This window comes from Zalophus californianus, chromosome 5 (genome assembly GCF_009762305.2).
Source record: "Zalophus californianus isolate mZalCal1 chromosome 5, mZalCal1.pri.v2, whole genome shotgun sequence".
Classification (NCBI taxonomy): domain Eukaryota; kingdom Metazoa; phylum Chordata; class Mammalia; order Carnivora; family Otariidae; genus Zalophus; species Zalophus californianus.
The window spans coordinates 148,121,324-148,243,219 of record NC_045599.1 but is presented as its reverse complement, the minus strand read 5'-3'; the positions used below and the strand labels follow the sequence as shown (position 1 = coordinate 148,243,219).

General features: G+C 47.0%; 2 protein-coding genes and 1 long non-coding RNA gene across 5 annotated transcripts; 2 read left to right on the top strand and 1 right to left on the bottom strand.

Annotated features, from left to right (window-relative positions):
* Window positions 1-4,168: 4,168 nt before the first annotated feature.
* Window positions 4,169-5,256, top strand: LOC118356963. Its single transcript, XR_004820058.1, has 3 exons — window positions 4,169-4,287; window positions 4,528-4,597; window positions 5,169-5,256. It is a non-coding gene; the product is annotated as an uncharacterized LOC118356963 (long non-coding RNA).
* Window positions 5,257-30,751: 25,495 nt separating this feature from the next.
* On the bottom strand, window positions 30,752-41,392 carry FASTKD3 (FAST kinase domains 3). Its single transcript, XM_027607082.2, has 7 exons — window positions 41,266-41,392; window positions 38,904-40,374; window positions 38,184-38,269; window positions 35,203-35,377; window positions 33,952-34,021; window positions 32,589-32,703; window positions 30,752-31,105 (listed from the first exon to the last, which is right to left on the bottom strand). The coding sequence occupies exons 2-7, from the start codon at window positions 40,339-40,341 to the stop codon at window positions 31,007-31,009; spliced, it is 1,983 nt and encodes a 660-aa protein (XP_027462883.1). The 5' UTR covers window positions 40,342-40,374; window positions 41,266-41,392; the 3' UTR covers window positions 30,752-31,006.
* A 118-nt stretch (window positions 41,393-41,510) lies between these two features.
* Window positions 41,511-74,069, top strand: MTRR (5-methyltetrahydrofolate-homocysteine methyltransferase reductase). Of its 3 annotated transcripts, none has more exons than XM_027606434.1 (15): window positions 41,511-41,572; window positions 43,504-43,664; window positions 45,378-45,531; window positions 47,332-47,449; window positions 50,180-50,558; window positions 55,969-56,091; window positions 57,663-57,816; window positions 58,718-58,806; window positions 61,162-61,342; window positions 64,111-64,153; window positions 64,719-64,905; window positions 67,759-67,877; window positions 68,910-69,002; window positions 69,118-69,300; window positions 71,759-74,069. In XM_027606434.1, the coding sequence occupies exons 2-15, from the start codon at window positions 43,536-43,538 to the stop codon at window positions 71,901-71,903; spliced, it is 2,097 nt and encodes a 698-aa protein (XP_027462235.1). In that variant the 5' UTR covers window positions 41,511-41,572; window positions 43,504-43,535; the 3' UTR covers window positions 71,904-74,069. The 3 variants fall into 3 exon arrangements, with proteins under 3 accessions (XP_027462235.1, XP_027462237.1, XP_027462236.1); XM_027606435.2 differs by lacking the exon at window positions 41,511-41,572 and adding an exon at window positions 41,608-42,122; XM_027606436.1 differs by lacking the exons at window positions 58,718-58,806; window positions 61,162-61,342.
* The last annotated feature ends 47,827 nt before the right edge of the window (window positions 74,070-121,896 follow it).

Sequence of the window (121,896 nt, the reverse complement as noted above, 5' to 3'; positions counted from 1 at the left end):
TATGAACGCAGGGAAGTGAAAGGATGCTCCTGCAAGCCCAGATATCCCGCCTGTACTGGTTTCCAGACCCCACCAGTGCTGCTGAGGGTGACAGAAGCAGTGTGACTCTAGGCATGGAACGGGGCCGTCACTGCTGTCCTCCAGACCATCGTAACCAGAGCACGGGCGTGCCGGTGGCCCGAGGCGGGACTGCACAAGACTGCACTTTCCTGGATGCCTCTTCCCTGGTGACGTGCCATGATCACTGTTGGTGGATTTAGGGAGCTTGCTGTCATCAGGTTCCTGGAGCCTGGCCCATTAAATTGATGGGGCTCCCCATGGTTAGTCACTTTAAACGCCTGACTTACAAATCAACACATAAATGTAAATTTAATTTTGGTTTGTTCACCTTGTGGGGTTTTTTGTTTAAGTTTTTATTTAAATTCCAGTTAGTTAACATACAGTGTAATATTGGTTTCAGGAGTAGAATTTAGCGATTCATCACTTACACATGACACCCAGGACACATCCCGACAAGTGCCCTCCTTAATACCCATCACCCATCTAGTCCATCCCCGCCCAACTCCCTCCATCAACCCTCAGTGTGTTCTCTCCAGTTAAGAGTCCGTTTTATGGTTTGCCTCTCTCTCTGTCTCCCCCACCATGTTCATCTGTTTTGTTTCTTAAATTCCATATAAGTGAAATCATACGGTATTTGTTTTTCTCTGACATATTTCACTTAGCATAAAATGCCCATTCCCATCATTGCAAATGAAAAGATTTCAATTTTTTGATGGCTGAGTGATATTCCACGGTGTGTGTGTGTATGTGTGTGTGTGTGTGTATACATACACACACACACACACACACCTTTATTCATACATCAGTCCATGGACATTTGGACTTTTTTCATAATTTGGCTATTGTAGATAATGTTGCTATAAACATTGGAGTTCCTATATCCCTTTGAATTAGTATTTTTGTATCCTTTGGATAATTACCTAGTAGTGCAGTTGCTGAGTTGTAGGATAGCTCTATTTTTAACTGTTTGAGGAACCTCCATACTGTGTTCCAGAGGGGCTGCACCAGCTTGCATTCCCACCAACAGTAAGAGGGGTCCCCTTTTCTCCACATCCCCACCAACACCTGTTGTTTCCCTGGGTGTTAAATTTAGCCATTTTGATGGGCATGAGGTCCTATTTCATCATGGTTTTGATTTGTATTTCCCTGATGCCGAGTGATGTTGAGCATTTTTTCCATGTGTCTGTTGGTCATTTGTATGTCTTATTTGGAGAAATGTCTGTTCATGTCTTCTGCCCATTTCTTGACTGGATTTTTTGGTTGTGGGTGTTGAGTTTGATAAGTTCTTTATAGAGTTTGGATACTAGCCCTTTATCTGATAAAACATTTGCAAATATTTTCTCCCATTCAGGAGGTTGTCTTTGGCTTTGTTTCCTTTGCTGTGCAAAAGCTTTTTATCTTGATGAAGTCCCAATACTTTATGTTTGCTTTTGTTTCCCTTGCCTTTGGAGACGCATCTAGGAAGAAGTTGCTGCGGCCGAGGTCGAAGAATTGGCTGCCTGTGTTCTCCTCTAGGATTTCGATGGATTCCTGTCTCACATTTACATCTTTCAGCCATTTTGAGTCTATTTTTGTGTATGGTGAAAGGAAATGGTCCGGTTTCATTCTTCTACATGTGGCTGTCCAATTTGCCCAGCACCAATTATTGAAGAGACTGTCTTTTTTTCCATTGGATATTCTTTCCTGCTTTGTTGAAAATTAGTTGACCATAGAGTTGAGGGTCCATTTCTGGGTTCTCTATTCTGTTCCATTGACGTATGTGTCTGTTTTTGTGCCAGTACCATACGGTCTTGGTGATTACAACTTCATACTAGAGCTTGGGGTCCAGAATTGTGATGCCACCAGCTTTGGTTTTCTTTTTCAACATTCCTTTAGGTATTCAGGGTTTTGTTTTGTTTTGTTTTTTTCTGGTTCTATACAAACGTTAGCATTGTTTGTTCTAGCTGTGTGAGAAATGTTGATGGTATTTTGATAAGGACTGCATTGAATGTGTACATTGCTCTGGGTAGAAATGTTTTTCCATTTTTTGTGTCTATTTCGATTTCTTTCATAAGTATTCTGTAGTTTTAAGAGTACAAAACTTTATTTCTTTGGTTAGGTTTATTCCTAGGTATCTTACGGCTTTTGGTGCAATTGTAAATGGGATCAATTCCTTAATTTCTCTTTTGTCTCATTGTTAGGGTATAGAAATGCAACTGACTTCTGTGCATTGATGTTATATCCTTCCAATGTGATGAATTCCTGTATGAGTTCTAGCAATTTTGGGGTGGAGACTTTCGGGTTTCCACATAGAGTATCATATCATCTGTGAAGAGTGAACGTTTGACTTCTTTGCTGATCTGGATGCCTTTTATTTCTTTTGTTGTCTGATTGCTGAGCCTAGGTCTTGTAGTACTACCTTGAACAGCAGTGGTGAATGGACATCCCTGTCATGTTCCTGATTTAGGGGAAAAGCTCTTGGTTTTCCCCCCTTGAGAATGCTATTCCCTGTGGGCTTTTCATATATGGCTTTTATGATATTGAGGTATGTTCCCTTTGTCCCTACACTGTGGAGAATATTCATCAAGAAAGGATGCTATACTTTGTCAAATGCTTTTTGTGCAACTATTGAGATGATAATACAGTTTTTGTCCTTTCTCTTTCTAATGTGAAGGATCTCCTTGGTTGATTTGATAGAGAGGAAGGGGTGGGGGATGGAAAATAGAGATGAAGAATATGAAAAGCTCTAAACTTCCAGTTCTAAAATAAATAAGTCTGGAAATTTAAAAAATAAGCATAGGGAATACAGACAATAGTATTGTAATAACTTTGTACAGGGGACAGATGGTGAGCACACTTCTCCTGGAGAACGCTGAGTAATGTACAGAATTGTGGAATCACTAAGTTGGACTCCTAAAACTAATATAACATTGTGTGTTGACTATACTGCAAGAAATATTAAAGAATAGGGGCTTCTAATAGAAATCACAGTGCATCCATGAAAGGCAATTATACAGCCATTCCAGATATGAAGGAACATTTGCAGAAATGATAAAGATTTCTCAAATGTTCTTCAGTGTTAATTTTTGAAAAAATTTCTTTGAGAGAGAGAAAGAGAGCTCGAGCGGAGGGAGGGGCAGAGGGAGAGAGAATCTCAAGCAGACTCCCAGCCAAGCCCAGGCCCCAACACGGGGTCAGTCTCTTAACCTGTAACATCATGACCTGAGCCAAAATCAAGAGTCAGACACTCAACTGACTCAGACACCCGAGAGCCCCTCAAATGTTCCGAAGTGCAAAACGCATGCTGAGAACCCTTGGGGGCAGGAGGACATTTGTGACACACAGTCTACCTAGAAGGATGAGGTACCTGAGGGCCTGAGCATGGGAGCTAAGGATGGTGGGAAGGTGCCAAGCCAGGCCTTGCCACCATGCGTGGTGCCAAGACCCTCCCTGGGAGCGTGACCTTCAGGGTGAAGGGCTAGCTGCTGATGGGACCCCGCTGATGTGCACTGATGACGCGGGACCCCGTCGGGCGGAACTGTAGAGCCCCAGGGTTCCCCGCGGCCTGGCACGCACTAGGCTCCGTGTCCCCGGGCAGGGGGAGGCTCTCGCGCTCTCTGTCTCTGTCTCGGCCACACTCTCACTGCCCTGCGTGCCCCACGAGCCCCGTGTAGACAGGAGGTCCAGCTCACACAGCGACAGGTCACAGGTGAGTGTGCGCTGCTCCCCGCTCCCTTCGGGCCACTGTGGGGGCTGCCGGCTCCGGGGGGGGCGGCGTGGCCTCCCGGGCTGTGGCCGAGGACCCTGGACCCCCGAGCGCTGACCGTGAGCCGGTGTGCAGCCCTTCCACAGCTCCACGGGGGGAGGGCTGCCCCCCTGCTGCCCGCGTCCTAGCCTCCTGGGCCAGGAGCCAGCATGCCCCCCCGGCAGGGACCACGAAGCCCCTCCTGCTCTCCCCTTCACCCCTCCTCAGGCCATTCACAATCCTGGCAATCAGGGTGCGGGGTTTGCTCACACTCTTGCTGCCAAAGTTGTTCGTGTGGGTGATGTCCACTCGTTGCTTTTTCCCTTTTGTCACCTGTGCTTCTGAGAGCTCAGAGACACATTTGATCACCCCCCAATGCCTGCAGGAGCATTCGATGGCCGGCCCTTCCAGCTAGCCTTGCACTGCGGGCCCCGGGCTGGGGGACGCCACACCAAGCATCAGGTCAGCAGTTTCCCGGACCTCCGTGAGCTCCTGGTAACGGGGTAAGAGACTGTCAACTCAGCGTGACAGCGTGTATGGGGACAGCGGCTGGGAAGGGAGTCTGGGGGTGAGAGTGCCACGGAGTGGGATTGCCCGTGTGGGATCCGCCAGCCCAGCTCGTCCCCCCCAGAGCTAGAGGGTTTTCTCCACTCTAGGCTCAGACAGACTGGGGATCTGCCCAGGTTTTGTTTGTTCTCTGGAGGTTTTCATGCAGGGTCCTATTTGGATGTTTTTGGTTACAGCACCATGAAAGTGGACCTAGAGACCCTGCTGGCCTTGCAACAGGCCAACATCATAGCCAATTACACTCAGGTGAGGCCCAGAGAGGAACGATCAAGCACCCACTGCAGGGGTGGGGACCAGAGCCCAGGATGGGCGAGTTCAGCCCAGACAAGGCCCAGAGTCGTCAGGAACAAGTGAGACCCGGGGGAGGGAGGCATCAGTAGCAGGCGAGGGTCCATCGGGGAACCTAGTCGTCAGTAGCCGACGAGGCCCAGGCGGGGCTCAAAGGCAACAGGTGCACGGGAGACCCAGGCAGGGTCATAGGCAGGCAGGAGCGGCTCTGGCCCAAAGGGAATCCTCGGTAACAAGAGCAGTTATGTCCCAGGCAGGGATCAGAGCCAGAGTCCAGCAGACGAGACCCAAGTGGGTATTGTTGCCCATAGGAGCAGGGCAAGCCGGGCAGGGATGGTTGCTAGGAGAAGCAGGTGGGGCTGTCAGGCTGCTCCCATGGGGCAGACAGGTCCTGCCTCTCCTGCCTGGCCATTATCAGCGGGTCCTGGGCTCCCTAGGATGCAGGGGAAAGAGGAGCCATTCTGCTCCCTCCTGTCACCCATGACCCTGGCTCTGACAGGACCCCCACCACGGGCCCCCTCTGTTTCAGGCACGCCCAGCAGCGTCTCCATGGGACCCATGGGAAGATGCTGAGCTCTCGCTGTGCAGGCTCACGGACCATCATGGCTTTCTGCAGTGAGTCACTCGGCCCTCCTTCATCCATCTCAGCGGGGGCTTGCATTTGCAGGAACGCCTCTCTCGGTGCAGGACCCATCTCGCCAGCTCAGGCCTCGTTCCCTGGAGCCCTCCGAGGGCCAGAGTCTGGCCTGGGCTGGAGCTGAGAGACCCAGGAGGCAAACCCAGGAAGTGGGCAGGAATGGAGCTGGGCCTTGGGCCAGGCCCCTGGGCACTCCGAGGAGCGGCCTCCACGCCTGCTTTGGGGAGGGCCCTGCGTCTGCCTCCTGCATTCAGACAGTGAGGCCATTCAGTTCAGCAGGGGCTCCAGAGGGTGAGGGGCTCTGGGAAGGAGGCATCCTTTCTATTGGAAGGCAGTCTGGTCTGGGGCGAGGGCAGAGGGGTGCTCCTCAGTGACACTCCTAGGCCAGAGCCGCCGCAGCTCCCAAAGGCTTCCTGTAGAGTCCCCCTGTGCGGTTGGAGACCCAGAGGTTGCGGGGGTCTAGCGGGAGGGACAGGAATGCAGTGTGTGCACAGACAGGGTGGGGTGTAGGTGGAGACCCTGAGGATGCGGCGGTCTAGCAGGAGGGACGGGAATGCAGTGTGTGCACAGACAGGGTGGGGTGCAGGTGGATCGCCACAGGAGATGGAGTTCTGTCTGTGTGGAGAGCTCAGCGGCTGCCGGTGTGCTTCTAAGCCCGGGTCCCCAGGGAGGCTGACCTGGAGGGCAGTGAATACTGGCACTGAGGAGCCACCAGGCAGGCTTGGACCACACACCTCATGACAAGATGCCAATGTACCTCCATCGAGGGGGTGCCTTGTGCCTCGGAACCTGGGTGGCCCCTGTGACGGCCTTGGCCGGGTCACAGCTGACCTGTGATGCCTGGTCCAGGGTGAGCCAGCCTCTAGCAGCCCTGAAGTCCCCGGACAACACCCCAAACATCCATCCAACCTATGACCACTGCGCAGCACACCTCACAGAGAAGGGCCCCTATGTGAGGGGCAGGCCCCGCCCAGGACACATCTGGGCACAGGATCGAGAGCTTTCTCTAATGCCCTCATGGTAAATATTTTCCCCATCAGTGCGATCTGCTGCCATCCTCAAAAGTAGCTTTTCCTTATGTGGACTTGGGCCCGGCTGCATTCCCCTGTGGGACTCCATGTGCAACCCTTATCCACGTTACGGGGTGGTGGTAACCCATTCCAGGCATTAGAAAACCGGAACACCAGACGAGGGTCAGGCCGTGGACATGACGCAAGAGGCTGGTCAGTGGGGAGAAGACAGGCAAGGGAGAAATCATGGACAAGTTTCTGTCAATCAAACTTGTCCTCTGCAAAAGACACCATTCAGAGAGCAGGGAGGAAAGCTACAGGGGTGGAGACATATTCCATTTGTGCACCAAATGCGGGGCCCTTGCAGACTGAAGACAAGCAGCTCTGGAGAGGCAGGCCATGTACGGTAGGGGCCGGCAGGGCACCTGGATGGGACGGCCTCCCTGCAGGGCAGCTCCAGCAGTGCGACAAGCCAGGAGCCCCACCCAGGCCTTCTCCCCACTGGCAAATGGCACCACCTTCCCAGGGGGCCTTTGGGGTCCTGTAGCCATGGCCACTGGCCCCCCCATTTGCAGACCATTCTTGCATTCCCACAGGTCCTTCAGCCTCCTGTCTGGCTGCCTGCTTGCCCCCCAGGACCCCTGTCAGCCATGGCCAGAGGCAGCCCAGTGGCAACATCTCCAGCTCCTGTGGGTCTCCAGCCTGGATCGTAAGCCCAGGAGATGGCCCTGCACAACCCCGTCACCCTCCCCGTGGGCTGCAATGGGGACCCCCTTGCTCCTGCTGCAACCACGGCAGGAAAGAGTTGCTGGATCAGACGGGCCTGGTCCTCACCCAGGGCACACACCCAGCTGGGTCTCTGTGAGGAGGAGGGTCCTCTGCCCCCGCTCCCCTCCCCCAGACCTGGAAGGCAGTCCTGCTGTCTGGGAAGAGGAGGGCCAGCCAGGGCTCTGGAGGGCTATGGGCAGGCACACCCTGGAGTCAGGGCACAGGAGAGGAGGCACCTGCCAGGACTCACCCCCTGCCCCCGGTGGGGAAGAAGGGTCTGATTGTTGAGGGGCCTGGGGCCTCTCTGGCTTCTTCATTCCAGGGTTCCCCAGACTACTGAGATTCCAGGCCCATCACGAGCTCGTTCTAGCAGAAGAACTCCCAAAGCTTAAGAAGCACCTGGCGAGTAGAAGCTCCCCAGAGGCCAGTCCCCATGGCCTGGGGCAGGGATGGGGGCAAGCAGAACCAACCAAAGCTGCCCAGAGTTTGGTGTCCTGTTCCTCCTCCTACTGGGGCTGAGCGGGGGCTGTGGGGAGCGTGTCCACCTGGCTGCACGGGGCCCTGGCCCAGGGAGGTTTGGGGCCGCTGCGTGGGTCCTAATCACATTCCCACTTCTGTCAGGATGAGAAACAGACGCGCACTGGCATTTACACCACCAAGTGGTTCCTTCAGTGTTTCATCGACTGGTAAAGGCCACCTAAGCAGACCCGGTCCCTGGCCCCCTCGGAGAGGGCCGAGCTCAGCCTTAACCTCCACCCCAGCCAGGCCCAACCTGGAGGCCCTAAGGCTGAGGCACGCAGCCCAGACCCATCCTGGAGCACCCAAGAGGCCCCCTTGAAGTGGTCGGGGGATGCACTGTGTCTGACTCGGATCCTCCAGGGAAGGCCAGGTCAGCCTGGGGAGTGGACAGGCCCTCAGCCCGTTCTGCAGCCAGCCTGGTGTCCTCTCGGGGCGTGTGGCCACCGAGCGTGGGGCAGAGTCTGTGGCCACCGAGCGTGGGGCAGAGTCTGTGGCCCCGAGGGTTTGCAGGTCCTGCTGGCCAGGCCCTTACTACCCGGAGTCCTTGGAGCCCCACCTTCCCTGGGAGAAGTTCACCCACAGGAGGGGCTGTGGGGCCTCGACCCATGCAACCAGGGCGGTGGCAGGGTCTCCCCATGGGCCCCGCCGAGGCTGCCCCTCCCACACCTGCCGTCCCCACAGACCCCCTTCTCGCTCACCCTGCAGCTCTGGGATGCCTACATCCTGGATGGGGAGCGCATGCTCACAGACATGGCATACAATATCCTCAAGGTGCACAGCAGTGAGTGAGCCGTGGGAGCACAGGTGTGCCCGGGGGGGTGGGCAGGGCACTGGCCCACTGCTCTAAGGAGCAAGGAGCACACAGGCCTCCATGGAGGACAGTGGCCCCCGGGGGGCTGGGCGGGGCGCCCCACAGAGGAGCAGCCTGCATGGGGCCTCCCCCTGCCAGGGCTCTGCCTGCGGCGCTCCTGGGCACGGCTGGACCCCCAGTCCCTGCCCCTTGGAGGCACCCTGGGGCAGCAAGGTAGGGCCCCTCGGGGTCTGACTCACACCCATTGCCCAGAACGCCTCCTGAAGCTGCCCCGGAAGGACCTCAGGAGTTTCTGCAGGACACCCTGGCCCAGCCCCGGGACCTGGAGGATGAGGTGGTGCTCAGATACCTTTGGGCCTCCATGGCCCAGCTGAAGGATGAGGTGACACCAGGCCCACACCCCGTCCCCTCCCAATGCTCCCTCCTGGGGCAGCACACAGTGGACAGAGCCCCGGGGCCTTCCTCATCTCTGTCCCTCTCCTGCTCCAACTTTGGGCAACCCAGGCCAGGGGCGGGCATCCGGGCGCTCACTGCAGAGGCTAGGCATCAGCACCTGGGGGGTTGTTGTCAGGGGCAGGCCAGGGTGGACACACAGGGCGCCATGAGCCCACCCTAGGGCCCAGCCAGCTGGGGACAAACAGCCTACTGGAGACGCTAACACAGTCTGCCTCTTTGCAGCTGGCCCTGGGGAGTTCCCCAAGAGGCCCCTGGGTCTGGAGCAAGTTCCCAGGTGCCCAGCCTCTCCTCCCTTCTTTAGCATTGAGACGCTCCCCACAGTGGACAGGCTGGCCTCCCCAGGCCCAGCCTCCCAACATGAGCAGCCAGACCCCTTCTGGCCTGTCCATCCTGAAGCCCGAGGAGCCACTCCAGGAGGGAATGTCCGCAGAGCCCTCGGCTGCCCACCTGCACCAGGGGGCCCCAGGGGCTCAGGTTCTGGCCTGGCTACACCCAGCCCAGGACCCCGCGCTGGCCCACCTGTCCCCACAGTGATGGAATTCCCTCCCCAACCTCCCAGGGCACCAGGAGAATGCAGGCAGGTGGCCCCGAATTGGGCCTGAAGCCACAACACTGGGTTCCTTTCCCTTCAACACCTGCCTGGGCCGCCCCAGTGGCCACACCGCAGTCCTGGCCCGAGAAAGCCCCTAGGACTCCCGGGACGGGGTCCCTGCAGCCCACTAGAGAGCAAGCTGTGGACCCAGGACACCCTTCCTGTCCTGTGGCCACTGCAGCTCATGCCCCTCTCTGGGGAGTGACAGGCACAGCCGAGACACAGCCAGGGCCGCCTGAGCCAGCAGCCCCAAGGCCCCGCACCTGCCCGGGACCCTCTGACCTCTGCATCCACAGGGCAGCTAGATGGTCCCTGGCCCCTGGAGCGGACGCTGAGCACGGGGGCCCTGAGGCTCTGGCCAGCCAGCACCATGCCGTGCCTCGTCACACTGGCCTTCCTGGACAGCGGCAACCTCCCCTTACAGAAGGAGGCACAGGTCCCTGAGCCAGAGAGACCTCAACTGGCCTGGCCCCAGGCCCTTGGGGGGGCGGGGAGAGACGACATGAGCCCCCTCAGGGCCAGAATGAAGACTGTTGGGAACAAGGCCCCCGTGGCCCTGGCCATTCCTGGCTTCTGGCCCCAGGCTCGGCGAGCCCTCTCAGAGTTTTGTGTGGTCACCTGGGACCTGGGCATGCCCCACAGATCCACGGCTCCGACCCAGGACAGCACTGGGACCACAGGCCACCCCAGCTAAGGGGGAGCAGGGGCAAGCAAATGAGAGCCCACCCTCCCCCTCCCCCACAGTAGGAGGCAGGTGCCCCCAGAGGCCAGGTCTCAAGCAGTCACCTGGCAGCAGAGGCCGAGGCCATGCAGACGTGCTGGGACCCTGCCCGGGAACCCCAACACTGGAGCTCCAGGTCAGGTCCCCTGTCCTCAGCACCCGCCTCCTAGGGGACCCACACTCAGGAAATGTGCCCCCCCCAGAGTCAGAGGAGGCTCCAAGGAGGGGGACACTGGCACCCACGCCCCCCTGTGATTTCAGCCTTCCTCTAAAGGAGAAGCAGGTCTCCCTCCCCAGGGGAAGGCCACACCCTTGGTTCTGAGCCCCTGCTTGCTGTTAACAGTTCAATAAAGGGTTGTTGTGTTAAAATGTAAAGCCAGCCTGTTCCTGTGGAGCCCAGAGCTCCCTGCAAGAAGCGCAGGACAGACACCCAGAAGGGAAGAGGGTAGCTCAGCCCAGGCCGCCTCCCCAGTCCCTACAGGTGTCCCCACAGAGGGGCCTCCAGGCAGACACAAAGCTGAGGGTCCCCAGTGCCTTCCAATCTCAGCCAGACGCCAGGGTCCAGACCATCCCATAATTGACTGGGACCCAACCTGTGGCCAAAGGGCCGGGACAGGGCTGGGAGGAGAGTGACAGCCAGAGTCCTGGGGGCCTCAGTTCACCACATCTGTGCAAAGCGTCTCTGGGGGCCTGTCCAGGGAGCCTGGGCGGCCGGAGTCCTGCGGCGCTTCCTTCTTCCTTCCCCTGCTCCTTCCTCTGTCCCCACCTGCTCCTGGCTTCTAGAACCTCCATGCCCCCTTCCTGTGCTCCTGGGGCACAGAAGGGCCAGTGGGCTGGTCAGAGGGGGCCATGGAAGGGACATCACGGGGAGCAGGGACTTGTAGCCCCTGCAGCCTGGGCCACCCTCCTCGGGTGAGCTCAGCCTTCCCACCTTGTGCTCCTGGATCTCTCGCACCAGCGTCTAGAAGGCAACCTCAAGCCCTAGGAGGAAGAGCCGCCTCAGAGTGGGACACGGCCTGGGGGCTGGGAGGCGGAGGGGGACCGAGGGGTCCAGCCCTCCCCCCTTCTCCCCACCCCAACTCCCACACACAGGAAACGGGGTCCTGCTCATCCTGCAGCCCCAGGGCTACCCGCATCAGGCAGCTTGCCCTCAGGAGCTCCCCCACAGGGCAGGTCCTTGGTCTGGCTCCCAGCTTGAACATCCCCTGTCCCACTCCTGTCTGAACTATCAGCCTTGTCCCCAGCAGCCCATGAAGGGTACAGGGCCAACAGGTGCCCACAGAGCTCTCTGGGGCCAGAGGGGCCAAGACCCCAGGTTGCTGCTCCATTGACTCAAGGATTACCTGCAGGTGCTCATGACATTGATGGGTAAGAAACATACACAGACTTATGGTTCCTGGACCAGGTGTCACAGGTCCACTTTGTGTGACCCAGCCGCACCTTGAAGACCAAGACTGTTACAGGGGCCACCCAGGTTCATAGGTACAAGGCACCCCCCCTCATGAGACTGGTCTATGGCATCCCTGGGAAAACCAGTCCACCCCTGCCTGGTGGCTCCTCAGCGAGGACTTTGGCGGCCCTCCAGGTCAGCCTCCTGGGACCCCGGGCTTTAAAACACACAGTCAGCCACAGCGCTCTGCATGCAGACACAGCTCCACCTCCCGCCACTATTCACCTGCACCCCACCCTGTCTGGGTGCACACTGCATTCCCATCCCTCCCGCTTGAGCCCCGCAAGCTCAGGGTCTCTACCTGTACCCAGTGACTCAACACCAAACCCAGGCTTCTGATAAGGACAGACCGTCCAGAGAACCCTAAGGTGGCCAGGGAGGCGTGAACACTGTCCACACACTAAGGAGCTACACTAAATCCTTGCAGGCTGGTGCTGGTGTGGGGGGCACACATCCAGTGGGGATCCCCGTTTTCTAAGATGCATTGGGAGATTTCAGCAGAGAAAGTAGACCCGAGGTCTGGGCTTTGCTGGGACACACTTGCTGCTGAGGAAGCATGTGGTGAGCACAGGAACCAGGGCTAGACCCAGGATGGGATTTCGGGGTTCATCATAATATCTATCTTTACAATGAGATGGAATTGTCTAAAAAAAAAAAATGCAACAACATGCAGAACTAGAGAAAAACAGCAAGAGTGGCTGTCCCTTTGACCCGTGAGACACTCATTTGGTCGATGTGTGTCGTCGTCCAGCCAAGTCTGTGCTCCCTGGTCCCCAGCACCCCACAGTGCCCCCCCACCCACGGCCCCCACCCTCTGTCCCCTGCTCTTCAGGAAGAAGCTCCACGCCAACCTTTGGGGTTCAGCTCACATAAGGACGATGCAAGGACCTCGTCTGGGCACCCTCACCATCGCCCCAGACACTGGGGGTGCGGGGAGGGGGCACCTGGGTCATCCACAGCACTTCTACCATGCGGCAGTATTTTGTTTGCTGCCATCACCCCCTCTCCTCTGAGACCCCGTGTTCCCCACCCAGAAGCCCCTGGGCCACGCCTGACACCTGGAGTGTGCCCTGCAGACCCAGCGCCCTGCTTGCCCAGCAGCCTCACCTGATTCCACAGCGGTCCCAGAACATGACGTGGTTGAGAAGGTCTGGGTCACGTCCAGGTCAATTTGCCTGATGTCCTTGGAGAAGAGCTGGGCCTGCTTCTGCATTTCCTGTGGGCAGAACTGGGAAGGAGAAGCCAGCTTCAGGACACGGAACCCTAACTGCCACCAACAGCCCCTCTAAGCAGGGAGCGCCGCTAGCCGCCACATGAGTGTGTCCTGCAGAAACCTCCTTCTGTCCCTTGTCTCTGAGGCCAGGGCCCTACACAAGGGCCCACCGTGCCCGTGATGCCCATGTCAGGGCTGGTGCTCAGCAGCCCTGGGTGGGGAGGGGCCTCCGATGATCAGCCTGAGGCTCTCCCCTCGCCCGCCTCCACAGGGGCCCATCCTCCAGGACTGAGCACCAGCCTGGGCCCTGAGCCTGCCCCATGGAGGCTGCTCCCTGGAACCTGCTCCCAGGGCGCAGGCCCATCTCAGAGCCCTCGGGGAGACAGGGAGGGTCACCGGGCCTATGCTCCTGATGCCCCCCAGAGACCTACAGCCCCCAGGTGGGGCGGCAGGGGCTAGCTCGCCTCCCCTTCCCACCTGTAAGCTCATTCTCTTTGGCCAAGCTGGAATCTGGCACCAGTCCACCTGGTCGGCCTCTATTCCAGGTGCCACCTACTTCTGCTGTGTGATCTGAACCTGTGCCTCACCTGGACCTGCTGCTGCTGATCCCCACCCCCCTGTGCCTCACATTGTTCTGATGACTATGTGGCAAACCAGGGCCTCACCTGGTTCTAGTGACTATGAACCCCACCTGCACCTCACCTGGTTCTGATGATTATGATCCTCACCTGGACCTTACCTGGTTCTGATGTCTATGATCCCAACCTGGGCCTCACCTCCTTCTGATGACTATGATCCCAACCTGGGCCTCAAATGGTTCTGGTGACTATGATCATACCTGGGCCTCACCTGGTCCTCATGCCTATGAATTCCCCTGGGCCTCACCCAGATCTGGTGACTATGATCCCTACCTGTGCCTCAGCATGTTCTGCTGACTATGAGCCCCACTGTTGGAGCAGCCCTGCAAGGAGGCTGTCCTGAGCTCCAAGTCCTTCCAGTGACCTGGCTGGTCCCTGCTGTGCATGGCATGTCTCTCCTCCATCATTAGCTGAGCCAGCACCCAGAATGCATCCTCCTTACATGAGAACATTAGCACGATAACCACAATCTGGCTCATGCCCTGGCAGTAGCCTACTTCCTGCAAGAGCCAGACCCCCATGGAAGGTGGCCACCCCGCGCCTGCCTCTGAACCCTCCCACAGCATGGGCACCAGGCTCCCAAGGCTTATTCATAGCCCAGGCTTACAGAGGGTGCCCCCAAAGGGCAAGAAGAGCAGGGTACACGCCCACCCAGACCAGCTCAGGCACCAGCAGCACCTGGCCCCACTCTCTAGCTCTGTGGGTGCCATGCTGGGGCCCCCTCTCTCAGACAAGGAGGAGGTGCCTCAGTGAGGTATGCCAGTTTGTAGGGGACCTGTGAGTTTTGGAGTGCAGGTAGGGGGCCTGACTGTGGCACATGGGAAAGCCCACAGGAAGAGCAGGGGCCCATGAGGAGACTGACATGGAGCCCATGGAATGTTCCAGATTATGTTCCTCCAGGGAACCTTCTGCAATGCACAATGGAGGTGGAGCAACCTCTTTGGGAGCCAATTCTGTTCTACCACAGCTTTAAGCAGAAAGGGGTAATCTGAATTTCTGATTCACCAGTTTCTGATTCCTAGTAATTTCTGACTCTTCAGGACCCAGGCCCGAGTTTTCCGGCAAGAGCGGTGCAAACTAGAGTACCTGTCAGCCCCAGCACTGAGGGACTCAGGGGTTGTCCCTCCCCCGCAGTGAGGTCTGCACCCCAGCCCCAGCCTCCGTCCTAGAGTAGAGAGTCCCTCCCTTGTGTCTCTGGGGCAATGGGAGCTGGAGTCCTAACTATGTGTCCTGGTTGGTCACGCATACTCAGGAGAAAGCAGGCCTAGCGGTGGGCAGACTCAGGGTGTTGTACATGGAATAGGCCGAGAGCCCACAGAACAGGGCTTGCTGCCCAGGAAAAGGGAGAGCAGGGTGGGTCACTCTCGTCTGACCAATCCACACAGTGAGGTTGGCCAGATGCAGGATCCAGCCACACAGGACCTGGGGTCTTTGGGGCACCTTGGTGGGTGATGTTTCTTTGGGGTCAGGTCTCCACACAATGACAAGCAGCGCTCTCAGAAACAGTGTGATGGAGTTTATTTTCATCTGCTGTTTTCCATTTGCCTCCATGAAAGCTTCCGCTGGGGGATGGGCAGCTCCTGGATTATCACTGAGCCCCTAGCTCGCCCCTCCAGCCCTGGAGCCACCGCCCCACTCTGAATGCCCCTTTGTGGCCAGGCGCTCCCCCTGCACCGCTCCCCCAGCCCCTGAGGCCTCTCCTCCCTGTGGTCTGGCTTGTTCCAGATGTCCTGTGAATGCAAACATATAAGATCTGGCTTCCTTCCCTGAGCCAAACACAGCCTAGGTGCTTCCATGGCATGAAGCGCATCCATACTGCAGTCCTTTATGTCCCTGAATTGTATTCTGTGTTATGGATTTCCAGTGTCTGTTCATCTAAGAGTATGTTGGTGGCTTCTAGGGTTGAGCTCTCCTGAACAAAGCAGGGAAGGTGCATGCAGGTTTTACACGGATAAAGGATTTCGAACCAGTTGGGTTAATATCTATGAGTGCTTTGGGGTGTATGGTGGTGAGGCTCTATTCATCTTTGTAAGAAGCCGACAGCCTGCCTTCCAGCATGGCTGCATGACCCCGCACCCCAGCTCCCACTGCCCCCTTGGGCACCAGCACTGGGTGCCGCCAGCCCTCCTGACAGGTGTGTCTGGCGGGCTCTGATGTCTCACGGTGGTGCCAAGGTTCAGCGTCTTTTCATGTGTTGCTCTGCAGCCCCCCCCACACACACACTGGATGAATGCACATCTGTGTGTGTGTGTGTATGTTTGTGCATCTTCTTTGCTCAAGTGTCTGTTCAGATCTTGTGTCCATTGTGTGCTGCATCGTGTGTTTGATCACAGAGCTGCTTGTCTTCAGTCTGCAAGGGCCCCTCATTTTGTGCACAAATGGAATATGTCTCCACCCCTGTAGCTTTCCTCCCTGCTCTCTGAATCATGTCTCTTGCAGAGGGCAAGTTTTGACTGAGATAAACTCCAATTTGTCCATGATTTCTCCCTTGCCTGTCTTCTCCCCACTGACCAGCCTCTTGCGTCATGTCCACGGCCTGACCCTCGTCTGGTGTTCTGGTTTTCTAATGCCTGGAATGGGTTACCACCACCCCGTAACGTGGGTAAGGGTTGCACATGGAGTCCCACAGGGGAATGCAGTCTGGTCCAAGCCTGCGTGGTGGCTCCTCAGTGCCAGTCTTCACTGCTCTCCAGGTCAGCCTCCCCGGGGACCCGGGCTTAGAAGCACACTGGCAGCCGCTGAGCTCTCCACACAGACAGAGCTCCATCTCCTGAGGTGATCCACCTGCACCCCACCCTGTGTGCACGTACACTGCATTCCCATCCCTCCCGCTAGACCCCCGCATCCTCAGAGTCTCCACATGCACCCCACCCTGTCTGCATGCACACTGCATTCCATCCCTCCCGCTAGACTCCCGCATCCTCAGGCTCTCCATCTGCACCCCACCCTGTTTGCACGCACACTGCATTCCCATCCCTCCTGCTAGACCCCCGCATCCTCAGGGTCTCCACCTGCACCCAGTGACTCAAAACCCGGGCTTCTGATAAGGACAGACCATCCAGAGAATCTTAAGGTGGCCGGGGAGACGGGAACACTCAGCACGCTAAGGAACTGAGCCGCACTAAATCCTTGCTGGCTGGTGCTGGTGCTGGTGTGGAGGGCATGCATCCAACAGGGATCCCCGTTTTCTAAGATGCATTGGGAGATTTCAGCAGAGAAAGTAGACCCGAGGTCTGAGCTTTGCTGGGATACACTTGCTGCTGGGGAAGTATGTGGTGAGCAGAGGACCCAGGGCTAGACCCAGGATGGTATTTGGGGGTTCATCATAATTTGTATCTTTACAAACAAAGGGAATTGTCTAAAACAAAATGTAACAACATGCAGAAGTATAGAAAAACAGCAAGAGTGGCTGTCCTTTTGACACGTGAGACCCTCATTCGCCATGTGTGTCGTCGTCCAGCCGAGTCTGTGCTGCCTGGCGCCCAGCACCCCTCAAAGTCCCCCACCCATGGCCCCCACCCTCTGCCCTCTGTCTTCATGTACCAACTTCATGCCAACCTTTGGGGTTCAGCTCACATAGGGATGCCAGGAGCCCCTCATCTGGGAGCCCTCCCTATTGCACCAGACCCCAGGGCTTTAGGGAGGGGTACCTGGGTCATCCAGAGCTATTTACCCTGCAGCATTATTTTGATTGCCGTCATCACTCCCCCTCTCCTCTGAGACCCCGTGTTCCCCACCCAGAAGCCCCTGGGCCACCCCTGACACCTGGAGTGTGCCCTGCAGACCCAGCGCCCTGCTTGCCCAGCAGCCTCACCTGATTCCACAGCGGTCCCAGAACATGACGTGGTTGAGAAGGTCTGGGTCACGTCCAGGTCAATTTGCCTGATGTCCTTGGAGAAGAGCTGGGCCTGCTTCTGCATTTCCTGTGGGCAGAACTGGGAAGGAGAAGCCAGCTTCAGGACACGGAACCCTAACTGCCACCAACAGCCCCTCTAAGCAGGGAGCGCCGCTAGCCGCCACATGAGTGTGTCCTGCAGAAACCTCCTTCTGTCCCTTGTCTCTGAGGCCAGGGCCCTGCACAAGGGCCCACCGTGCCCGTGATGCCCACGTCAGGGCTGGTGCTCAGCAGCCCTGGGTGGGGAGGGGCCTCCGATGATCAGCCTGAGGCTCTCCCCTCGCCCGCCTCCACAGGGGCCCATCCTCCAGGACTGAGCACCAGCCTGGGCCCTGAGCCTGCCCCATGGAGGCTGCTCCCTGGAACCTGCTCCCAGGGCGCAGGCCCATCTCAGAGCCCTCGGGGAGACAGGGAGGGTCACCGGGCCTATGCTCCTGATGCCCCCCGGAGTCCTACAGCCCCCAGGTGGGGCGGCAGGGGCTAGCTCGCCTCCCCTTCCTAACCCCAGCCAGGAGTTCCTTCTGCATCCCCAGCAGGAATCTGGCACCAGTCCCCCTGGTCAGCCCCCACTCCAGGCCCTGGGGCCAGGAGGGCTGCTGTGGGGCTCCAGGCCTGTTAAGGGTGCCGGTTCCCATCACCCACCTAGGAGGTGGACAGAGCCCCGCAGCCCTGACTTCTCTGGACCCCAAGTCTGTCCTTCTTCAGGGTTCATGGGGCTGAGGCTGGGCAGCAGGGAGATGCGTGGGACCCTGGGGTCTGAGAGGTCCCAGAGAGTGCTGAGGCCACCCTAGGTCCCCAAGGCACAAGACCCAACCCCCACAACTTGTTCCCCTTAGCTTCTACCAAGTCCTCATCTAAGGGCCATGCCAGTGCAAGGTTGGAAGGGCTTACCTCGTAGATCCCTTGGTGGCTGGACTTTACCTGCTCAATATCAAGCACGAGGGCCCACACCTGACCCCTCACCTGGGGAGGGACCACTTTATACCCCCGACGATGCATCTACAGAAAGAAAGCAGCGCTGGTGAGACAGGCCCAGTACGGTACCTTGGAGCCCAAGAAGCACAAGGCAGCTAGAAGATTCTGGTCTTGGGTCCATGGGGCCTCCAGAGAGGCTGGCTGTCCCTTGAGCTGGGTCTTGTCTTCCACAAGGAGGAGGGGACAATGGCCCTGACCTGAAGCTCCCTCTGGTGCCCTCCTTGGGCCTGGGGAGGCTTTGGCTCTGGCAGCAGACTTTCCCCAGGCAGGGGCACTCTCGTGGGGCCGGGGGTCGGGGGAGGCTGAGGGCTCTACCCGCCCCCCGTCGGGACACATTGCCGTCTGCAGGCATTCAGCTCCCCACCTTCTCACTGAGCCGGTAGTGGTCCCAGGTCCGCAGCATCTTTACCCACTTGTCAGTTCTCTGGGTCTCCTGGCGAAGTTGCTGGAACAAGACAAGGGAGGCAGCAGATGAGCCGCCCACTGTGTAGAACGGTGCCTGGGCAGCATCCAGGGGCCTTCATGTGAACAGACTCAGAGAGCCCGAGGGGCACAGGGCCGCTCCCGCTGACCGCAGCTCTGGGGCTCAGGCGCGGCCCCGGCAGTACATGGGGTGACGAGACAGGGGATTTGGTGAAACAGCCCTTGAGACCTGTTTGGGGACCGGGTCTGCTGTCACCTGGCCCCATGCCCACCCAGCATGTCCTGCTCGCGCCCCAGGACAGACTCCTACCTTTGCCTCGTGGGGGCTGGGGCCAGGCATCTCCTTCTTCCTGGAAGGCAAGAGAAGCAGAGCCTGAGGATCAGGCCCCCGGCCCCATAGCCCAAGGCTCGGCCCAGGAGCCTTGGGGGTAGGAGGGGGCTGACCCCAGGGAGGGCAGGGGCTGCCAGGTGCCTGGGACTCAGGTGGGGCAGCATCCTTCCTGGGGTGTGAGAAGGGTTGCTGCCGGCAGGTGGGCCAGGCGGAGGCATCTCAGCAGCCCCCACGAGGTGATCTTCCCGCGTCCTGGGATGGGCCAGCCTGAGACCTGTCAGTGAGCCGGTGCCCCCTGGGCCCGTCTGCCTGAGGACCCCACGCCTTCACAGGGCCTGACTGCTCAGCGTCCAGCCTGCCTCTCACTCACCCTGCCCGTCACCCCTGCTGTCCCCTGACGCCACCCCTCTTGTCGGTCACTTCTGCCTCTCTCGCCCATTTCTACCCCTTGTCTTGTCAGAGCTCTAAGCAGGACCCACCCCTGACCCATCTAAATGACCCCTTATCCCTGGCCGGTGAACAGGGCCTGAGGCCCCAGGGGCAGCCCAATGGCCACACATGGAGTCTCCAGCCTCAGGCAGGTCTCATGGCGGCCATCGGCCCAGCAGCTTCCTCCCCTGCTACCAAGGCCACTGCACTGTACCCTTCCCCTGTTCCCACCCCAGGGCAGCTTCCTCCGCCTCCTCCCTCCTCCAGCCCAGGCTGGTCGGCCCCTCCTTCTGATGCCCACCCTCCCTCCCTGACCTGGCCTTGTTCCTGACATCTTCTTGCCATCCCCCAGAAGTCTTTGGGAGCTGCGGCGTCTCTGGCCTGGGGGTGTCAACGACGAGCACCCCTCTGCCCTCGCCCCAGACCAGACTGCCTTCCAATAGAAAGGATGCCTCCTTCCCAGAGCCCCTCACCCTCTGGAGCCCCTGCTGAACTGAAAGGCCTCACCGTCTGAATGCAGGAGGCAGACGCAGGGCCCTCCCCAAAGCAGGCGTGGAGGCCGCTCCTCGGAGTGCCCAGGGGCCTGGCCCAAGACCCAGCTCCATTCCTGCCCACTTCCTGGGTTTGCCTCCTGGGTCTCTCAGCTCCAGCCCAGGCCAGACTCTGGCCCTCGGAGGGCTCCAGGGAACGAGGCCTGAGCTGGGGAGATGGGTCCTGCGCCGAGAGAGGCGTTCCTGCAAATGCAAGCCCCCGCTGAGACGGATGAAGGAGGGCCGAGTGACTCGCTGCAGAAAGCCATGATGGTCCGTGAGCCTGCACAGCGAGAGCTCAGCGTCTTCCCATGGGTCCCATGGAGACGCTGCTGGGCGTGCCTGAAACAGAGGGGGCCCGTGGTGGGGGTCCTGTCAGAGCCAGGGTCATGGGTGACAGGAGGGAGCAGAATGGCTCCTCTTTCCCCTGCATCCTAGGGAGCCCAGGACCCGCTGACAATGGCCAGGCAGGAGAGGCAGGACCTGTCTGCCCCATGGGAGCAGCCTGACAGCCCCACCTGCTTCTCCTAGCAACCATCCCTGCCCGGCTTGCCCTGCTCCTATGGGCAACAATACCCACTTGGGTCTCATCTGCTGGACTCTACTCTGATCCCTGCCTGGGACATAACTGCTCTTGTTACCGAGGATTCCCTTTGGGCCAGAGCCGCTCCTGCCTGCCTATGACCCTGCCTGGGTCTCCCGTGCACCTGTTGCCTTTGAGCCCCGCCTGGGCCTCGTTGGCTACTGACGACTAGGTTCCCCGATGGACCCTCGCCTGCTACTGATGCCTCCCTCCCCCAGGTCTCACTTGTTCCTGACGACTCTGGGCCTTGTCTGGGCTGAACTCACCCATCCTGGGCTCCGGTCCCCACCCCTGCAGTGGGTGCTCCTAATGTCGATGGTCCCTCTCTGGGCCTCACCTGAGTGTAATTGGCTATGATGTTGGCCTGTTGCAAGGCCAGCAGGGTCTCTAGGTCCACTTTCATGGTGCAGTAACCAAAAACATCCAAATAGGACCCTGCATGAAAACCTCCAGAGAACAAACAAAACCTGGGCAGATCCCCAGTCTGTCTGAGCCTAGAGTGGAGAAAACCCTCTAGCTCTGGGGGGGACGAGCTGGGCTGGCGGATCCCACACGGGCAATCCCACTCCGTGGCACTCTCACCCCCAGACTCCCTTCCCAGCCGCTGTCCCCATACACGCTGTCACGCTGAGTTGACAGTCTCTTACCCCGTTACCAGGAGCTCACGGAGGTCCGGGAAACTGCTGACCTGATGCTTGGTGTGGCGTCCCCCAGCCCGGGGCCCGCAGTGCAAGGCTAGCTGGAAGGGCCGGCCATCGAATGCTCCTGCAGGCATTGGGGGGTGATCAAATGTGTCTCTGAGCTCTCACAAGCACAAGGCGACAAAAGGGAAAAAGCAACGAGTGGACATCACCCACACGAACAACTTTGGCAGCAAGAGTGTGAGCAAACCCCCCACCCTGATTGCCAGGATTGTGAATGGCCTGAGGAGAGGTGAAGGGGAGAGCAGGAGGGGCTTCGTGGTCCCTGCCGGGGGGGCATGCTGGCTCCTGGCCCAGGAGGCTAGGACGCGGGCAGCAGGGGGGCAGCCCTCCCCCCGTGGAGCTGTGGAAGGGCTGCACACCGGCTCACGGTCAGCGCTCGGGGGTCCAGGGTCCTCGGCCACAGCCCGGGAGGCCACGTCGCCCCCCCCCCCCGGAGCCGGCAGCCCCCACAGTGGCCCGAAGGGAGCGGGGAGCAGCGCACACTCACCTGTGACCTGTCGCTGTGTGAGCTGGACCTCCTGTCTACACGGGGCTCGTGGGGGACGCAGGGCAGTGAGAGTGTGGCCGAGACAGAGACAGAGAGCGCGAGAGCCTCCCCCTGCCCGGGGACATGGAGCCTAGTGCGTGCCAGGCCGCGGGGAACCCTGGGGCTCTACAGTTCCGCCCGACGGGGTCCCGCGTCATCAGTGCACATCAGCGGGGTCCCATCAGCAGCTAGCCCTTCACCCCGAAGGTCACGCTCCCAGGGAGGGTCTTGGCACCACGCATGGTGGCAAGGCCTGGCTTGGCACCTTCCCACCATCCTTAGCTCCCATGCTCAGGCCCTCAGGCACCTCGTCCTTCTAGGTAGACTGTGTGTCACAAATGTCCTCCTGCCCCCAAGGGTTCTCAGCATGCGTTTTGCACTTCGGAACATTTGAGGGGCTCTCGGGTGTCTGAGTCAGTTGAGTGTCTGACTCTTGATTTTGGCTCAGGTCATGATGTTACAGGTTAAGAGACTGACCCCGTGTTGGGGCCTGGGCTTGGCTGGGAGTCTGCTTGAGATTCTCTCTCCCTCTGCCCCTCCCTCCATTCGAGCTCTCTTTCTCTCTCTCAAATAAAGAAATTTTTTCAAAAATTAACACTGAAGAACATTTGAGAAATCTTTATCATCTCTGCAAATGTTCCTTCATATCTGGAATGGCTGTATAATTGCCTTTCATGGATGCACTGTGATTTCTTTTAGAAGCCCCTATTCTTTAATATTTATTGCAGTATAGTCAACACACAATGTTATATTAGTTTTAGGAGTCCAACTTAGTGATTCCACAATTCTGTACATTACTCAGCACTCTCCAGGAGAAGTGTGCTCACCATCTGTCCCCCGTACAGTTATTACAATACTATTGTCTGTATTCCCTATGCTTACTTTTTAGAATTTCCGTGACTTATTTATTTTAGAACTGGAAGTTTAGAGCTCTTAATATTATTCATCTCTATTTTCCACCCCCCACCCACTTCCCTTCTGGCAAATCAACCAACGAGGTACATCACATTCACAAGAGAAATGACAAAAACCATATGATCATCTCAATAGTTGGACAAAGAGCATCTAACTAAATACACCATAAAAAGCAAAGAGGGTTTAGAGGAAACGTACATCAACAGAGTAAAGGCCATGTATGAAAGCCCACAGCTGACCTCATACTCAATGGTGAAAACCGAAAATCATTTCCCCTAAGACCAGAAACATGACAAGGAAGTTTCCTCTCAGCACTATAACTCCTAGCTGCAGCAATCACACAAGGAAAAGAAAGGCATCCAGATTGGTAAGGGGGAAATCAAACTGTCTCTTTTTGCTGAAGACATGATACTATAAATAGGAAACCCTAGAGACTCCACCAAAAGTGTTAGAACTAATGAGTGATTTCCATAAAGTTGTGGGATACAAAATCAGCATACAAAAATCAGTTGCCTTCCTATGTACCAACAACGAGCTCTCCAAAAATGAAATTAAGAAAACAACCAAAGGACTCAGTAGCATCAAAAGGAAGAAAAGACTTCACCAAAGAATTGAAAGATTTGTACACTGAAAACTACAAGACTTTGGGAAGAAACCCTGTGCTCAAGAGTTGGGAACCTTCATATCGTTACAATGTCTGTAACACCGAAAGTGACCCTCTCTTTCAATGCAATTCCTATCAGAATGTTGGAAATAGAAAAAAGTTGTTAGAAATAGAAAAAAGAACCCTAACGTTCATATGTCTCCACAAATGACCCTGGACAGCAAAAATAGTATTGAGGAAGAAGAACAGAGCTGGATGCAGCACTTCTGATTTCAAAGGACGTCACAAAGCTACAGAATTAAAAGAGTATGGTTCTGGGTCACCAGGGTGGCTCAGTGGGTTAAGTATCCAACTCTTGATCTCAGCTCAGGTCTTGATCTCAGGATCATGAGTTCAAGCCCTGTATTAGGTTCCACACTGGGCTTACAGCCTACTTAAACAAACAACCAAACAAACAACCAAGCAGTGTGTTTCTGGCATAAGCCAATGGAGCAGAATAGAGAGCCCAGAAAGAAACCCACTCTGATATGGTCAACTAACTAATCATTGACACGGGTGCCAAGAACACGCAGTGGGGACAAGACGGACCTTCCTCAAATGCTGTTGGGAAAGCTGGACATCCACACAACCACATGCAGAAGAAGGAAATTGGAACCTTTATCTTATGGCACCAACACCATAAATCAACTCATAATGAACGCGAGGCTTCAATGTAAGTCCTGAAACTGTAAAACCCCAAGAAGAAAACAGAGGGGAAAGCTTCACCTTGCTTTCCTATGCTCCAGGAGTTTCTACTTTTCTGCTTTCTTTCAGATTGAGCAAGTGATGGTTCATATTTTCCCACCATCCTGCTTTGTAAGTTCACTGTTCTATTCGCCTTACTATAGTGGCTGCTTTGAAATTGTTACCTTGTGTCCTTGCTGTGGGGATCCTGAGGTCGGACATCAAGAGTGAACAATGCCTTCTTGCAGGTAGCTTTTCCCTGTGTCTCCCAGGGCAGCATCCAAGAACTCAGACTGCTGGGTCAAAGCTACCATTTCACGGTTCTTGACTGGTTTTGGAATTTTCATCATTTGCAAAGATAAATAGTATGATGAACCCCCAACTGCCATCACCCGGGTCCAGCCCAGTGTCCTGTGCTCACCATGCACTTTCCCAGCAGCAAGTGTGTCTCAGCAAACTTGAGACCTTGGGTCTACTTTATCTGTAACCATCTCCATATTTGTTTTAGAATACGGGGATCCCCTTCTATACATGCCCACCACACCATCACCACATTACAAGGATTTAGTGCAGCTCCTTAGTGTGCAGACAGTGTTCACGCCTCCCTGGCCACCTTACAGTTCCCTGGTCAGTCTTTTCTCATCAGTGGATATCCTTCTACCTTACCTGTACAGCTTCTTGCTGCATTCCCGGTACCCAGACTGTCACTGAAGGAGCGATGCTTAGTGTCAGCGTGATCATCTATGGTGTGGCTGTGCTGTTGGGTGTTCAGCCATCCTCCTGTCTGAGGCATTCTGGTGGCCCCATGTATCTGCAGCTGCACGCAAAGCTGCAGCAGCCTCACTGTGCCTGTACCCCCTGTGCCTCCCAGGGCAGCATCCAAGAACTCAGACTGCTGGGTCAAAGCTACCATTTCACGGTTCTTGACTGGTTTTGGAATTTTCATCATTTGCAAAGATAAATAGTATGATGAACCCCAGCACACAAGGAAGTGTACCCTCATGTGCTGATGTTTCTTTCTGTGGGGTCACGCGGACTCCCAGGAACGGAGGGTGTATGTCACAGACTGGACATCAGGTACATTCTGCCAGAAGCTTCCAGACACAGTGTCACCCCGCACATTCCTCCTAACATTAGGGTATACCTATGTCTGAATACAGATGTGTCTCTTGTTCCAGATTTTGCTTTTGGTGTCGTTTCTCTCAACAATTTACCTCAGTAAGATTTTCCCCACCTGTTTTTTTGTTTATGTATTTAAGTAATGTTTGCACACAACGTGGGGCTCGAACTTACAACCCAGAGATCAGCATCACAACCTCCACTGACTGAGCCAGGGAGACACCTCAGTTTTGATGTAAAAGTGTTATATTTTTACATTTAGACTTACGATCTATTTTGTGTTAATCTTTGCAATTGAGACTTTTTTTTTTTGGCATAAAAATGTCTAGTTGTTCCAACACCATTTGTTGAAAAGAACTATCCTTTATCTAGTGAATGGCCTTTCTACCATTGTCAAGAAGTCAATTACCCTTATTGGTCTGGCTCTATTCGGGGCTCTGTATTCTGATCCATTGATCTACCACCACCACTACACTGGATCCGTTGCTACAACTTCAGAGTCAGTTTTGAAAGAAGGTAGTGTGATGCTCACTCGTTCATTCTTCTTTTTCTACATTCTTTGAGTTCTTCCAACTTTTCCATCTTTGTATATAAGTTTGAGGAACAGCTTATCTCTATCTACAAAAAGTCTTGCTGGGATTTTGATTGGGACTGCAGTTAATCCTTACACCATCTAAACGGAACATGTGTTCACCACGTCAAATCTGTCAATCCCTGAACATGGTATGTCTCCCCATACATTTAAGTCTTTTAACATGTCTTTCTTCAAAATTTTGTAGTTTTCAAACACAGATCCCGTGTATGTTTTCTATAGATGTATACCTGCATATTTGATTGTTTTTGGAGCTAATGTAGATAATATTTTTACAATTTCTGCTTTCTAAATGTAGTTTTTTCTGTTGCAGTCTTGCATCCCAAGACCTCACCAAACTTATGTATTCATTCTACAAAGTTTTCTTATAGATTCTTTGGAATTTTCTAATCATGTCATCTGTGAATACAGTTTTCTTTCTACCTTTCCCATATGTTTACATTTTTAAATTTTTCATTGGAGTGGCATGACTTCCATTATGATGTTGAATGAGACTCATAAGAGTAGATTTCTCTCTTATTCCTGGTTTCAGGGAGAATATACAGTGCTTCACCATCACACATGATGTAAGCTGCTGGATGTTTTTGGAGATGCCCCTTACTGCTATTAAGTGATCGTAGAGAATAATTATTAGTTTTGTTACTTGTAATAGTGGTAGAATAGTTAGATTAAAAAAATTGTTCGTGGATGGTGGATGCATACTCAATTACTTAGGGTAAAAGTATATGATAGTTTGGATTTCTCTATAAACTTTCCAATAAAAAAAGCAAAATAAAGGGAATGAACAGATGAAACACGATTGGAAAATTCTGCTGATTTGTCATGCTGAATAAAAGGACTCACATGGACTCATTCATTACAACTTTCTTTCTCTAAACTTTTTATGTATTCAAAATTTTCCATAATAAAAGTAAAAAACAGTAGAGTAATTAAGAGATATTGTTTCTTGCAATCATTGGAACCCAAAATATCACAGAGTGTGCACTAGATGTCAGGGACTCTGGGACAGGGTGGTAGACAGACACTTGTCTTCTGAGACAGGATTGCGCGTGTATTAAGGTAAAATGTCTTATGATGGAGTCCAACAGCCAAAGACCGCCAATGTGAAGTTAGGCCTACTGACTGTTGAGGCAAGGGAGACAGCACCCCAGGGGAGCCAAATGGAGGGCTGGCTGGAGTGATCAGAGGATTTGGGAAAGGGTGGGTTGGGGTAAAGTTAAATGAAGCTGGGTTGGAGAGACTTGCAGCAGAGCAGGTTTATGTGTAAAAGGGCTTAACGTTGGGCCCTGCTGGAGAAGCCGACTCAGGGTCCCCAAAGGTAAGATAAATGTGGGATGTTGTGTCCACCCACTGCCCCCCCAGCTCTGCTGAAGCTCTGCATCCAGTTGGAAATGGAGGCTACTTCTTTGTGTCAGAGTCACCGACGTTGCTCAGATCCTGCAGGCAGCAGAGGTATGTTTCTGTTCTTATTGATATGGTTTCAGACAGCGAAGATTTTACAGGCGGGGGATACTCAGCACAATGTCCTTGATGCTAATTAACAAAAGCAGCTGTCCAGGCTCACCGTGGTACGCCCAGGATTCACCAGCCAGTCGTGCTCCTCCTTGAGAGCATTCCCCACGTGCACACTCGCCACTAGCTGTAATAGTGAACTTGAACTGAGAATGCAATGTAACACACGTACCAATAACAAGAGCCCACAAGCCTTTCTGGAGCATTTACTACTTTCCAGGACTGGCCAAACAAATGACAAGGTGTGCCTCATTTCACTAACCTGCACGAAGCCTTTAGACTCCAAAGCGTCAGGGCATGTTCCAGTTCGGGAAAATCTCAGCTTTCGGAGGCTAATTCATGGAGCTGCTCACCACCACCACCGGGCCCAGGTGCCCTCACTGCCCTTGAACATGATGTCTTCGGGTGGGCGCAGCCTTTTTAGAGGGAATGGAGGGCTTCTGCCTTCCCAGAATCCTATCAAACATGCTGAGTTCTGTGTTCCTTCCTATTTCTTCTTCCGCCTAATAGGTGTCTACCAAGTCTCCATACACACATGGCCGTACAAGGACTTGCAGATAGGGTCCTGGTCTCCAAGGAACTCCCGCTCCAGCGGGCATCTCCTGGTCCATGTCTGGTTTGCCCTCCAAGTCTGGGTAGGTCTTGTTCAGGCAAAGTGCATTCCTTCCTTAGAGGAAGGTAAGGAAAGCTGCCTGTTTTGTTCTGGCAGGATGGTCACCCCGTGCTCCCAGGACTCCTGCCCCCTGCCCCACCTACATGCAGCTACAGAGGGTCCAATGTCCAGAAATATTCCCTTCTGAACTGCAGCATCCCACCCAGGGAGCGCCCCGAGCTTTGCTGCCCCCTAGAGGAAGGCCTGAAGAATGTCACTCTGGTGCTTCTGGGGTTATGCTTGCAAGTAGAACAAATTTTCACTTTTTGTTTTTTAATTTTCTTCGTTTTTACTTTTGAAAAGCTACAGCGAGATATTGAAAGGTATCGTCGATGTATGGTAGCAAGAGCTATGGGAATGAATATGTCATTCCAACAATATCACCACTTTTGCTGGTATGGGTAAACACGTCAACCCAGAGGCCTGGGACCGAGCTGATGAGGACTTGCTCTTATCATTTCACAGAGTTTGTCAAATTCACATCCAGTTGGTGAAACCAGAAACCTTATATCTATTTACTAGCGTAAGTGGTATTTAGGACATACATGCACATTTTCAGGATTAAAATTTGCTTTAAAACAAAGGTCAGTCCCTCTGGCCTCCTTCGGTGGGGCCGCCCTGTGTGCTTTGTGCTGGGGGCTCTGTGGCCAGGCCAGGCCTGAAACGCTGTGCAGCCCACAGACTCACCTCCCTTCCATCTCCACTTGGGCTCACAAGGCTCTCCAAGAAACCTCCTTCCCTCCCCGGGCAGGCCTGGAGTGTTCTGCAGCCTTGCACACCCGTCAGGGGGCCAGCCGGCTCGTCCCTGTCATCAGCTGCGCGCTGATTCGCCTCACTCGACTCCTTGCCCCTCAAGGCTGGGCCCTTTCCCGCTCCCTCTGCAGCGGCAGCATTCAGGGGGGCCCAACATCGGCTGAGCCTTTAATAAACATCTGGTGAACGCACGAGGGATGGGGGGGAGCCAAGGGGGCAGCAGTACACCGGGGGATGGGACCGCGAGGGCAGGGGGCGGGCGTATCTGATTCCCGGTAGAGCGACGAGGAAGAAAAGGTCCTGATGGAGGAGGATTCACACCAGGAGGAGAGGTGGAGGAAGAACGTTTTGGGCCGTACTTTCTCCTCACAGCATTTGGAGCAGACTGTCGCCACCCCTCTGTGTGGCTGTCCGTTGGGTCTCGTTCCCCTCTTTTCTCACCATGTCGCAGGCTGGTCCATGCCCCGGGATGAGGGAGTCGTGGGAAGAGCTGGGCGGTGCAGTGAGGTCGGCCTGGTGGCCAGGGAAGGGTAGCAAGGTCGTGTGCGCCCAGGATACAGCAGCCTCCAGGCACCTGTCATCCCGTCCCACCTCCCTCTGTCGTCCTTCCTTCTCTGCAGCTGGAGGCATGCCCTTCACTAGCTGACACACTGCGGCCTCACTCTGCTCTGGGTACTCTTGCAAGTGTTTTATGTATTTTAACTAATTCTCATTTCAACCCGTCATGGGCTGAATTGTGTCCTCTTCCTGCCCCCACCCCGCACCAATCCCCAATACCTGTGACCCTGACCCGACTTGGACACAGGGTCTTCACAGATTCCATCAAGATGAGGTCATTAGGGTGGGCCCTGATCCCATATGGCTTGAGTCCTTGTAAAAAGAGGGGAATTGGGGCCAGAAACACACACACAGGGAGACCACCACGTGAAGAGACACACAGGGAGGACAGCCATATGAACACGGACACAGAGACTGGAGCGACGCAGCCACACACCAACAACGCCTGGGGCCACCAAAAGCTGGACGAAGCAAGAACACATCCTCCCCCAGGGCCTGCGGAGGGAGCATGGCCCAGCTGACAGATTTCAGGCTTCCAGCCCCCAGAACCGTGAGAAAATAAATTTGTTTTAAGCCACCCCCTTTACGGTACTTTGCTGTGGCCGTCCCAGGAGGCTATTCGCAACCCTGTTATTATTTATGATTATCCCTGTGGCAACAGAGGCCCAAGATCACCCATTAGCAGGTGGGAAAGCTGGAGCTTAAACCCAGACTAGAGAATTAGCCACTGTGCTCTACTGAGCCTCAAGACTGGACTGGAACCTTCTTTCACCTCTTGTGATGAATGAAATGGGCAGGACACTCAAGCTCGCTGAGCTGGTCCACGAACCTGCAAAGCGGGAACAAAACCCAGGTCAGGAGCCGGGGACTTGCAAGAGCGTCCGCTGTGGAGCTCAGCCGGGGCTCGGCAGAGACTGAGCACGGGCTAAGGCACAGCCCGTCCCCCCGTCCAGGGTCACGGAACTTGCTGGCTAAGAGCCCGAGCGCGCAGCTCCTGAGCTGCCGCCGCCCACCAGCTGGCCTCCTCGTACTCTTCTCCCCCGAAACTCGAACCTGACACCAACGGCGCGAGGACGCATTTGCACTGGCAGACAATCTGATCCATTCGATTCAAAATCAGACACTTCTCTCTCAATCAAGTGCCTCTCCCCAAATCCCACCTAAATAACTTTCACATCTTTACACCTTAAAAAAAGGATAAATAGCTCCTGTTCCGATGGAAAACGTTCTCTTACTAACTAAAGAGTTATTTCTGCATAATTCTGTAATGACACGTTTCTATCAACAGTCCTAGGCTCTTCTCCACAGTTCCTTCTCCTTACCACGTAGGACTGCTTCTAACCAAGTATGAAAGAGGGAAATAGGAGACAAGATTTCTTCCTTCTATTTGTTACAAGAGGAAACAAAGGTCTTGAAAGAAAATATTTTCAGTTAGCAAATAACCACCATAAAACAAAGATTTAAAAATGACCCTCATTTCAATCCTTTATTGTACTCGATCAATTGCTTCATGTATAAAATACCTATAATGGTATTAAATAAAAATAAAACTTTATTTAAAATTTACCACTGGTTAAGTGTATACATGGTATAAGGAAAACTAGACCCTTTCCAGATCACCACAGTCCACGAACGGCTAAGTCATAATGTACGTTCTGTTTTTGTACCGAGTCCCATGAAAACCCAGGTTCTTCACGTTCTGAGTCCTAGAACCAGCATTCCTTCCTGTTACCAACGAACGCCCATGTTTTGAGAAAACAGTTTTCTTTGTAAATACTCCACCAATTCCACTCTTGATTTTATCATCTCGATCTCGTAATAGGGGATCTGTAAAGGAAGGGAAATAAAAGAAAGACATCATAACCCGTCACGTTCTAAAGCACCTTGGTGTTCTGGTTTCTCGAACCCGCCCCCCTCGGCGGCACGTAGGCTCCCGGAGGGCAGAGCTCACAGCCGGCATCGGGTACCCCCAGCGCCTCCAACAGCGCCCGGCACACAGGCGGGGCTCCGTACACCAGCAGCAGAACATGCCGAGAACACTGCCAACTCCAGCACGGGCAGAGCCTCACATTTCAGTTGAGGGTGGAAGGAGAGCCAGAGCCAGGGGCCGAGACGGAGCCCGAATCTGGATCCTCAGAGCGGTGGAGACCAGTCTGACGGGCGAAGCAGCGTGGGCAAGGGAGAAAGGCAGGAGAGCATGGAGAGGGATGGGGGCAGGGAAGAGGCCGCTGAGCTCGGAGCGGGTCTGGCTGCGGGCCAGCTGGGGGGCTCTTGAACGCTCAGATGTAGACGGGTTTTCGCTTTCTCCTGTAAGCGGTGAAGGGACAATAAAGGTTTCTGAACACGCACTGGCGTGTTATCTCTAGAAAAATTAGTCTGGGGACATAGGTGAAATACGGAGTGGAAAAACGGAACCAGACATGAGAGCAGACTGGCAGCTGGGCAGCTCCGTGCACCTTCACCGCGGACTCCTCACAGGGGACCTTGGTGAGCCATCGATACCGCAGATGCAAGCGAGCGCTGAGGCCTTAAAAGTGTTGGTGAGGGGGCGCCTGGGTGGCTCCGTCGTTATGTGTCTGCCCTCAGCTCAGGTCATGGTCCCAGGGCCCTGGGATCGAGCCCCGCATCGGGCTCCCTGCTCGGCGGGAAGCCTGCTGCTCCCTCTCCCACTCCCCCTGCTTGTGTTCCCTCTCTCGCTGTGTCTCTGTCAAATAAATAAATAAAATCTTTAAAAATAAATAAATACATAAAAGTGTTGGTGAGGATTCTGGTTTTAAAGGGTCCTCTTGTCTATTTCTATTCATTATATCAGGGGGAAATGAAAGTAAAACAGATATTCTAATAATTTAGTAATTCTAGAAGCAGAGGTTAGCACAGCTCATAGAAAATACAGGGATGCCTCACTTTTGGAAAACGGAAGGTCTGAACGTTCTGTATTTCGAAATATAAATACAGAGATTAAGCCTAATGAACGAAGTTGACATTTAAACTAGATGTAAGATCCTTGGTCCACTGGGCTGGCAGACTACCTAGCACCCTGGGAAAAGCAAATCTAAAGTAGAAATTGCTTTTGGAGGGGCGCCTGGGTGGCTCACTCGATAAGCATCTGCCTTCGGCTCAGGTCATGATATCAGGGTCCTGGGATCGAGCCCCACATCGGGCTCCCTGCTCCGCGGGAAGCCTGCTTCTCCCTCTCCCACTCCCCCTGCTTGTGCTCCCTCTCTTGCTGTGTCTCTGTCAAATAAATAAACAAAATCTTAAAAAAAAAAAGAAATTGGTTTTGGAGCAAAGGAAACAGGAGAACTCATACCTGAACAACGTGATAACCAAGCAAGCGCAAGTGTCTCTGTTTAATAGCTTCCTTTCCCAGTAAGTGTTTGCTGTTCAGAGAAAATCTTTTTGGATCATCAATGCACAGCGCTACCCTGAAAAATTATAGGGGGAAACTTATTTTTTTGTTATTTTTTAAGTTATTTAAATTCAATTTAGTTAACATATAGTGTATTATTAGTTTCAGAGGTAGAGTTCAGTGATTCTTCAGTTGCATATAACACTCAGTGCTCATTCCATCAAGTGCCCTCCTTAATGCCCATCACCCAGTACCGCATCCCCTCACCCACGTCCCCTCCAGCAACCCTCGGTTTGTTCTCCCCTAGTTAAAGAGTCTCTTACGGTTTGCATCCCTCTTTTTTCCCTCCTTCCCCTATGTTCACCTGTTTCTTGAATTCCACGTGAGTGGAATCATATGGTATTTGTCTTTCTCTGGTTGACTTACTTCGCTTAGCATAAGACACTCTAGCTCCATCCACGTTGTTCCAAATGGCAAGATTTCATTCTTTTTGATGGCTGAGTAATACTCCCTTGGGTATATATATCATCTCTTCTTTATCCATTCATCTGTCGATGGACATCTGGGCTCTTTCCATAATTTGGCTTTTGTGGACATTGCTGCTATAAACATTGGGGTGCAGGTGCCCCTCTGAATCACTATGTTTATATCCTTTGGGGTAAATACCCAGTAGGGCAATTGCTGGGTCGTAGGGTAACTCTTTTTAACTTTTTGTGGAACCTCCCTACAGTGTTCCAGAGTGGCTGCCCCAGGTTGCATTCCCACCAATTAATTTTTGCCGTTCTGACTGGCGTGACGTGGTATTTCATTGTGGTTTTGATCGGTATTTCCCTGATGCCAAGTGATGTGGAGCGTTTTTTCATGTGTCTGTTGGCCATTTGTGGCTTCTTTGGAGAAATGTCTGCTCATGTCTTCTGCGCATTTCTTGACTGGATTATTTGTTTTTTTGGTTCTTGAGTTTGATAAGTTCTTTATAGATTTTGGATACTAGCCCTTTATCTAATAAGAGGGAGAAACTCAATTTTTAAGACAATCCAAAATATTTATACATTTTTTGTGGCAAGGGTTTACTGGGGATTCGGCTATTTCAGTGTGTCAGCGTTATTTTCAGGAACTCACGGGTGTGCTATCCTTTCCTATGCTGAAACTGCACTCAAGTTTATTAACATTAATGTTTATGTTACACAGAATTTCCACAATTGGGCTGCTGCACTCTACCGTCTTTACTTCCAGAACCATGTCAACTCTCCCACCTTGAGAAAATAGCATCGATTATCAAGCTCGCCACGTCTTGTCACATAAAAACCACACCGATTTTCTTTACCTTTTATGCACATCTTCGTCAACTGTATATGGCAGTACTAATGCTTCTTCGTCTAATTTAATTTCAACATCTGGTGAGAGAAGAAAGGAAACATTCTCCGTGTGGTGCCCTCACAAACACTACGCGCCTGCTCTCCTCCTTCTGCTTTGAATTTGTCCACACCGCAACACACCCAGCTGTGCTGAAGGCTGCGAAGTAATGACCACACCAGACCACGGTGAGAATTTCACTTTAACCAGCTCTATGATCAACCACGTCAGCCTTAAATTAAGGAGGCTCAACCACCCGAAAACCAGGAGTGGGTCCTCAAGGTATCGGGCGTGACAAGAACCCCGCCTGCTTTTTCCTTCTCCTTATAGTAAGCGGTGGGCACCCTTCGACCCAGAGTGAAGAAAATCCTTTAAGCAAAGCACAGGTATAACCTCTGCAAGTCAAAACTTTCATCGCTGGGGCTCCCAGGGCCGCCAAGGTAGGCACTGTCTCCTGCACCCCGACGGGTGGTTGTGGGGCACAGGAGACCCCACTGCCTTCCTCTGATGGTCTGCCATTCCTTTTGTAAAAAGAGCACGTAAGGGGGAGGTGAGCTATGACCACCTGAAGCCAATAAGACACTGTCACCTTCGAGCTGATTTTCTTTTACTCATTAATTTTTAAAAAACCATGAAGGACATAAGGGCTTGAACTCTCCGGCCAGCCCCGTGCAACAGAACTTTCTGCTGCGAAGCACGTATTTTCACCTTTGCTGTCCACTACGGCATCCGCCCGCCCCCTGGGAGTCTGAGCACTTGACGTGTGGCTCCAAGGAACTGAACTTCGGATGGGTTTTAAATCTGAGCTAATGGAAATTTAAGTAGCCACAGGGACTCCTGCCTGCTGTGTGGGCCAGCGCTGCCCTAGAGGACAACAGCAATGGGCAACGGCACAGCTCCCATAGTTCCTGGTATCACTCTACACTCGCACCTGGTCCTTATGGAAGTCTGGGTCACTACGCTTCCTACTCTCATTTTACAGAAAAGAATCAAGCAGAGAAAGGTTCCTCTGCTCAAAGACATTCCGCTACCACGTGGGACTCCCCCCTACCGTCTGGACTCCACAGCCCTACCGCTCACCCACTGTTCCAATCTGCCTTCAGGAAAGGGCCACCTCTGCTTTACATTTCCAGGCCTTCCACTGGCTACTAAATCCCACAGATTCCCAAAGAGGACAGCATGCCGAAGCTGGTAAGCAACAGCAAAACTCCCTACTACTCACCTATTGTGTAACAGTAGGGCGTTAACACTTTTGAAGCAAAATACAATCTTGCTCCCAAAAGGTCAATCAGTCCAATCTTCACAGATTTGTAAAGGTGAAAATCCACAGGCGTCTCCAGGGAAGAGCACGGAGTAAGAAATGACCTCACTTGATACTTAGGAAGAAGTTTCTGACCCTAAAAATTGGATGTTTAAACTTGAGAATGGAAGATACGATACAAAACAAGAAAATAAATCCAATAGTTCAATACATCTTTTAAATGTGTTTTCAAAGTAGTCAGAGGTCACAGAAAGGGAGGGACGGAATAGCCATGCTGTTACAGCTCAAGAAACATCTCTGGAACTCTCAGAATCGCTTTAAGGGCCTCGAGGACGCTCACGTTTTTAACAGAGGACAATATGAAAAAGGTGACATTTCAATTCAGGGAGAAAAGGACAGCTATATAGTAAATACTGCAGCTGGTAATCTACCTGGGAGGGAATGAAGGGAAAATTCTAGCATGCGCCGTGGACTGTCAGAAATTCCACGTGAGTTACAGAGCTAAACACAGGAAGGGAAGTGATATTTTTATTTTTTTTAATTTTTTATTGTTATGTTAATCACCATACATTACATCATTAGTTTTTGATGTAGTGTTCCATGATTCATTGTTTGCATATAACACCCAGTGCTCCACGCAGAACGTGCCCTCTTGAATACCCATCACCAGGCTAACCCATCCCCCCACCCCCTCCCCTCTAGAACTCTCAGTTTGCTTCTCAGAGTCCATCGTCTCTCATGGTTCGTCTCCCCCTCCGACTTACTCCCGGGAAGTGATATTTTAAAAATTTAGAAAAATATTTATATTACCTTAGAACAGGTAAAATATTCTGAAGTGAGAGAAGAAACCATAAAAGATGGATAGATTTCACTACAGAAAACAATTTTTTTTTAAAGATTTTATTTATTTATTCGAGAGAGAGAGAGAGAGAGAATGAGAGACAGAGAGCACGAGAGGGAAGGGGGTCAGAGGGAGAAGCAGACTCCCCGCCGAGCAGGGAGCCCGATGCAGGACTCGATCCCGGGACTCCAGGATCATGACCTGAGCCGAAGGCAGTCGCTCCACCAACTGAGCCACCCAGGCGCCCAAAACTTAAAAATTTTTATAGAGCACAAAGATACCATAAACAATATTAAATTAAAACAAACAAAAAAGTAAAAACTACAGGGGCACCTGGGTGGCTCAGTCAGTCAAGTGTCCGACTCTTGATTTCAGCGCAGGTCATGACCTCGGGGTCCTGAGATTGAACCCCGCCCCAGGCTCTGAGTTCAGGGCGGCTGTCTGCTTAAGTTTATCTCTCTCCCTGCACCCTCCTCCCTCCCCCATGCACATGTGCACATGCTCTCTCTCCCAAAAAAAGAAAAAAAAATTTTTTCAGAACTACAAACCAGGAGGACATATCTACAACATACACAGATACACAGGAGATAACAGCTCCATCTTATGTGTTCTAGGATGAGACCCCCCCCAAAAAAAGACAACCCAATAGGAACCTGAGTCAAGAGGTCACTAGAGGATTCACAGCAAATGTAAATGACCAATAAGCACCGTGAAAATATGTTCAACTCATTATTGCTCATTAAAATGCAATTTAAACATGTGACACAGTAGTCTTTCTCATGGAGTCGAATGACAACAATTAAAGGACTAATAACACAGCGACAGAAGAGGCAGGGCCACGGTGGAGGAAGGGACATCTACAACCATTAGGGGCGGCAAATCTGTGGGTAATGCAATCAACTCACTTTCAGGAATCTAGTCTCTAGATCAAAAAACAAAAAGGCTCCAGTAGGGAAGGATATGTAGAGATATTTATTACAGCCCGCTGATGGAGAGAAATGCTGGAGAAAACCTGGAAGTCCAACAATGATGCAACAGAATAAATGTCTGGAAATAGCATGCCATCCTTAAAAAGAATGCACTTAATCTTTGTGTATTGCCCCCAAGGAACGTCTGCAATATACTGGATACATACAAGCACACTGTCCTTGCAGTAGTCCCATGCCAAGGCAAAATAGTGTTCGTGCATTTGTGCGCATCTCAACATAAAAACTGTTCTCAACACTGCTCCTTCAGGGATGGAAGGAGGTTGGACCTAAGTACCATTGATCTCTATGTGCCTTAGCACTGTTTAAGCAGCTTTAAGGAAAATAGTGGGGGGCATGTGGGTGGCTCAGTCAGTTAAGTCTCTGCCTTCGGCTCGGGTCATGATCCTGGGGTCCTGGGATCGAGCCCCGCATCGGGCTCCCTGCTCTTCGAGGAACCTGCTCCCCCCGCTTGTGTTCTCCCTCCCTCTGTCAAATACATAAATAAATAAAATCTTTTAAAAAAAAGAAGAAGAAAATAGTGGTATCTTCATTCTTACACCTTACTCTGAAGTGAGCTACTCTTAAAGGGGACTCCATGTAGCCCGGAGGACCAGGCAGGGATGAGCAAGTCTAGAGATGCCATCTGTGACCCAACACAAGGGGCCTGATTAGGTTAGGAGAATGAATCTCTAGAGTACTAGATGGGAAGCACAAATTGCACCTACACTGAACCCTATCAGAGAAGAGGGAAATGTCTGGCTTGGCTTAAAAATGTACTTGAAATCATTTAGGATTTGCTCAGTCCAGAGATTCACACTTTTGTATCTAACAGCTATGGGGAGTACTAAAGCCCTTCACAGCCAGCAGAGTGAATCTAAGGTCGCTCTGACTGGAGGACAAATCTTCCAAGACACCTTGCGGCAGGAAACGGGTCCTTTAAAGACAATAGGAATGGGGCCAATTCAATATCAAAAGACTACCTGGTGGCAAGTAACTCCAAGCGAATGAAAGTTCTGCTTTCTGATGCCGTTACTGAGACAGATCAAAAGAGGAGAAACTTAAAAGATTGGGAGAGGGAAGACAAAAGAAAGCTGCCCCCACAGGGAAATAAGGCACCCGGCTCTTGCTCTTACCTTGTAGAAAGGGCATTCTAGGACTGAGGTTAAGAACAGTTGGGTCAGCTGTGCAAGGCTCAGTCTGTCCAAATACAATTCTTCACCTGAAATAAAAAGCATTCCAGTTGTACTTAAGTTTGGATTTTGGTATGTGTGACAAAAGAAAGGTACATCCAGGAATGCACAACACACACTGATCACTCCGGAAGTAACGTACTTTTAAATGACTCTGGGAAAAGAACGTGTCAGAGTTAATTATGCCCTCTAGCTTGCCATCAATACAATCTCATTTTAACTTCCAAGGAACTCAAGCTCCAAACTACAGAATATAATTCAAAGTACCAGGTATATTAAAATCATTGAGAATTTCCTTTAACTGTGGAGACATGGACACCTGACACATCTGGGTGGCCATCAATTGAGACGACCAACGCCATCCTTTCAAAACCGAGAAGTTGCCAGTTGCGTTCACGGCTTCTGACATGTTGTGACTATGACCAGGGCCACGTCACATCCCTCAAGACTCAGGCTGGCGGTCTGTTGACCAGAAACTGTTTTGCTTTGTGCAGTGTTCCATCATCCTGGAACTCTGTGTATCCACTGGCACCTGACACTCATCTTCAGGTTATTACGGAAGAGAAAACAGAGGTGACGCATTGCTCAGTGTACAGGTAGATACACAACTTGAAAAGAGTACACGTTCAATTTCCCCACTTTCAGAAGTTATAACCAACTCACCTTGCAGCTTTTGAAGAAAATAAGGGCTGAATATTTTTGCCATGAAGTTGACCGGATGGCATTCAATTAGTGAACACGAATGGAGAATTTTCAGTAGTGTTTTGGGTGGAAAATAATTGAAATGAGTGAGCAACGTGTTTTCTAGCTTTCTAAATAAAGCAGAGGCATTTGGGGGCAAATAATTGAGTTTTCCAAAAGGTTCGATTAACTCAGAAATCTGATGAGGCAAAAATTTTTCTGACTGGCAAACAAAGGTTTCTGCCACTGCATTGAGGATGGGTTTTGAAAGAATCCTTTTCCTACTGCAGTACTCCATGACCTTGCTGACAACCTCAGGATCCAAAGTGAGACACACTGAAGCTACATGTTGCTCTAGGGCTTTTGTAAAAAATCTGTCATTGTGCCCAAAGTATATGAAAGCCTCTAAGACTTTTCTGAGCTCTTCATTAGTAAAATGAGGGATATGCCTCACAACGTATTTTCCCAATTTTATAACCAGAGGAAGTGCCTGAGTTTGATCAAGAACTGCTAGGGCACTGAGCATTTGGCTCATCAATGTAGGACTCAAGTTGTAAACTACTGACAGAGAGAAGTTGTTTAACTTATTTAGGAATGCTTGGTGTTGGTCCACTTTTTCACTACAAGCCTGCAGTATCCTATAAAGGGCCACAATATCCTCAGGAGTAAATTCTTCCAATTTTTCACTTTTCAGTTGACATATAATCAGTTCTAGCGTCGCACAGCCTGGACCTTGCAGTTTAATCAGACTTTCCCCAAGAACACAAAGACTGTGAACTTCCAGGCCACCCCGTTTGAGACGACGCTGGCATTCGGCCACCAGGTTCAGTAACAAGCTACTGGGGGGATCCACGTGCAACAGAGTCAGGGCTTGCAAAGCAGTCACCAAAACGGTGTCTGGCAGACCTGAGGATTCCTGTTCACACTGAATGCATAAGGCTTGAAAGACACTATTCTTTAGTATTTCTTTTGGCAGCTTTTGATTACCCTCTTTTTCTTCCACTTCACAAATCCGCTGTAAGGCTCCTGCTGCTAGAGTATCAGGCAAAGTTTGCAGCGTGCTTATAAAACTTAACACTTCTTCTGATGAGGTGAAGTTGTTCAGTCTCCTGTAAAACATCTGTTCATCCCCACTTTTAAGATTTTGTTCAGGCCTATCCCAATCATGTGTTTGAGAGAACACCGGCTCACCAACTGGATTAAGGTCCTTTCCATTTTCTGAATGGAACTTTTTACAACGGCCATGATGGAATCTGACCCTGAAAGGCTCAGACTGTGGTGAACAGAACCACGGACACAGACGCTCCTCCGAAACCTTGTGAACATAATTTACAGGATGATTTTTCAAAGCAGCCAGAGCTCCGTGGATCCGAAAATCAGACAAATGGCAAAGGTTCCTCCGCAAGGTAATTAAAGCCATGCCATCCGATTCTCAACTCTTCTTGATTTATGACTAGAGGAAATAAAAAACATGGTCAAATATATACAGAGCATAACTCAACAACATGAACGCTTATGAAGCAGGATGAGTACTCGTGACAAATGATTCACAAAAACCTCCCACTTAAACACAAGTACCCGAACATCAATCTCTGCATCCCACGGCTTAGAGAAGTGGCAGCTAAGAATAATACTCGCTATTATTCGCCATGTACCCCCGTGCTTTACCGGTATAGCTTAACCCTCACAACACAAGGAATTAAGTACTTCTAATCATTTTACAGATGAGCAAACTGAGCCCAAAGAGGCATTTTGTCCGGTCTGCACAGCTCGTCCGGGGCAGAGCTGGGATTCACACTCAGGCGGTCTACACCCGAAACACGCCTCCTCTATGTTGGCTGATAGAAAGCACTGCGTCAGGTTAAATATACCCAAAAGGAGCAACGGGTAAAAGGGCCAAAATTCGTATAGGTCAACGCAAAGCAAGGGTCGAAACAGGTATAAAAGGCTTGAGGTGTTTTCCTCTCGAAGAAAAGATCTGGCCGGGGCGGAGGAAGAAAGGGGTCTAGTTTGGCCAAGGGGGAAAAAGGCAGATTTAAAAGAAGTGAAACGATGCAGGGCACTACGGGAGGAAGGTGGAAGTTCCGTGTAGACCTAAACGCTCTGCCTGGTCTTGGGAACACGAATGTGTGCGGTCCAGGGCAGACGGGGCGCCCCAGGAACCGCGTCCTCCCAGGAATCAAAGGACCCCACGCTCCGGGTACCTCCAAACCCGGCGACCCGGGAACCTGAGCTCACGCACGGGGCGTACAGCAGCGCCGGCCAGAGAGAAGCGGGCGGGCCATGGCAGCACGGACACCTCGGCAACGCCACGGGCTCACGTATGCCGGGCCGGGACACCTACCGCAAGGCGACACCTGCCGCGCTCAGACCGCCGGACCTCCGAGCAGCGCCGAGGCCCCGGAACCTCGCGGGCCTCCGTACGCGCATTCCATAGCCGGCCCCCTCGCCCCCCCCCCCCAGCAGCCCGGCGCATGCGCAAGGAGAAGGCCACGCCCGCGCCCGAAGCGCTGTGATTGGCCCAGTTCCTTCCTGAGCTCCTTATTGGTCTTGGGCGCTGGACAGGCGCGCGCCGTGACAGACTGCGCAGGCGCGGGAGCAGGGCTCGTGGTCCTCCGCGGTCCTAGAGTGTCTCCGGCCTTCGCCCTCAGGTATGACCCGGTGGCTGTTGTTCTCCAGGCGGGTTGCCCGCCCACCTCGAGCCCGCGGGGAGGCGGTACAGGGTGGGGGAAGGCCCCGACCTCCGCGCCCGCACGTTCCTCTCGTGGCCGGGCTGGGCGCTCGCGGGTCGGTCAGGAGTCCGGCCCGCTGGGCGGAGGGCTGGGCTGGCTGCGCCAGAGGCTGGCCCCAGGGGCCTCCCGTCGCCCCCCCGGGACCGGGTCCGTCCGCGCGGCGGCGTTGACACGAATGGCGCTGGCCCCGCAGGTCGCTGCGGGCCCCTCCGTGGGCGTCTCCGTCCAGAACACTTCCCTAGATTGGGGGGCGACGGGACCCGCGGGGGCGTCGGGAAGGGGTGACGCGGGGTGCTGCTCCCCCTTCTCCGCCTGCCGGTGCTCTGCGGGTGCCGGGGATCCGCCTCTGAGAACCGGGTCACAGACCTGTGGAAGGTGGTGGTGGGTCTGAGGGGTTGCTCCTGCACGGGGGCGCCCGGGGCTGTGCCTGGCGCCCAGCAAGAGCTCGAGGTCCTCAGCTAGAGTGACGGTAAGCGGTGACCTTTCCATCACTGCATTTCCGCAGTTCTCGCCGAGTCCAAGATGGGTGTTGTCTTCACAGCGTTCGTTTAGCCGACTTATTGAGCACCTGCTCTGTGCCAGGCGCTGTTCTGCTCCCTGAGGACATCCCATGATTTTAATGTTTTCTAACACAATTCTCTTAATTTCTTTGTGGCTTAATTTATCCCTAGATGTACCTGAGCAATGGAGCATAAAACTACTGATGGTCCATTCCCAAAAAGCCGGGATTTGATATTGATTTATTGAAATCAGCTCCTACAAGTTGACAGTCCCCCAGTTCTGTTACTTTTTTTTTTAAGTTTTATTTAAGGAATCTTAACACCCAACGTGGGTGCTGGCAGTTCATCGCCCCGAGATCAAGGGTCTCAACGTTCTTCCGACTGAGCCAGCCGGCCCCCGACAGTGCCCCTGCTTTAGATCCTGGATGAGTATGGAAAAAAAAGTATCTAGACCACCTCCCCACGGGCTCGAGTCCCGTATTTTACTCCTGGTTTTCTCTTCAGGAAAAACAGTTGAAGCTTGAGTGGACTGGAAATAGTTCCTCTCTCTGTACATATACACCCGTGCTCTCACCTCTGTGTCTGATACTGAATTAAACAATAGAGCAGAGTATGGAGCTTGATTAACTTCACTACTGGGATTAGCTTATTTGGTATTAGGATCACGTAGGAACAAAATCCTATACTTCCAATGCAATTTTTACACTTTTTTTTTATTTTTAAGGTTTTATTCATTCATTTGAGAGCAAGAGCATGCATAAGAGCAGAGGGAGAGGGAGAAGCAGACTCTCCGCTATGCGGGGAGACCGACTCAGGGTTCGATCCCAGGACTCGGAGATCATGACCTGAGCTGAAGGTGGATGCTTAACTGACTGAGCCACCCAGGCGCCCCATTACATTTTTATAAAATAAAAATATCTGAGATTTTTGGAGTACTGCTGTGTCTCAGCTATGGTTCAGGTCTTTGCAGCTCACACATCTTTGTCAGGTGGATACTATTATCCCCATTTTAAGGGTGAGGGAGCCGGGGCACAGATGGGTTGAAAAGTTTGCCTGAAGTTCTGCAGTTGTGAGTGATGGATGCTGGATTCGAGCGCAGGTCGTCTGACCCCAGCCTCAGATTTCTGAGCCATGGACTTAGAGCTTTACTCCTGTATTCTCCCTGGTTTGATGAATTCTCTTTTTTAGACTGACTGAGAATTACACTAACATATTTATAGAGAAATCTATTAAATGTTATTTGTGGATATTGTTGGAGTCTTTTAAAAAAGATTGTGAGGGAGAATTAATACCTGTGGTGTACTCCTCAATTAAAAAAAAAAATCCCTTTTTCTCTCTTCTGTTTTACAGTGTGTTAAAGCTGTAGCATATGCCGTGAGGTTATGAGGAGGTTTCTGTTACTCTATGCGACACAGAAAGGACAGGCAAAGGCCATAGCAGAAGAAATATGTGAAAAAGCATTTGCACATGGATTTTCTGCAGATCTTCACTGTATTAGTGAGTCAGATAAGGTAAATGGTTACTCACGGTTTTTACTGTTTTATGCTTGAAGTATTTTGGTTGGGAGGCGATGTTAAACGAAGTAGGCTGCTAAATGCTTCCGTACACTTTTCTTTTTTTCAACTGTCAAATCTACTTTATCAACTGTGTTGTAAGATTTGTCATTTTTTTAACAAATCAAGTGTACATTTAAATTAGACTAAACAGTCTCAAAAACCTGAAACAAGTAATTACTCCTCAACCATAAGGGGAAGTAGTAGTGTTTGCCTTGTTTATCTCTCAGGGCAGCTGTGAGAACGAACGAGATGTGTGTTCGCCTGCACACATGTGTTTTCCAGCTCACAAATCCCAGTGCCCTGTTTGTATTTCCCCAAAATAAAGACCTTGCCATTCATGTCAGAGTTCCTTCAAGTGAAGGACCATGCATTTCTTTTGTGGAATAGAATTTAAAGCAGATGTGTAAGGATCTAGAGAAGATTGAGCTTCTTTAGGTCAGGGACTGCTTATTTTTACTCTCAGTCTCTGCAGAAATTCCTACCTTAGATCATGTAAGATTGTAACATCTGTATTCTTCTTTTAGTTAGTCTGATTGAGTTCTCCAGATTTTACTGTCTTAGACAATGCAGTCCATAGCAACTAGCAGGAGCTTTTGTATAAGCCCAAGTTGACGTGCCAGCCACTAACAAGTCAAATTCAGTTCAGTACTTTAAAAATTACCCTGCTCATACACTGACTCAAGTTCATAACCTCCTCTGGCCTTTCCCACATCTCTAGTTCAAAAGACTAGACTGTCAGCAGCATCAGTGAATTATAAACTCAGCTCATAGGAGAACCTTCATGTTCCTTTATGCATCAGGGTCATGGTGACTCCAGATGTAGCCACTCACCCAACAGGGAGCATCCTGGAGGACACCACCAATCAGCAGGTTCTGTAATCCTACAGTAACTTCAGTGTTGGCGTTGAGGATGCCACATGCTAGAATATAATCTGAATCTGTTACTACAAACAAAAAGTTGTCAGCACCATATAACTAGCCCTGATTTGGCCCCTCGGGGTCACCTCACCACCTAGGCCAGCAGCTGTTTGAACATTAGGTGAATAGTACATGTTCTTTTTTTTAGTGCCATGTTAGTAGTCCTGTTTGCTCTCCCCAGCTGATTGATTTCTCCAGTTCTTGATCCAAGTTTAAACAGATAGCTGTCCACTTCCTGGGTCATGATAGCCCTTGTCGAGGTGAAGTTACTTTAACTGTAAAAGTTCAATACACAGTTTGTGCTGTCCCCTGTAAGCATCAAATCACCAGGTAGTCTGTTAGCTCAGATCCTTGTATCAGCATGAAAAATAAGTGAATCCCTCAGAGTCAGATTCGATGATACACATGAGCAGTAGAGCTCATGGAATCATTAGAAATAGGGTCAGTGCTCTCTTTGGAATATTTCAATTTAGGTGAGAATTAGACTGAAGAAACTTTATCTGTAAGACACCAAATGCCGATGATCTCCATTTACCCGCTCAGTATTCCCAGCTCCCTGGACCCAGAGGAAGTGAGGAGTGACACTTGCACTTTCCCAACTTGGAAACACTCCACACCCTCTGTGCTGTGAAGCCACATGAAGCACGGATGACTGGTTCTGGGTAGAGACCTAGCTGGTTGCCTTGCTGATGTGTTAAATCAAAACTCTGTACAGCCGGAGATCCCTGACATGCTGTCCTCATTTTGTAGTATGATCTGAAAACCGAAACCGCGCCTCTTGTTGTGGTTGTTTCCACCACTGGCACTGGAGACCCACCTGACACTGCGCGCAAGTTCGTGAAAGCAATACAGGACAAGGCTCTGCCGGGAGATTTCTTTGCTCACCTGCGCTATGGATTACTGGGTATGGACTCTGCGTTCTGCCTGCCCTCAGTTATTCCTGGTTTTAATTCTGGTATCTGAATGTATCCTTCAAAACCATGATACGTGGTTGTATAGATTTTGTTCTTGGTTTTCTATTTACAGTTACGTGTTTTATACATTTCTATAATGTTCTGTGTTCTGTGAATGCCTCCTCTGTCTTCATCCCATAGCAGCTCCTCTGTGGAGCCCCGGGAGTAGCATTCTTAACCATGGGCGCATATCAGATTCAACTAGGAAACCTTTTAAGAATATCAACGGCTAGTCCACCCCCATCCCCCACCCCTGCCCAAACTTGGTTTAAAAAAAAAAAAGAAAGAAAAACCCTGAAGGAGCAACTCTGAATTCTATTTTATTGGGTTTTTTGTTTTTGTTGTTTTTAAGAGGAAAAAAGAAAAATCCAGAAGCTCCCAGGTAGATCTGATCTCCCTGAGAACCACTGCCCTAGGATGATTGCCAATCCCGGCCGTATGTTAGGATCAGCTGGGGGAGGTTTTCCTTGAATTCTGTTACCTGGTCCCACCTCCAGTAATTCTTACTTAATTGTTCGGAGGTGGAGTCCTGGCATCAGTGGTTTTAAAAACTCCTAGGTGATTCTAATATGCATTCCAGGTTAGGAAACACTGGCCTAGGGCTCTGTGAAGTATAGATTAAAAAACTAAGATAAAGTATCAGAAGGACCAGCTCAGTGAGATAGAACACCAGAGAGAGAATTCAGAGCCTGTATTCCTGGCTTGTGGTCTATGTTCTTTGAATCCTCTTTGAGAATTATTTTGGGGGAGGGTATCTGATAAAGATGGATTATGCTAAGTAACTGATTAGAAATTTGAGGTTATGACCCTGGCTAAGATCTGTCTTGTATAACTTATTTTAGAATATTTACATTTTTTATTCAGGTTTTTTCTAATTTCTTTATTTTCAAGAATGAACGTGTATGTGTTGCTTTAAAAAATTCCTGAAAAAAAGTATCCAAGCATTCTAGTCACTCCTAGGCCATTTATGGAGCCCCCCCAACAATATCTCACCCTGTTCTTTTTTTTGTGAAAGTACATGGAGATGATTAAACAACTGAGAAATTGATGCTTTTAATCTTAAATTTTTAACCACGTTTGAAAATGTTAGTCCATTTTCTTACCAGGAAACATAGCAGTTCCTAATTCATCTAACACAAAAATATAGGGAATGATTATGTTGCAGATGTACCTGTCTATGCTCTCAGTTAGGGGTCAGTAAAATCAATAAAGGGCCAGATGATAAATATTTTAGGCTTTGCAGACCATGTGTTCTTTATAACAACTACTTAACTCTGCTGTTGCAGCTGGAGAGCTGCCATAAACAGTGGGTGAACAAGTGGACTTGGCTGTGGTCCAACACAACTTTAGAGAGAGACTGAGTGGTGTTTGGCCCACAGGCTGTAGTTTGCAGAACTCTGCACTAGATCAGAAAAGTCTGCAAATACAGATATTATGGTTTTTTTAAACCTAATTTTTCTTCTAAGATTCCTATATTTTTACATAGATTCATGGAAACAAAAATGTGAAAATATTCCTGTTAACAGTGGCCAAGAAGTGTTTGTTTCTGTTTTGATGGGTCTGGTACTTTAATATTGTAAAATAGAAGGCAAATATTTGCATACTTAGTATCACTCAAGGAAAGCCTCAGAAGATATGAAGGTGTGCGTTATTAATCAGAGCATGGAATGGTACTGTTTTAAATACTTGTATCTCTTCTTTAAATTTAAACCTTACTGTGTGTGTACTCATAACCTATTTGGGCTCCTTAGGGCTCGGTGATTCAGAATACACATACTTCTGTAATGGTGGGAAGATCATTGATAAGCGACTTCAGGAGCTTGGTGCCCAGCATTTCTATGACACCGGACATGCGGATGACTGTGTGGGGTAAGAGCAGCGTGCTTCTCCTCCGCCATTTCCTGTCAGCCCTTCTGTGTACTGGATGCAAGTTTGTGAGTTTATAAAATGTGATGATTTTTGATTTAGCACTGAAGCTTTTATTTTGAGACTGTTATTTTCCTTTTGTTAGCTTTTTTCCTAGGACCAAAGATCAGCCAGTGCTTGATTTATATATTCTGTTGACTTTTTTAAGTGCCTCGTGCATCTCGGTACCTGCTAATGGAAGAAATTTGAAAAGATGCCCCAGCAAAGTTATTTTTGTCTTGAAGTGTGTAGGCATTTGTAGAAGTCCGCATTTTCTTTAGGAACTTTGATAGCCTGCGTGTTTGCTTCTCTGCCGTGCACACACAGTGACTGGTTGCGGGCCCTCACATGGAGGGCGCCCAGCAGAGAACACAGACCAGAGGCGTTCACAGCATGCTGCGTGCCTTGGCTCTCTCCTTACCATCCTAATGGCCGCTTGCCACCATGCCAGCCAGAAAAATAATTCCTGTTTCCATTAGTTTACTCTTGTTTTTACAGTTCGGTATTTCACCCTATGTGCCACCTTTCAGATCCTCTTTATGTCTTTATTCAAAGATCTTATAGATGTTGTCCTACAACTAAGTTTATCATTTAGCTTTTGGCTATTTCAGCCGATGACAGCACAGCCACTTAATTTTTTCCTGCTTGGAGTATGTATTAACTTCTTACTCACTTGATCTTTGTTTATGAATGGCAAATTCAGCGAATGTCTTTTCTGCACAGCACCACCTTGCACAGGTGTGCTGGAGACACTTCTCTTTCCACGTAGCCCACCCTCCACTGCATCATTTTCTGTGGTGGCGATGAGCTGTGTTCTTTCCACATCCCCAGTGCATATGTTCTTGATTGTGACAAAGCTCTACCATGTTGCCTTGCGTGTTCACCTTTTAGTTTTGTCTCTTTATATTGATTTTTGTGTGTGTGTGGGTTTTGTTGTTTTTTGCCAGAGTCCTGTTGCCATTAAGTGTTTATTGTCTCATGAGCCGTTTACTTGCTGACTTCTTCCAGAACCCATTGGGCCTATCACTGAGTCCGTATTTTCTTTCTCTTCAGAGGCTTTCAGTTTCCCTGTTCATTTACTGGTTCCAGTGTTAAAATTCTTGAATGTGTATTTCATTAACCTGCATCTCTTGAATTTTCAACCTAACTACCTCCCTTGAATTTTTCCTCTTCTAAAATTATTTTCAAGGACATATCCTGACTTAGTGTAGAGCCCCCACATTGATGGGGTTAAGAATGCAGAGTGCAGTCCAGTTACCTGCATGCAGATCCTTGATAACCACTGCCCCCCACTTCACTGACTGAAATCTTGGTCATGTTACTTACGTTTTGTGTCTTTGTGGGCTTCACTTTCTCCCTCTGTGAAATAGGGGATAATAATGTGTGCTGTGGAGATTTTTTTGGGGGAGGAACAGATGAATTGATACAGGTTGTCCTCTTAGAATAATGTCTGCCTTGTAGTAAGTATTCCGTGGACATTAGCTCTCTCTCTTTTTTTTGTTTGACAGAGAGAGGGAACACAAGCAGGGGGAGCAGGAGAGGGAGAAGCAGGCTTCCCGCTGAGTGGAGAGCCTGATGTGGGGCTTGATCCCAAGACTCTGGGAATCATGACCTGAGCCGAAGGCAGATGCTTAACAACTGAGCCACCCAGGCGCCCCGAAATTAGCTCTTCTGTTGGGGGTATTATTGTCTTAATATTTCGGAGCTGTGAAAATGGCATTTTAAACATAGCTGTCATTGTTGAACCCAGAATTTTATGTACTTGCTTTTCCAAAGGCTCTGAGGGGTGGATGTGTGTTCTAATGAGATGATAGCTAGAATCATAAGACGGAGGTCTGAAATGTGCCTCCTCCTGTCATTTAACTTTATGAATTAGAATTTAATCGATATGTCCTTTGAGTTGTGATTAAAAATGAGAAGGATGTGATTTCCAAGATTCTGATGCACGGTTTCTTACCTGTTTAGTTTACTTCAAGTTTCTCCATGAGAATGTAGGGGATGTTGTTGTTGGCTTGCCCTACTTTATTAGTAAATACGCTACCACATTCTAAAAGGCACCTATGATTCATTCAACTTTCCTAAAGGAAAATTAGGGTTTTTTTTTTTCCTCTTATGTTCAGACTTCCTGAAAATTTCATCAGAAATGTTCAGAACCAGTTGAAGGTGTGAACTGTTTACTTAGAATACCTAGCATTAATCCAGAGTTATTTTTTTGGTGATCTTTTAATCTATAGGGGAAAAAAAAATCACTAAATTAGGGGGGAAAATGATGGTGCATTTGACATATGTAATTATCATGTGATATTAGAGTAGACTTGGATTTGGGATAAGTTCTGTTAACCTCATCAGAATTTCGCATGCCCACTTAAAATGACAACTTCTTAAAATATTGCCAACTATATTTTACGAAGTTAAGAGCAATCTCGTTCCTGTTACCTATTACTTTTAAAATGCCTTCATTTCTGTTCTGACCTTTATGTATGCTCAGTTTTTTTACAGCTGAAGTTCTAACGAGCACACAGTAATGTTTTTAACTTAATGATAAGTATATTTTGTATTCTGAATAGTCATTGTATTTAGTGTTTTTGACATTTGCATAGCATTCTGTCAAGTAGACTGCTATTGTCCCATTATTATATATTTAAATGGAGAACTTAGGGATTTATTTTTTCCTTTTTTATTACAACAATCTAGTTTAGAACTTGTGGTTGAGCCATGGATTGATGGACTCTGGGCTGCCCTCACGAAGCATTTTATGGCCAGTAGAGGAAAAGAGGAGAGGAATGGGGCTCTCAAGATGGCATCTAATGCCTCTCAACGGATGGATCCTGTGAAACCAGACTTATTACACATTGAATCACAAGTTGAACTTCTGAGATTAGATGATCCGGGGAGAAAGGATTCTGAGGTGCGGGAACAGAATACAGTGAACAGAAATCAGTCAAGTGCTCCACCAGCAGAATCTGAGTCCTCACTTACCCACTCGATACCCCCACTTTCACAAGCCTCTCTGAATATTCCCGCCTTACCACCAGAATATTTGCAGGTGCATCTGCAGGAGTCTCTCGGCCAGGTAAGTGGTTTTACTTTATGCCTCAGGCTGTAGAATATTAACTTACCCAGGGTTTTGCTTTGTTGTTGTTTATTAGATTACAATAGAGGTCAGCAAACTGTCCTCTTGGCCAGATGTGGTCCACTGCCTATCTTGGAAGTAAAGCTTTATGGGGACCCCGGCCTGCCAGTCCTTTCCCATGTGGTCTGTGGCTGCTTCTGCGCTCTAGCGGCAGGGTTCAGGGGGTACCTGGAGGCTGGCAAAGCCTGAGATGGTTACTGTTTGGTCCCTTACAGAGAAAGTTTGCCTGGGCATTGAAGAAGCACTTGTATTATATCACTTCTGCTTTGTTTCTCATTTTAGATGTGAGTCAGGTGATGGCCAGTTGTTGTGGGCACTCAGGAAATTACCTCAGCTACACTTGAAAGCACTAATTTACAGTAAAATCTATTTTCCAGCATGGACTTGTGGTGTCCTGGGATGCTCCACTTTGGGGATTATTCTCTGTCTTTCTTTCTTTCTTTTCTTTTTTTAAGATTTTATTTATTCATCTGAGACACAGAGCTACAGAGAGAGAGAGAGAGAGAGAGAGAGAGAGCATGAGCAGGGGGAGAGGCAGAGGGAGAGGGAGAAGCAGGCTCCCCGCTGAGCCAGGAGCCCGATGTGGGGCTTGATCCTAGGACCCTGGGATCATGACCTGAGCCAAAGGCAGACTCTTAACCATCTGAGCCACCCAGGCGCCCCAGGATTATTCTTTTTCTTGGTAACATCTTCCAGACCAGTTTTTGCCTATATTGTCATTTTTTTTGCTCAAGTGTATTTTTTCTAACAATAAAGAAGTGCCTTTAAAGTAGTATGTAAATTTTGAGCATTAAGTTGAATAACAACTCATTTCTCCTCACTAATGCCAGCATATGGCACCCTGAAACTTCTTCCAACATGCCTAGAATAAATTTCCATTGCAGCCGATCTTTCCATGGAGAGCCACGCCCTCTTTCTTTAGAGTGGCTCATTGTGCAGTTCCCTGTGGGCTTTCTCCCATAAACTTCACCCTCAGTGCAGGGTCACGATTTGTTTCTTGATTTCTTATTTTAAGGAAGCAGGGCTTAGACACTTGAGAAGCAATTTAAATACAACTTTCTAGTACATTAGAACTGTTGGCCCACACCTGATAGGATAGTGGCTTATAGTGTCTTTCTAGAGCCTTCAGATAAACAAACGTGTTTACACAAACAGCTGTCTCTGTTGGGGATTGTTTTCCACTTACGCTTCATTACTGTGCAAATTGTTTAGTTAGGTGAGGTAATTATAATGAGTACATTTTTGTCAGGCTTGGGACTAGACAGGAGTGCATGCAGTCAGCCTCTGGCTGGACAGTGGGTGTGGGCGCACGGGCAGGTAGAGCGCCCTGCTGCCCGCCACAAGGACGGGGCGTGTGGCAGAGGCCTGTGAACGTGGTTTATCGGACGGAGCGCTTTCAGGAGGAGGACCTGAGAACGCTTCCGGTATGGCACAGGTCGTTAAAGAGGCTTTAGTTCCTGGTAATGTGGTGGAGAGATTTTTAAAACCTCAACTATTTAAGTCCTATTTGTGTACATTTGTTCAAGGGATACACTTAGAGGATAAGGGGTTGGAAAATGATTTTTTTTTTTTTTTTTTGGTGGGGGCATCTTGGGATCCTCACATTAGGGACCCGAGGAGAGGAGGGGGGAGCAGCACTGGGTGGAGCAGGCAGTTGAGCTTCAGTGTCTTCCCAGCCAGTCCCGCTCCACGCAGCTTCTGTTCCACCAGTCCTGGTGTCTCGTAGCCTGTGGGGTTTCTGGATCCTGTGGGACAAGCTGCAGGGGCTCTCGTCCACACCATCACTTGGACCTGCCACACAGCCCTTTCCTGCTCAGGGCCCCTCTCTCAACCGGCTGCCTCTTGTGTCACCTGCTGTTTGGGTTGGAGCTGTCATCCCAGGGGTGGGAGATGCTGCTCCAGATACTGGAGGGCCTACCTTCTGTTCTCCTTCTCTCCAGGGGAAGTGAGGTACAAGGATGCATTAGCGTGTCCTTTCCTGGAGGGGGCGGCCTGGCATGCCCCAGGCTGTTGGGCTCCTGGAAGTTGTACTTGGAGCACTGGGCCTTCAGTCTGCACAGGGCCTGGACCTTTCCAGAGACTCACACACACTAGCCACTTCTTGCACGTTTAGTGTGAGTAGCATGATGTCCCTGTGTAGTGGGCTGGTGTGGTGTTTTGCTGGGTGTCCAGATGTTCCACACTGATTCAGACTGTTTTGTAACAGCTGGCAGGAGCATTATCACCCTCTTGCGGCAAAATTGTAAATGGAAAGTTCCAAGTGAAAGTGTGTGGCCCTCTTTAGGGATAGAGCTGGAAAAGAGCACAATGGCTCACTCTGTCCACACGCCATGTATCTGAGGCCATACGAATCTGCTCTAGCGAAAGAAACCATCCTTCACGGAGGCTGCAGTTGGAGCTACTGCTTGTGTTCCTTGTGGTTCATTGTCAATCCCCAGGATCCGCCTGGTTGCATGCAGGGACCAGGTTGGTCACTTAGGTGGAGACCATCCCCGGTCCTGCATATTTTTAGGGGTAGTATTGATACCTGCCATTCCTCAGGATGCTGTATTTTTCACTTTCTACCTGGGTGAGGGGAGAGGACAGTGTCAAATTCAGAGGCTTCCTCTTGGCCTCTCCACTCTATAGCCCTTAACCACAGGCCAAGAACTGAGTGGACCCATGGAGCCAGACTTGGCCTAGGATTCCCATTTACAGCCTGGTCCTATAGGCCCCACTCTAGTATGTGCCCATGATTACACTTTGGGTTCCAGGGTAACAGCCTAACTTGGACCCTCTTCTAGCAGTTCCTGGAGTATTTGGGTATTCCCTTTGGCCCAGTATATGTTTACTCCCTGGAAGAAGGACTTTATTGAGTACAGTTTCTGTAATGTTGCTGAGTCTCCCCCACCAACCTACACCACCTGTGGGGGGCTGCTTCCAGCAGCCCCTCCAGCCTTTCTCCTGTGATAATTATGACTCGCTCTAACATCCTGCAGGACTTTGCTGGCTGAGTGCTCCCATGCCCCTCTGTTCTTTGGTGGTCCAGGTTTTTCCATTGCTGTTGGCCCAGTCTGTTGGCTCTGGCCAGCAGAGCAGGCAGCCCTGACCTTCTCCGTGATGCTGGTGCCCCTCACCAGCGCTGTCCTGTCGGCCTAGGCAGTGGTGTGTGCTCCGGGTGCTCAGGGACAGCGTCATCGGAGAGGTTTGGGCTCTTCATAGTTTCATCCACTCTACTCTCCACTCCCCCCTGGGCCTTTTACTCCTGTCCTCTGATGCTGGCCGTGGAACTCTCAGCAGTTCTGTCTCATTAAGTCTGGACTTTTGCTTTCTCCTTGGCCTCATAACCATCTCTAGAGAGTGTTGCCAAGGTGTTAAAGCCAGTATTCTGGGATAGTGCTCCCAATGAGCAAAACTCCTCTCTCCAAGTTGACGTTCTAACTTTGTTAGCCCAGGACTTCAACCTTCCATCTTGTACATACTTTGATGGTTTCTGCTGGTGCGTGTTGCTGTGTCCTACACTTTCTTCAAAGCATGGTCCCTCGCCTGTCTTAGCTGGTCCAGCCCATGTGAGGCCTGGTATGTTGTGACTTAACCCTTACTGGCTCAGCAGCTAGGAGAGGAGGTGGGATGCAGGAGTTGGGAATGTGGACATGACTTGCAGGGCAGAGGTCTTAATGCAAGAAGAAAATTCTTGCTCTTCATAGGAAGAAATAGTTACTTTTGCAGGCTCAGCAGGTGCAAGGGAATCTAGGGGTTCAAGATTTTCGACCCACATGTCCCTCTCTCAGCTGCCTGGAGGCCATTCTTTGCCTGTCCAAGTTAGGCCTTAGCATTCTGTCAGTGTGCATGAGATGAGCAGCTTCTTTGTGTGCTCCAGAGCATGTTTTCTGGCTTTCACACTTAGTGTTTCATTGTTGATTAGTTTTTCTCAGCTTTTTGCGTTTTTTTCCAGAAGTGTCAGTGAAGCTTGGCAATGCCCACAATTCTTCTGGCCTTATCAGTGCCATTTCCCCATAGATCTCAAGCACCAGCTCCTGGGTACTGGCTAATGCATTCCCTGTTATGGTGCACCATCCCACTTAGCTCTTGCACCTGTCACCTTGTGCTCTCTGTGTCCCATCTGTCAACAGTGTCGTGTGCTCATTGTCAGCCAGGTCGGTGATCCAGCTCTAGACTCCCATTTTAGCATCTTTCTTGAAACCACTCTAGCACCAGCTGTCACAGACTGGGTTCCTTTGAATCAAACTATGTGATTATTTTTTAGGTTGATTTTTAGGTGATTATTTTTTATCCCCTTGGGATCCTCACCTTGGGGAATGGAGGGGACAGAAGCTGGAGTTGGGCACAGTGGGAAGTGGGCTGTGATGTGTCCCAGCAGAGGCCCCAACCAGACTCACAGGGTTCTCCGGAGCTGGGATGGCCCTTCAACATTGTCCTGAGTTGGGGCAAAGGGGCTGGGTGTTTATAGTCCTCAGTTAGCCATTGGATATGGGCTGCCTCTGAAAGGAGGCATGACCTGGGAATGCTGAGGTCACTCTCCGAGGTGACTGTGAGCTAGCTGAGGGCCATCTGCTGACAGCGTTCCTAGCAGCCTTGCTGAAGGCTCTCTCAGGCAGGGGCATCTCCCAGTGCCCTGTAGGCCCTGTCAGGCGCTGAGCTCTGATCCTCTTCGCAGTTTTTCCACATAGCCACTTGTCCAGGTTTAACTGTTTAGCATTTTGAAAGTTTCTGTCTTCAACAGAACTTAGAAACTTCAAGTTAGAAAAGGAACAGAACTAGTACAACGAATTGGGTTTTTTGTGGTTTCCCAAGACCTGTGCTAATACAGGAGCCGCTAGCTACGCGTGGCTGCCTAAATTTAAATAAATGAAAATAAAACTAAGAATTCCGGTGCTTAGGCACATGGCTGGTGGCTCCTGGACTGACCAGCACAGGTGTGGAACATAGCCACACCAGGGCCCACCACTCTGTGGGTTCTTGTGAACCTCTGTGCAGGTGTCTCCCAACCCCAAATATGTCCTTTCCTTTAGAATCTCCATCCTGAAATTGTGCATGCATATATGGTCTCCTTTAGCATGGTTTATTTGGAAGACTATTAGGGCTTTACAGGAACATGCTGGTATCTGATAATTTTCAGTATCTATCTCAGAAATTTGTCTAACAGTCAAGGAGTTTAAGATGTGGATGAGCTATCTCTTCTAAAAGATCGAGAGGCCTGTGTCTATAGCCATTTGCCTTAGAAAAGAATACTGAAATATCTAGGCTATTTTATAAAATCCTGTGGATCTTACCTGGTCACTAAGTGAAGCAATGGCAAGTAAAATTGAAATTTGCATTTTGTAATATTTTATCACATTTGTTTCTCAAGGAGGAAAGCCAAGCATCTGTGACTTCAGTGGATCCAACTTTTCAAGTTCCAATTTCAAAGGCAGTTCAACTGACTACAGATGATGCCATAAGAACCACTCTTCTGGTGGAATTGGACATTTCAGTAAGTTACAGAATTTATTTCTCGGCACTGTTATGTTGTCAAGAAGTGCGGAGACTTGCGTGCTGGTGTGGTCCGCACACTCAGGAAGGAGGAGAGCCTCTGACCGGACATCTGGCCTCTTTATTCTTCACCCCTCATTTTCCTCCCCACCTCACACTCCTTATCTTTTCACTTCAGGAAGGGGCTGACATGAGGAGTCACCCTGGAGGTGACTCAACTTGAAAGAACAGCGTTGCTCCCTTACTCAGTAAGCGACGAAAGAGTAATGGAATCAGAGCAGCATTTTCCTTGGGAGAAGAGTCCTGAGCAAGGCAGCTGCTCACCTGAGGTCAGCCAGTAGCTGGAAATAGAGCTCAGACCGGACGGGCCTAGAATGCTTCCTTTCCCACAGTCGTGGTCTCATTCCTTTGAGACTCTGGGAAAAGTCACAGATCCTCCCCCCACAGAAAAAGAAATATGTAAACATTTTTCATATAACTTCAGAGGCTTACATGCTGCCTCTCCCCTCCATCCATGAGCCCAACCCCTGTCCCAAATCATTGGCCTCAGTTAAGAAGCTACCTGCTAATCCTGTAACCTCAGTGCTTGAGTTACGTCTTCAGAGTCACTCAGCTATGTATTTTGATGGAGGTTCTGGGAAGTGGGTTGTGCTTTCAGAAAAGGGTGTGTCAGGGCTGTCAGTGTAGATTTTCTTGAACCTCCTAATAGGGAAAAAAATGACAAGCATCAAAACTAGATGGTTTTGCTTATATACTGTTGAGTAGTTCCACATTCCTTTGGAACATTTAAATAATCCATACTGTTAAATATTCTTTGTCCACCAAAGCATTTTTTTTATTCTGTTCTACGCTTTGGTCATAAAGTGGTGAGGGTTGGCCAGTAGGTGGGTTCAGTCTGTGCCCCTCACAGGCCAGGGCCGTGAGCATGTGTGGTCAGAGGCTCTCTCCAGATATTGCTGTTGTTCTCCATCACTCTGTAAATGGCCATGCTCTTCATTCATAGTACCAAGCTAGGTGCTGCAACCTTTTGTGCTCAGTAAGGAAAACTAAAGTGTCATCTCCCACCCCTCTTCTTCCCCTAAAGAAAGGAAACTGAGAACCAATGCAGACAGCGTTGGGTAGTTTCTCTCCCTCATAATGTGTGTTTTCATAAGAGGGGTTTTTATGTTGGTAAAACATTACCTACTAGGGCATCTTAAATGAGAAAGGTTTTAACTAACATTGTAAAAAATACTGAAATGATTTAAAGCAAATCATTGGATAACTGAAATTTTTTTCTTTAAAGTAACTCTTGGGGCACCTGGCTGGCATGTGACTCTTGATCTTGGGATTGTGAGTTGGAGCCTCGCATTGGGTGTAGAGATTGCTTAAAATTAAAAAAAACAAAAAACAAAAAACTCGTAATAAAAGTAGATTTGTTCAGTTGGGCTTATTTTTTTGCAGTTAGAATCATTTTGTTTCTAATTCATATTTTTAAAGAATCATATAATAAAAAACATGCTTTTGTTACCCCACAACTAAAACTCTTTAACTCATGGGCTTTTCTTTTTTCTTTCATTGTTTCTTCTCTAGAAAACAGATTTTTCCTATCAGCCTGGAGATGCCTTCAATGTGATCTGTCCCAACAGTGATTCTGAGGTACAAAACCTTCTCCAAAGACTGCAGCTCACGGACAGAAGAGAGCATTGTGTCGTCTTAAAAATTAAGGCAGACACACAAAAGAAAGGTAGGGCCCTGATCTCTTCTTAGGGTGTCATTGGGCTAACAGATTGGAGGTGACAAGTGCAAGGACCCCACCCTGCACCCTGTGTGACGGCTGCATAGGTGGTCCCAGGTTGGCCATGGGTCAGGGGGCAGAACCCTGGCACTCTCTGACTTGTGGGTTTCTTAACTTTCACATCAGGTGTACTGAATGGGATGATGATGGATTTTATGCTTATTTGGACACTGCTGGACAGTAAAAATGAATGTAGCTGTAGTCTTGGAGAAGCCGGTAGATTAGTTGGGCTGATTTGTTAGTTTGCTTATTGAGTTAGCATTATTTTGTTTCTGAGTTATACAAGAGCAATCCTACAATAAACGTTTATTATATGAACCTTTTTAAAGTTTTTTTGTCATGTGTATTTCTCATAGCATATTTATTGCTTATGTAATATATAAAAACATTTTTTCATGATTAAAGGAAGTTAGGTATTTGCTTAGAATCTTGAACTGGAGTTCCACCAGTTCTAAAATTCTTTTTGAGAATAGTATGCAGTGTTAGTGGACAAGTGCCATCTTTTGGCTTTTTGTTCCTTGGCTTTGGATAATTTCCCTCTTGTTTGGTACACCTAGATTTGGTATCTTTACGAAACATACCAAAGATCTATCTTTGGTAGATTTAGGTGTGGCTAATGCTATTGAATTTATAATTCTTTTATTATTTTTTTGGTAAGGTGTCCTCTCCCCCCGCCCATCCCCGCATTCATTTTGGAAATTTTTTTGACTGCATAAACATTGCCGCAAATCATGTTATACCTTCCTAGCACTGTAATGCAAAGTATACAGTTAATTGGTTTTTTAAGAGTGAGGAAATGTTTTGTTCTTTACTTTCTGTGTCACGGACTCTTTCTTGTCTGCCTGTAAAGGAGCAGCCTTACCCCAGCATATACCTGAGGGATGTTCTCTCCAATTCATTCTGACCTGGTGCCTTGAAATACGAGCAGTTCCTAAAAAGGTACTTTTCTTTGGGTAACTATTTAAAAGTATACTCAGCTCTGTGTAGGATTTATTAAATCTGGCATTTGCCCTTTAAAGGCTTTGAAAATATGGCTTTCACACCATGTTTTCAAAATAGGTCCCAAGGGTGCATAGTATTTTTGCGGTTGTCATAGACAGATATTTTTATGTTGTGCTTGTATTGAAATTCTGTTTTCTATAGAAACAAGATTTTTAAAGTAGAGTTTTTTTCTTATTAACTTGATGTGCTACATTAATCAGTGATTAAAGTGACCCCAGATGACCTTGTGTTACCTAGCTATACTTCACCCTTTTTGTGACTGATGACAGGAGGCTTATGAGAGTGCAGGCTTACCCCTACTTGCCACCCATTTGACGTTGAGATCTCTTCTGTGTGAAAGTACATAATTCTTTACTGTTAAGTCAGAATTCTTCAGGACAAAATGAAAGGTTCTGGGAGATTGTATTGCTGTTTGGATGTCCCTGGACAGAATGATCCACTAGAGGTCAGGAGGATGCCAGGAGCTGTCTTTTAAAAGATGCTGTAACTGATTCCTTCTAAGCCTGTCCCCTCACATGGGTATGAATGGGGGAGACTTCCCAGCTGTGCTTTGCCAAGTTCGTATTGCCAGTGCGCATAATAGTGCTATTATCAGGCTGCCCTCCACAAGGCCTTTTTTATGCTCTGTCTTATTAATGTGTTTGTTGCATGCAGTCTTCGGGAAACCAGCTCCTTTAGAGAGAGGCTCGGACCTAGATAATTTGAATAAATGTAGTGTTCACTGTGATGAGAACTTCTTGATTAAAAATCAGTTTCACAATTTTAGTTCACCGCTACCATTTCATAAAAAGCATGTAGAGGTGAACATGTTTTTCCTTGCTATAAAAGTAACGCACTCATAAAAATTCTGGACACAAAATTAAGTAACTTGGGAAGCAAAAGACCTTTATAATCAAATCCTCAGGCTCAACCCTTAAATTTTGTTACGAAAAAAACGAGGTCCTCTGGTATATGTGCTGTTCTGTCACACTCCTTCTTTACCTAAATAGAACTTTGGAGTTTGTATACCCCAGCACGAGAAAGGTATCTTACCAGAGGTCTGTGCATAGACGTGGGGTGCTCATTGACCCCACATGGTTTCCCAAGTGCTTGTTCCACGTTCGGCCCCGTGTCTGGCATTTTGAAGAAGGCCTGTGATTTGTTGGTCTCTTAGGATTTTTGTAGGCAGGACTTCTGAGCTGAGCCACTGAGCACCTGTGACCCTCACAAGAGGAGTGATGTCATCCTCCCTGGTAGGGGTGTCCAGAACACAAAGGTGCTTGAGCCATGGACTGAAAAAGTCCCTGTTAGCATTTCACTTAGCATTTGATGCAGATTACGCGCTTAACTGCTTTGTTCTTAACCCTTGAGTGGTAAGAGCTATATATGTCATATTTGGAATATGTTGAAACCAAAAGTTGTTATTAGCAAGTTTGGTCTTTTGTCCAAGAGTTTGGACATGGCTCTGTCTTTGGGGCTTGGGGTTCAGGATGTTATTGCTTTGCTTTCTTCATGTATATTCTCCTCCTCTTTCTACAGTGATTCTGAGGTGACTAAGAGAGGCCACGTGCAGGAGGCTTCTTGATGTTCTGGCCCTGCCTGTCTTTTCAGCCTTTGTCCCATGTCCACATTGCCCTGCATCCACACGGAACTGTGCCTGGCCCCGGGAGCGTGCTTTTGCCTGCCTCCTGTGCCTTCATGGAGCTGGGCCATCGGCTTAGCCCTTCTTCACACTTTGTTTCTCTCCCATGGCCAGCCTTCAGCTCAGGCTTGCGTTCTGGGCGCATTCGGCTTCAGAAGCCCTGACATCCTGGGTGTGCCCCCGTTGGGGTAGTCAGGCTCTTGCATGCCATCCCTGGCCTGTGAGCCTTGCCAGCAGAGGGGCTGTCGTGCCCACCGCCTGTTGTATAAAGAGCACTTAACAGCTGTCCGATGAGCGCAGAGGCCCAACTTGTAATCATCCGCTAAGACGAGAATAAGTATTTTGTCTTGAGTTAAAATTGATGAGTTAGGAGATTTCTGGTCATTGTTACTCAGACATATTGGACATGTAGTTTGAGATCATACTTGGGACTGCTGAGGTGGTTTAGGAAACAGGAAAGGTGGCTAAAAGTCAAACATGGAAGGTGATTTTCCTTAACAGCCTGACATTAAAGCAAATAAGACAAATTCCCTTTTCCTAATCACACTCCGAAGGGTGCTGTCACTTTTTCTTGGATAATTGGGCACGTCCCCAGCTAGATCCTAACCAGAAGCTCGAGCGGCCTGACCACACGTGGATCTTTCAGTCGGCTTCCTTTGCCTTGGCCGCAGGCGTTGTTGCGAGCCCTGGTGGACTACACCGGCGCCGGGCCCGAGAAGCGAAGGCTGCAGGAGCTGTGCAGCCGCCAGGGCGCGGCCGATTACAGCCGTTTCGTGCGAGATGCGCACGCCAGCCTGTCCGACCTGCTCTTGGCTTTCCCGTCCTGCCGGCCGCCGCTTCGTCTCCTGCTCGGTGAGTGGCCACTCTCCCCTCCCCTGCGCCCGGCAGGCCTTTTTGTTCAGAGCCCTCTGCTTGGGGGCCGCCCTCTGCAGTCTGTCTGGCACATGGGAACACAGCTCCGCGGGGAAACGTCGGGGTGTGTTCAGGGCCTCCTGGGAGCTGGAAAGAATGCCTCTGCCTGGATTGTCTGTCTCCTGTTTCTTGCTTCTACCATTGTCACTGGCCTTTGCTCTCATTTCAGCCAGTCTTAATTCTCTTTCTTTGGGTCAGCATTTAGCTAGTTTTCAGAAAGGTTTTTTTTTTTTTTTTTAGTCCAATGTTACCTAAAAATGAGCTTCCCAAGGAAAAAAAATTTTTTTTCTTTTTCAAAGCTGATGAACAGGGGCACCTGGGTGGCTCAGGCGGTTAAGCGTCTGCCTTCGGCTCAGGTCATGATCCCAGGGTCCTGGGATCGAGCCCCACATCGGGCTCCCTGCTCAGTGGGAAGTCTGCTTCTCCCTTCCCCGCTCCCCCTGCTTGTGTTCTCTCTCTCTCGCTGTCTCTCTCTCTGTCAAATAAATAAAATCTTAAAAAAAAAAAAAAAAAAGCACCTAGGTGGCTCAGTTGGTTAAGCGACTGTCTTCGGCTCAGGTTATGATCGTGGAGTCCCAGGATCGAGTCCCGCATCGGGCTCCCTGCTCAGCGGGGAGTCTGCTTCTCCCTCTCCCGCTCCCCCCTCTTGTGCTCTCTCTCTCTCATTCTCTCTCTCAAATAAATAAAAAAAAAATCTTTAAAAAAATAAAGGCTGATGAGCAGTAGACATAATTGACAGAGGTTAATGCGGTGTGCTGTCTGTGCGGAAGACAGGAATGCCGCCGTCTGGCCAAGTCCAGCTCAGGGTTCTCCAAGGGCCATGGAGACCCCTCCTGCTATGCCAGTGCAAGTGGCCTTGTTCAGGGTGCTCCAGGCTTGAAGCTGGAGCAAGACATGTCACAAAATAATCAAACGGAAGATGACTCTGTTTTTGTCCTCATTGTCTCCTGGGGTCTTCATGCGCACAGGAGGGAGAAGATCCTCTTTGAGGAACTGGTGTCAGGAGAGGGGGCTTTCAGCGGCAGCCTCACTGGGGATTGGAGAAATTTGCGAGGGGCAGCAACTGTGAAAATTGGACAGGATTGTTAAACCTTGAGTACTTTCCTGTGCTGATAATTTTCTCCTCTCCTCTCTCTTTTCCCGTAATGATAAGTAATAAAATATTTAAAATTTGCATTTACCTTTGGTGGTAGGAAAATGTGTATCGTGCTTTTTACTTTTAGGCCCCAGGTCCCCCGATGTCCAGTACAGTTTGGGGCGTTCTCCTTTATTAAGTCAGATCCTGCTTTCTCTCCCTTTTACTATTCCTTTTCCTTCTCAGAATGGTGAAGTTACTAGATGAGGTCGCTCTTCCCTCTTCCCTGTATTCAAACTCACACCGCTCCCCTTCTCAGTTTAGAATGAATACAGGGGTTGGGAGAATAATCAGAACATATGTAGGGAAGTTGTAAGAACTCTTGTAAAGCTATCTAGCGTATGAGAATGTTTTAGTTCTTTTCATGGATTTGATGGATTTTTTTGAACTTTTATATAGCATTTATTATGTAGTTCTGTAAAAACTAATAAAGGCATTGAGACTTAAAAAATTTTAAATTATTTTCTACTTTAAGTAAGCAATGTATCTAAAGCTTAGTATTATGTTGAGCCCTCTATTAAGCGTTATTCTGTTACTAAATTTTAGAAAGGTCTTTCCAAGTTTTTGCCAGATAACTATGAAAAACAACCTTGATAAGACTGTTGAATCACAGCCCTGTACCTCTGAAACAAACAATACATTATCTGTTAAAAAAAAAAAAAAAAGATAGCGGGAAGGGAAAAATGAAGGGGGGGAAATCGGAGGGGGAGAGGAACCATGAGAGACAATGGACTCCGGGAAACAAACTGAGGGTTCTAGAGGGGAGGGGGGTGGGGGGATGGGTTAGCCTGGTGATGGGTGTTAAGGAGGGCATGTTCTGCGTGGAGCACTGGGTTTTATGCACAAATAATGAATCATGGAACACTACATCAAAAACTAATGATGTAACGTATGGTGATTAATGTAACATAATAAAATAAAATAAAGTATATAACCGTGAACAGAAAAAAATTTTAGAGTTTGTTGGTGGGCAGTTAGGTATTCAAAGATTGATTCTTTGACCTGCTTTAAAAGAGCTCCAGCGTATCTAGAAACCACTGGGTTCTGGATGACTTAAAAGTTTTACCACTATACTCTCATTTTGTTGCTATAGAAATATAAGGAGGACAGATATTTCAAGCCTAGGTATTTCCCATAATCCTTAAAATAGTGATCTTTAATCTTTTGGGGGTCATGATCTTATTTCAAATATGAAAACTCTGGACACTTCTGCAGAAAACTGTGTACACACAGAAAATTTAATGGGTTTCTTGATTCTGAAACCCATTCACAGATGCTTTTATTACCCTTCAGTTTAAGAAACCAGCGTTTAGAAAGACAGTGATTTCAGGTAAAGAAATGCAATATGTCTCATTTTTTAACGTGAAGAATTAGAAAAAAACATTCAGTAAAGACTTATTTAGTCACAGTGAATTTACATTTGCTCTAAAATATGATTTAAATTAAAATGTTATTTTTGGGTGTTCTAAATAAGAAAAAGCCAACTCAGGCTTGAATTTTTACAAAACCTTACATATAATTTTCAGTAGCAGTAAAGTAATTGCTTATTTTTAATTTTTTTTTTTTTTTCTAGAACATCTTCCTAAGCTCCAGCCCAGACCATATTCATGTGCAAGGTACGGATATTTATTAACATATGCCATCTTTCTCCCAAAATGTTGTGAATCTCTGGCTTCCAAATCCTTATTAGTTCTGAATTCCCCCAGTGAAAACTTAACCTGATTAGTGGACAGTAGCAGGCGTGGCAGGGACTGAAGGAGACTGGTGTTGGGACTCCCGTCCTGCAGGTGTTCAGAGAGTACAGAATCTCCAGCGCACTCCTGTCCACAGTCACGTTCCCCTGTGTTGGGCTGCGAGTGCCCCGGTCCTCCACCTGCTGCCTCTCCGGCCGTGCCCGGCCACCTCCACTGGGCAGCAGAGGCGGGCAGTGGACAGATGAAAGGTTGTATAAATCTTAAGGAGTCTTAAAGCAAACAGGTAATTGGAAACTTTTGAATATCACAAAACAGGGGGCAGGAGAGGAGGAGCTTTTAAGTAGCAACAGAGCTCCTTTCCCTGAAGAGTTAGAAGGTAGATGAGAGCCCACAGGAAATACCCTTCAGTTCAGTAAAAAAGGCTGCGTCTGACCTGTGTGCATTAGTCCTGATACAGAGTTTAAAGCTGACCTGTGTGTCTCTGCAGCTCAAACCTGACTCACCCAGGGAAGCTTCATTTCATTTTTAACATTGTGGAGTTTTTGTCTAACACCACAACGGAGGTTCTGCGGAAGGGCGTGTGCACAGGCTGGCTGGCCACGATGGTCGCGTCCAAACTTTATCCAGACCCGCGAGTGTCCCGTGCAGAAGGTGGGAAAGCCCCGGCTCCGGAGGTACTGGGAGTGTGCAGTTTGGGCATTATTAGAATTATGCTATTTGCCTGGTTAATGTGGTCTTCCCTGCATTGTCTGTGTCTATCAGGTTTATTCAAAGGAAAATGTTTGCCGTACTTGAATTTTAAAATCTCTCTTGGAAAGTCAGGAAAACGTTACATTTTCACTTACTATTAATCCATATATTTCTCAAATATGTAAAGTGTGAATTTTGTATAATACAGTCTTTTCTCCTCCTCGTCATATTCATAGAAAAGAAGATCTTTTTGGCTAATACTTTTCGAAGATTGGGCACAGGAAAAGAGCCATGTAAATACTGAAGGCTGGTGTTGAGGGACAGCCTCATCTTATGTATAGACTATACCCTGTGTCCCAGATAAATCCTTACTTGGCAATCAGTTGACAACCAAAGATTGATTTTATGTCCTTCAGTTTTGGGTAGTAGGATTTTGCTGTGTTTCTTCCCTTTTTGTCTTAGATGTGGTGTAGAATCGAAATTAGTGCTGTTAGTGTGAAGGCATAATGAGGGGGAAGCACTTTTAAACACGTAGGAGAAACATGTTCCTTGGTTTTTGTGACCAAACCGTGGACACATTTACATCTGGACTTAGTGCCATCCTTCATGTTTTGATAAAGCACTCGGCGAATCTCACTCAAGACCACAGCATAAGGAACAATTTAAAGTCCCTCCTTGCCCGTAAGCATGGTTGAAATTAAACAGAACATTTCAGGCTTTATCACGAAGTCGTCTCTCTGTGGTATTGAAAAAATGAACGTGTCTTTTGTGGCGTTATTTTAGGACCGGTTTGGTTGCTATAAGTTATTGGAGTTGAAAAGTTCATGCCCTCAGGGGAAAGTAAGACTTCAGTATATACTTGAGAGCGCTCATGGGAAGCTGCTGCTTGAAATTGCCCTTTACCGTGGTATTTTCCCAGGCTCCTGTCTGGGACGGAGGTGCCTGAGAGAGTGCGAGAAAGAGAGACCCCCTCCCTTCACCCTCCCCCAAAACTCCTAGGTCACAAAACATCAACAAAATATTAAGAACCCGAGACACTTCCTTTTTGAGAAGAAACATTATGGTATGGACATAAAAGTATTATGTCATTTTATGATCCTATAAAAACGCATGCTCTCCAGAAAGTTAAAGAAATACATATATCCAGAACCTATCACAAACACCGAGCGTGGGTGCCATTCACACATTCTTTTTCTCCCTTCCGCCTTTTTCTTTCTCCTTTGTCCATTTTAACAGATCTTTATTATAGACTCCCTAGTATTCAGGCATTAGAGGTACAGGAATAAGGATACAATTTGAATTGTATGGTGCTTACTGCCCTACCTATTTTGTTAGGAAGTGTAGGGAATGTTAACATTCACATGACCCACCCACACCCTCCAACTGGTAGATGGGGCAGCTGTTGACAGATACCCCCTGTCCTTGGGAAGCATAGACCGCCCCGCCCATTGATGTGTAGTCTGGCTGTGTGACCACATCCCACCAGTGAGATGTGAGCAGACAGGATCTGTGCCCCCTCTAAGCAGGAGTGCTGAGGCCCCTGCTGGCGTGGCTTGCTTCTCCCTCCTCTTTGATGGAAGGGTAGGATGATGCAGGTCAGGGATGCTCCTTGGACTTCGATACAAGTGGAGGGGGTCTGGGCTGCAGAGCTGTAGCCCACCTGTAGCCTTTAAGGAGAGCCAGGCAGGAGCGTTCGATGTCGTAAACCATTTGAGATCTACTGCAGCAAGAGTGGACTAATCCCGGTCTTCTTGCGGTCCCTAGAAAGCAGGCCCTGTGCTCTCACTGGCACACCCCGTCCCACCCAGTGTATCCTGCTTTAGTATGTTTCACGGGGCTTATCATTACCAGTCATTTTATAGATGAATATTTGATTATTGTCTCCTCCTTCCATTAGAATGTAAGTCCATGAGGACAGGGATTCTGTTCATTTCTCTATCTGTAGTGCTTGTCATATTGAGTACCATCGGGGAGACTGGTAGGTGAGTGGGTCAAGTGAGACTCGTGTGAGATGAATTACAGTCTCATTCCAGAATGCCGACATTCATCTTACAATACTCTGCCAGTTCTTCCTTTACAAAGTATGGTGTTCATCCTAGTGATGAACTTCAAAAGGTTTTCCTTACATTAAAGATTAAAATATATACAGTTACACCTAGAACAGATTCCTGTCACTTGGTATAACTCACGCATATGGAGAAGTGACACTGGGAATGAGATATATTTAGAAATGGATTCCTTGTACATATCCCTGGCACATGATTTAGAAGAAAAGTTTTCTGAAATTTTAGCAAAAAGATTGTCTTTATCTGTGTATGCTGCTTATTCTTCTAGTTTTGCAAGAACACATAACATCAAACTTTAAACAAACATCGCACAGTTCTTCATCTTTGGAGCAACCCCCGCATTTTTCCTTCAGGTGCCAATTTGCTCTTGAAGCTCTCAGTCCATCTTGATGTTGATCTTCATTGCCCCTTTATGTGTAAACACAGAATCCTAGCTTCAGTTTGCCGTGCATTTCTCCATAATACAGATAATGGGTTGCCTACTAGGAAGTAGATCTTACTCATGGGCCTAGGAAAAGAATTTGATTGTATCTCTTCAGTGTTCTACCTGAGAAATATGCCTGTCATTTCTAAAGCACCTTTGATTTCGATGGAAAAGAAGTATTTGCAAGACAGTCTTGTCTTGTTTTTTTTTCTCTGTAATGACAAATGTGTTCATGGTTTCAGGAAGATTTAATGCTGCTATTTAATTTCTTTAGCAGAGATCATCTTGGTTATATGCCTTTGTCTAGGTTTTCTTTCAGAGTCATGAGCATTGGTTTAATATTCCAGATATCCATCTCTCCTCGAACAACCAATTTTTTCCACTTACCGAGTGACCCCTCAACCCCCATCATAATGGTGGGTCCGGGAACTGGCATAGCACCCTTCATTGGTTTCCTGCAACACAGGTGTGTGCTTTCTTTGACTACTGAGAAAATGTATCCCTTGTGATCCTGGGTGGAAATATAATAGCCTTTTTGTTTCTTCAGTGCTTTTTTTGGATATTGGACTTCGGTTGTAAAAGTTTTATTTTAAAAAATAACTATCAAATGTGTGATAGCATAGCATAATTTGTCACCATGGGAAAAGTAAACATGATGTCTTCCAGAGGTTTTGTTTTGTATTAGAACTTCCCTTTTTTACTGTAGCACTTTCTTTTTCTTTTATTTTCCCAGCCACACTATAGTTTATAACGTATGTAGTTGGGGACAAATTTCAGGCACACCTTTAAGCTGTGATGATGTATAGGCTGTTCCATCTATTACTTAACTAGGTAAAATTGCTACTAACAGACATCCAGTTATACCAGAAGTTTCAAAGTTAAACCCAAATGTCGGTAATTTTCAGTAGATTGATATTAGTAGATGTGTTATTGTATCAGTGCAGAACTATTTGATATAAAATAAATTGTGCTTCTCTCCTTGTTTGTGAAATAATGAACAATTCTTTGCTGGTCCCCAGATAGTGGTGTAATATCCTTTGGACAAAATCTTTTTGTTGTTTTTAGTTTTAATTTTTTTCTTAAAGGAAGCAAAGAGTAATGGCAGACATTCCTGAAACCCTTCATAGCAGATCATTCTGCCATTTAAAGCCCTGGGCCACTTTTCCGTTACGTTAATTAAGAGTTAATTTTATTCACAAAGTTGCTATTAATATTTAGTGTAGAAATTAGTGTAGGTTTCACACTGGGATATTTTGAATTCTCCACATAGATGCCATACAGAGCTTGTAGGTGTCTGTAGCACACAGATGCACGTGCTTGTGGGGCTGGGTGTCTGATGGGGGCGCTTGGGAGCCCTGTGGGCAGGACTGTGTTAACTCAGGGGCTAAACTCACAGTGACGGTGAATCCTGTCTGGATTGGTTGGTGGTATTTCTGACCAAATAGATTGGTTTTACATATTCTTTATATCCCACATCTCAACTTTCTTTTGCACGTAGAGAGAAACTCCAAGAACAACATCCAGATGGACACTTTGGAGCAATGTGGTTGTTTTTTGGCTGCCGCCATAAGGATCGGGATTATTTATTCAGGTGCTATACAATTCTAGTATTGGAAGACTCCAACAATGGGTATACAGTTCTCATTTCAGACCTTTTAACTTTAAATGACAAACCTCTCAGTAACCTATTATATATTGTATTTCAGAGAGGAGCTCAGACATTTCCACCAGCGTGGAATCCTGACTCACTTGAAGGTTTCCTTCTCAAGAGATGCTCCTGTTGGAGAGGAGGAAGCCCCAGTGAAGTATGTGCAAGACAACATCCGTCTTCACAGCGAGCAGGTGGCAAAGCTGCTTCTTCATGAGCACGGCTGTATTTACGTCTGTGGGTAAGTGGCAATCACTCAAATGCCAGGTAGGCGAAGGCAGTTGATAATATTGATTAAACGAACCAGGGGCCATTAATAATCTAGACAGGTTGGGATGAGAGATTTGATTCTTAAGTACAAGAATAGAAATACAAGTTCTGAGATGATTTTAATATTTAATAGCCAAGAAGTTGTCATCATCAGGGAAATAGAAGTGAAGTCAGTTCTTGCATTTCAGAATACATTGTGCCATATTGAATACAGGTTTGAGCCTCTGAAAGTTTTATTTGGTGTTCAGATGCTGATCATTTAACTTGAAGTCTCAGGATTGATTTTGTTGTGTCCAAGAATATGTGATATGTGCATTTGACCTGGCTAAGGAAAACCATGGTTTTGGCTCTGAGAATGTGGATCTAAAGATCCTTTTTTTTTTTTTTTTAAGGCATAATTTGTAATGTCAAAGTTGACGGTAAGCCAGGAATCATTTTTATGTTGAGTTTTATATACTTTCTGAGGCAAGATCTGTTACAGAAACCCAAAATTGCCATAAATAAAAATTTTAGAAACTTACCAACTTGTTTTAATGGAATTCAAAAAAACTGTGCTAATTAAAAAGGTCTTTTGAGTAAGAAATAGCTCTTTTTAATTCTGGCACATCCCAGGCATTTAAAACTTACATACATCACCAAGTCAGGTGTGGTTTTTGTTGTTGTTGTTGTTGTTACCTGTGATACCAAAGCAGAAATACTGATACAGTGGCCTAGAATATAGATATAAATATAATAGAAACAAGTTTTATAAAACAACTTTTTCTATGTACTTCTCATGATATGTTGTGGTAACTTCTGTTTTATTGTTTTTTAAAAATTGATTTTGCCTCCTAAGTTGATTTTATGACCCGTTCATGGATTTTTGACTTTCAGTTGAGAAACCCTGCTTTAGGTTGATAAAGGGCATAGATTCTGGACATAGTGCTGGTTTACATTTTCATTTAGTTTTTAAAAAAGTGTTTGACCTTTACTTTGTAGATAGATAGAGCTGTCAGTGTTGAACAGGCTGGAATTTTAAAGATTCTGTTTATTTATTTGAGAGAGAGAGCACAAGCACAAGTGGGAGCAGCAGAGGGAGAGGGAGAAGCAGACCCCCAGCTGAGCAGGGAGCCCGAGGTGGGACTTGATCCCAAGACCCTAGAATCATGACCTGAGCCAAAGGCAGACACTTAACTGACTGATCCACCCAGGCGTCCCCAGGCTGGAGTTTTAGTTGTATGTCTAACTAATAGAGGCAAAGTCACTTGTACAAATACATGAATACTGGGAAATGACAGCTTGGAGAATATCTTAAAGGTCCAAACACGTTAACCTAGAAATCGCCTTTTACAATCACTGGTGCTTCACTTTTCCCATCTGCACAGTGGAACTGATAGTGTTCATGACAGTGGTCAGTGGCGGGGGCTCAGAATGAGACCCCATGGCACCCTAATGCGGACCAGCCCCTTGGCGGGAGTGGACCTGTCCCTAAGTCCAGGGGACACTGTCCCAAGCGGGGGAGCCTTATGCTGCTGATAGTCAAGTAAGAAGACAGAGGGGACCAGTAGCTTTGGCAACTGGCAGCCACTAGGGCCATGGGAAGGGCTGTGGGGATGGAAGCTCCGTCAGAGTGGTTGAGGGGGAAGCATGATGAGGAAGTCGAGGTGGCCACTGGAGACACCTTTTTCAAGAAATGTTACTGTAAGGGGCAGGACAAGTTCTTTTGCGGACATATTAGTGTTTTGTCCAACTTTTACTCATTCAACAACATTTGGTGCCTCCTGAGTGCTTTGGCATGGTTCAGATGTTGAGGGATGCAAGGCTAAGTGAGCCACACACCGTGCCCACAGACTGCACACTCCCTGGCGGGAAAGCCACATCAGCAGGTGCTCACAGTATAGCAGATGCCATGTCGGGGCTGCAGGGGCACACAGGGGAGCCCCTCCCCCGTCCTACAAATGAATAAGCTAAAACATGGCAAAGCACTTAGAGCCAGGCCCATAACTGAGTTCTCAGTAAGTGTGTCTGTTAATAATTGCGTGCACACACGTGTGCGCACATGAAGGCTTGTAGGCATAAAGCCTTGTTGCCCTTGGGAATGCAAGTTCTGCTGTGTGCCCGGAGAACGAAGGGAGGTATGAGAGAGATGAGCAGGAGCCTGGTTTACGAGGTCATTAGACACTTATTGAAGACTCAGTGCTCCCGGAACACGGACGCCTTGGAGGGGCTTTCAGCTGTGAATGATGTGGTCAGCTTTGCCAGTTGGATTGGTCACTGGGTAGAGGTCTTACGGATGACAGGCTGGGACACCTGTTGGGACGCTTCCCAGAGAAATAGAGGGAGGGCCAGGCTGGGCGATGGTAGAGTCAGTGGGAGTTAGATTTGTGAATTATGGAGGCTTTGGTAGAGATTCTTGTTTTCTAAGCATCGATGCTGTTCTTTTTTTCTAGAGATGCTAAGAATATGGCCAAAGATGTCAATGATACCCTTGTGGAAATAATCAGCAAAGAGGCTGGAATTGAAAAACTAGAAGCAATGAAAACATTGGCTACTTTGAAAGAAGAAAAACGGTATCTTCAGGATATTTGGTCATAAAATCAGAAAATAAAGGAAGAGAATGATGCTTTTTTGGCTCAAAGTAGTAAAAGACCATTTGGCTGAAACAGACTTTCCATTTTTTAAAAATTAAAAATTTTTTTGGAGGAGATAGAGTGGGAGTGGGTTGCCTTCCCGCGACAGCAGCCTTCTGATTGGGTTTCCCCGCAGCCCCTCTGCGCTCCCCACGCCGACTTCAGCTTGGGCTCCTGAGCTGAGGGGCAGCCCTCCTGCCCAGCACCACGCATCACAGGTGCCGCCTCCAGGTCACAGGGAAGGCGTCTGTCTGTGTCACGGGGCTTCCCAGCATGGACGTGGGCACACGCGCCCACCACGTAGATGGTTAAAGCCTGTGAACTTACGTTGCCAGTTTTAAAATAGGAAAAATAATTTATTTTTATATGAACTCTACCGTAAAGATTACTATTAATGTATTAAAATTAACTCTGTATAGTTACTTGTTTATCCAGACAGTTCCTGACTTGGGATTGACAACGATGTAAAAAGCCATACACGTTCAGGAGAAACGGGACTTCAGATTTTGAGTGTGGATCTTCTCTCAGGCTGCTGGCGAGTGATCACATCCTTGCTCCTGATGCTGGGCAGCGGCAGCAGTCTCCAGGGTCAACAGCCATCTGTGCCCACACAACCATTTTGTCACTTTCAGTGCAGTATTCAGCCCGTTACATGAGCGATTCCCTATTACGTGACTGTAGGCTCCTGTTTAAGTGCTCTGAGCACATGTGAGGTAGGGTAGACCAAGCTGTGGTATTTGGTGTCTTAAGTGCTTTTTGACCTAACAATATTTTCAATTTTTAATGAATGTGTCAGGATGTAACTTCCCTATAAGTTAAGGAAGATGTGTATAACTTTATCAAATGGTTATTTATTACCAAAACTATATTTCTGATAAAAAAATATTAAGGTAATGCTCAGAGATTTTTTTTCGATGATTTTAGAAATGTGAAATATATTTTAAAATTCTGTTATATGATTTATTTATCACAATTACTTCTTCATATCCCAGTTCTAGAATTTAGAGAAATTTGCATTCAGTTTATAGGTGCGAGCAAGTATATATTTTAGTAAAACTACAACCCCCCCCATTCTTCCTCTGTGTTCTTTTTGGCATATTTTTAGTTTCCGTACATTATCTTAACCCCATGATAGCGATCAAATTGTATCCTAGGCTTAAAATGCCTGCCTAAATTAGTATCCTTATATTTTTAAAAATTCCTACTGCGTTCTGAATATTTATGTCCCTCCAAATTGCTGTGTTCCAGTGTTAACCTCCGTTACAATGACAGTAAGAGGTGGGGCCTCTGGGAGGCGCTTAGGTCAGGAGGGTGGAGCCCTCAGGCATGGCATCGGTGCCCTGACGAGAGGCCCCACAGAGCTCGTGGCCCCTTCTGCCTGGTGAGGACACGGCAGGCGCAGTCTGTAGCCAGAAGGGAGCTCTCGCCAGAACCTGACCCCACCCTCACCCCACTCTTGGACCCCACTCTCCAGCCTCCAGGACGGAGAGAAATAAATCCTTGTTTATGAGCCACCCACTGTCTGGTGTTTTGTTACAGCCGCCCGAATGGACTATGCCAATTCCCAGTGACAAGTTCTCTTAAAACTTGTCAGAACGGAAAACAGTGTCAAAGGGTATGATTAATTTTTCTAGGCCCTGGTGTATGTTGGTTTTTTTAGTCAAGAGATTGGCATTTGAAAAACCTCTACCTGTCAAAGGATTCTGGTCATTTTGAAAAATAATGTTAAGATTTTATCAAGCTTTATTGCTATTTAATCTCTAGTCTTATTTCATATATTTTGTGATGGAAACAAACCTAAAAAGCAGAACATATCAAGCGAATCTGGTTACAGATCTAATTATATGCATATACTGTATGTATCAGCCAACACAGACGGGTTGAGAACATTAAAAAGGACAAAGAACAACGTTCTTTACTGGTGTCACAGGATGGAATAAGAACTCGTGTTCACCTACCACGGTTGTCTGTGAACGGGACCCCAGAGCTGACCCGGAAAGAGAAACTACAAATACGCCATCCTAGTGGGTGCTGGCACTGCCCTCAGCTGTCTCGTCCACCTCCAGCATCCACGTTACTCCTGCTAGGCGGCGTTAGACACCAAGTGCTAGGGCGCGTCCGTCGGCTCGCTCACAGCCTCACCACAGGACGGTAGTGAAAATAACATGAGAAACAGCTATTACAGCCTGTTAGGTGAGCTTAGTGGAGGTCCGGGTCTCTCGCTAGATGGTCCATGACCTCTCCGAGGAAAAGTTTCAAGGTGGTTTCGATGTCCCAGGGGCAGGATTTTGTCCATCTAACCACAGTGGGCTGCCCCCCATCCCAGGGGCTAGACACAGTGGTGCTGTAGGGCTGTCTCAGGCCCTAACCAGGGGCCTCGCCAGGTCCTCAGACCTGTATGTAGGCGTGGGGAGCGTCCCTGAATATCCAAACTCCACCAGATCTTGAATACCACTAATTTTACCCAAGAGAGAGCTTTCTAACCTCAGTCATTCTAACAAGCCACTGTTGGACCCCTTGTTTTCAGCACCAGTGCTGATCAGGGAAAGTCACCAAAGAGCTGGGGCAGCTAGCTGTCTGCAATGTGGGTTTTTTCACTAGAATGCTAAGTGCACCCAGAGGGTTCTTTACTCTGTGTAACACACCTATGTATCTGTGCCAAGGATTTCTACACTCAGATAAAATTGAATTTGACAGAAAACTAAATGTATATGCCACATCCGACAAACTAGGCACTTCATTGCTTTCCAATATACTTGGATTGGAAATTGATTATGAACTAGGCCATAGAGAAAACAATTGCATAAAATAAGGCATTGTTCTCTGACCCTAATGGAGTTAATGAATTATACAAAGCTATCCACAGAGCACATAATAAAAACATATGAAAATGATCCATGGCATAGAAGGAAATAAAAATGGATTATAGAATATTTGGAACTGATTTCTCTTAGACTACTAAATGAATGTACATGGGTACAGCCAAAACAATACCCAGAGGGGGGTTTCCCCCATTTCTGCTTTGTCAGGTACTGCTCGGTACTGTGGGTACAGCAGTGAGCAAAACGTGAAACACCTCTGTTCTCAGGAAGGTTACATTCTATGTTGAGAAGAGACGTATCTGAATAAATCGATGTACCAGTTATCTGCGTCTGGGAAGGCGGTACAGGCTGTGGTCTGAAGGAGGTCTGGTCTACAGTATTCAGGGGCGAGGCACCTTCGGGGTGGGTAGTCAGGGACAGTCTCACTGGGAAAGGGAAAAACTTGAAAGGGCCAGGGGAGCTGATGTGGGAAACAGGCAAAAGAACATTTTTCTTACTACTTACAGCCTATTGACAGGTCCTTGAAACAGGCAGAGTGATGTTCCTCTAGGAACTCAGCTGCCTTGATGTTATTACTCTGCTAAGGGCAAAAGGAAATCCTAGCTCGACCAACCGCCGCCCCCCCCCCCCCGCCATCGCCCCAATCCTGTAGGTCTACTTTAACGTATAAAAATTCCTTTGGAAACTTCCTTTATCTCTAAACCCCCTAAGATACATGTTGGCAATCATCCTCCGAGCATATGGCTCACCAATACACATCTGAAGGGTCTTATGACTAAGGTTTTATTTATTTATCATTTATATAGATGATAATAAATGACCTTTTCCCAACAATAGCTAACCCCCTCAAGGTCCTGGAAACCTGGCTTCCCAAATTCCTTAGAGACTTATTGCTGTCCCTAACCCCCTCCCAAATTGTAAGTATACAATGGGCCACTCCTCATGACCCCAGTGCGGCTCTTTCTACCCACGGGTCCTGCCCCATGCTTTAATAAAACCACCTTTTTGCACCAAAGATGTCTCAAGGATTCTTTCTTGGCCGTTGGCTTTGAACCCTAACGTTTTCCTACATCAGAGCCAGCCACTGTGGATTTCTTCCGGCTGAGGGGGACAGGAGAGAGGCCCTGAGGGGTAGGGCAGTGTCTGCAGTGGGAGGAACAGAGGAGGGTAGGTCTGATGGTGCCTGCCTGGAGGCCACTGTAGGTTAATGCGTTTACCCCGAGTGTCTAGAGAGCTACCTGATAGGAGGCATAACGTGATCTAGCTTCCACTCTGGAGGGCCTACTCCCGCTGTCCTGGGGAAGCCAGGGATCAGAGCAGCTAAACCCCAGAGAGCTGACATGATACAAAAGGTCAGATCATCAAATCAGGCTCACGAGAGTCAGACATCTTAACCAGTGTTGACCTTTACTAACGTCAGGTGTGCAGGTGATTTCAGGACACAGGTGACGTGCCGAGAAATCTAGGACTGCCTCCACTGCTGCTCCCCTGTCCTTCCTTCTCAGGCCCTTAGGCCCTGGCTGAGATTTAGCATATGCATGTCACAGAGGGGGCATCCCTCATACAAAAGGAGCTATTTAGGTCAAGGAATGTCTTCATTTTACATGACAAAAATCACACAGAGAATGTAACATTTTCTGGAAAGCCAAGCCTCATACATCTTCCATCCTGGGTTTATTTATATTGCACATGCTGGACAAACTGCCCAAAGTATTCAGTATTTGCATCAAGGGTACGAAACAGTCCAAGTAAAAGAAATAATGTTAAGCAAACCCACCCACATGCTGTTTAGAAGAGACAAGACTCACTTTAAGTTTGAAAGCTTGGAAAAGGACATGCCATGCACGCAAGAAAGCAGATGAACAATATAAACAGGAAACTTAAAGGAAGAAATGCTAGTAGAGAGATTTTCATGGTGATTAGAGTTAATAAGGAAGACATGAAAATCCCAAGTATGCACTTAATAACAAAGCTCTGAAATATATACATTTGTCAGAAAAGATAAAAGGAGGAAAAGCCAAATCTAAAATCCCAATTGGGAAATGCAATACCCCGTTCTTAGCGGAAAGAACGAGCAGACAAAACAGTAAACATTTAGAAGATTTTTAGCAACAGAACCAACAGGGCTGATAGACATATAGAGCATCCTGACAGTGACCCCTTCAGAACAGGCTTCTGTTCTAGTTGATACTGAATATTTGTCAGAGTAGACCAACTTCCAGAAAGATGGAGACCATACAATGGGTTTTCTAAGAATCAAAAGGCAATACCTAAATGAAACTAGAAAAATCCCCAACTGTTTAAAAAATAAGCAACGCACAAAATAACTCATGAGTCAAAGAAAACTCACAAAGGAAATTAGAAAATATTTTGAAGAAGGAAAAAAGGACATACCAAAATTTGTAGTATGTGCCTCGATCAGTGCTCTGGGTCTCCATGGGTGGGTCTAAATTCCTACAAAAAAAGCTTAGAAGTCAATGATTTAAGCTCATATATTGGGAAGCTAGAAAAGGGCCAATAAATGAAGCACCAAGAATACAGAAGGATTAAAAAATTTATATGTATAGAAGGATATATCGAAGGTGAGAGAAGAATGAAATAAAATAGAAAAAAAATAAAATGTACAATAGAAAAAATCAGAAAGCCAAAGTGAATTTTTCAAGATTTTCCCAGCTTTACTGAGATATAAATAAAATTGTGTGTATTTAAAATGTACAGTGAGATGATTTGATATACGTACACTTTGTGATGACTATAATCAGGTTAATATATTTATCACCTCACATGCTTACCATTTGTATGTGGGATGAGAACACCACAGAGCACATTAGATTCCCCAGACCTTATTCATCTTGTAACTGGAGACTTTTAACCTTTGACCAGTGTCTCCCCATTTCCTCATCCTCCAGCCCTTCCCTGGCAACCACCATTCTGACCTTCTGGGTTATTTTTAGATTCCACGTATGAGAGATCATACATTGTTTGTCTTTCCCTGTCAGGCTTATTTCACTTAGCATAATGTCCTCTATGTTCATTCGCAAATGCCAGGATTTCCTTCTTTCTCATGGTTGAATAATATCCCATTGTGTGCATTGGTAAAGATAAACCGAGGCATAGTGAAAATTTTACAGTAATTTTATTTGAACAAAAATCAATTCAAATCAGACAGCACCAAAACAGGAGTTGTTAGGAGCTCTCCCCAGGCTGGAGCTAGGAGAAAGACTTTTCTAGAAAAGAAAGGGAAGCAAAGTGAGGACATCATTTGGTTGGCTATAGCTTCAGTGGTTGCATTATTTGGGATAGCCTTGTTGACTGTGATGGGTTGTACTTAGATTTTCATTTCTTAGCCCTGATGCATTACAGGCCATTTTCCAAAAGAAGCCCTGATTCCTGTTATTAGAGAACCCTGACAACCACTAATTTCTTTTCAATACCTATTATTTTGCCTTTTTCCAGACTGTGATATGATTAGAATTATACAACAGGTGGCTTTTTGGGTAAGTCTTCTTTCATTTAGCAAAATGTCTTTACGATTCCTACATTTGGTTTTGTGAGTCAGTATCGGGTTCCTCTTTACGACAAAGTAGTATTCTGTTGTATGGATATATGCTTATTCATTCACCGATTGAAGGGAATCTTCTGTGTAAACATAAGATTTTAATTCACTTGCAGAAGCACACAGGAGTGGGATTTCTGGGTCAAATATTCAGTTTTTATTTTATTTCCCATTTTTTAAAAAAAATTCTAGGAAACTGCCCAATTGTCTTCCAAAGCGGCTGTCTCATTTTGCATTCCCTCCAGTGATGAGTGAACATTCCTGTATTTATTTTGAGAGCAGATTGGTAGGAGTTCAGCATTGTTAGCGCTTGCTTTGGGTACACTCCATGCCTCCAGCCACAGAGTTATAGATTTCTGCATTTAAACAGGAAATGCAAAACTTAACTTGGTAGCAATAGACGTTAGAAACACAAAGTAACAGAACTTGAGTTCCTTCAGTTCTGTTCTTCTGTATGACCACTTGAAGTTTTCCTTCCTGGTGGCTTTTTTAACATTTGGAAAACAATAATTTATTCCTTTCCAATTCTCTTAATAGGTGAAAAATGCTCTACGATGGAGGTAAAACCATGAGAAGTCTCCCCCTGCTGAAATGATATGCTCATTATGAAGCTCCACATGGAGCGAAAGGCAAATGTGGAAAAGTCTACCTCCACTTTGAAATTCATTACCATCTGAATGTCAACACGGCCACCAGAGGTGCTCCTTCGATTTTGTTCTCTCTACACCATGTTTTCTCCAAGCCATCTTTTTTTCTGACGTGAAATTTTAAATCAAGTAAATCAGATAAAAAATATTTACAAATATCCAGAACCAACCCTAAAAATCATATAGTAAAACCCAAGCTTTAAAATCGTTCCTTAAAGATCAGCACACAGACACAGTGGAGAAAGCCATTAGCTCTGCAACAATAAAATATAAGCAAATGGAAAATTACCCAGAAAGAAAAGAATCCAATTTCAAGGCAGAATGTCAGGGGAAAGGACAAAAGATGATGGCCTCGTGTTGGCAGAAGGAACGACTGGGCTTGTTTGAATATTTTTATTAATTTCACCCAGACCTGGACACTTCTCCCAAAGTGATGGCTTAAATATTTGTCAAACTTCAGCCATATTCTCAGCATCCTTTGGATGTTTTCCCTTAATAGAAATTGATGGTGAAGTTTCTAGGGCAGATATCTTCAGGAAAATGCTTCAACTGCAGAGACATTTGAAGGCTGTTAGAATCAATCCCCAAGATACACAGATACCAACACTATATCAACTTCTGGAATTTATTGTGAAATGTGATTCGTATAAATCTGACAAACTCACGCTTGTGTGTAAGATTTTCCTAACAATTCATGTATCTCTTCCCTCATGAGAAAAAATGTTTTTTTGAAATTAAAATTTAGAAGTGTTTTTCGATTAGCTATGGGTGAAGAGACAGGACAAACCTTGTTATATGTCCATTGAACATGAATGTGCTGAAATGTTAATTTTGACAAATAGGCAGAAGTTAAGGATCAAACTAGACATTGCAGTGTAATTCATTCAGGTGTTAGACCAATATGTAGCTACAAATTTCCCTTGTTTTTCAAAAAATGTATTAGTGTCTTAGTGTATTTTGTATTATAATGTTTATTTTACTTTATTTTTAACTGGCATGATTATATATACATACAACAAATTCAATAAAAGGGAATTTTCATTGTGTTTCTTTCCTGCCATTATTATTATGTGTTTCATTAACATAAAATAATTACTGCTGGGAATAATTTTGTCCCACGGAAGAGGTGGTATTACTCTGTGATCTGCTCGGGGTGTGAAATGTACTAGATAGGTCATTCCTGGCTCAAAGTATGACTTCAGAAAGAGGAAGCAGCATGGGGTCAGAATAATAAATAACACAGCATCCTGAAGGAAGAGCTTCCTATCATGGGGGAGGAATTCCATTTAAAAAAAAAAATGAAAGAAAAACGAAACGTAAAAATGTTACCATGCTTTGTTTTCGTGACTGTGTTAAAATACAGAAATTGAAGACAGAGCATCTAACACAGGACTGTTACTCCTTTTGTTTTTGTCATGGACAAAAAGGGCATTTTTTTCATTGTTTAGCATCTGACACTGCCTGAAGAATGACGGTCGGCGAATGTAAGGATGCCGAGTTGGTATTTTAAGTCTGTTGTTGTCTGTATGTCAGAAAATGAAGGGGGACTTGGTCAGGAAGCCTTCGTCCCCTTTGACTTGCTACGTGGCTGTGTTGGTCGCACCAGCTCTGATGGGGCCAGCTGCCAGCTGCGAAAACCGAGGGAGGCAAATAGGACTGCTCAGGGTCACGCATGTGTTTTCCTGAGACCCTGCCACGGTGTGGCCGGTGTGAGCGGGCACCTGCTTGGGGGACCACAAAATACCAAGGTCCATGGCAACCAGGTGATCACAGCTCCCGTCCTCTCTCCATGGATAGCAAAGCAGACAGCCCAGGATCTTTTAAGTCATCAAATTGAAGAGAAAATGCACACTTCTACTTCTCTGCGTGTTACGGAACCTGGACTGGATCACCTGGCAGAAGAACCAAGCGGCACCCGGAGATCTTGGAGGGTAGGAGGTTTATTTACTGCTGGCGGGCTCAGAGGAGAGTGGTCTCCAACGTCTGAGCCCCAAGCGCAAACAAAGGGGGCAATTTATACACTTCTACTTCTGCATACTGGGCACTCTTGGTGCGTGCGCAAAGCGGGGCACGGAGAAGAACCTGCTTGTGGGAAGCAGAGCAGGGAGGAGAGCCGGGGAAGAGCTGTGGGGCAAGGACTGGGACTCTCCTGCTGGCTCGGTCGGCCATCTTGGGACACAGATTTTCCTTATCATTCCTCCCCTGTGATGCCCCTTTAAACACCTAGTTTAGAGGGCATCATTCTGTTTGACTGAGGGTTGACAGCAAGGCTTGGGGCGAACACAGACTTAATCATAAACTTAACAGCACACCAGGTAGCAGAAGACCAGGACTGACTGGGGCCAGGAAAACCATGGTGAAATGTGCACAGGAGTAGACAGCTGAAGGCCAGTAAAAGTTGGATCTATGACCTTAGGTAGAAGCCTCCAGGGGAAAGTACAGTCAGGAGGGGCAACAGTGTAGAGTCTGACACCCAAGATGAGGGAAATCATGCCAATGAGAGCCAGGGACCATGGCTGGACTCTCCACTGGCACAGCTCCTCCTCTGAAAGATGAGCTTTCTTCACTCTTGAGTGGTGGACCCACGGGGTGACACCTGAGACCTTAAGGGCAGTAGAGGTGGTTAGAACAACAGTGTGCGGCCCTGTCCACTGTGGTTTGAGGGGGTCTTTCTTCCAATCTTTGACCCAAACTGAGTCCCCTGTCGGGAAGGAGTGTACCTGAGACCCTAAGGAGATTGGGGCCCTTTCAATGGTGTACTTTTGTAATTTATTTAGGTTGGCCCCCAGGGCCTGAAGCTGCTCCTCTATCCCTTTATCTCCAACCTGATGCAAGTCCTGGAAGGCTTCCCAAGCATGGGGGAGGCCAGCCATATATTAATCCGAATGGGGAGAAACCTGATGTCCCCGGTGTGCAGCGAGCACTCAGGAGAGCTTGGGGTAGCAGATCCGGCCATGGGAGGTTAGTCTCCTGACAAAACTTTGCTAAGGTTCCCTTGAGGGTGTGATTCATTAGCTCTACTTTCCCTGAACTTTGGGGCCCGTAAGCAGTGTAGAGTCTCCACGTGATGCTGAGAGATTTGGTCAAGACCTGTACAACGTCTGCCACAAATGCGGGTCCATTGTCACTATGGATTGTTAATGGCAGGCCGAACCGGGGCACGATCTCCCACAAGAGGACTTTAGCTACCCCTGGCTTTGCTCCATCCTGGTCGGGAAGGCTTCGACCCCCACAGACTATGTGCATACTATTACTAGGAGATATCTGAACCCCCTGCTCGGCTGCACATCTGTGAAGTCTACCTCTAGATCTTCGAAGGGGGTTGCTTCCATCCTCTGGACACCTGGCGGGAGCTGTGGTGCAGACTGAGCATTATTGTTAGCACATGTTATGTATCTTTCACTCGTTGCTTGGCATAATGCTGGCAGCTGACTGATGTACTGGTGCTTCTTGAGAAGGGCTTCTAATGCTGTTTTTCCCAGATGAGTGAGTCAGTGGTGTTCCTTGACTAGATGCCCTCCAGTTGCTGTTGGAACAAAGATGCGCCCGTCTGTCATCATCTACCAACCCTTTTCAGTCAGGGTGACTCCCTTAGCTGTGGCCCATTCCTGTTCTTTTTTAGTGTAACTGGGCGGAGGTACTTCTTCTGGGGGTGTTAGGGCCATGGCGAGGGAAGGGACTCTGTCCATGTCCTCACTGGCTGTGGTCTTGGCTACCTCGTCTGCCAGACGATTTCCCTGTGCTATGGGGTGGCCTCCTTTCTGGTGTCCCTTACAGTGCAGGATTGCTACTTCCTTTGGAAGCCAAATGGCTTTGAGGAGTCTCAGTATCTCCTTGTTCTTGATAGCTTTTCCTGCTGCGGTTAGGAGGCCCCTTTCCTTGTAGATGGCTCCATGTATATGTACAGTAGCAAAGGCGTACCGAGAGTCAGTATGGATGTTGACTCCCTTGCCTTCACCAAGGGTGAGGGCTCTGACTAAGGCATATAATTCAGCCCGTTGAGCTGGCCATCCAGCTGGTAATGCCTTAGCTTCTAGGACTTCAGTGGTTGTGCTTACTGCATAACCCGCTTTCCGGGGACCCTCTTGTAGGTAACTGCTGCCATCACTGACCCGTGCGAGCTCTGGATTGTTTACTGTTTCGAGGGTGACCTGTGGGTTTTCACAGAGGAGCCCTTGGTATTGTGCTAGCCGAGAGTTGGAAGGGAAGCAGTGTCCCTGTGCGTTCATGAGGGACACAACGGCATGAGGGACCTTGACGTTAAGTTCTTGCCCCAGAGTAAGTTTGTCTGCCTCCTTGATGAGTAGGACTGTGGCTGCCACTGCCCTGAGGCACAGTGGCCAACCTGCTGCCACGGGGTCCAGCTTCTTTAACAGGTAAGCAACTGGCTGTTGCCAGGGTCCAACAGTCTGGGTGAGTACCCCGAGCGCTATTTTTTCCTTTTCATGCACAAAGAGATTGAAGGGTTTTTCTACATCTGGTAGGTCCGGGGCTGGAGCCCGCCCCGGGGCAGTCTTTATCTCTGTGAAGGCAGCTTCTGCTTCCTCAGTCCAGGCAGAGGGTTCTCGATCTGGTCCCCCTAAGAGATCATAGAAGGGTCTTGCTATTGCCGAGAACCCAGGGATTCAGACGCGTCAGAATCCTGCAGCCCCCAGGAAATCTCGTAGGCCCCTTTTTGTCTGGGGCTGTGGCAGGGAGATGATGACCCTTTTCTTCTCCAGCCCTAGTTCTCTTTTCCCTTGGGTGAGGAGGAAACCAAGGTGTCAGACCTGTTGTTGGCAAATTTGTGCCTTCTTCCATGATGCTCAGTATCCCAAGTCTGACAGGAGCTGTAGGAGGGCCTTTGCGCCTTTTGTGCAGTCTTCTTTTGTGTCACTGGCAAGGAGGAGGTCAACCACATACTGGAGGAGGGTGCATCATATGGCCTCTCTTGGGAAGCTGGTGAGGTCCGCAGCCAGCGCTTCCCCAAAGAGGGTGGTGAGTTTTTAAACCCCTGCAGGAGGCACATCCAAGTCAGTTGCATCTGGCACCCTGCATCACGTTCAGACCTTTCAAAGGCAAATAGTGGCGGTTCTGGGGAGCTAAGTGGAGGCAGAAGAAGGCATCCTTCAAATCTAGACAAGTGAACCCTCTGGCTGACCCTGGGATTTGGCCAAGGAGGGTGTATGGATTCGGCACCACTGGGTGCAGAGAGATGTTTGTTTGTTGATGGCCCGCAGGTCTTGAACTGGTCGGAATCCGCCTCCTGGCTTCTTAACTGGCAGGAGTTGGGTATTCCCAGCTGACAGGCACTCGACTAGAATACCTGCTTCTTTGAGTTTGGTCAGATGTTCTTGGATGCTGATCTTAGCTTCTTGTGGAAGGGGGTATTGCCTTTGCCTCTGAGGTTGGGCCCCTGGGATCAGTACAGCAATGATAGGGGCTCGATTCTGGGCTAGTCCTGGTGGGTTGTTTTCAGCCCATACTGAAGGGAAGGCGAGTCTGAACTCCAGCAGGCTGCTCGGTTGGGCCTGGGCACAGAATAGCCTCAATTCTTCTTCCCTTGGTGTGGTAATTGCTAGTATTAGAGACGTCGTCTCCTCTTGCCTTGGGTTCAATCAGAGGCTAGTGTGTCCTGTGGGCTCAAAGGTTATCTGAGCCCTAAGCTTGGAGAGTATGTCTTGGCCCAGGAGAAATGGGGCAATCGGGCAGATAAAGGAATTTGTGTCGGACCTTGTGGCCCCCAAGTCTGCACTGACGAGCCCGGCAAAAGGGCTGTTGCATCGCCCGCGTCCCCGTGGCCCGGTCGCGGTCCTTTTGCCAAAAGGTGCCACTGGGGAGGTGACAACAGAGTGCTCGGCCCCAGTATCAACCATAAAAGTCCCTGGTTGGCCCCCCACCTTCATTTTGACCATGGGCTCATGGGGGCCAAGGAGAAAAGAGCCCAGTCTCCCTCAGTCTGAGTCCATTCCCACAAGGCCTATGAGGTCCTCCTCTCAGGTTCTTCCTTGTAGTGGCTGGGATTTTGAGCCTTTCCCATTTGGGACATTTGTTTTCCCAATGCCCTTTCTCTTTACAGTAGGCACACTGATCCCTTGCCAAGGGGGTTCTGGGCTTCCCCCTTTCAGTGGTTGGGGTCTCCCCATCTTTGTGTTGTCCTTTTCTTTCAGGGCGGCGGCAAGGCGGCTGACTTTCTTTTTCATCTTTTTGTTGGCTTCCCGTTTGGCTGCCAACTCCCTGTTCAAGTAGACCTTATTGGCAATCTCTGTTAGTTGGGTAATGTTAATCCTGGCAAAACCCTCTAGTTTCTGAAGTTTTTTTCTGATGTCTGGGGCGGCCTGAGCCATGAAGGAGGTGCTTGTCATCTGTTGGCTTTCCTGTGTCTTGGGGTCAAATGGAGTGTGTATCCTGTAGCCTTCACATAGTCTTTTGTAGTAGTCCCCAGGGGACTCCCCTGGTTGTTGAGTGACCAAGGATACCTTAATCACGTTCATGGGTTTCTTAGCTCCTGCCCGGATTCCCAGGAGGAGGGCCTCCTGGTACTGGAGGATGTGGGCCTGTCCCTCAGTTGTGATGAAGTCCCATGCTGGGTCCTCTTCGGGTGCAGCCGTATTAGCCCAGGCAGCAGGGTCGATGACTCCCGCTGGTGCATGCTCTTCCAGGTACTGCCATGCACCTTTGATCATTCTCCTCCTTTCCTCTGTGTTAAACAGAGTGCGGAGTAACTGTTGGCAGTCTTCCCCGGCTCGCTGATGAGTCTGGAATAGGGATTCTATGAGGTCTACCATGGCCTGTGGTTTCTCAGAGTAGGATGGGGTATTATGTTTCCAGTTGAGGAGGTCGGTGATGATGAAGGGCTGATAATACATCATGGAATGGCTGGGTTGGACCGTCCTGTCTTCATCATGCCTCTCAGGTTCTCGTGTCTCTTGTACCAGCATTTGGAGGGCGCCTGTGCCCAGCCTGGGGGCAGCCTGGCTACTGATCCTGGAGAAAGTGGATCCTCTGGGCCTGGGGGCAGCAGTGGATCCTCTGGGCATTGGGGCGCAGGTGAAACCGATGGTGGTGGAGTGTCTGGAGCTGAAGGGCCAGGTGTAGATGGTCTTGGGGGTACGTACGGTGGGGGCAGGATTGGTTTGTCCTCAGGATCTCCGGCTACGATTTGTGGAGACTGGGGCTTTTGCTGATTTTCTTTAGGTCACTTGGATGAGGCAATTAAGACCCTGGCCTGTCCTTGCCTATTGCAAGTGAATCGCACCCACATGGGAACAGTCTGAGCAATTCCTAGCCAGGAGTTAATGCACAGAAACCGGTCATGGTGTCCTGGTTCTTCTGTTATGACTTGCCATACTCGATGAATTGTTGGGATTGCCGAGGTTCATCCTGACTCCATAGTCTCCTGAAAACCCCTTCCTGAAATTTTTGATCATGGTCTCTAGAACCATAGGTTTACTATGCCCTGACCCCATGTTGATGTCCCCGTGTGTGGTGGGGCAGAGACAGACAAAGGGGGGGTGCCTCCTGGGGGTGAGAAGACCAATCAGATGCTCATCTGGCTGTGTCTCAAAGGAGCTTAGGTGAGGCTTAGCCCTAGCAGTCTCAGCGTCGTGACTTACCATCAGAAACTATTCCGATGCCGCCACAGACTGTATGCTGTTCACCACGGAATTGCAGACGGGACCCCTCAGACTCCATAGACTTCTGGGGACCTTAAGGGTGCCCACCCGTGGAGTCACAGACTCAGTCTGCTTGAGGAACCCAGGTCGGACTGCACACTCACATTCACTCACACATTCACACTCCAGAAGTTAATTACATTCCCTCCCTGGGAATCCCTACCTGTGAGACCTCTAAGAGGTCTCTGGGAGGTGATCAGGCTCCCCTTCCACCCCAGTGGGGGTGGGCCTGTCTGGGTCCTGGGGCCCCAGGCCTTACCGGAATCTGACATCGGGACCAGATCCTCACCTGCCAAGTCTCCTCGAGTCCGGCAGGAACAGCAGAGTGGGGCCGGCCCAAGGCGGCCGGGGCGGGAGACTGCCGAAAATTAGGCAGGGCCCGGCTTCTCTGTTAGATCCCTCATTCCATCACCGCCCCAACAAGTTGCCCCGAAACCGGTGGCAACAATGGGCCAGCATGGTTGGGTTTCCCCGTCAGGGAACCAAATGTTACAGAACCTGGACTGATCACCTGACGCAAGAACCAAGCACCACTCTGAGATCTTGGAGGATAGGAGGTTTATTTAATCCTGGCGGGCTCAGAGGAGAGCGGTCTCCAAAGGTCTAAGCCCTGAGCACAAATAAAAGGGGGCAATTTATACACTTCTACTTCCGCATACTTGGCCCTTTCTGCATGTGCGCAAAGTGGGTCAGGGAGAAGAAACCAGAAGGGTGCGCTCAGGAAGCAGAGCAGGGAGAGGAACCCAGAAGAGCCCCCGGGGCAGGGGCTGGGACTCTCCTGCTGGCTCGGTCAGCCATCTTAAGACACAGATTTTCCTTATCATGTATATTAAGTTACACTCTGACTTCTGAACATTTTTTAACTTCCGTTTTCAGATACATGTAACCAAAGCTGATCTTGGCCATAAATATTAGACTAGAAGCCAAGCATAAATGCAAAATACTCATTTTCCAACAGGGTATGATGAACATGGCTTTAAAAGGCCAGATGATTTTGTGTGGTTTATGGCTTGAGTTCTACTCACCAAACTACCCAAACTTTTGGTGTGGGTTTTCTGAAAACAAACAAAAAACAAACAACAAATAAATCAACCACACACCAGAAAAAAACAAAACAAAACAAAAAACCCAGGACACTCCTTCACTCTGACTATGCAAGATGAAACTTAATTGCACAGTATTTCTTTAGTGGTTAATGATATATATAAAGTTAATGATGTATATAAAGTGACACTTCTAATTATTTTTCTCTGAACAGAATCCTGACAGCATTTTGAGGTGGAGGCTCTAGGGAAACAAGACATGGTGAAGCCTAATTGTACACCCACCTCTTGGTCTGCCTTCTCAAGACCAGGAACTCTGACTGGCAGACTGGGTGAACGTCTGTGTCATATTGTCTACCTTATGAGAACATTTTTAAATCGGGATTAATCTTGGCAACTGGACAGGAGTTTTAACCTAAATGAATAGGAGTTTTGATAATGGCCCTATCATCTGAGTTAACGCACGTGAAGTGTCAGAGGAAAGTAAGCATTTAAAATGGTGTTAGTTTGGGGGCACCTGGGTGGCTCAATTGGTTAAGCATCCAGCTCTTGGTTTCTGCTCTTGGTTTCGGCTCAGGTCCAGATCTCAGGGTCCTGGGATTGGGCCCCGGGTTGGGCTCCACACTCAGTGGGGTGCCGGCCCAAGATTCTCTCCCCACTCACATACTCTTCCTCTCTCAAAAAAATAAATAAATCTTAAAAAACTAAAATAAAATAGTGTTAGTATGTACTATTGCTACTTACTAGGATTATACTCACTGCTATGGTTGTTCCTGGAGAAACATCCTGCGGACGGGTGTGCTTTGAATTTCAGATGAGCATTTGATGTATGGCAAGGTCCTTCTGATGTTTTTAGTTCCCTGGCATGTGCCCAGCCCACCGCATGACTCCAGAGCAGACATCTGTCTCCATGGTCCTTGATTCAATAGCAGTTAACTCAGCACCTTCCACCAGCTTTCATTCACTTTCCAAAGGTTAACAGGTAAAGGAACAGGTTCAGAAAAGGTCTAATCATGTTTCTATTTTTCCGGATGGATGACTTTAATGAAAGAGCATGACTCTGTTGTGTATAAGAACAGTTAAGTTTTGCTTTTATTTCAGGACATATCTGTAGATTAAGATTTTTTTCTTCTGGATTTTCAAAGGGAGGTGAGAAAGTTGTATTTTCTTTGTAAGAAGTTTCTAAGTAAAATATGTGAACTCTATAGCACAAGACCTACTATAGCTACAGGACTTCGCCGCATAGAGGGACTGTTTCCTCAAGTGCACCCTTGTTTAATAGCAACCACTGATAAATAAGCTAGAGCTGTGGCAGGTTCTTGCTCACCTGCATTTTTTGCCTAACTGATGGTCAAAGGGATGGACTGGTGAGGGTCAACTTGAAGCTGGACTAGAAGATTCCAGAGGATGAATGTGACCTGACCCATGGTAATATAATCCTATAATCCCCAACATCCAATAATTTGGGAACACTAATGCTATTCAAGCAGTGATGTGGGTCCCTTAGTGATGCACAGAAGTACTTGCATAATTCTGGAGCCAGGATCCAGCACTTGTTACAATTCCATGGGACAAAGCTATTGGCTATTAAATCTAAAAGGTCAAGGGGAAAATGAAGAGAGATACTTCTGCCCTACTTTCTTTCTAGAATATCAGATCTGCAGTTCTGCTTGCTGGTAAAATGAAATATTAGTAACCAAAACTCAACATAGTCCCCCACCTAGCAGTAAATGTGCTGCCTTCTTTGAGGAACTCAAACAGTGCCCTAGTGGGGCTCAATTCCTCCTTCTGATGCGCCAAAGGTGACCTGACCTGAAGCCCCAAGTCCGCTCAGCCCATATTAGAAAACCCTCTCTCAGTTTCCCTTACTGACAAATAACTGGCTTGGTCTGGGGAAAGAAGAGGAACCAGAGTACCGAGAATGCTTAAGTATAAATCTTTTATCAGAATTCCAGAGCTTGGAATGTTCCTAGGAATGTTCTGTCTTGGGGAAGAAGAGGTGAATTTTTATAGAGCCCTGACAACTAGGTCAGCCTAAGTTTAGCTAGTTTCTGGAATAGTTGGTCAAAGATGATTCTCAAAAGAAAAAGGAATTTTTTTTTGAGCTGATCAGCCTCTGTTTGGGCAATTTGTGTCCAGAAAGAAGGGGTGGGAGGCAACAGTTGTGGGGTCAAGATATTAAAGCTAACAAATATAAAAACAGCCAGCAGATCATATTAATGGGTGTCTCCGAGATGAGTTCTGACTTTCGCACTCAAGGAGCTGAGCAGTATCCAAGCATTCGGAGGCGTCGGCATGCTCTGTTGACAGCAATGAAGACACATTTCAGGAGACTAGGGAGGTGAGGGTTGATGGAGTTGAATGAAGGAAGGATAGAAGACCAAGTAACCCAGTGCTTGTTTTCTCATCCTTCAGTGAAAGATCACTGACGGCTGTTTCATGTGTGTGAGTCCTGTGCGGGGCGGCGCTGGGGGAGCTGGGGGCGCTGGGGGAGCTGCAGTGAGCGGGACCCTCACGGAAGGCTCTGCGGTTCTGGAACCTCTGTGGGGCAGAGTCAGAGACAACGTGCAGAACCCTAGACAGCACTCGGGTGGCCGTGAGGCATCGATTAAGGAGCCTCTGGTTATGGGAAGGTCAGGTGGGAGGGAGTCAGGTGCCGGGGCTGCCCGCAGAGCTCTGCAGGAGGAGCACAGAGAGGGCTAGTGCACTGACTACGACAGACAGCCTCAGGACTGCGTCCGCACGCAAAGTCCTGTCCACGAAGACGGAGGCTCTTCCCGCTGACGGCTGGAAGCTCCGTGGGCTGCAGGCAGAGTCCAGACAACTGGAAATAATTGCTAAGAGATGAATATAGAAACAAGGTCAAAGGAGCGCAGAGCAGAACAGCTCCGCAAGAGAAACAAGCATTAAAACGGACGAAGCATTTGAAGCTCTACAATTTACCCCGATACTGGAAAGGGCAATTTCCTTAGGTTCTTGGATTTAGCCCCCAGGGCAGTGTAATTGAAAATGATAGCAGGGTAGCATAGTGTTTCCTTTGAACCTCACACGTGGGAATGATTTAGGAACTGAATTGTGTTACAAATGTCACATAAACCTCTCGGGCTCCCTCATTTGGCTCAGTTTCAAACAGCTGTATGCTCTCTGCAGCCCCGGGAAGCCGCTTTGCGTAGGGGAATGGATTACCAAGCTGCAAGACCAGGGAGGGGGTCTATTAGGTCAGATCACTTACAAATTAGTGTAAATATTCCTTGAGAAACGGATTGGGGTAAATAACTGTTTGGAATGCCGCAGGGGCGATCATATGCGTGAGCTGCCTGGTGCAAGATCTTACAGTGCTGCATTATTGTAGAAAGATTGTGAACGCACACACTTAGGCTTTTATCCCTAGAGACATCATGGGATTTAGAAGCCAAGGAACCCCAACTTACAGGGCTTCTACCATCTCAATAAGTTAATAAATCCCTCTGAGACCCTGGTCTACCCCTGTACATTCAGGGAGCCAAACTCTATGATACCTGAGATGTCCCTCCTATAATAACTGCTATGGTTTTCCTGCTCCTTAGCATGTGGGTTATTCCAGCTTGAACTAATATTATAGACAGAGGGGGAAAAAAGCTACCAGCAAATCTTCTATTGAGATAGAAAAGTTATGTGGGATTGTTTCTGAAAATTACAAAATTCTAGGCAAACTCTTGTATTGCGTATATTCTTAGTACTGATAAACTTTTTGACAAATATTTGATTCCTCCTTATTGTCTTACATATATTGTTAGGCAATAAAAAGCCTAGTAGACATTAGAAAGGAAAATGTCGAATTCAGCAAGTTTATGCAAATTATTACTGCATTAGCCTCCCGGGGCTGGGAGGCTCCCACAGACTCCCACCCCTCCCACAGACTAGCGGCTGAAAATAGTCACATTCTGGGGTACTGGGTGTTAGGACTTCAACAGAGGAATATTGGGGAGACATAACTTAGCCTATATTGGTTATTGCATCACAGAGCTTTTACTTAGGAAACAAATTACTTTTTTTTTCCGTTTTTTTTTTTTTGTTGTTGAGAGAGAGAGAGAGAGTTGCATGAACAGGGGGAAGGGCAGAAGGAGAGGGAGAGAGAGAGAACACCAAGCAGGCTCCATGCCCAGCACAGAGCCCAATGTGGGGTTTGATCTCAGGACTCTGAGATCATGACCGGAGCCAAAATCAAGAGTTGGACACTTAACTGACTGAGCCACCCAGGCATCCCCTCTTTTTTACACTTTTATTGAAGGATAACAGACATCAAATGAAATGCACAAACTTTATGTGCATAATTTGATGACCTTTGGCATATAGGTACACCTGTGAAACTATCAAAAATATCAAGATAATGAACTCCAAAAATTTTCATGTGTCCATTTGAAATACATGCCTCCCTTCACACAAATAGCCCTACCTAAACCACTGAGCTGTCATTATACATTACTTTGCATTTTCTAGAACCTTCTATAAGTGGAATCATACATTATATACTCTCTTTTTTTCTAGTTTCTTTTGGTGATCATAATTGTTTTGAAATTTATTCATATTGTTGCATGCAATCAATAGTTTATTCCTTTTTTCTTGCAGAGTAGTATTCCACTGTCTGCTTATGCCATGAGTTTTGTATTCATTTACCCATTGATAACCATTTACATCTTTCCAGCTTTTGGCTATTCTGAATAAAGCTGCTATGACATTGGCATACAAGGATCCTGTGGACATATGCTTTTCTACTCTTCAGCAAATGCCTAGGTATGAAATAATGGGGTCATATGGGAAAGTGCATTTAACTTCTTAAGAATCTGACAAACTGCTTTCCAAAGAGGTTGTGCTGTCTTACATTCCTTTGGCAGCATGAGACACTGCACCCCCTCCCCCGTTTTTTATAGCAGTTGTAGTTTTACAACAAAACCAAGAGGGAGGGGCAGACATTTCTCATCTTCCCTGCCCCCCGCTCCACAAAACCTCCCCCATTATCAACATCCCTCACCAGAATGGTTTCTTTGTCTTCGCCTAGGATGAACCTTCACTGACACAGCATTAACACCTAAAGTCCATGGTTTACATTAAGATTCACTCTTGGGCAAATATATAATGGCATATTTCCATTATTATAATAGGATACAGAATATTTTCACTGCCCTAAAAATCCTCAGAGCTCTTCCTATTGCCCTCCCCCCACTCCCCCTTCCCCCACAAACACTGATATTTGTACTGTCTCCATAGTTTTGCCTTTTCCAGAATGCCATTAGTTGGTATCATTCAGTATGTAGCTTTTTCAGGTTGGCTTCTTTCAGTTAGCAGTATGTACTTCTGTCTCCTCCATGTCTTTTTATGACTTGATAGCTCATTTCTTTTCAGTGCTGCATAATATTCTATTGTCTGGATGCACTACTGTTTACTTATCTGTCCACCTACTGAAAGACATTTTTGCTGCTTTCAAGTTCAGGTGATTATGAGTAAAGCTGCTATAAACGTGTGTACAGGCTTTTGGGTGGACATGTTTTCACCTCCTTTGGGGAAATACCAAGGAGTGTGATTGCCAGATTGAAGGGCAAGGGTCTGTTTGGTTTTGTAAGAAACCTCAAGACAGTCTTCCAAAGTAATTGTAGCATTTTGTGCTCCCCAGCGATGAATGAGAGTTCCCATTGCTCCGCCTCCCTGGCAGCATTTGGTGTTGTCAGTGTTCTGGATTTGGGTGATTCGAGTAAGTGTGCAGTGGTCTGGCATGGTTGTTTTCACTTGGATTTCCCTGATGACTCTATGTGGAGCATCTTTTCATTGGCTAATTTGCCATCTGTATATCTTTGGTGAGGTGTCTATTCATGTCTTTGGCCCATTTTTTAATCAGGTTGTTTGTTCTCTTACTGTTGAGTTTTAGGAGTTCTTTTTCTATTTGGGAGAACAGTCCTTTATCAGATGTGTCTTTCGCAAATATTTTTTTCTAGCCTGTGGTTTCTCTTTTAATTCTCTTGATACAGTCTTTTGTGGAGGGGAAGTGTTTAATTTTCATGCAGTCCAGCTTATCAATGACTTCCTTCCTGGATCGTGTCTCTGGTGTTGTATCTGAGAGCCACTGCGTGCCCCAGGTCATTTGGATTTCCTCCTATGTGATGTTCTGGGAGCTTCAGTCTCGTGTTTTACATTGAGGCCTGTGATACATTCTGAATTGATTTTGTGAAGGGTTTGAGGCCCGTGTCTAGTTTCATTTTTCTCATTGTGCTTATAATTTGCATTTGTCCGATAAGTAGTGATGGTCTACTGATTTTCAGGGGCATCTTGAGATCCCCTGGTCAGTTCCCCTCTGTGGGCAATAGGGCAGCACTAGCTTTGATGAAACAAAAGAGCTGGGGCAGGGAGTGCCGTCCGGGGTCCACGGCTGGCAGTGAGCATTCTTCCAGAAATCCAGCAGGGGGGGTGGGGGGGCTAAGTCTGGTGCCATGGTCTCCGCCCAAAACGCAGAAAAGGGCCACATCCTCCCTCTCTTTCCTCAAGGCACTCCTGACCCAAATCAGCCACATAAACAAACATTAAACACCAAGTGGAAAAAAACAAATTGGCACCTACAGATTATAATTTTTATCAGAAAGCAAGCTTCTAGAAATTCAAGTCATGTAAAAAATAGGTGTTCTTTTATATATGTATTTTTAAGAGCTCGTGCGCACTCACACATGAGAGAGAGAGAGAGACTGGGGGGGCAGCAGAGAGAGATTGAGAATCTCAAGCAGACTCCACAACCAGCACAGAGCCCGACCGGGGCTTGATCTCATGACCTGAGCCGAAATCAAGAGTTGAACGCTTACTGACTGAGCCACCCAACACCCCCCAAAATAGGCATTCTTAAAGAGAAGCATTAATGTCATCATCCTTCTGTGACTTTGTTCTTCCAGAAGGATCTGTGGCAAGGTCCATAAGTGGAAGAGAAGAGGCTTAGAGGCAAGTTTTTCCCTCAACTGTGAACTTACCTTCTGATATTTTCTGACCATTCCCTGCCCTCCCAACTTTTATAAATTGTTTCTTCTTCTGGGGGCCATGATTGACAGAATGAAGATACTCCATGGACCCCAACACCTTGTATGTTAATTATACACATGCCAGTGTAAGTACTTGGCATCTAGATAGTGCCCATTTATGGACACTTACACTGCAGATCCAAGGCAATCCACGAAAGTCTCCAGCTTTGGGTGTAAAAATTGTATCAGGGCCTGAAGTGTGCCCATATCCGAGAGGCAGTCTGTTAACGTTCCATCGCCCTGGATGTCAAAGAACACACTCTCAGGTTCAAACCCACTGTAACTTGGGACTTTTCAGACTGTGCCATCCATAGGGCACTAGAGTATTTATATCCCACACATGCTGGGTAGGAGGGGCTGACTTGAGACACAGACAAACCCCCACTGGCTCTCTCTGCGATAGGATGCAGGAGTCCCGCAAGGGCCTCGAGCACCAGGACGACATGGTGCAGAGTCCACTCCTGTCCTAAAATGCTGCTTCTACGCCAAATACCAGCACGGTCCAGAAGTATGCCTTGTGGTGATGTTGACTGAAGTTACAAGAATTTCACAGTCCTCAGAAATGTTCTGTGAACTCTTCAGGCTGCTGATATTAACACAACAACAGAGGCAGGTAAGAGATCAGATGGATCTCATTTTAGGACTGATAGGTAAAAATAAGCAATTATTCAACAGTGATGCTTTAGAATGCTTAGGAAGACTTAGGAAGATTTTTCTTTCTTTTTCATTGAGAAATAAATCAGACTTTGCCCAGAAAATCAGTTCCCTACACCTACCAGTGGGGGGTGGGGGGTGGTTCCAGTTCGGCTTACTGACCAATAACAGCAAAAAAGTATATTTAAAGGAAAGAGCCTCACTAAGCAAATTCAAAAGAGATTTAATAGGCACTATTTTCCCCTTATGCAGAAAAGTGTAGGCCCTACTGAAAAATTTCAACTTAGCTATTTTTAGTTGCATAGACTAGATAATCCTCATAAAGATGTCAGTTGGCCCCAGCCTCCCCGGGCACCTGCACACATGATCCATTTGACTAAGGACAAAGTATCTGCATATGGAGAGCATCATGTATCTTTCACATGCTATAATAAAATGTTATCAGTGCAGCAGAAAGTACTTTGATCGGCAGAAGGCGTTGACCCTGGGGAGTCAAAATGGCTAAAGTATGAAACAGTGACAGCACGTGTGAAATCTGCTCTCATTACCTTGAGCACAGTGTGATGGTAGACCCTTCTGGTGGTGGCTGGTGAGATGTCCCCCCGGATGCTTTGTCCAACCGGCCCATGTGGGGGGCTGTCCTAGCTCTGGAGGCTTCAGACAAAATCAGGAAAGGCCAGAGATTTATGAATTGCTTCCATTTTGTTAAACCATTGACTGAAGAATTCAAGAAGTGGAAAACATGCGGATGTGGTGTAGCAGGTGATACTTGTGGAATATTCTAGTAACATCTGCCGGGATTATCCCCAGACCTTGGTGCTGCAAACACTAGACACCTGTGTCAGGAATGGGGTAGAAGTGAGTGGGTTGCTGCTCACAGTGAACCCGGGAGGAGTCAGCCTCCGTGCATGCCTGTCCCCTTACCTAGAGAAGCAGCTCCATCTTTCAGGGGTTCCCAGAACATGGTATCTGGGAGCAGCAAAGGGGCGCAGCTTAGAGGGAGATGTCAAGGTGTGGGGACTGTGGAGTTACCCCACTTCTACTGCAGACCCAAGTGAGGCCGTGGCGTTCCCTGCGGGCCTCTGGCCCCCTCGGCTCAGGACGGACTCGGCAGAGCCCTGGGGCCTGTGTCTCGGGCACCTGCACACACCTGCCTTGTTCTGCACCTGTGGATGGAATCGTTCAGGGAGGGAAGGGTGGACATAAGGGAACAAAAGAAGAAGACGGGACGAGGAAGCAGAGGAGATGAAGAACTTAGTTTTGATCTTGTCGTCCACGTGATCACTGCAGGGTGGAGCATCTGCAGCCCCAGTGACAGTGGCATACGCTGCCTGCAGAACCCCTGCAACCCCCGCTCCAGCCCCCTATGAGTCACATCAGCACCCAGACAGATGGGACTCAGTGGAGGCCCAAGGTGTCCAGGTGTGCAAGGAAGACAGGCAGACCCCGGGGTCTGTTGGCAGAGCCCAGTGGCACGGGTGACGGGGCGGGGAACGTAAAGACCTCCTGCCCCTTATGATCAACTCCCTTTTTAGTTTTGCTTTGCTCATGAAACGAAGGCATGTTGCCTTAGTATAGCACAGATTTTAAAAGAACAAGGGAAACGCAAGAAACGAAGACCTTCCCAGTGTTGGACAGTTGTCCAATGTCCAGACGTGTCTAAACCCCAAATTGAGACGCTTCTGTGCAGGAAGATGTGCTCTGCTTGCCAGAGGCAGGCAGGCCTGCGTGCCCCTGGGGGCAAGAGTGAGGAAAAGGGTGTCACTTCAGAGACTGTCCCCTAGATGGCGCTCTGAGACTACGTTTGCATTATTTTGAACTCTACATTCAAACGTTTCAAGTGCAGGTTCTTGCACACTATAAAGTGATGATGCTTCACATTTCTGGTGTGAAGTGGTGCATTTTGTTATTTCTTTTCCCAATGGGCAATTAAACTACGAGTTTTTAAACCAGACAGTTGTGTAGATGGCCTCCTAGTTCCCTGGAAGAAGTGGAGGAAGGGACATTAACTTGGGCTTGACTGACCTGCATAACCTTGAGAAAGTTGCTCACACCCTCTGAGCCTCCATTTCTCCATCTACAAATTGGAGATAATAGGGCCTGGCTTCCAGAACTGCTGCAAGCATCAGACGAGATACTTTCTACAAAATGCCTTGATCAGCGTATGGCACATAAATGCTCATTAAACTGGGGTCTCGGGATTTGAATGATGGTTCAGAACACAAAGCTTAGAGCAAGACAAACTACCGTCATTTCTATTAGCTGAGCAGTGCTGGGTAACTTATTTGGCTTCTCTGTATCTCAGTTTCTACATCTCTACAACGGATACACCACTATTTAAGACAGTAACTTCCATACTGCTGTAAGGTTTAAATGGGTGGACATGCATAAAGCCCAGTGGTCAGCAAGGAGTGGCTGGTATAGCTGTCGTGAGCACACAAGGGCAAGAAAGGTCCTTGGAAAGGCATCAAGGGCTGTCCAACCTTCGGTGCCATATTCAGGAACGAGGGGAATTCTCCTGAACGAAGTAAACTAAATATTCATGTTCTATTGCATTTGATGATTAAAAAAATACTCAAGGAGTGTTTTGAGGGCCTCTCCGTTCTACCCATATCGTTTCTCTTCCTTCCAACCAGTTCGTGTTTACCCAGGGGGCCTCTGATGAAAGCAGGATCCAGAAGCCATCAGCTCCTCCCAGGAGTCGGACAGAGGGGCTGGGAGTGAAGCATCCTCCTGAGTAACATGCTTCTCACGGCCCCTGAGAACGGAGCCCCCGCAGTACAAGGAACAGGAATGAACTCATTTCACAGGGAGCACCCGCACACCCACGCCTAAAGGTCACTGCGGAGTTCTCCAGAACTTTCCAAATGAAATTCCAGAATGATAAAAAATGGGGTTTGTCTAAGGGTGATTCCAGCGGGAGGGCCGCCCGGCCCCTGTTAGGTCAAGCATTTGGGCATGTGTTTCACTGATCCTTGGGGCTCGCTCGGGGCACAGGAACCTTCAGAGTTAATGGGAAATCTTAATGCAATTTTCATCAAATACCCATCTACAACCTTGTGAGGCTTGATAGCCTTTCTTTTTATTGCTGAATAATAAATGCCCCATTGTATGGATGTACCGTGGTTTGCTTATCCATTCACCTACTGCGGGACACCTTGACAGCTCCCAGGTTTTGGTAATTACGAAAAAAGCTGCTATAAATTTCTGGGTGCCAGTTTTTGTGTGGCCATAAGTTTTAGAATCAGTTGAGAAAAACCTAGGAGAACGGCTGCCGGATAATGCGATGAGGCTACGTGGAGCTTTGTGGAAATCTGCCCCCGTGTCTTCCAAGGTGGTTGTAGGACCTCATTCCCACCCGCAATGAATGGGAGCTCCTACTGCTCCACAATCTTGCCAGGAAATTGCTACGGTCCATTATTTGGAGTTTAGCTGCCTTACTGGGTGTGTAGGGCTATGTCACTGTTGTAATCTTTCGGAAGGATTCTTGGGGCGCCTGGGTGGCTCAGTCGAGGGATGGGCGGCTGACGCTTGATTTTGGCTCACCTCGTGATCTCAGGGTTAGGAGGTCGAGCCCCTCATCGGGCTCCGCACTCAGTGTGGAGTCTGCTTGAGATGCTCTCTCTCCTTCTCCATCTGCCACTCCCCCCAAATGCTCTCTCTCTCTTAAATAAATAAATAAATAATAAATAAAGTCTTTTAAAAAATAATAAGCAAACAAAAGGATTCCTTAACAGAAGAACGATTGCTTTAGAAGAATTTTAGCTATAATCAAAGCATTTTCACCCCTGTGGAGTATCTCTGTTTTCTCATCCCCATACAGTTGCTGCTCAGGGGTCTGTGCCTTGCCTCCCCGCCCTTAGTTGTTACTTGAGCCCCAGGTGGGCTTTCCACGCTGGTGCCCACCACTTGCACTGAGCTGTGCTTCATAAAGCAGCTGTTCTTTAGCCTGGAATATTTGGGATTCCTGCCGAAAACTTCTGGTACACTTGTCACATCTTTCATGTTTTTATGACTTTTTCATTCTTTTCTCTTTTCCTTTGTAATTTTCTTTCAACATGACAAGTGCGCTCCTTAATCCCCATCATGTATTTCCACCCCCCGCTCTGGTGACCATCAGTGTGTTCTCTGTAGGTAAGAGTCCGTGTCTTGGTTTGTCTCTCTCTCTCTCACTCTCTTTCTTTTTTTCCTTTTGCTCATTTGTTTGTTTCTCAAATTCTATATATGAGTGAAATTGTATGGTATTTATCTTTCTCTGGCTTATTTCAATTAGTGTAAAACTCTCTAGTTCTCCCCATGTAGTTGCAAATGGCAATATTTCATTCTTTTTGATGGCTGAGTAATATTCCATTATATATATACACACATTTTATATATGCCACGTCTTCTTTATCCATTCATCAGTTGATGAACATTTGGGCTCTTTCCATAGTTTGGCTATTATTGATAGTACTTCTATAAACATTGGGGTGCAGGTGTTCCTGTGAATCAGCATTTTTGTATTCTTTGGGTAAATACTTAGTAGTGCAAATGCTTGATCCTAGAGTAGTTTTTATTTTTAACTTTTTGAGGAACCTCCATATTGTTTTCCAGAGGAACTTCACCAGTTTGCATTACCACAAACAGTGCAAGAGGGTCCCCTTTCTCTGCATCCTCGCCCACACCTGTTGTCATTCTTTTTACTATGGGAAGCACAATTAGAGAGTAATACTTTTAAGCTGCCCCAACCAATTTAATCCTGCTAAAGGAAAAATCAAATGACATTAATATCAAATGACACTAATCACAGTTTAATCTCTAGGGTTATTTCTGGATATGGTTGAAGTTTGCCTGGTTTTCATTACAAAACTGGCTTTCGGCTCACATTAAATTCTTTGGAAGTGATTTCCAGCCGCATGGCTGCTCAGGGTCCTTTCTCCAGATGGGACGAGTCTCTATCCACAGCGCCCAGCCTGCAGAGGCCCGCATCTTACAGGAAGGAGAACACTGCACGGCTTTCCCCAAGGAGCGCTGTGGACCAGCGGCTGGCATGAGCCTGAGGGCTCGTCACCCCTGAGCGATGGGACTGTGACTTGGGAGGAGCTCTGCCCCACGGAAGCCCCACCGCCGCCAGACCCGGTGCTTCCTCGCAGGGTTGCCCAGCTCGCTGGAGGCCCATGTCCCTGCTGCTTCAGGGAGGCCTCTGCACCCCACTCCTGCGGGGACGTTCAGCAAGCCCGCTTGGGTGCATCCCGAGGGCAAGTGGTGCTTCCTTGAGTGTGTATGTGGGGCGGGCGGAGGTGCCACAGGACCTGCAGAGGAGTGGACGGTGGGGAGACACGCATCCCTGCCCCAGAGAGGCCTCTGTCCCTGGGAAGGGGCCGCCCTGTGCTCGGGGTGGACCAGGGTCTGGCCCCATGGACTCGTGGAGTGATGCCAAAGAGAAGAGAAGCAAAGGTGGGAAAAGGTGAAAATAGGGACCCAGTGGCTCCCGAGCTGAGTGTGAGGGCCGGTCCCAGGTGGGCAGCCAGGATGCACGCACAGTTCTTGGGGTCTGATGCCAGGACTCTTCCAGGACCGACTGTCCAGAGGGCGGGAGTGTCAGCCGAGGGTGGCCTTATTTCCTTATTTATCTGCACATGGGTGAGAGTCATGGGGCTGAAAGCCCAGGAGGGTGAGTGCTTCCACTGGAGGCGTTGGTAGAATCTGTGGGTCAGACCACCTTCCGAGTTAGGGACAAAGTCTCAGCGGGGGAATCCGGTGTCCCCAGGGCTACCTACAGGATACATGAGTGTGTAACGGAAGATCAGAGGAGATTTTATGTGAAATATATATCAAGTCTGCACTCAGCTAATCATTTTGTGTAAACACTCCCTTAATGCACAGTGAAGGTGCAGTCTTGGTAGTGTCTGAATTCACAAATATCCTGATGCTTCTTCATGACATTTTCCTTGCTTTCAGAATAAATTGTGAACGTGTCTTCAGCACTGTCAAAACAGCTTCAGCATAGACTTTGCTGATGGCCATAGACTTTCTTTGGCCCCAGGATGCCTTTTACACTCCATTGGGGTTTTTGTGTATGCATTTTTGAAGTATCTCTCTTCCATGAGAATTCAGCATTTCTGTCTCAAAAGACAGCTCTGGGGCAAATAACAGGCAGAGAGAAGGTGTCATGAATGGATACAATGAACTCTGTTTGCCTCGAAGCAGCTATTCTCTACATGGAAGACTCATGCTATAGTCTCATTGCTACAATAATCAATTTCTACATAAGTAGAGTATTCAAATGACACCCTTAAACCAACTCATTTGCAAACTCTTTGCTATTCTTTTTTGGTGTCATGCCCAGTACATCCATTCATTCATGGTGTGCTTGGCGATTTCTATTGACATGATATAGCCAAAATCTGATTATTCATCAGTGAATTATCTATGACAGACATATGAGAGAACATAAAATAATATTTGTTTGCACCTGAGAAGTGCACCAAAGGCAATATTAAATATTGCACAATTCATCACCATGTAGGGTATAATATTTGCAGATGGGTACCATTTTGGAATTTATTTTTGCTGTTTTCTCCTGTTGAGAGCATTACTAGTAATTGATTTATAATTGAGTTAATGATGTTTTGTAACTCAGTAAATACTGGACCAAGGCATTCAGGTTATTTGTTTCAAAACTACAAAACCAAAGAAAACATATTGCTCTAATCTTTGCTTCCTTTCTCTTTTGGATATTGAAAAACAATAAATGAGATGCATTATTCCTGCCTGATTGCCTCTCTGCAATGCTTAAGTTCTGACAGTGATTTTTAAAATGACAGTATTCTTACTCTTTTTTAAATGGACTTATATTAAAGATGAATTATACATTTCTTTTAGCGGATGGAAAAAACTTTTACTCAATTTTAATGTAGTCAATGATCAGAAATTTGACATTAAAACATCAGGAATAAAGACCTGCTCTCTTTTGAAAAATCTAGTTCACACTGCAAAGTGACTTACGGCATCATAAAAACCTAATCAGAGTTTGATACCGATTGTACAGTTCCTAGCAAAAGTCACTTCATATAGTCTTTTTTAAAGATCATATTACCTCTGCCACTGGGAAAAAATCAGGCTTATTACCCATGATAAAAGTTGATATCAGATCTAATTCAGATAAACCTATTTTATTGTGTCGACAAGATAAAGCTAGCCCGTTAAGTACATTTTCAGACCAGAGAGGAGAAAAGTGGTAGAACATTCACTACACATTGCTAGCGGTAGAAAATGTCTTGACTCAAGTGTAGGTTGGCCAAGAAACTGTGCTCTGCCTCTCTTAATTTCATCAATGATCAGAAACCAGGAGTTCAAATGTTCATTCTTTCTCTTTCTTCATTTCTTTCTTCTTTCTTTCTTTCTTTCTTTCTTTCTTTCTTTCTCTTTCTTTCTTTCTTTCTTTCTTTCTTTCTTTCTTTCTTTCTTTCTTTTCTTTCTTTCTTTCTTTCTTTCTTTCTTTCTTTCTTTCTTTCTTTCTTTTTCTTTCTTTCTTTCTTTCTTTCTTTCTTTCTTTCTTTCTTTCTTTCTTTCTTTCTTTCTTTCTTTCTTTCTTTCTTTCTTTCTTTCTTTCTTTTCTTTCTTTCTTCCTTCCTTCCTTCCTTCCTTCCTTCCTTCCTTCCTTCCTTCCTTCCTTCCTTCCTTCCTTTCTTTCTTTCTTTCTTTCTTTCTTTCTTTCTTTCTTTCTTTCTTTCTTTCTTTCTTTCTTTCTTTCAACTCCTGCTAATTTAATCCTCCACAACAAGAAAAGCTTGAAATGGCTCAACATTGTAGACTCACAAGCTGAGAGGGAGATCTGGATTCTGGAACATCCAAACCATCCTCTATCATATTAGCATCCCTACTGTTGATAGTTTAATTTCCTATGAAAAGTTGCCAGCACCGTGTTTAAGATGATGATTAATCATTACACATAGATATTATTGGTTCCAATTAGAAGCAGATGATTGACTGGATATACTTTAAAGAAAATTACTCTTGTGAAAAAGAAAATAGAAAACCACTGACACAGCCCCCATCAGACTCCACTGGGGAGGTGGTGCTGGATAAAAATCAATTTAAAATTCAGGTTAATCCAGCCTCAGCCTTCCAGAATCTGACTCCATTTGAATTTTTACATTTTCCAAAACAAAGCAAACAAACAAACCAATGAACCTCATACCACTGTCGTGTTTGTTCTATAGTAGAATGGCAATATGATGCCTAGGGGGATTAGAAGATTTGTTACTCTTCTTCTTCAGGAAAACCCATAGATACAGGGAAATCAGACACCGGCGGCTGATAGCTGCTGCAGATACGGTGACTGACCACATGAGAAGCACCTAGAACATCACCTCATTTTTTTTAAAGGTAAGTTTCAAACTGCTTCATAAGTCTGCAACAGTGTCATCCTCAGCTTTAACTAAGAAAGTTAATGTTTTTCCTGTTAAAGTTGATTACTTTTGGCCTATACCATGACTGTTAACCAACATCAGACTCAAGCTTCTGCACTTTGTAGGGAAGTACACTTTGAACCTCCAGTCAGAGCATCCAGAGTCACCACCGAAAGGACATCATCTGCAGAGAATATGCATACACTTGGTCCAATGTAGGATTCTTATAAAGTATACGACAATAAATTTGTGCTATACCATTTGATGTGACTTCTGAAGACATTATGAAATGTTAAATTCCTAGTTTTGTGTTAAATCATGTTGCATGTTTCATGATACAAAATCAACCTATTTGGAATTGTTTTATTTTGTTATTGGACATTCTCGAAAGTCAACCTTAAACCTTGGTAAAAGTGCAGGAAGTTACTGACCTCACATCTCTCAAAAATCACTAATTGCCGTGGAGCTCGTATACAGCGAGATAGTATTTCCACTTTCATTTGAATAAGAAAGTGTAATTTTGGTTTTCCTGTTGGGATGCTTGTGTTTTGCTGGGTATTTCCTCAGTGGGACATTGGGCGCACCATACATTTTCGCAGTCTTTATGATTTTAATTATGACAGTCACTTGAAATCTTGTTGTTAGACATGAGCAATATAAATTTCCAATTTAATTCACTGGTCTCAAATGCTCCTTTGGGAGCTGTCCAGTTCTACCTGTAAAACTGTTGTTTAATGACACCGGTCGGAGACACTGTTTTCAAAAGTCAGTTTGACACCAGCTGAGGCCGCCTGGGCTGGGTGCTCATTGCCTGCTGCACTGGATCAATTCCAGAAGTTCTGAGAAGGGGTGGGAAGTTACCCAAACAGTCAGCAGAAACTGCTCACACCCATTCCAAGCCCCAACTCTGAGGAAAACAAACATGTTTATAAAATAAAATTAGCTATTATTGCAGAAGTGAAAACGTGCTTATTCACTGCTCTTAGTGAAATTCCAATTTCTATAACCCAAACGGATTCATCTTAAAAAAAAAATAAAAATGATCTGGAGTACTGCTAACCATTCTCAAATTCTTCCTTTAGTAACCTTCCTGCTGTCTCTGCCAATATTGTTCTGAGCAAAAATAAGAGAATCCTAATTATGTGCATTATAAGTTGTATTATATTGTTTATACTTATGCTTTTATGTAAATAGTTTGTCTCATGCAATTGTCTGGAAGCATTGAAATAAATCCTACCATTTAGGGAACAATTTGATGGTGTACCTTTTTTGCATAGTCTCAAAGGGTGCCAAGTCCTTAGATGTGCTAAGGAGCCATGGCTCCTTGAAGAGTCCCATTAAGAAGTGCATTCACCAGAGTGAGACTGGGAAAGACCTCCTGGCAAACCCCATAACATGCTCCTGTGTGATCTACAGGTATCTTTGGCCTCTTGCCCGGGCGCCTGGACAGGGCCAACCAGCTGCATGATGATTCTGAGCTGTCCTCAACAATTTTAAAAAACATTTCCATTGGCAAAAGGAAATGTGTGACAAGGAAAGCCAATCAGGTTTTTAATTTACAAGGAGTTAGTATCTGGTTCTGTTTTTGATTTCCTAAATTATATTTTACTCACCTTCTCTTCAGCTCACCGCATTCCATTCTTCCTTGCATAAGAAAGGGTTTTTGCTTTGCTTTTTAAAGTTTTATTGAGGTATAATTGATATACAAAAAAACTGTACATTTTTAATGTACCCAATTGGATGACTTTGGACGTATGCGTATACTTTGAAACCATCACCACAATCAAGGTAGTAAACATATCCACCAAAGAAAGCTATTCTTGAATGAACTACTGTCAGTCAACACGAACACATCTAGAAGATGCCTGACCCAGGAAAACCACTTTATTAATGAGGGCCATACTTTAGTATTCATGATTTCGTTAAAGACATATCTATATGTATTTGTGTATATATGTATGTATGTGTATATATATGCCAAAATGCCACACGTGTGTATATATGTGTATATGTATGTGTGTGTGTGTGTATACATGCCCCAAACCCCCCAAACTCCAAGTGATGAAGGGTTGAACTTTTGCAGAATTTCTTTTTTTTAAATCAGTGTCAGAAATAGAATTTAGTGATTCATCAGTTGCATATAACAATGTTTTCCCTTTTTTGTAAGAAATAAATGGGTAGCAAATAGGAAATAAAGAGGTCATGAAAAAGATGGAGGCAAAAAATGGTGAAAGAGCACACTGGGAAGAGTGGAGACATAGAGAAACAAGTGGCCCATGATTTAGTTCGATATGTTTTCATTTGAATCTGATTGGTTGGCAGCAAGTTGCTTGATGTAACAATTTGCTCAAAGCAATGACGGGGTCGAAATTGAATCTCCCCTCAGTCACAGTTAGTTTTTTTCCCTAGTACTAGTCATTATAACTGCAACAAAAATTATTTTTCAAATTTATGCATTTTTGATAATTTTTCATGAAATTAATCCAAATGTGCAGTAAGAAGGATAATGAGACTCCGCAACTCTCACAACTGAGTCCATTAGCTCAGTTGTGTAAGAAATAGCTCACTTTTATATCTTTGAATCAGTTAAATATTCTTCAACTTTGGTTATTCTGGAGGTCTCCCCCACGCCATCTCTCTTCTCAAAATGGCGCAGAACTTCCATGATCCAAAGACATGTCCATAAAACTGGGGAACTGGAGAGGGAGGATACCGCTGATACTTCAGCATCTAAATAATGCCCATTACGGCCAAGACACCCGTAGCCCGAGAGGCCACCTTGTCCGTTCAACGTTTCAAGCTGTGCTTAGAGTGCGGGGGTCTTTGGTGAAGCTAGGGTCCCACGACCTGAGTCATTTCTCCTAAGGAGCGTACGTGGTCATAGCCCGAGGTTGTACCCTTCCCCAGGAGAGCAACATAAAGTGATGTGTGACTTTCTGCTTCTCATGGGCATCTGGCCACACATTCTTGATCCCTATCTAAATATCTCTCAATAAGTGCAGGAAAGGAAATGTGATTAACAAAGAGTTTTAAATCATTGAAGGTGATGTTTTATTCCTAGCACATAAAAAATTGCTATATAGGCAGAGGAACCATCGTCTGCTTTAAACATTTTTAAAAAAATATATTAGAGATAAAATTATAAATTTAAAAAAATGACAGAACCTCTGTTATATATTTATATTTTTCTTTTTCTTTATTACAAATGCATTGCATATTTATTATGGAAGGCCCAGAAAATTTAAAAAGGTAAAAAGACTACAGATTTATATCCACAATCCTACTTACCCAAAGATAATTACTATTGCCACTACGCGTGTATCCTTTCCATATTTGATTCTGTCCATAATCAAAATAGCTGATATTCAGTGAGTGCTTATGTGTTCCCAGACTACTCTACATGCTTTTACATGTGCCAGATAATTTCATCTTTATGATAATATTATGAAATAAGTGCTGTTATTATCCCCATTTAGCAGATGGAAAAAAACTGTGCACACAAAAGTATGAGAAAAATGCCGATTCTGGAGTAACTAAAAGAAGACCTCCAAAAACTTGTTTCTCCATAAAAGCAATTAAAACGCTGTCAAAAATTGTTAAAATCAACTTTGCATATGCTGGAAATAAAAGGTTTGTAGTAATCCAAAGAAAAGTAACTGAATCACAGTAGAAACAGTGAGTTTTGGGGCATTTTAACTTGCTCTATTCCCATCTCTCTCCATTACCTTGCAACCATGGTAACTGTGAAAACTTGCAGTCTAGTAGCCACTGGAAGGAGCAGAATGGGGTTAGAATACCTTAAAAAAACAAAACAAAACAAAACAAAACAAAACAAAAACCCCACACCTCTATAAAATTTTCTTTATTTAATCTGTCTGTAAGCTTCCTGGAAAAGTTCCATTCTCAGCACAGTCTTTACTCAACCTAACTCAGAGCTTGCTCAGTATGAACATCCCTATCACCATGCTGTTTGTTGAACAGAACCAGCAGCAATTGCTTAGTATTACAGCTTCCTGAGGCAGTATTATCAGCCAGAATAATCAAGAGACTGATAAAAAAATTAAAAGGAAAATCTAGAAAATGAGATGTTTATGAGAACTTTGAAGAGCTATGATATATTTCCAAGAATCTAGAAAACCACAAACATGTGCAGTGCTGTGCACATGCTCAGAAAAGATCTAGAAAACCCCAATCTCTCACCCCTAGCTCATCTTGAACTCTGCACCAGCAGAAAGTAAAAGCTAAGCCAGAGTTATAAACTGCTGGGCATTGAAGGTGTGCCTAAACACACACATACACAGAGAGCCCCTTTGCAAAACTCAGGACTCAGGGCATTTAAGGACATCTCTGTCCAATCATTAGCTGACCACTAAGCTAACTGAGCAGAGGCTTCAGTGGCTAGATGCCAGGGAATACAGAATGAACAGAATTTTTCCAGTAAAGTCACTAAACAAATAGCACCAACAAAACATGCATGTGACAACCAATGGCAACTACAACAATCCTCTTGGGAATGTGGATCTGATTTCTAGAGTTGCCACATTATAGAATTAGAAATGTCTAGTTTTCAACAAAAAATTCTGAGACATTCAAAGAAATGTGAAAGCATGGGTAGTTAATATGTAGGAAAAAAACTATCAACAGAATTGTTCCGGAGCAAGCTCAGATGTTGGGATTTACTAGACAAAGGCTAAATCAGCTATTGTAAAGATGCTCTAAAAACTGAAGAAACCTGTCAAGATAATTACAGGAAAGTAGGAGAACAGTGTCTTATTACATACAGAATATAAACCAAGAGGTAGAGATTATACAAAGAAATAAAATAGAAACTCAGATATTCCACTCAGTCAGTGTTGAACTGGGACATAATCCTAACTGTCGGATATTGGAGCCCATGATTTTTAAGCACTAAATATCCACCTACACACTGTTTATACACAGACACACTTTGTTTCATTCTAAGAAAAGTTATATTATAAAAGTTTGAAAATCTAATCTGGTTTATTGATTAAGTCTACCAATTGCTAGATATTTGTTTAATTGTGACTTTTTCCTATATTGCTGGATTTTACATATTCCCATACATTTTTCTCTAACACAGTATAGAACAAGAATAATTGACGAAAATTAATTTGTAAGGTAAACGTGAAAAATTCTATAAAAATGTTAACACTTTAAGTTTAGGAAAAGATAAAAAAATAAGTTTAGGAAAAGACAAAATTATAATATGATTTATTATCTGTATGAAAATCAATGAATGTATAGTTTGCACTTTCTATCAAATTGTTTTTATTGCCAATTTATATTTGGCAGAAAAGTTATTTCAATAAACTGCTTTCTATCAAACTTTCTGGGACCCAGATCCCTTTTAAACAAATGATCTCTGATGGCTGAAGGAAGAAACACCAAAAAGGGTCCAACATTCTTTGTGCCCTTTTCTTTATGACATTTGCCGACTCAGAAGTTGCAAGGAATTTACAGGCTGGGCAAAAAGCAGCAGCTCAGAGTTTTTATAAATCTCATAGGGTTAGAGACTCATATTTGGAGGTAAGGACAGTCAAAAAGCAAAACAAGACCAAACAAAAACAAACCCAAACAAAACCCAGGTGTTTGCAGTCCAGAATTCTCTGACAAGGGAACTGCAAACAAGTGAGCACAACTTTATACACTGTTTTTCACCTTGAGACTTTGTTTATTCTGAAGCCACATAGAATGCTTTTTTTCTTTTGCTTTCAGCAATTTTTCTAGGATGTGCCTAGGTGTGGTTAACTTTGTATTTATGGTGCTTGGGGTTCATAAGGTTTCCTAAATCTGAGGCTTCTAATGTGATGGGGTAAGCCCCAGAAACAAGTAGGAAGATTTTTTCCTCTAAAATTCTAAAGAGAAAGGGAGAAAGGAGAATCAAGGCAGAGTTTGGTGAAAAATGTACCAACACTGAAGCAGTTCACAGTTAAAAGTTCCTACTTTAAATGAAGTACAGGAAGAACATCTACAGTGAAAAGTTTTGGGTGATGGAGGTATGAGCTCTTGGAGAAAAGCAGTACCAATATGAGGAATTAGAAAGTGCTCTAACCAGGGATGAGAGAGGGGACCCTGGAACTGCCCTGAGGGTAGAGATGAAAGGAGAACCTGAGTCTAGAAAGGTTCTGTCAGCAGCTGTTGTATTCTCTCCAGCATAGTTCAGCATCCCAGGAATGCGGGGGAGACTTGGCCTGACCAAGCCTCAGTGGTGAATGTACAAAGCAGGTGACAGAGATTCTATGGGGGAGGGGGGGTGATTTATAAAGCTTTCATGAGATGTACTTGAAGAGGCAAGCTGAGAGCAGGTGTTCATGCTTCCATGAGCTTCCATGAGGATGAGTGTCTAGAGAATGTAAAGAATCAATTGTAGCAAGTTGACAGTGAACTGTAGTCCATGCGGAGAGGGCAAGAAAAGGGCCATTTGTTAGAGCACAGAATTTCAGAGCTGGACTTTTCAAGGTGGAACCATACCAGATAATGACACCATCTGGGGAGTGGCCATGCCATTTGAAGACAATAAATATCTGGAGGTAGATATCACTGGGGTTGACATCATGTCATTGATGAAGCATAAATATGGAGGCTCTAGTGACTCTGGTCTTGGCAAAGGATGAAGTGCAGACAGAACACTGAACCAAGTCAGAGTCCTCAAAGAAGAGAGGGATAGTGAATTGAGAAGTCACCTACAGCAACACTCCAGAAAGAGAAGGTATCACCACGGGGCATGGGATGCCCAATGGAGAAGTAGGAAAGAGGAGGGTGCAATATTGCTGCAACTGCTCTCCAGAAGCCAGGAGGAGGGAACTTTTTCTTCTTCTTCCTAGATGGGGGGAAGAGGGCACTTGAGAAAGTAGCCCCCAGCTCAGCTTGGAGTTTCTATAGAGGCACAATGGTTGAGGGAACAACCTCTGGAGGATGAGGGTTTTCAAAAGGTTTCTATAAAATACAGTGGTGGGGGTACCTGGGTGGCTCAATCATTAAGCGTCTGCCTTTGGCTTGCGTCGTGATCCTGGGGTCATGGGATTGAGCCCTGCATCGGGCTCCCTGCTCGGCGTGGGGGGAGGGCTGCTTCTCCCTCTCCCACTCCCCCTGCTTGTGCTCCCCCTCTTGCTGTGTCTCTCTCTGCCAAATAAATAAATAACATGTTCTAAAAAAATAAAATACAGTGGTGGACCTAAGGAGATAGTGGATTCTCAGAGAAGGAGATGGCCTGGATAGGGGAGAGAATTGGAAAGCGTGGCTGTAAGGATCTTAACTGAAGCAGGCTTCCTTTTTTCCTCATCCTGATGGAGGCAGGTGGGGAACAAACACAAAAGGACTGACGTCAACTCAAGGATCATTCTTTTATCTCATTCATTGTACAGGGGCTTGTAGCTGTTCTGTTTTTTATTTATTTTTTCTCCTAAAAAGGCACTACCTGCTTCTGAACTCTTCTCAAGAAACCAATAAATTATTTTGTTTTTCTAATTTATGGTGATGATCCAGACTCTTCCCCAGATATAAGATGATGCATGAAAATGTGCTGCTGGGTATGGGATATTGTACCTGTGTTCCCAAAGAAAGATTTCCCTATACTTTTTCCTCTAAAAAGTTTAAAATATTAAACTGATCAGCCAAAATACTAAGAAATAATTTGAGAGATTTTAGGCCCAATTTACACATCAGAACACATAAAGGGTTGGGAACTTTTCCATATTTAACTCAAAGTAAAATACTATGCAGGTCTAGGGTGGCATTATGAGACATTTCCAAGGGTTTGTAGTTACCTTTGCTTTTATTGTTTATAAAAGATTTATTTATTTATTTTAGAGAGACAGAGAGAGAGAGAGAGAGAGAAAGAGCTAGAGTGCCGGGTGGGGAGGGGTAGAGGGAGAGGAAGAGAGAGAACCTCAAGCAGACTTCCCACAGCAGAGCATCCCAATGTAGGGCTCGACCCCAAGACTCTGAGATCATGACCTGAGCTGAAGAGTTGGACACTTAACTAACTGAGCCACGTAGGGACCCTGTTACTTTTGCTATTAAATGAAGTGGTTGTATTTTAAGACTTTATCATAAATGTTTTAAACCATACAGCATGTTATAGAACCTGATGATTTATATAATTAAAGAAATCTCAACTCAGAAATTATAAGCTATTGCATACTTAGCACTATTGGTTAAATATGTCAAATGAAACAAGCCCATACATTAGAATTTAAATATCTCACCGTTTTTCCACTCTAGCGATTGAGTCAAGCTATGGAACACACAGCTTCATTGTTTTCATCTAACGTTTCAAATATCATCAACTCCTGGGAGAAAACTGCTAAGCAAATTAGTCTGCCAGTTCTAGAGATATGTCAAAACAGATGTTGGCATTTTCCTATCACATAAAGAGTAATTCTAAAGCGTTTATAGTCTTTCTTCCCTTGCTCCCTCCCTGATTTCTTTCTTCTTTTCATCTTCCTTATCTTTCTAACTTGCAATTTGTCTTATATAGAATGTAAGAGTGTTTGATGTTTAGTGATCTGCCTCTAGGGTTTTGACCAGAGGGAAACGGAGGGCATTAAGGCAAGACGGTGCTGATCCTGGTAGGTAGTGGAAGGCATGGTCCAGGATTTTGAGCTAACAATAGGTGGGAGCTGATGAGGCTAAAACAGAAACATCCAGTGAGTTCCTAGAACCAAGGGCTTCCAGATATATCCAAATACCTTTGGTTCCAGAGCGCCCCCCATGGGACCATTTAGGGATCGCTTACTCCTTACACCTCACAGTTTTTCCCACTCCTTGCTCCCCACCCTGGCCCTCCTCCCTTCTGGGTTCCTCTCCTTGCCCTGTCCCCTCACATTTGGATTACCCATGTTGAAACGAACAAATGCATTTGCAGCAGGTCAGCTCATTTGGGAAGCTGTCTTATGGTCATCAGATCTGGGATGAAAGTGCGGTGGCACCACCTCCACCCAAAAGCTGTCCTGGCTGTTGAGCTCGTGCAATGCTGTCTAAGTGAGACCTGGTCCTCTCTGGGATGCCCTCTCCCATAAGCCTTCAAGGCAGAATACCTTCATTCTGTCTTTTCTTGATTTGCTCTCCTGGTGAACCCTAAGCTGAGATGACAACTATGGACCGTCACAATGCTGATGCACTTCTTGAGGGCCAGTCGCAGAAATCTGACTTTGCAGGAGGGGAGGAACTTGCCTGACAGAATATTTACCTATGCCATTCGGGGCTCATGAGACCTGTGTCCAAGTGCCATCAAGGAGGGGCAGCCTTCTCTCATGGGACAATCACAATCCACACCAGTTAGCATACAAACCTGAGTTTTCTCATCCTGAACCTCCAATCACAGACAGTGGTTCCTTCTAGAGCAGTCTAGCATGCTATTGGTCCCATTCTAGGTCTTCTCTAGCTGTGATAGCACAGTGTGGCATTCATTATGGAATCCATCCCTGTGAGGATGGTATTCCTTGAGCCTTGTCCCACACCTCTCCTAAGGCAACTCCACATGGGAGTTACCACCTGTTGGACATGTCTGTATGACACATAGTTAAAAGAGAAGGTAATTTGAACTTCGCTTGATGGATATTTTCTAATACAGTAGCCCCCAGTACTAGTGAAATGTGAACTTCATGTCTTTGGATAAGAAATTGAACGGGGCTTCTTTAATTTCACTCCAGGATGGATCCTCATCACTACAGATACAATTAGACTTTAAGGTAAGGGTGTGAAATGTCAGCTCTGTGTGCTGGGTGACCAGATGTCTATCTAGCATACAGGTGTTCTTTTATGAATAAACTCGAAAGATCACCATGGATGTCCTGGTGATTTCTTTACAGACCCTGACAAAGGGCAACCAAAGATGTCGCTGACTGGTTTTGAATGAAAACTGCAAATTCAGAGAGGAAAAAAATGCTTAAAAGAAGAAAAAGAGTCTAAAATGAGTGTGAGTCCAGTGGACACAGTCAGTCTTGACCTCTAATGTCAGTAGAAACAAGAAAGGAACAAAGGAAGAAAACAAAGTAAATCCTTAACCAATAGAGATTTAATAAAAGCAGAATAAAATGGAGAATGCTGATTTTTATAAAGTTGATATATTACTGAACTTTTGAAGTTGACATAGTAGTGGCTGAAGGAAGCTCAGGAGAAAGAATGTTTTCAGGCATGCAACATTTTCTAGATTTGAAGGGCTTATGCTAAGGAAGAGACTAAGGAAGATGCCATCCACTGAGTGATAAGCAAGAGAACCATTTCTTTTAAAAAGGTGTGTTAAGGGGGGGAGCAGTGTCTGACTGGACAGCCAGTTGCTAGAGTGGAAAGTTAACAGTGAGAGGTCAGGTGGTATCAGTGCATTCTCTGATGAGCTGGGACAGGGGACAGGTTTCAGGTGGTTCAACCTGCTGAGGGCACAAAGGTGTTTAGGCCAGAAAGGACCAAGGGGAAGAACAGAAAGGCTCCCTGAAACCCCGTAGGTCGTAATCCAGGGAACTGACAGGCGATCGCAGAACAGCTGTGCAGACATTAATGCTCTTGGACGGTGTCCTATAAGCTGTACGCTTCAGCCTCCCTGAGCTTGGCATATATATGGCAGCACCTGGGAATGTGTGTCTGTGGTTGGAGACAGGAAGAGCACTAGGACTGTACTGAGAAAAGAATAATGTAGAAAAACATCAAATACTCAGAGTGAGACCATGCGCATCAGTTACAGGATCCGCTTCTGAGTAGATTTTCGACCTCGAATGAACCTAGGGGAATTTGAAAACCAGTTTGTACCAGCGGAGTGTGGAGAGCAGTGGAAATGAGGACACACCTGCGAGTCTCAGGTGAAGTGAAAATAAGACTTTGTGTCTGATTCTGCCTACCTAGCTGTGCTTCTAGACATTGCCAAGCTGTTCCTGGCCTGGGGTGTGCCAAGGAGCGGCAGACAGAATCAGTTCAAATACACAAACCTTTATTGATTCTGAAGTCGCAGAGCGGATGCACAAAAGTAAAGGATTCCAGTTCCTTGCTCTCAGGAAGATCACAGAACAGCTAGAAAAAGCAGACTCTAGGAATGAGCTGTCCCAACGTGGTCAGAGTTATGCACCTCTAGTGTGAAGCACGCATGCACCATGGGAAGCCTGAAAAGGAGCGAGGAGCTGGGAGCTCCAGTCCGGAGCTGTTTGGTCTTTAAGGTGAAATCAGAATACGGAATATTCCACATTTTAATAGCTTGGGAAGATCATGATCACACACTCTGAAATAGTTTTCCAAACTTTTGTTATAATCAGTGTTTTTTCAAAATCATTTAACTTATAATTAACCATACAAACATTTGAGAAGAAAAAAATTTAAAAACCTTGGGTGGCGCTAACTATAAGAGTAATATATTGTGTTTGAATATTGGCTTTAAATCTCCCAAAGTGCATCCTTGCCTCTTAAAAAATGGAAGGCTCAGGGATGCCTGGGTGGCTTAGTCGGTTAAGTATCTGACTCTTGATTTCTGCTCAGGTCTGAGATCTCAGGTCATGACAGCAAGCCCTGCAGGGCATGGAGTCTGCTTGAGATTCTCTCCCTCTGCCCCTCTCCACGCACTCGCTCTTAAAAAAAAAAAAAAAAAAAAGGAATGCTCAAAATAATCGGGCAGGTTGTGAAAGGGAACCGTGATTGCCCACACATAATGAAGGAGGTGGGTGGAGTGGGTACTGCCTGGATTCAGCTCTCCTGCCCTTACTGGGACTCTGGGATGTTAATTAACACCTCCGTGTCTCAGTTTTCCATCTGCAAAATGGGGATCATTATAACACTGATCTCATAAGGACATATTAATAATTCATTGAGTTAACTCATATACAGTACTTAGAAAAATCCCTGGCCGGACAGGAATGGAATTTCAACAAATGTAAGCGGTTGTTAGTGCTATTACTAGACTGAGCTCAAATGTAAATAACATTTCAAGAAGCAATATTGCATCAAAATGTCCCTGTGATAGCTGGGAACTAAAAAGGAAAAAATCTGTAGCATTTGAAGAGTGGAAAGGCACTTTAACACCAAGAACAAACATATGCCCATAACGGGGGACAAGCTGTAGCTTTTGGTCAAAGACACACTCTTGGGAGTCTTTAAGAGTTCAACAAAATCCTAAACGAGCTGCCATTACCCATCGCAGAAGTGCCAATACGAAGGGAGCCATCTAGTTTTTCTGTTGCTCTGTGTGATACAGAGATCTGTCAGAGCAAAGCCATTTCCTGCCCTCAGAGATGATGGGAGAATTTGCCTGAACACGGAGCATTCGCATTGCTCTTAGGAAGAAAGATTTTCTCTACAACCGAGAGAACACTATCCTCAGTAGTGGGCATTCTTCAAATAAGAGTGTGGGATACTTTAATTCACTGAGAAATTACGGTCAAGCTTGCTGTGTTCAATCAGTCAAGGTCACTAATTAGGCTCTCTGCACTTGAGAGAATCAGAGAAAGACAAGAGTGTTTAAGGCCAGGTAGATTTTTATTTTATTCTTTTATTTTATTTTATCTTGTTTTATTCTATTCATTTTTTTCTTTTGTCTGTTTTCTTTTTGGCAAAAGAGACAATAATAGAAATCGAGAGTTTTGCAGCTGTCAGGTAAAAAATATGACCTTCATCTCTACATCTATTTTACATGTTTATATGCTTTCCATGGATTCTGAGGAGAAAGGCAGGTACTGTGGGGAGGTCTGGGCCACGCCAGGGGTGGTGTGGATGGGATGCCAGCAAGGAGAAATGACACAGTGAGGGCTCCGTTTCCTAAGCAGTCCTAGAAGCAAGAGCCCAGATTTTAGGGTGCTCAAGGCCAGGATCTGGAGGTTCTTTTCCATGTGAGATCTGTGAGTCTCAGGGGAAATTAAACCCAGGTTTGCTATCGCAGTGAGGAATGACATGAGTTGGGGAGAAAGCTGTCTCCACTTCTATGTGGAACTCAGAGCTCTCTGTCTCTTGCGACTTAGGAACTAGGGGACAAAGGCCAGTACCCTTAGTGACACCACTGGCTCTCTCAGACGGGTGTGTGGAGTGGTACAACTCCAAGCGGACGTAGGGGAAACAGTTACTAAATTTAGGGAGGAAAGTCGACCCAGGAGAGGAGAACAGGGGAACCTTCCGGTGAAGCGGCTGTGAGGTGACCCCTGCCCACGAACACAGCCCTGGGGCCCCCGATGCCCCGCGTGGCACACGGCAGCGGGCTGGAGACGCGTGGAGCATCTGGGCAGGCGCTGTGCAGCGTCTGTGGCGGAGCCTCCACGGAGCACCTCTGCAGCCCCCGAGTGCCTTCGGAGCACCTGCGCAGCGTCTGAGGAGCGGGTGGGTAAGACGCGGTGAAGCGGCCGCTGTCCGCCAGCTTGAGCACACCTGCTCCGGCCCACCTGCTGCCTACCTCGCTCTCCAAGCAGCCGGGTCAGAGAACGTCCACACGTGAGCTAGAGAGGAGTGTAAATGTGGGTGAGTGAACTCTGGACTCACGGGGAACAGCTTCACTTGACTGCCCGCAGTCTAGGAGTGAATGTGGGTGGGTTTGTCCGCAAGCACAAGGACACAATCTCTGCACTCGTGGGGAGGGGTCTGAAAGCCCCTTCGTGAAAGTCTGGCGCAGCTGGGAAATGACAGGATGGGCGAGGGCCAGCATGATCTCCCATTTTTAAAGCATGTTAAGGGTTTAACAATTGCCCACACAAACGTATGATTGGCATTCATTAGGAATGCCCAAATTAAACACTTTTCTCTTTTCTTCTTCTTGTTCTCATTCATCCATACTTTATTGTCCTCACAAATGGAGGCCACCTGCCACATCATCTTCACTAACTGCATCCAACTCCCTCACCAGGGAGGAGGGACGTGCACCTATTTGGGTAAACATAATTTTTCAATTAAAATTTTTCAATTTTGCCAAAAGTTGGCAAAACCCAACTTTTCACAGCAACCAAGTCTAAATATGAATCTATTGTTGGGTAGGAGTAATCTCATGGGAAGATGCCTTTCTGAAAATTCAAATCTTTATCTAAAATATGTAGGAAGAAGACTTTGTGAGGTTGGAATTAGTTGTTAGGGATTGGTTACTGGTTGGCAGTGCCTCTGGGCTGTGTGTGCTCAGGTGCGGGACTGGTTGAGGAGGGGTGAGTGCCCAGTTCTGGGGATCATGCCTGGGGGGCGGGGGCTGTCCTCAGCTCTGTGGGGAGCTGCTGTGGGGGTCAGGGCACAGGGAGGTCCCTGAGATGGAAAATGGGCCACTTACCCAAAAAGGCAGGAATGGAGCAGATGAAGAGCAGGGGTTGAAAACCAGTAGTGGGGCATTTTAGGCAAAGCAGGAGCAGGGCCATTGAGAGGAAGTGAGGGTGCTGGAGAGCAGTGTGCAGGGAGGCTGGGGGCAAGGGGCGTCCAAGGGAGCAGCGCGTATGTGGGGAGGGGCGAGGAGCAGAGAGGAGTTAGGTCAGGAGGAGCCCCACAACGGTGGGGGGGCTCTGTGTAAAAAACAAAAAACAACTCTTACCCTGGGGATGTCTTTAATCTCTTGTTGTCAGTTGTGGGGCTCCTTTCTTTTTTGGGTAAAACAACCATGTGAAACACGGCTGTGTAGAACAGTGAAGGGAGGCCGGTATGGCTGAGGCACGGGGAGACCTGCTTTTGCGGAGCTGTTACCAGGGCCACGGGCGCTGGTCCCAGTCTAACCCTCCAGGTCAGCTTGCTGCTGTGGGAGGCCTCCGCTGGGGTGGGATGGTGCACCCACAGAGCCGGAGGCGCCCAGGTGGGAACGGGCTTGCAATTCCAGAGAGAGAGAGAAAGAAGGAGAGAGGAAAGGTCAGGAGAGCACGGGAGGTGCTGGGCGGGGCTGGCGCTTCCATTAAGGAGGGGCCTTGGTGGTTGGCAGTCAGCAGCTGTTCACCCAGCGACCTGGAGAGCAGGGCGCAGGGTGAGCTCGGGGCTTAGAAAATGGCCAACTGTCTTGTGCGTCTTCAGACCCATCCCTGTTCGCTTTCCAATGTAGTTAGCCTATTTTCTGGAAGCTTTTCAGAAAACAAGTTTCAACGCTGCAATAAAATTAAAATGGGATCTGGGTCACAGCAAATCCTCGTGTTGGACTGCAGATGAAGTATTGGAGCTTGTGAAGGTCACCCTTTATGAGGGAATGCCAAAGTCATTTGGAACCAACAATGAGTTTTTATCCAACCCAGGTAGAAACAGCATTCTACCCACTGGGTCCAGGTTTAATTCCACCACTATGAAGGAAAAGATTATGTGTTTGGAAACAATGCACAGGAAGGGATTAAGGGCAAGAATTCCGACATGTCTCAATCCTACATTCACCCCACCGGAATTGGACATTGATGTTTATAGCATTTTGAAAGCCTGAGGTGGAAAACCAAGTTACTATGTCCAACTCTAAAATGGATGCATTAGAAAGAAGGTTGCCGATTTTTGCCTCTCTTGGGAGGAAGAGCATTGTATCTGTTAAATTACATTGGATTTTCTTCTTTGTGACAGGATGGGTTTTGAAGAGAGAAGCTATTCCCTCTGGGGAAGTTGGTCTTCTTTGCTTTTATATCACCTCAGAGTACTGTGACCAGCACATCCCAGAACTAAGCCTTCAATTTCCCTGCAGCTCACTCTACTAATGCTCAAAGAATAGTTTAAAAAAAAATTTCAGAAAAAGTTCTTATACTTAATGCCTTACCATCCAAAATGTTGTGTGGAAAAAAAAATGCCTGAAGTCCCTTAAACTAAATTATTTGTTAAAACAGAAGATTTTGCTAATTAGAATTAAGGTAGATTTTACTGAGCGGAAGCTAAGAAAAACACTTTGCTTTCCGTGTTTAAATTACTGTTGTTTGATCACATTACATAGTTAAAATGACTTTTACCAGTCATGTTGCTTCAGGGCCCACTCTAATGACCCCATGTCGCCCTAATTACCCCCCCTTAAAGATGCTGTCTGTGAGTACACTCACCATCTGAGGTCCTCGTGGTTAGAGCTTCAAAGCATGAATTTTATGGGAACACAATTCAACTCATAAGAGTCACTGTAGAAAGTTCTAAGGTCACATTTATCTTCTGGACATTTTGAGACTGATAATCTGCCTTTGCCAACTCTCTCTTCCTGATTTTTCTGTTTCTGTTTATACTACCTCCGTCTCTTGAAGCACCAGGACAGAAACGAATAAGTAAAAAGCAAACAAGAGCAACGAAACCAAAAGCCCTGGGTGTTAACTATGGCTTCTTTCTTCATAACTCATTTCTCACCAAGCTGTAATGATTATTCCTTTGAAGCGACTTTTACTTCTGTCCCTTCCTACTTTTACCCCCACTTCAGCCTCTTCTCTATCTCACATTATGGCCAGACTATCTTATTTTCCTAACTGTAACACAGTGAAATTTCTAGAACAGTGCTTGACTACATAGTGTCATAGCCTTTTCCCTTCAGGAGTATGTTTCTGAACCTCCTGTGATTCTGGGGGCTGTGTGGGGGTCACTAGTGCTTTTCACAGACAATTTCTTGACTCCTCTTTGGAACATGATATGATTGCCAATTCTGCCTCTTCGAATGTGAGTGTTGACTTCCTGACCTGCTTTGACCAGTGAAATCTGAAAGGAGGGGACAGACATTTCTTCCTGGCAGGCTGCCCATCAAGGGCCCTCACCTACCTCACCACAGGGGCGTAAACTGACTAATCTGATTACCCTTCTCCCCCAGAATTCATTGAGACCCGGGGCCCTGAAGGGACCAATCTGAGTCCATTCTCTCCTAGGGGGTAAATACCATGTAAGCTTAGAGTAACAACACCTTCTTGCGTATCACTCAAAGAAAGTGCTCGCGAGAGAGAAAGCAACACAGAGAAAAGCGGAGCCAAGAGACGGAGGGAGGGGGCAGATTTCGAACGATGTAGTTTTAGTATCTGGACTTAGAAATCTGTACAACATCTGGACTCTGTGTGTGTGTGTGTGTGTGTGTGTGTGTGTGTGTGTGTGTGTGTGTGTGTGTGATATACCCTCTTTTGTGTTTAAAGGTCAGAACTGGGGTTTCTTATTCTCATACCAGCATTAATTTCCATTTCCCTCCAGCCCACACCAGTATTTTTAAGTCTATAGACGAGAAGTCTATAGGAATCTCCCAGTTGACTAGAAATTACCAATTTCATCTATCCCTATTATCTTAAGTATTTCCGATGATTGAAAATTTTTGCAGAATGAATTGCTAAGTTTAAGCTCTAACTGACATTGCTCAACCTGCTGTTTGATGTTTATAGCATCTTGCATTGGCTGTTGCTCTGCAGGGAAATAGTGTGTTGCTCACGAGACACCTGAGCCTCCCTTACACGTCATCCTGTCCACTCTCCTGCCCGTGCCCATTCATTTGGAATGCTCAGCACCCTCAACTCCATTAAGAGAACTCACACCTGTTCTTCCAGACTCAAAGCAAAAGCCAAATTTTCCACAAGCTTCCTTTGGTTACTAATCTTGACATTGGGAAATAACGTTGATCTACCATCAGTTGCAGAAGTATCTTGATGTGTCAGAAGGAAGTAAAATCCGCATTTCTTGATCACTGACTTGCATTTGCGTGCTCATTGGTTAAGATTGAGAATTATCACCCAGCCTTTTCTATTCTCCAGACTTGTTGAGAAAATCAGCAAGAGTTAATGTTTAAGAACAAACCATGTAGGCTGAGACCAACTTCTAGTAATATTCGTCTGTCCCTGGGTTGTTTTGTGGTTGTGTGTGTGCATCATTTCTCATAGATTGTAACTTCTCCAAGGACAGACTGAGGTGGCATGCATCATTAAAGTGCCTTGTCGAGTGGTGTCTGGGACACAAAAGAGCTTTAATACACTCTACTGCATCAATAAACTAATCATAGAAGAATATGATTAAAAGGTACCTATATCCAATAGCACTTATACAATATAGATTTTAGAAATTGGAATCACTAGATAAACTTCATTTCCAATGAGAGTTTACAGAACTTTCATAATCTTTAGGAAAATGATATCTGTAGCAAAATCAATGTAAAATGATTCTGTGCTTTAAAGTAACCATATCAAAACCTGTTTTGATATTGTTTCTTTGATTTCTGTCACCTTAGGTTTTTTTCCCTGCATTCAACGTAGTGCAACTGGCATGAACTAAGAATATTTTTCTTCATAAAATGAAAAAGAAA

Excerpts from the sequence above, each read along its gene's own strand:
- FASTKD3 (XM_027607082.2), bottom strand. The coding sequence starts at position 40,341 with ATGGCTTTAATTACCTTGCGGAGGAACCTTTGCCATTTGTCTGATTTT. Across the intron at positions 38,270-38,903 it reads TTTTCTTCAAAAGCTGCAAG|GTGAAGAATTGTATTTGGAC; the intron begins GTGAGTTGGTTA and ends TTTTTATTTCAG. Across the intron at positions 31,106-32,588 it reads TTGGTTATCACGTTGTTCAG|ATCCCCTATTACGAGATCGA; the intron begins GTATGAGTTCTC and ends CTTCCTTTACAG.
- MTRR (XM_027606434.1), top strand. The coding sequence starts at position 43,536 with ATGAGGAGGTTTCTGTTACTCTATGCGACACAGAAAGGACAGGCAAAG. Across the intron at positions 67,878-68,909 it reads ATTGGTTTCCTGCAACACAG|AGAGAAACTCCAAGAACAAC; the intron begins GTGTGTGCTTTC and ends TTTTGCACGTAG. Across the intron at positions 69,003-69,117 it reads GATCGGGATTATTTATTCAG|AGAGGAGCTCAGACATTTCC; the intron begins GTGCTATACAAT and ends ATTGTATTTCAG.